At 42.7% G+C, this 144,179-nt stretch overlaps 1 protein-coding gene across 6 annotated transcripts; it reads left to right on the forward strand.

Annotated features, from left to right (window-relative positions):
* The first annotated feature begins 3,041 nt into the window (after positions 1 to 3,041).
* On the forward strand, positions 3,042 to 98,071 carry TGFB2 (transforming growth factor beta 2). 6 transcript variants are annotated; one of them, XM_061382218.1, is made up of 8 exons: positions 3,042 to 4,386; positions 20,577 to 20,660; positions 60,795 to 60,958; positions 86,860 to 86,992; positions 87,117 to 87,227; positions 88,972 to 89,034; positions 90,688 to 90,841; positions 95,286 to 98,071. In XM_061382218.1, exons 1-8 carry the CDS (start codon positions 4,041 to 4,043, stop codon positions 95,308 to 95,310), a joined length of 1,080 nt encoding a protein of 359 aa, XP_061238202.1. In that variant the 5' UTR covers positions 3,042 to 4,040; the 3' UTR covers positions 95,311 to 98,071. The 6 variants fall into 6 exon arrangements, with proteins under 6 accessions (XP_061238202.1, XP_061238197.1, XP_061238199.1 ...); XM_061382213.1 differs by lacking the exon at positions 95,286 to 98,071 and adding an exon at positions 93,273 to 95,279 and having other exon boundaries at positions 88,857 to 89,034; XM_061382215.1 differs by lacking the exon at positions 95,286 to 98,071 and adding an exon at positions 93,273 to 93,404.
* The last annotated feature ends 46,108 nt before the right edge of the window (positions 98,072 to 144,179 follow it).

Genomic DNA, 144,179 nt, shown 5'->3' on the forward strand with positions numbered 1-144,179 from the left:
TACTCAAGACACTGCTCAGTCACACTACAGTGACCAACCCCTCCGCTGTCCTCCCTTCTTAGGCTGTGGAAGTACTAAAAGTAGCCTCTTATGAATAGGCCAGGAGTCTAAGGAGTTGTAAAGTAAGCAATATGTGTTCAACAAACTAAATATTATGGACAAAAGTGTGTGTGTGTATGTTGGGAAGGGGGTTGTCAGAAGGATTTATGGCTTAGCTTGTTTTCCTAGCAGTGATGGAGATGGACTGCTGCTGCTTTATCCACACTGGAATCTGAATCCACTTAACCTCAGGTGCGTTTGCCTTTATATCTCAGAGGTAGTCTCCCTAATTTGAGGGGAGGCTGAACCTATGTCCTTGGCAGAGTATGGTGCCTGAGGTAACCAGCGCCTTCCAAAGCCACATCGTCACTCAGTCCCTCCTGCTTTATGTTCTGTCATTGCCCCCAGTGTAAGGATATTCAGTGTTCCTCATTTGTGTCTAGCTAGATTAGAGCAGTTCACAAACTTAACTCAAAGGGATGACAACTTGATGAAACTGCTCGCCCCACGGTAGGGCCTCTAATTTGCTTTGACTATTGGAATTGTAGCTGGTTGTCCTAACTCCTTTCAAGCTGCTTCAATTTTCAGCTGACCTAAAGAAAAGAACACACCTATGTCGATTTATACGTAATTTTCAGAATTATTCAGAGTGCGCTGGAACCATTCCTTTATGTCAGAGTTTTCCAATGTGTTTGAATAGGGAAAAATCCCATGTCCACAGGAGTTCAGAAGAGTCTCAGCCTTTAACATGGTGGGAAATATGAACCCCTGAGAGGGCAACAGTACCCAGTATCTCCTAAACTTCACTTCACCACAGAATCCTTGTTTATCAGATATGTTCTGGAACCAGTGCTTCTTAGAAATACATAGTGGGTGAGAACATGGAAATGGATTCTGTTCACAAAATCCAGCTCTGCTTCTTACTTGAAAAAGGTACTTAGCTTCTCTGTACCACAGTCTCTTCATCTGCAAAATAGAGATAATAAAAATACTTTGTGAAGATTAAATGAACATGTACATCTAAGGATCTGCCGGCTTCTCTAGTGGATCAGACAGTAAAGAATCCACCTGCAATGCAGGAGACCTGTGTTCAATCCCTGGGAAGGGAAGATCCCTTGGAGAAGGGCATGACAACCCACTCCAGTATTCTTGCCTGGAGAATCCCATGGACAGAGGAGCCTGGAGGGCTGTAGTCCATGGGGTCGCAAAGAGTCGGACACGACTGAGTGACTCAGCACAGCACAGCACGTTACTAAGTGTAAAATGTGTCTGCTACTGTTACTACAGCTATTTTAACTCTCTACTTACTAATGATATAGACCCCATACACATGGAAAGTTTAAATTCCAAAAGTTAGAGAAAGTTCCTTGTGACCTTTCTGTAATAAAAGGAACATCTAAACTACAGAATGATATAGTGGCCTTGAGTCTGGGGGAAAACTCAACAGTTTGCAGTTTAAATCATCTGTCTAGTTGGTATGGCTACAGTCATGATGAAAATGTTTTTTGAGTAAAGGTAAAAGAAAAGAAAAAGGGAAAAGTGAACAGGGGCAAGCATTATTTTTATTCATCTCATTTGGACTAGGTTGAAATAGAAAATGTCAAGTTATAAGTAGTGCATAACAGCAGACATCTAACACTTAAAATCCCAGCTTCCTGGATATATGCTGTGGAAAAAAATGAAGTTGGTCACTCAGGTCTAGCTGGGGAAAAAGGTGAAGAGAAAGCCTTTGGCAGCAAATTAAGAGGATATCCATTCAAACAGCAAAATAAATGCAATTCATTCTCTGGGTGCACAAGATAAAGTTCTGTTTCAAGTGCAGAACCAGGCTGTGAACAAAAAACCATAATAAGCTTTAGGACAGAGGTAGCAGCGCAGGTGCTGTGGAATCTCAGAAAATGACTCCACTAAAAGACGCTGGTGCTGGGAAAGACTGAAGGTAAAAGGGGAATAAGGTGGCAGAGGATGAGAAGTTAGATAGCATCACCGACTCAATGCACATGAATTTGGGCAAACTCCGGGAGATAGAGAAGGACAGGGAAGCCTGGCAGCTGCAGTCCACGGGGTCGCAGAGTGGAACATGGCTTAGTGAGTGAACAACAGCAAAGAAAGTGGAGCTTGGATGACCTATCTCAGGGGCTGGCCTGGCCCAGAGTCAACTGTTTGATGCTCATTTGCCTAAGTGTGCGGGTGTGTGTGTGTGTGTGTGTGTGTGTACAATATGGGAAGACTAGAGCAAGTGATCCCATCTGGGAAGCCGGGAGCAAGCCACATGAAGTAAAAATGGGAGGCTTGGTCGCCTGTCCTTCACCAGACGGGTCCAAAATGACTATATAAAGTAAATACCATAAATCACTTCTGTCAGGGCGCACACTGCACCTCCTCTCTCCCTGCCTCTCAGCCACCCTCATTTCCACACCCCCTCAACGGTTCAGGGAGAGCTCATGGTCTAAGTAAACGAGAGGACTCCTGACTGTAATCCTAGCACGTCACTTTGTTGAAGGCAAACACGTGGTTCGGGGAGAACTTATAAATCTCTCCTCCCAGGCAGGATCGTGATGTTATCTGCTGCCAGCAGAAGGTTCGCTCTGAGGGGAGCTCCAGAAGCTCCCGAAGAGAGAGAGAGACAGAGACAGGGAGAGAGAGAGAGAGGTCAGCCAGAGAGATATAGAAGGACCGAGAGAGAGAGGCAGAAAGGAAGCGACACAGCGGGAAGGGAGAGAGCGCAAGTGAAGGAGGCCCTGGGAGAGGGATGGAGAGCTAGGATAACGGTCTAGCGAGCCATTCGGGAGCAAACCGAGGGGGCTGTCCGGCTGCAGAAAGGAGAAAGCAGGAGAGGACCTTCTGCGGGCTGCCAAGTGCCTGCTGCCCTAAGCGAGAAAAGCCCACGTGGGAGAGAAACCAGGCGAGGGTGGGTCGGGGTGGGAGTCCGAGGGAACCCCTTCGCCACCCCGCTAGGAATAAAACTCCCCCGCCGGCGCGTCGCCGGGCTGCCGCTGCGGTCCGCCGGCGGCGAGAGCCACGGCGGCGGCCGCCGCTCGCCTGTTGCCGGGTTGGCGTTTGGAGCGAGAGCAGAAGGAGGAGCAGAAGGAGGGAGCTGGAGGCCGGACGCGTTCGCCAGCGGCGGCAACGTGGAGTGAGCGGGCGGGTCGGCGCGCCGGCCGGGGTGTCGGCCCCCGCGCGCAGCTCCGGGAGCAGGATCCTCGCCGCCTCCCTGCGCGGCCTCCGCGGCCCGCGCCGGACCCGGCCGAGTCCCGGGCGCCGAGCGAAGCTCTCCCGCCTCCCCGCCGCGGGCCGGGCTCGCCCCCAGCGCGCGCACCCGGGCGCGCGCGCGCCCACACTCACACCACACACACTCACACGCACACTCACACACACACTCACACACGTGTGCGCTCCTCCGCTCCGGAGCTGCTGCCGCTCCTGCTCTCAGCGCTGCCGTGGAAGGCAGGGCCGCGCCGCGCCGCTCCTTCTTGAAATATATAAATTGGAGCCGGCCGGCCTCGGCCGCCCCTCTGACAGCGCGGCCCGCGCCCCTCCCGCCGGCGCGCCCGCTGCCAGCCCCGGGACCTTTTCATCTCTTCCCTTTTGGCCGGAGGAGCCGAGTTCAGATTCGCCACTCCGCACCCGAAACTGACACACTGAACTCCGTTTCCTCCTGCTAAATTTATTTCTGCCTAATAGCCACTCGTCTCTTTTTTCCGCCCCCCCTCCCCTCCATCTCGTCGCTCCAAGAAAACTTTTGCCGACTCCCTCAAGTGCAGGTTCCCCCTGCCCGTCGTGTATTAATATTTCCACTTGGGGAACGACGTTGCCTTTTCTTTTGAAAGGAATTCAAGCAAGATACCTTTTTCTCTCGGACATTGACTCTCGATTGTTTGCAAAAGTTTCGCATTAAAAAAAATCTACCTGATCTGTACTTTGAGAGTTGCTAGGGTTTTTTTTTTTTTTCTTACTTTTTACTTAAAAGAAAAAAAAATTTTTTTTCCACCTTTAAAAAAATGCACTACTGTGTGCTGAGCGCGTTTCTGCTCCTGCATCTGGTCACGGTCGCGCTCAGCCTGTCTACCTGCAGCACGCTCGACATGGACCAGTTCATGCGCAAGAGGATCGAGGCGATCCGCGGGCAGATCCTGAGCAAGCTGAAGCTCACCAGCCCCCCAGAAGACTACCCCGAACCCGAGGAGGTCCCCCCGGAGGTGATCTCCATCTACAACAGCACCAGGGACTTGCTCCAGGAGAAGGCGAGCCGGAGGGCGGCCGCCTGCGAGCGCGAGCGGAGCGACGAGGAATACTACGCCAAGGAGGTTTACAAAATAGACATGCCGTCCTTCTTACCCTCGGAAAGTAAGTACCGCTCTTCGCTTCCATTCCCCGGGGCTTAGCGCTGCCCGAGGCTTCCAGAACCGCAGCCACTCCAGGGATAGCCCTGCCCTCTGGGGTCCCCGGCTCGCTCCTTCCCCTTCTCCGGTCCTCCGTCCCACCCACCTCCTTGCCAGTTGTGTGCTTGAGAACATTAGGCTTTAAAACGTGGAGTTGCGACTTTATTTTCTCCATTTCTTCCTCTCCCCCACAACGCCCCCGTCCTTTATAAGGCGTTATTCTCTCTCTCTTTTTTTCCCTCTTCCCTGGAATTTTCGACTCGGCCACCGGCTAGGAGTCAGCCCTCCTCTGTCAAACTCCAGGCACTCCCCGGGGCCGAGTTAAACCGGGAAACCTCGGTGGGTTTGTTTTCTTTGCTCCGATTGGCCTGGAGCCCGCCGAACTGGGGCACGAAGGGTTAAAAAAAAAAAAAAAAGAGTGGCTCAAAACGAGCCTCACCGGAAGGCGCCCCATTCCGTGCCGACCTATCAGCTGATTCTGCAAGCCTTCCCTATTGTCTCTAACTCCCCGAAAAATGTCAGCATCGCCAAGACGAAACCCGATCTGGCGACCCCTCCAAAAACCTACCTCCAACCCCTCAATTCGTGAATCTCTGACCTCGACGGGGTGTTTACATCCCCCCGTCCCCGCCAAGGCGAGATCTTGTAACCACGTCCCCTTTTGATTTCACCTGGAATGGTAGAGAGGACAGCTTCGTTTCTGGCTACGTTTAAAAGAGTTTTTCCTTCATGTTTTTTTTTTTTTTTTCCAGAATCCTCTCAAACCTGCCTTCTTAAAATCGCCGGTGTAGCAAATCCTTTTTCTTAGGCGTTTATCGTTTATCTTTCTCACTCTGGAGCCCGGTGTTCCCTGCCCTTTCATAGGCTTCCTGCAGTCACTTCGTTGCATTCCTGAATCTCAGCGTAGAAGACAGCCGATTTTTTTTTTTTTTTTTTTTAAACTGGCTTTTCTGAGGGCAGTGTCCTCAAAACCAGCTGGCATACAGTAGCCATGGAAGTGAAATGATTTATTGTTGGAGTTCCTTGGGCGGAAGGGAAAAGGGCAGTTAGCTTAGAATGATTTCCAAGTTCTTAAAAAAAGAAAAAGCAAAGAAGCAGCATATATTGATACCTGAGAGGGTTAAATACCAGGAAGAAGAAAAAGAAAGAAAGAAAAAAAAAAGCTCCAACTTTTGCGTATTCCAAATCCCAAGAAAATACACTTTTCATTGGTTGCCCATTTCTCTCCGCCCCTTTTCATGCCCTATATACTCTCTGGCTGCCTTCACAAAGTCTCTGTGTCTTGCCTACAGAGATAATATGGCCATCTTGGTAATTTTATCCTAGAGGTTCTAATTGCAGAGAGGTGCTTTTCTTTTTGAATATTTATATTTAGTTTGACAAGTCGTAGTTCCGGGACTTGCCGTGTCTTGTATCTGATGGTCTCAGAATATCGCTGACGTATACAACCCCAGTGTTCTTGGCGACCTCTGTTTTGCTGCAGGATCATCTGTTGTCTAAGAGCAGAGCCGAGATAGGAGATCCTGGCAAGGGGGTCGAATTTATTATTGTAATTATGGCACCATTCACCACAGTGGTGATAATATACACTCCATCTTCGTGATGCGGGGCGGGGGGAGGTGGGTAAGGGGCGTGGGAAGAAGGAAAGCTTTCTACCTGGGGTGGAGCCCTGGAGATATTAGGAAAGAAAGTTCATTGTAATTTAGTCCAAAATCTTTGAGATCCAACAGGGAGTTGAGTCAGTTTGCTTTCTCTAGCACGTGCGACGTTCTACTGGAATTTGGGCAGGCAGGCAGTTATGTAGAATCAGAACAAGCCAACCCTTCAGTGTTTACCTGCAACAGCTTTAATGAACTGCTGGTATTTTCATAACACAGAGAAGGTCTGATCTTTTCCTGATATAGGTGTAGAGAGAGCAAGTTACCCAAGAGGGTTCATTCTTTCAAACCCTCTTCAATCTCAAGAATTGAGATGATCCCACTCAGGATCATAATCATCACCAAACTGGGAAAATTCTCAGATTATTAGGATTTCAGAGGTTGGCATTAAAGATGGGTGTGTGGATTCCCTTCTGTTTCCACTCCCAGCTACAAAGAAATTGAAAACCTCTGATCAGCACAGGATAAAATATACACTATCAGTTTTCCTACAAAGAATGCAGGCTTCTTAAAGTCTAAAAGGAAGTTTAGGAGCAGAAAGTCTTATTAATAGCAGATTTGATACTACTGTGCTAAGACTGTGGATAATTTTATAGAAAGTAGGTTAACTGATTTTCCAGCACTTTCTAGTTATACTGGAATATAGAGAACCCTTCCAAAAAAAAAAAAAAAAGGAAGAAAAGAAAAAAAAAATCACTCCACTATATTTTTTAAAGGGCAAATTGAAAGGACAGCATTGGCTTATATACCAAGTCTCCCTCTTGAGGACTGTTCCGCCTAACTTTTAACTTGGTCCTCTCTGAAGCTGCTGTGGGGAGGGAGCGTGCCTGTCATTTCTCAAAGGAAATCCGAGGAGGGTCACGAGCCCCAGGGATGGAGGCATGGGAAAGATCACTGGTTCATTTTTTACCACCAACTTATTAGCGTTCAGGGAGTGACTTCAACTCAAATATTACAAATATGCTCTAATTATACTCAATGAGCTATATATCATTACAGATTCTTGATAGTCCTTTGCAGGACATTTTATACAGTTCAGACGAATATTTTTAGCAATGCGGAGTTTTAAAAGTAAAAATATAAGAGATATTGTATATGCCTTGAAGCATATTTTGTCTTAAATATTATCCTTGGACCAGTGTACTATATAAATACAGTAAATATGAATAGAACTGGCCAGGTGCCAATCTCCTAGGATGAATTTTAGTCAAGAAGGTATGTATGGGTTATAATACTGTGTCAACATTGGAAGAAGGGGTCTGATTAGTTTTGAATTTATTCATATTGATCTTTTCACATGCTGTTAGTTTAAGGCTCAAAGTGGAGTTATACTAAGGTTTACCCACACTTTACCCAGTGAGAATTAGCAGACTTCTCATCCTTTGACAATCCACTGGAACCTCAAGGCACATCTATTCCAAAGACACTGTACTAGGTAGGCTTTAGAAATTTAGAAAGAGTAATTCCACTTAATGGAGTAAGAATCCAAATGATTAACAATTGAAATATGTAGACACTTGGACAGTCAAAAAAGGAAAAAGGATGAGACAAAACTCTTTTTTTTTCTTTCTTTCTCCTCTCTTTCCCATGTAACAAATTTCAGGCAGGTGTCATGGTTCTTATTGTGGTGATGTTACCGCTCTTGCTATTCCCACCCTCAGGGAATGTTTGGCAATGTCTGGAGACATTTTTGGATGTCATGACTGGGGATGGAGAGCCCAGGGATTGCTGTTAACCACTCTAGAATGCACAGGACAGGTCCTCTTCCCATTCCCAACCCCCTTAAATAAAAAAAATTATAAAATTCCCATGTAGAGAAGCCTGGTAACCCTGGGATTTATTTGGGATTGCTAAATTCTGCAGTAGCACCACCTCCAAAGTAATAACCTAAAAACAAAACATCTTTAGGCTCAAAAGGACATTAACATGGAATAGACAAATAATCAGTAAGTTTTCTTAAGTAAGTTGGAACATGAATTTCACTCTTTTGTATGATATATAGTATATTATGATGGTCTTAAAGGGCTTCAATGAGAGGCATCAAAACTTGCCATTCATTTAGCCTGAGCAGTAGCGTCACCCCACCCATCTGTAACTTCAGTCAGCAGCAGTATGATGTTAGTCGGGACAGAGAAAAAAGAAGTGTGGGATTATCTTGGATTTTCCTTGCAAGGAAAATAAGCAGCTCATGTTCAGGAAGAGTGGAATCTCCAAGCTACGCAACGGAAGAAAGTCAATAATCATGTTGGTTTATTCTGTCATATTGAATTAGATAAATTCAACTGTACAGCTGGAGATATCATGATGAGGTTTCTTTTGTAATTGACTCACATAAATGCTAAACATTTAATACCAGGCAATCTCATTTTCTATTTCCCCTGTAAATTGCCAAGTGAAATCATGGAACATAGAATGGACACAGTAGTAGCACTATGATTTGGGGCAGGGGTGCAACTTAACACTCTATTCATGGGTATATCTTTTCTATGTATATATTGCTGGTGGTGGTGGTTTAGTCACTAAGTCGTGTCTGACTCTTGCGACCCCATGGACTGTAGCCCACCAGGCTCCTCTGTCCATGGGATTCTCCAGGCAAGAATACTGGAGTGGGTTACCATTTCCTTCTCCAATACATGGCTGGACTGTCAACCAGTGAAGGAAAACACTAGCAATTGCTAGAATATAGTAGTATTTTTGCTGGACAGTCAGGGATTCTTTTTCTTTTATTGAACTATAGTTGATTTATAATATTGTGTTAGTTTCAGGTGTACAGCCAAGTGATAGGGATTTCGTTTTTGAAGATTCTGTGTGTGTGGGTGTGTGAAAAAGAGAGACACAGAGATCAGAGACAGACTTGAACCTCTTCCCTAGACTTCCCCAATGACTGAGTTATTAATACACAGCAGACCAAGTTTTAATTCTCCCACTTGTATTGAATTGCATCATTGCTTGTACTAACTCTAGTGCCTAATTGTGGTCACATTTAACTTAGGCCACGTTCTTCTCTTCCAGGGTTTCCTCTTTTCTTTCTTTTACTTTTCACAGTCTGGGAAAAACCCTCAAAGAAATACACTGGTTATAACTGAAGCAGTTGGGTGTCTTTGTTGCCAAGGGAGGCCGCTCTCCTCTTCTGAGGAGTCCCTACCAACCGGATGGAGGCTGGGCTTTGTCAAGCTGGAGGAGTAGGTGGGGACCCGCTGACCTGGCAGAGGCTCCGGGAGCCGCCTGTGTCTCCACAGCGACCCCTGGGGTCTACTCAAGGAACTGCACTTTTTGAATGCTCTCTTCTCCCTAGTGAAAAGTTGATGTAACCCAGGCACAGCCTCTTTCATATAAAAAGATATGAAAGAATGACAGATCCTGTTTCCTAGAGGAAACTGAGATGTGAAAAAAGGGCTAATGACTCACTGTTGATCCCATATCAAATCTGGGTTAGAACAGAGGAGGTCACCGACTGCTAGGCCTTTGCCCAGAGATTACAACACACTTCAGGCTGCATTTTTCGAAGGTTAGGGAAGAAGAGTGGAGGAGACTACCCCTGAGGGAGATGTGCAAGCCGACCACCAAGGTGGGACTAGGGGATCCTTCTCCCTCCCTGGTCCCACCCACCCCTTTACAAGTTCAGTATTAAGGGGTGGGGGTGGGTGTGTGCGTGCCCGCGCGCGCTCAGTCGTGTCTGACCCTTTATAACCCCATGGATTGTAGCCCTCCAGGTTCTTCTGTCCATAGGGTTTCCCAGGCAAGAATACTGGAGTGGGTTGCCATTGCCTTCTCCAGGGGAATCTTCCGGACCCCGGAATCGAACCTTCATCTTACATGTCTCCTGCATTGGCAGGGGATTCTTGGCCACTAGCGCCCCCTGGGAAGCCCAGTATTAAGGTGAGCAGGGCGGGGAAGAGCTCTGGCTGCAGCTCCCTCAGCCCTCCTCATGGAGCACTTCCGGGACTGCTCAGCCCTCCTCTTGCAGCACCTCCCGTCTTGAGTGACCCTGGAGAGAGGGTGTGGGTTTCCCAAATGTGCTCATTCTCCCTGTCTGCCGAAGGGTGGGTCTACTCTGCCCATGCTGAATAGCTTGATGAAACGTGCCTCTGGCCGAGATAAACAAAAGTTTCCACTGTCATTTTGAAACCACATGGTGTGCTTTGTCTTTTACTCTTCTTTAAACAAGGATAGTTGTTGACCTAGGAATTCAGTGTCTTCCAGGTAGTTTCACTTTAATCACATGCTAGGGACTGTTTGATGGGTTTGTTTAGACTGCAGAGCTTGCTTCCATCCTGTGTTTGAGAGAAATTCGAGTCACGCTGCAACCACAAGTCGGTTTCGGTGGTTGTCACAGGTTTTGTTTCTTTTCTAACCTCCGGTAGGTTAGAACAGTTCTGTGCTGTGACCACCACCTTACTGCCAGATGGGCTTGGTGGCCTCAGCTCTTCATAAACTCTCCCCGTTGACCTTTTCCCCACAGGCTCTAGATTGCCTTCCTGTTCTCTCTTCTGGAATACCTGTGTGTAGGGTGGGGAACTTCATTGACTCATGCCTCTGTTTCTTCATTTGTAAAGATGAATAAGATGCTGGCTTCCTAGGGTTGCAAAAGACTGACCATGACCTGTGTAAAGAAGTCCCAAACCCTGCCTCTGGCACTTAGTGGACCTTCCTTGCAGAGTACCTATTAATCACTGATTCCCAAAGACCGTTGATTTTAAAGTGAACCCTTTTTTTATGTGCCCTGAAGAAAGAAACATCACTGAAAATTGACTATAACATGCCACTGGTTATGAGATATAAAAAAGATATTTTAGAGGTGTTCTGATGTGATTAAAAGTAACACTCTGGGGACCACTCCCACCAGCCCAGGATGTCTCAGGACCTCCATCTCATTCATTTCTTTGTAACTTTCCCTCAGAGGATCTGTTTCCATGGCTCCCTGGGATAGGTCCTTAGGTGATTTTTGGCACCTAAGAGGGTGGGAACAGAGACTGGCAGGGCTGGTAATCTAGCAGGCCCATCATTGTCTAATCCTAATATAGGAAGGCCTTGAGAATTTTGGCTTTGTAGATAAGATCTCAGATATCTTAGATAACATCCAAGATCTTTCAGGGTCTGGTCCCTCCTCCTTGATCAGCATCCCGCCCCCAACTAAATCCTCCCATGAAAACTACACTCCAGCCAGATCACTCTCTTTGCTTTTACCCAAAGGGGCTATTTATTTTCCTGCCATTAGGCCTTTGTTTATGCTGTTTCTTCCACTTAGAGAGCCATCTTTTAACACCTTTAAGCATCCTTTGAGGTTAAATGAGTGCCATCTCCTTATGAAACCTTCTTTGATGTTCCTCGTCATATTTAATTAGCTCTTCCTCTGTATGCACTCTCACAGTACTGATACTCATCTCTATCTCAGCCTCTTTTCTTTTGCTGTAGGTAAAATCTAGCTGTGTCCTGACCTGTCTTCATCGGTTGGTGACCTACCTCAGAACAAGAACCCACTTGGACTTAGCTATGTTCTTACAGCTTATTGTTTTTGCTCAACCAATACTTAATAAATGAATGAGGGTTTCCCTTTAGAGAATAAGACTAAGTCACCAGAAGAAAGATCTATGAGTTGAAAGCATAGTTGAAAGACCAAGAGATGTGGACAGATGGAAATCTTACCTCTGTTATCAGGGAAACCATGCCTGATGGATCTTGTTCCTATGCTAAAGGCAATACCAGGCCTTTCAGAACCACCCAGTTCCTGTTTCCAGTTTTGCAGATAAGAATGAAAATGCTGGTGATAATGATGATGATGAAAGCTAACCCTCAGCGGGTACACACTATGTGCCAAGCATAGTTTTAAATATTTCATACGTGTGCACATATTTCATTCTCACAAGTAACCCTGTATAGTCTGTTCAAGTATTTTCCCTGCAACATCTGAGGACATGGCTGTAACTATTTCTATCAGCGATGTCTTATTGAAAGTCAGGCTTTTAGGTATAAGTAATAGTGAGTGAAGTTGCTCAGTTGTGTCCGACTCTTTGCGACCCCATGGACTGTAGCCTACCAGGCTCCTCTGTCCATGGGATTTTCCAGGCAATAGTCCTGGAGTGGATTGCCATTTCCTTCTCCTGGGGATCTTCCTAACACAGGGATCGAACCCAGGTCTCCTGCATTGTAGACAGACGCTTTACCATCTGAGCCACCAGGGAAGTCAGGTATAAGTAATAGAAGCCCTAAATAGAGATCAGGAAACAGAGAGCATGACTTTTCCTGCCCTCTTGAAAACTGACATAGAACATCCCTGAAAGGGTGGTGACTTTCCTCTCCTGGCAGGAATTCTATTCCTAGAAGCTCTGCATTCTTCCCCTCCAGAAGGCACTATATTTTTGAATCCTTTTCTACAGCCCTGGGTCTTTTTTCTTGTCTTTAACACATTCTGCTTTTATCTCTGCAGGTAGTTGATACAAATATTGTGATCTTTCTAGTCTCCTGGTCTTCATCTTGAACTGCCATGATTTCTTTGCAAAACTTTTCTAAATTTGATTAATAGGAGATTCATCTTGTCTCTTGAAAATGGATTGGGTAAGGCAGGATGGTGTTGTCTAATGAGCACAGGCTTGAGAGCCAGACAGACCCAATAAGTAAAAGAAAGAGAATAAGTAAAAGGGAATTGCACCAGAACAGTCTCAGAGGTGGAAAGGGAAAAGGGAGCTTCAAAGACAAGCAGCCCTACTCTAGGCCGATGGAAGTTGTTAAAACGTGGTCTTGTCTGGGTGAGCCACCTGACTGTCTCAGTGCAAGTTATTCAAACTGCCTCAGGGACATTTCAGTTGCTTCCTGCTGAGGGGTTTCCCAGGTGGCGCTAGTGGTAAAGAACCTGCCCTGCCAGTGCAGGAGACATAGACTCGGGTTTGATCCCTGGGTTGGGAAGATCCCCTGGAGGAGGAAATGGCAACCTACTCCAGTATTCTTGCCTGAAGAATTCCATGGACAGAGGAGCCTGGCAGCCTGCAGTCCATGGGGGCACAAAGAGTCTGATAAAACTGAAGCGACTTAACGCACACTGCTGAATTCAGATCTTGGCTCTGCCATCCGTAGCTTGGTGGTGGGGCTACAGCCCTGGCACTTAAGTTGATCTCAGTTTGTTCACTTGTCATAATGAAGATGTGCCCTGCCCCCTAGGATTGTGGAGGATGGGTGATGATGTGCAAAGAAATTCCCAGTGTAGCTACTTCTGGCATTTAATAGGCTTGCTTTGCAGGCAGTTATTATGCATTGAATCTCAAGCACCACTGATTTCACAATGCACCATAATTTCATATGGATCCCTGGGTTGAGAAGATCCCCTGGAGTAGGAAATGGCAACCCACTCCAGTATTCTTGAAAATCCCATGGGCAGAGGAGCCTGGCAGGCTACAGTCCTTGGGGTCACAGAGTCAGACACACCTGAAGCGACAGTCTGTAATTTCATATGCCACTTAGAGCGCTCATTAATTGTAACATGCCATTGTTTCTAAGAGATCATTGGGATTTTAGAGGTATTAAAATGTGAAAAATACCTAGCATCAGGGAAGTCATGTTTGTGGATTGCAAGAGTAGCAGTCCATGTGTATATAGCAGAGTGCTCTGTCCTGGAAACACATTGAAAATAAAATTAAGAGGGGGCATGATATCGGCCCTCAGGAAACGTTTCTATTTAGTAAACTTTCAGAGCCTCTGACTGGCAATAGCCACCTCTGGCACAGGAGATCTGCATCCTGGATCCCTCCCAGCTGGAGTGTCTTGCTAGGCATGCTCAGTGCATTAATATCAGGGTTTATTTATTTATTTATTTTTTGACATCTCAGGGTGTTGCAAGGGCCTGTACATTTCTAGGGAAATTTTTTTTGAAATGATTTTAACTGATCTCTCTGAATATGCGTATGAGTTACATAATACTTGCCTCTTTATCTTTCTGGGCCCTAAAGGCTGAAATCCAACAAAGGTTGGGGTTGGATGAGGGAGGATATTGTTCATAAAAGGCTAACATGCCGAGGGGGCTTCTGGGCAGCTTGTCTCTGGGCCACGCTCGGCCCCTTCTCCCAGGTCCCTTGTCTCATCGCCTCCCCGGGTGAGAGGCTCTGTTGAGAAGGTAGCCAGGACCTTCAGATGTTTGGACCTCATCTCACGTTCATGATCAGGAACCAGCCACAGCGGTTTCTTCACTGCCAGGCAATTTATTTATTTATTAATTATTATTTTCTAACATTTTTAAAGACTTTTAAAAAAAATGCAGACCATTTTTAAAGGTTTTATTGAATTGGTTACAGTATTACTTCTTCTTTTTTTTTTTTCCCTAAATTCTGGATTTTTGGCCACGAGGCATGTGAGATCTTAGCTCTTTGACCAGGGACCCAACCCACAACCCCTGCATTAGAAGGCGAAGTCTTAACCACCGACTGCTGGGGAAGTCCCAGGCAATTCATTTAGCAACAGACTTCAGCAACAAAATGCCATTACAGGGTAGAAGTCTCCCAGAGGAGGACGGGTGGGAAGAAGGGGAGAGGGTGGTGAGAAGTTGCTGCAAAGGGTTTGAGGAGGAAATGAAAACTGAGGAGGTGTTGTCGGAGAGGACAGGCCACACTCGGGCAGGAGCAGCTGTCATTAGAGTAAGATGCTCTCTGAGTGACGCAGCATCCTGGCTTTCCTGGAGCAACCGAGTAAAACCACTTCATTGGTGTGAGAGGACACTGCTGTCCCAAGGGAACCAAGTTTACTGGGCTTAGGGTCTGTTAGGGGGCTTCCCTGTGACTCAGTGGTAAAGAATCTGCCTGCAATGCAGGAGACCCTGGGTTGGGAAGATCCCTGGGTTGGGAAGGTCCCTTGGAGGAGGGCATGTCAACCCACTCCAGTATTCTTGTCTGGAGAATTCCATGGACAGAGGAGCCTGGTGGGCTACATACAGTCCATGGGGTCACACAGAGGTGGACACAAGTGAAGCAACTAAGCAGAGTATCAGGAGCTGTTAGAAGGAGGGGAATGCCTTCTTGGGCCCACAAGCTCTTCTCTGTGGACCAACCCCATCCCCTCCTTCTCAGAAATGAGCCTTTGGACTTGGTTCTGCCTGATAAGCCAGAAATGTGGGGCTTAGATGTCCCCTTTAATCACAACAACTTGAGGAACTTAAAGCAAATGGAAAATGCTTTCTGGATGTTGCAAAGCCCAGACCTTCTGGAAATAGTTCGGATGCATTTCCAGCCTCCTCAGGCAGCTGTTTGCTCTCACACTGGCATGTGGCACGCATCTCTGTCCACAGAGAGAGTGTGGCTCTTCCTTCAGGCCTTCCTCGCGGCCTCCACATGGGTCATTAGGAAGCAGGACGTTCCTGAGGAAGAGACGTGGTGTTTTGGAAAGGAGGGTCACGAGGCAACCATGAGCCCGAGTAACACTCGGGCTGCTTTTTTGGAGACCTTAGTTTCAGGAAGCACTGTAGCATCTTTCCAGTCTCAAGGAGGAAAAAGAAAAATGTTGTGACTTTGACCTTGGCTCAGTTCATTTGGCTTTCCCTATCTAACCCACACCACACTGACAGATTCCACATCTGTCTTGACAAGCGTGTTCACAAATAACTGCTCATTCATAACTTCAGGCTGTTGTCACAGCTCTTGTTTGTTACTCCAGCATGTGAATGAGAAGGCAGAGTTTGGTTTTAAGAGACACATTGATCTCAGAGGAATAACTGTCTAAACGAGGAGACAGTAGTTTTTCATGCATTTTAAGGTCACTAAAGTATATTATTGCACATAAATGGGAATTTTCTAAGAACTATAACCTAAGTTTTGGAGTCATTTCTGTATTGGGAATTCAATAGTTCTTAGACCAAATTCAACTAAGGTTATTCTCTCTAGATCATATGTAGCAGTAACTTTATTATTCCTTCCATTGGTGGGGGGGGGGGTTATTCTTAAAGGATTATTTATTTCCCTATCTGGGCTCCCCAGGTGGCTCAGTGGTAAAAAAAAATCTGCCTGCCAGTGCAGGAAACCTAGGTTCAATCTCTGGGTTGGATGATCCCTTAGAGAAGAAAATGGCAACCCACTCCAGTGTTCTTGCCTGGATAATCCCATGGACAGAGTCTTGCAGGCTACAGCCCATGGAGTTGCAAAGAGTCGGACACGACTTAGTGACTGAGCACACAGCACATTTCCCTATCCATTGGCTTCATCTCGTTTTCACTTCGGTTTTGACAACTTAATGACTATGCCATTGAAGTGATTCTTTGCTTATAATAAACTCCTATCATTAAGTTGCTAGCTGAGAAAGGCCAAAAAAAGAAAGAAAAATAGGTGGCTGACTTAACTCTGATTTGACTTTAGAAGGAGGAAAAAAAAAAAAAAAGAAAATCACAGACTGAGGACATGTCTTTACAGAAGATGGATGATTTGGTAAAGGAATTGGCTGCTTGGAAGTCTGTCAGGGCTTTCTGGAAGAAGGGTTTCCACATCCAAGCTTGCATCTTAGCATCTGGCTCCGGAAGTTAAGGAGAGAGAAACAGAGCTTTTACCCAGAAATAGCTGGGCAGAACCAAAGGAGAATGATGGCTATCACCTAAGGTTCTCAGACAGTGGTTCTCACTCAAGCTTTAGGTTGTTAAGTGTGTTAGTAGAGTTTGCTGTTCATATGTGTGAACTCAGTCCTGAATGGCCACTATTTCACCTACTGTGCTTTACACCTCTGTGAAATGAGGTGGCAGCCGCTGGTTTGTCTTGAAGCAAGATATATTTCAGAAGAATTCCGCTGTCAGAAAGCATCACCATCAACAATGAAACTATGTGTATAGGGTCAGGTCTAGTTTCATTAATTCTTTGGCAGCTGTACCCAGATTCTAGAAAGAGGGTCTTGAGCCAAATTGACCCTGAGTCATTAGACGCTGGGGATCAGCAGTTTGTAAGAAACCTTGGTTGGGAATCCTCTGAGAGGAGTAGAAACTCCCTGTCATCTCGTGCTGGGAGAGATAACGGTGCCCACTTCTGGAACTGTTGTCATCGTGAGAGAGATGTCTGTGTGGAGGATGTTTGTGTGGAGGCTGGGGAGGGGTTGAGGCAGGGACTAATTTGATGTGGAGTTGACTGCAGCATTTTTGCTGCTCCTGCTAAGTCACTCAGACGTGTCCGACTCTTTGTGACCCTATGAAGCCTGCCAGGCTCCTCTGCCCGTGGGATTCTCCAGGCAAGAATACTACAGTCGGTTGCCATGCCCTCTTCTAGGGGGATCTTCCTGACCCAGGGATGGAACCTGAGTCTCTTGCGTCTCTTGCAATGGCAGGCGGGTTCTTAATCACTAGCACCACTTGGGAAGCCCATTTTCAGTGACATTTAATTCTGCTTGAGAAGTCATTGCAGCAAGAATGTCTTTCTCTCTGGCTAAGAGACACTTTCACGCTATATAAAAAGACTAACTACCCAGAACAGACAACCCTTATGAGAGGATTGTGATCCACCTGATTGGGTTGTTTTGAGGACAAATGAGCTTTTTGTAAGAGGCCTTTCTAACCTCTAGGTCACAAAGGCTATACTAGTGTTTCTGGAATTCTACCAAGCAAAAGGATCGCCTGGAGTGCTGGGTCTGGATTCCTGAATTTGTCTCCTACCCTCCATCCAAATTATTATTCAATAGTTTTATTTTTTGTTTTTGTTTTTTCTTGGCCATATCTCGTGGCTTGAGGGATTTTAGTTCCCCACCAGGGATCTAACCGGGGTCCTCAGCAGTGAGAGGGCATTGTCCTCACCACTGGACCCCCTAGAGTTACCAAGATGATTATTCTTTCATTTCAAGGTGAGATCCAAGTAGGTAGCTCAGAAGCAGACTCTGGAAACCCTGTGTGTTTAGGTTTGATTGCTTTATTTCTTAGTTGTGTCATCACAGGCAAAAAGGAGTCCTAGCACTTTTATAGTTAGCTTCATTGTCTTTTAGTTATTTTGTAAATTACTCACACAAAATTTTAATTCCAGGACTGTTTTTATCTTCTGACTTACCTGAGCCATGCTCCCCCATTATCCATGAGTATACCCAGGGACTTCTAAAAATGATTGTATCTCTAAGACTATTCATGTCTCAGATTTTCCCTAGGGTTTCACATTTTAAAAAGCATTTCACACAGACCCCAAACCTTATTAATAGAAAAAGTTTACCTGTATTTAGTGTGACTTCAAACACATAGATCTTGAAAATTGATTTTTTTTTTTTAAACTAACAGTTACTTTCTTTGGCATAAATCACCCTTATTTGCATCACTTATATCTCATCTGATTCACTGTCTTAACTTCGAGGCCCTGGATCAGCACCAGAGCACCCTGTTCTTTATGGCGGTGGTTTAGTCGCTCAGTCGTGTCCGACTCTTTGCAACCCCATAGTCTGTAGCCTGCCAGGCTCCTCTGTCCATGGGATTTTTTTCAGGCAAGTATACTGGAGTGGGTTGCCATTTCCTTTTCCAGGGGCATCTTCCCAACCCAGGGATGAAACCAGTGACTCTTGCATTGCAGGCAGATTCTTTAACAACTGAGCCACCAGTGAAGCTCACCCTGTTCTTGGGCCCTACTTAAAAACAAAACAAAATAAACAAAAAGGGGAGGGGAGGAAAGGAAGGATTTTAATGCTGTAGCTTGATAGCAGAGGGAGAGCAAACCAAAGGTGCCTACTTGAGGACAGCTTGTTGGAAATGACAGATGACAACAGTCAGCTTGCCCTGTTCTCTCATAGACTTCCTTTGACCCGGGTGATCAGGGCTGAGTTCAGGGATCTGGATTCCATTAACAGAATCAGTATCCCTCTGGAGCACCACACAGCCACTGGCCTGAAGAAGGTGCTATTTCCCAGGAAAAGGAGTGAAATCCCCCCAGAAACGCACAGGGCCCTCGTGTGAAGAGAACGTGCTGCTGACCCAGCCACGCTCTGCATGCCCTGCCTGTCTCTGGTTCTGTTCCTTGAGATTTTTATCGCAGAGAGCTTTCAGCATCTCTTTTTAGAGGTCAGATCTGAATGAGAAGACATCGTGTGCCTTGCTGATCTTGTGACACAGTTTCTACCCTGTCTGTAGCTTCCTATCTTTGCTGACGGGTGATGGGAGGGAATTTTCTCTCGGGGAGGCTCTGAAAATAAACACCGTGGTTGCTTGTGGGTGAGAACGTGTGTGAGCAGATGTCAGCTGGTAGCAGCGTATGGTGGCGACGTGAGAGCAACATGTTACCGAGGCCTGGGTGTTGGGCCTTCGCCTTCTGAGCCATCCAGGCTGGGCACCTCCCACATCTCAATTAAAGAGGGTTTTGACTGGAAGGTATAATTCCCACAAGTGTGAAAGTGTGTCCCTGGGATCTTGTTAGGGGGCTGAATGTTGGAGGTGGTAAGTTATAGGGCATGGAAAAAAGTTTTCCTTATCTGCTTTAGAATTGAGAGAGAAACAAAAATCTGGCAAAAAAAAAAAAAAAGAGAGAGAGAGGGGAGGGGGAAGTCCGTAAGATCTGTGTGTTTTGTCCAAAGAAATCTTCAAGTCAGGTATGAATAGTGGTCATGCTACTTTCAGAAGACATGCCCTAGGTGAATGGAAGTTGCATGGATTTTAAATTGGTATAAGGAGCTGGGAAGGAAGTCTGTTCATGCAGACCTGGAAGGCCTTCGGGGATTCACCTATCAAATAAGTTAGATAACTGGTATTATTATATCCCCGAGCACCTTTTATTTGTCAGTTTCTTTTAAATATCTCATTTCAATCTTTCATAAATCCTCAGGAATAGCATAATGTCAGTTTCATTTTATAGCAACAGAAGCTTAGGTGCATCGAGGCATTTGTTCAAAGATTCCAGGAGACTGATGACAGAGCAGGGGTGTCCATCCACATCATCTCATGCAAAAATCTGACATTTAGTATGCATACAAGATCTTTAAAGAAGGCAGAGTTCAGAATTTCAGGATGTCAAAAAGTATCATGGAAGATGCGTGTAATCCATTCCAAGGAGGCCTAGGTTTTTAAATTGTCACTAAGCAGCCCTAAACCAGTATATACTTGAATTTTTGATCATTGATGTAGGAGTTTTCATGTGTTAGAAATGGTAACAGGTGGTTTTAAGAAAACTGAAATCGAGGCCAACCAAATGAAAGTGAGTTTTACTCTTAAGAGGGAGTCTGTCTTTTGTTCAAAAGGTCAGGGCCTTTCCTATTCATCTTTAATATAAGTCAAGGTATTTATGTGACTGTTTCAGTATATAAATTGTACATTGTTATTTTAACACTAGAATGTGTTAAGGGGAACGCTAAATTCAGGAGCCTGATTGCTGGTTAAGGCATGCCAAAAGATCTGGGGTGAGAATCCACAATCCCCCAGACTTGCTTACCCCGTAGTCCCCTGGCCCTGAGTAGCGGGGCCCTTCTGTTTCTGGGGGAATGATAAATACATGCATTGAGTCCCTCTTCTGCGTTGAATCTTTGTATAGCTCTGTATAGGCATCTCCTCAGTAAAATAGCTAATGACTGTGCTTTTTAAAACTCCTAGCTGTCTGCCCAGTTGTTACAACACCCTCTGGCTCAGTGGGCAGCTTGTGCTCCAGACAGTCCCAGGTTTTCTGTGGGTACCTTGGTGAGTACACTCGTCTGCTTTATATACCTCATTTGACGTAGTGGTAGCCGGTCCATCTTTAGTGTTTGTCTCCTGGGTGGGGGGGGACTTGTCAGAGGCGAAAGAGAATTCTGAAGTGCAGCCTCGTAGCTGGACAGTCACACAGGTGCCCCCAATCTTGTAGTCAGAGTGTCTATCAGAAAAACTCATGAATGCTTTGAAGTGATATGATGACTTGATTCTAATACGGGGAAGGATGGATTGTGGGTCTATGAGATGTGTGATCTAGGGCTTCCCAAGTGACTTGATAGATTGATCTCTTGACTCCCTGGGAGGATACTCTGTGGGGGCGGGGGGGGAAGATTGTATGGTCAGAATGTCAAGGGTTCCTTTTTTTTGGTCTCGTATTTGAACCTGTGTTCTTATTTCTGACACACAGCAATGGCTCAATGAATGTTTCTGGTACTGAACTGAAAGGGAAGAAGGAGATCTTTCTCTCCTTTGAAGTTCTACAGGGAGGACAGTGGGAAATGTACGCTGATCATTGTGGCCTTCATACAGTCATTAATGGGTTGTTTGTGGCCTTCATATGGGTTGCATGAGAGAATGGGGTGATCATGGTCAAGGCTTCAGTTGGCTGAACCTGAGAGCTTGCCACTGTGCCCTGACCCTCAGGACAAGTGCAGGCCCCTCAGAGCCTAACCCTGTGTGATAGGCTGGGGTGGGGTGGGGGGGTCACCAAAGCTGGAGGGCTCACCCCTTTCTGATTTGGAACATTAATAAATCAGCCAGCTTTTATTGAGTACCATCTTTTATCATCTGCTGAGCCATGAGACCACAGCAAAGAACAGGTCTTAGGTGATTGTGACACTGAAACACTCTGGCCCAGGTGGTACCCTGATCCATGCTCAGGAAGGGAGGAAATGGACTTACTGTCCTGACATTAGTTCCCTCTACACTTTTGAGGCCCTGAGGAAGCATGAATTATATGGATTCTAAATTCAAGTGGAGATCCCAAATAAGGACAGGAGAAATGTTTTTATTTCCCCGATAGATGTCTGCACTCCCTGGGTTATCCTGCTGTGCACTTTACCACTCCTAATTGTGAAAGTGTTAGTCACTCAGTCATGCCCGATTTTTTGTGACCCCATGAACTGCAGCCCATCAAGCTCCTCTGTCCATGGGATTTCCCAGGCAAGAATACTGGAGTGGGTTGCCATTTCCTTCTCCAGAGGATCTTCCCGACCCTGGGGTCAAACCTGGATCTCCTGCACTGCAGGCAGATTCTTTACCAACTGAGCTACTAACCTTGCTCCTTAGGAATCAAGGAATCAAGAAATGAAATAGTCTATTTACAGTGACCTAAGCTGGGCTTTCCTCAAAAACAAAACTGATTCCATTGAGAATATATGTTTATTTGAGTACAGAAAGCCTCAGAATGGCTACAAGCTGCCATGTGAATAAAAAGAGTGAATGGCTTCATCCATGCTTTTTAAGTTCCTGTTTGTAAGGCAGATTGTATTTGGTTTTCCATCTCTAAATTTGTATTTTATTGTACTGTCTAAACCAAGGAGTTAATTGTCTGATTTTTGTTTGTCTGTTTGTTTGTTTCGCCAGCTTGTTGGAAAAGACAAGGGAAAGGGATGAGAGAAGGAAAACATGTGTTGAATTCCAGTCCCCTCCACCCCTCCCCCATGTCCCGGGTACTGAAGGCCTCTGGTCCTTATTCTTCCCATGTTGGTTGGTTGGCGAGGGTGGGATGAAATCCCCATTTTTCAGGGAACTCTGGCTTGGAGAGGTGAATACCTTGTCCTCAGTCATCAAACTAGCAAAGGGAGTAGAAGCAAATCCCGAAGTCAGGTCTGGCCCGCGTACCCTCCACCACACCACAGAGACCCCAAACTTCTTTTTTTTTTTTTTGCTTTTCCTGTATTTCCCCTGGGAATCCCATCCCATTAGTTTTTATAATTCTCTTACCTATCACTTTGGATTAATTTCCTTTTCATCTTTTCCTCATAATAAACAAGTGGAGAGGTCTACCCTTCCACTTGGCCTCGGACACGCCTTCTCCCTTGGGGTTATTTTTGGTCATTTAATGGCTGCAAGCTTCCCCCTTTCTTTGATGGAAAAACATTGGAAGCCCACCCTGCCTCTCCTGAGTCTGGGAAAATCAGGAGTGTCTCAGAGGGTGAGGCTGGGGAAAGAGATCCCTGTTCAGTGGGAGGCCCTCCTGCCCCACCCAGCTTCCCGCCTGGGAGTCAAGCCTGCAGACCCTTCCAGACCTTCCATGCAAGACTGCTGAGCAGTGGGGCTCTGCAATTTTTTTTTTTTTTTTGGTCTCTGTTCTTAGAAACAGTAATTGAGTAAAAATGTAAGTGAGCCGATGCCAGGGGGCAGGCGTCCAGGGTCAGGGTGAATTTCTCCATGCTGACTGTGATTCTGAACACTCGTTAAGTGGAGGCTGGCTGGTGCCAAGCGGCTTGAGGGTCATCCCTGTCACCTTGTGTGAACTGCCTCTCCATTCCAAGGAGATGTTGGGAGTGGCCGCAAGGAGTTGGGGGGTGGGGGGACCCGTGGCGCCTCTGGCTTTCCTCCCTCCCTCTCTAACCTGGGTGTAGTTATCACCACGTGACCTGAACCCATGCTTGGACTGGCAGCGCTGATGCCTCCTCAGTTTTACATCAAGTCCCCCTGGAGGAAGATATCGTCCTTGCTCCTCGTAGCCTGTGTGGCCGCTACATCATTTCCACTCCACCCCCTCCTGCCCTTTAAGTTCACTCTCCTCCAAAATGTAGGTTGAGGTGAGCTTAGCCCGCCTGAAGGTTTTTCTTCTAAGATAGACGAGTCCAGGAGATAAGCAGTCCAGATGGTCTCTCCAGGAAGGAATGGGTTAAGAGTCATGAAGGCAAATCCAGCTTTGTTTGTTCTTTAAGTATTTACTGAGCGTGATGCCTTTCATTAGCTTGGTTCACATTTAAAGATGAGCTCCTCAGAGTGTGGCCTGCATTTTTTGGTACGTTCTGAAGGGTCATCAAAAGCCGATTCCCGGGCCTGTCTTGAGTCAGAGTCCCTGGGGCGGGTGGAACCCAAGGAGTCTGTACCTTTAAAAGGCAGCGCAGGTGCACCGGTCCCCATTAACCTGATGCAGTGGAGGCTCTTATTCTGCCGGTGTGTTTACTCCAAGTCCTTCAGCCTGAAGGATTCAGATCTAGCAGGGCCTCTGTTTGATCAGCTGGTCCCACAAGTGTGAGACCCCGAATCCATAGCGTGACCACGTTTTCACCCTGTGCTCTCCATGTCCCTCAGTGCATACAATGATCGAGTTAGGTCCGTAGTTAATCACGCTGATCACACATCACCCCTGCTTACCATTCACCACAGAGGGGCTGTGAATGTGCAGGCAGATGACCGAGTGGCGGGGGGTGGATGCCTCGTTGGGAGGTTACGCACACTGGATTGGACAGCGCAGTTTCAAAACAAATGTATAATGTGCAAGTGATGTACAATTTATAATGCCATAGCCGATGTATAATGTTTAGTTCACTGAGGTAGTGTTTGGTCAAAGCACCGCTGACCTCTTCATGGCCTGAAATCTGTTCTGAGACATTCCACGGGGTAAGGATCTCGCCAACAATGGAATGTAAACTCTACTCACTCAGCCCAACTCAGTTCCAAGTAACTGAAGTTTTCTCTTTCCAAATAGCGTTTTTTTTTTTTTTCAACCAGAGGTATTCGAGCAGGTGAAAATCTGACCCAGATATTAAACAGAAAAAGTTAATAATAAAAGTTAATAATAAATGACTTTGGTATTTTCTCCTGTGATTTTGATGTTGTTTTAGAACCATCCAGTATTTTGAATCCAACCACACAATATGGCTATTCTATAACTACTGTAGTGTTTTTGATGATCAAGATAGAGAAATAGCCAGTTCTTCTACATGCTTTGTATCACTGAACCAAAAAAAAGCATTTTTTTTTTAAATAAACATGCCCAGGAATTGTCTTTGTGCCCCAAGTGATTTCTCTGTTATTTCTACCAGTTTGAGAGCTAAGTTCTTTGCTATGTGGTGAAGAGTAAATATAACAGTGAACTAACACCAGAGGAAGAGGCACTAACTACAGTGGTCACTTTATAACTGCCCTAGGATTATACTGGTCAGGCTTTTAATAACCACTGGAAAACAGGAAGTTTGAAGTCTTAATACCATAATAACTCTCATCACTTTGCAGATTTAAACAATGGGAATAAGCATTTTTCTATTGAAGCAGGAAAAGAATGACTAGTCGTATTCATTCTACTTCCCAGCAAGCCTTCCATTAAAAAGGTCTCTACGTGCACTACAAATATAGATCTAGTTGTAAGACAGACGTCTAATGCATGCAAAGATCATAGGAAGACGAAGGTAAACACGAGACATTCTTACAACAGTCGTTCACTGCACAGTGTTCATTGTTGCAATGCACTAGGCATCCATCTAGGCACTAGCGATGCCATCAGTGAATAAAACAGAAAACTTTGCCCTTGGGGTGCTTCACCTTTTGCAGAAAGAGGATAGACAATTAATTAAAAAGATGAGAATGGTAGAATGTGATCAATGTGATAGGACAGAAAATCAGAGCAAGGTTGGGGAGTGGGGAGGTGAGTTGCAATTTGATCAGACGTATCCTAGGAGATGAGATTAGAGAGAGAATGACACATGGGTCAGGTGGGGACTTGGAGGCCATTGCCAAGTCTGTGGTTTTTCCTCTGAATCAAATGGGGAGAAGGGTGGTTTTAGCCCAGGGGTTCTGCAGCAAAATTGAGGACAGTGACCAAGGCAGGAGCCAGAAGCCCAGTGAACTGGTCTTGGCAATGCACTGGGAAGGCACTCAGCACAAGGAAGTTCCAACAACTAGGAACTTCAACAAGACCTTCCTTGTGCTGAGTTCTTTCTTTAACAGATAATTTGATAGGCAGGTCACAAGTGGGTTCTGTATATAGAAAATATTTTTTTGTTGTTGTTTGTTTTAAATGGACACTCCTGAATTACTGGCAACCCACCCCCTTCCTTTCTGGAAAGAAGCTACCTTTGCACCTTCTGTGTATGCAAATAACCTCTTGGGTCTCCCATCTTGTGCTGACAAGTGTGGAATGGCAGCTGCTGGAGGCTGCACTTACTGGACCGCTTAGTCACGGCCACCCTTGATTCATGACCAGGAACACAGGACACTACACTCATAGGTGACCACGGTTGGCCTCCGAGGATGACAAGCTGTCTCTTCCTGTAGGAAGTGGAAAGTCAGACTTGGAAGGCTCTTTGGATCTGTCCAGCTGTGCCTTGTACATTTGCCTAAACTTTGAAATGAGGTCATAAGCCAGGGAATGTGTAACACTATGTCTCTTATCAGTCAAAAAGCATTTCTCTTGGACCAGAGTTCGTGTTCCAATTTTTAAGTTTTGAGCAGCAAGACTTTACACTGGGATGTCGGTTCGATTCCTTCATCCATCTCTATAAGACATGTCAATCGAGTCTACTGCATTCAGGTGCTGTGTGAGCTCTGCCGGTGGATGGAGTAATAGAACACAGATCCTGACTTCAGGAGCCTTTGACTTAGTGAGGAGCTCAGGCCGACCAAACCAGCCCAACCAAACTGAGAAGCTAACACCATGTGGTTGATTATAAGTAAGGATCTGAGAGGTCAGAAGAATTGATGAACTTGCTCTAGACAGGTCAAGGAAGCCTTCTCAGGGGGAGCTGGTATTTGCTGCTTCAACAGATGGCCTTTGGGAGGATAGTTTGGCAGTCAATCAGTAGCACTAGGAAGTCTTCAGCTTTCAGTAAGGGGAAGATTTGCCCTTTCATGTTTTCTCCCTCTTTGAGCTCGCATGATTACTGTCTTGATGAATCATGAAACAGCAGAAGCACTTACTGTAGTCTTTGAAAAATTGAACGTGTACCTACAGGAGACCCACTATGAAATAGTGAGGCTGGAGAACAGGGCAAGATCGTTATATGAGGTATCTGTTATTCAGAAGACATAATGGACCCATGGTGCACAAAATCCATTAGACAACTCAAAGTCATTAGAGCTTCTTTCCCCTTCTTCTTAAGGACACATCACAAAGGTTGATCCCTCACTTATAGTCTATGGATTCTATGACATCTTTTGTTGTGGGACCCAGCTGAGGGAGCAGCGTCTAAACCCGGGCATGCTGACCTCCTGGCTGGACCACAGGAGATGTATAGTTATCCACTATGTTCCCGTGACCAAACATGACTTCAGTAGGGCAAGAAGGGGCACAAGAAAAGGATCTGTTTGGCGGTGGGTCTAGAAGAGAAGAGTTTGACCAAATGGTATAGTCTACCGTAGTGTAAGTGGTGGAGTTGGGGAAAAGAGAAGGATTTCACCCATGTTAAAAACTTTCTATGTTGTTGGTATGGCATGGTTGGATCCACACTTTTGCTTTGTCCATGGAATTATGAGGAGCTTTATAATGGATATTTGCTGAATACTTAGTCAGTTGGCTTTATAAGACAGACATCAAATTCCTTCTGCTCCACTTTTATTATTATTTTTAAAGTCTTTGTTGAATTTGTTACAGTATTGCTTCTGCTTTATGTTTTGGTTTTTTGACTATGGGGCATGTGGGATTTTAACTCCCTGACCATGGATGGAACCCATATCCCTGCACTGGAAGGCAAAGTCTTAACCACTGGACCTCCAGGGAAGTCCCCTTCATTTTTATATACAACTTATTCTTCCAACCAAAACAAGTTTGTTTGGTGTCAGAGGCACAGTTGGTAGTACTAGGTTTAGGAAGCAAGTCCTGATATGTTATGTGAAATTTATGTGTGTCAGGGAAACTCAGGCTTACCTCCAAAACATGTACTCACATCTCTTCGCCTTAGGGTCTCAGGTTGCCAGTATGTTCCTGACATGCCCAGCAGTATCTGGTAAATGTTCTTCACAATCCAGGTTAAGTTTCTATGAGACTGTAAGTCTGAAGATGCTTAGCTGTAGCTGGAGGTACCATGACTCTCCTATTTCTTATCTCTTTTGTATGAGTTCCATGCCAATTGAATGAGTTAAACATTGAGTACCATGTGGCTGCCTCAAATTCTACCTAACCTGAGCCTTAGTCTCCTGACAGTGACTGATGAGGTCAATGGGTTAGTTTCAGGCTCCCTCCTGCTGTGTCCAGTGAGAACACTGCAGAATGACCCCACCTGGCATGGGGCATCTCCTGTGCCCCTCTCAACCCAGGGGCAGCCATCCATCTGCTCTGAATGCCCCTGAGCACGCTGGGTAACTCCCTGCTTGCAAGTTCCCCATCATCTCGGCAGCCTATTCTTAGTAGCAGCAGATGCTGAACATCTCCATCCTGCTTTTGGGGTCAGCAGTGGGAAAGAGCAGAAAAAAATGAAAGCATTGTTTTGCACATGGCTGGACATCTGTATTTCTGAATTGCCCTGTTGTGTGGATGATGCAACTGCTGGAGCTGTTTTGCTGAATGTGAACTTTGTCCACCAACTGGACTCTAAATTGGTTTTGGATCCTTGTGAAATCTAAACGGTCAGACCATATTTTTCTAATCTTCAGTTGGACTGTATCTTTGCTCTGAAGTGGAGCTGATTCGTTTCTGTTCACATCCACCGCAGGGGTTGCTTCTCTGTTTTTCTGCTCTGCGTTGCTTGTTTTCTCAAGGCTGCTACTTACCTCGTCCATTGTGTGTATTCAGGAGAGCAGGAGGGCAGCTCCCTGTGGTACTGTGGCCACTGTGGCTTCAGGGATGGTTTACTCAAGTGTTATTGTTAGGGAGAGAGCTGACTGGTTTTCAGAAACTGAACAGGGGAAGCGTCAGGACCAGCTCACCCACAGGTATGCTGGTACTATGACAAAAACTTGGACTTGGACTTCAGATAGCAGAGCACTCAGATCCTTTACTGGAAGCGCTGACCCTCAGGGCTGTGGTCTCTACTTGGGTACTCTGCTACTGAGATTCTCAACTTCACTGTGTATAATATAAGAATCATAAACTCAGACTGGGGTCCACCTCCAGAAATTCTGATTTGATTGGTCTGGGCTGGGAGCTGGCATCTTTAGTTTTACAAAGCTTCCCAGGGCATTCTGATGTGCAGCCAGATTTGAGAATCTCTGTTTTGGGAGTTTATGTAACATTTGCTACTGTGATTTTTGTCTAGCTATCCATGTCCTGTTATGAGTTTCTGCATGAATTTCTGCATGAAAAAAAAAGGCAAAGATCTAGGTGGGGTGTTAATAAATGAAGAGTCTGGATCCTGGCTTTAGTAATAAGAAAATGAATAATAATGATATTGATCACTGTTAGTTATTGCATACTTACGTTGGGCACTGTGCTAATCTTTATACTAGCCCTATAGGATAAACAGGGCATCCCTGGTAGCTCATCTTATAAAGAATCCGCCTATAATGCAGGAGACCCCAGTTCAATTCCTGGTCAAGAAGTTCCCCTGGAGAAGAGATAGGCTACCCACTCCAGTATTCTTGGGCTTCCCTGGTGGCTCAGATGGTAAAAAATCTCCCTGCAATGCAGAAGACCTGGGTTCGATCCATGACTTGGGAAGATCCCTTAGAGGAGGGCATGGCAAGCCACTCCAGTATTCTTGCCTGAAGAATCCCCTGGACAGAGGAGCCTGGTGGGCTACAGTCCATGGAATCACACAGAGTTGGACACAACTGAGTGACTTAGCAAAGCACAGCACATCATAGGATAAACACTACTGTTATTTTCAGTTTTACAGATGAGGAAACTGAGGCTTGCGGACATCATATAATTTCCCCACAGTCACACAGGTAACAAGTGGCAGAGCCAGAACTTGAACTTGGTCTTTCTGGTTCCAAAGTTCATCCAACCCAATCACTCCCCTAAGACGATGAACTTAAATATGAACAAGAATATTTGGGGTAAAGGGATGAGATGTCAAGAAAGGAGAATTCACTGAGTGAAAATAATATATAACTATATTTAAGGGAGATCATTCTTTTCTGAAAAATGAAGGGAAAAAAGATATCTTTGGATGACTTTCTTATTTTCTTTTGAAGCCAGTATTTGTCTCCCCCAAACCTATGGAAATTCAGAGTGAGCAGCAGAACCCAATGACTTGCATGATGGTGTTGGAATTAGGCAGTGGCTTCTGAGTTTAGCTCATCTTTACCTCCTGTCTGAGGAACATCTTTACCTACCCCCATTTGAGGAACGACCATGGTTGCTTCTTATCCAAACTTGTTCACTGTATGAAACATCCTGAAGTGATTCTCTTGTCCACACTGGGTAATTACTGGAGTGTGCAAGGGAAAATCCTGGAGTTTTTCATTTTTTCTCCCTATATAAGAACAACTGTTTTTTTTTTTTTTTTTTTTCAGGCTAGTAAATCTGAGTTCTTAAACTACTCCATTAATCCTTTAATGCCTATTAAAAGTTCAGAATGGTACCAGACCAAGGCCCTGGAAATTCCGTCTCCAGCTCTTGGCCACCCTATATATACCCATACATGTGAAAGAATGTTGCAGATTGAGGCATCCAGTAAATATTTGTCAAGTGAGGGAGTGAATGAACTTTGCAAATATGGACCATAATAGATATAGCATATTGCTAAGGATTTCTTGGGGAATGAGTGAAGTCTTAGTCCACTGGTCTGCTCCCAGGTTTTCCATGGGGCCACTTGATCAATTAGCCAACTCCTAATTCCTTCCTGGGGTAACTTTTTGTACACTAAGCACAGTAATATTAATAGGGTTAAAACAATCTTATTATCTCTGACCTCTGTTTGTGTCTCTCAGCCTGGATGAAAGGACACTGCCTTTTTCTTCAGTCTCAGTAGTATTTTTCATGTTATAAGTTGGGTAAAATTCAGAGTCCCCTGGAACATGGAGAGAGAAAGAGGCAAGTTACTTGCCAGCCCATAGGAAAGCCAAGCCCAACGCTGATGCATTCTTGTCGTGGATGGTCCCACGGGAACACCTGGATTAGCTCCCGCTCCCGCTGTGGGTTCAAAGTGCTGTCCCTGGAGTTATAGAGGGGCAGTTGGGTCCTCAGCCAGACGGCACAAGTATTTTTAGGGCTGTTCGCCTCTCAATCTAATTTCTGCTTGAAACTTTAACACATGCAGACTGCACAGAAATGACTTTTAAACTACTCTCTGGGTAGTGTAGGAGGGCTTGGATTAGTACCACAGCCTTTGAGCAATTTTTTTTTTTTTTTATTGCTAACTATCCAACAGGCTGAACAGAGGAAATTCAAGTCTAACCCTGGAGGGACCCCTGTTTAGTCATCTGTCTAGACAGACGAGTTCATATAATGGGCCTCTCTGTTTCTTTTGCTTTGTTATAACAGACGGTGGTCCCTTCCTTTCAACTCTATGAGGATGTCAACCTTTGGTTTTTGATCCCAGCCTACTGTTGATAAGCCAAGAAAGTGACTCACACATGAGCCAAAGATGACTCTCGTGTGTGACACAGTCTGTGATATAATAGAAAGAAAACATAGACTTTGCATAAAGGAGAATCCTGGGTAAAAATCCTGACTGTGAAATATTAGGCGAGTCACTTACCCTCTCTGAACCTCATTTTTATCTTCTCTAAAATGAAAATTAATTTTTAAAAATACTCTTCTAAATGCTACTTAAAAAGAGAGAGAGATTAGCACATAAAAATGCCTTGCATGTGGTAGGGAGTGAATATATTTTTTATTCATTCATTTATTCATTAAGGTGATCAGTAAAGACTTAACTTTTCCTGTTTTTTGGTATTCTGAGACCTCTAAGAAAACCAGAAATTCCAGCCCATATTTTTAATATCAAGTCATATGTTGAGAAAAGCAAGTGATAGATATTTTTTAAGCCTAGGAAAGAGTTGAAAATAGTTCCAATTTCTGTTAGACAAAAATAATATTGGAGATATCATTTAAATATTGGTAGAGGTAAATAAGGCAGAATGATATTTTCAGTTTTATCAGAAGGGCTCAAAATTCTCAGAACCTGCCTAAAAGAACTCTCTTTGTTAGTAACTATTTCTGCAACTAAGTGGTACATCTCTCTCCCTTGTTATTTCACTTTATTTTTAAGCATTTTGCAGGTTTCCATTATATATGCACAATATTATACATGATATACATGTACACTTATATACATGTTAACCTTTGAGATATGTTCCAGTTCACTTTTGTTTGCCAAATTAGGCTACTATGAAATGAGAAAAATATTAGAAATATCAGAAACATAAAAATATTAGATATTTTGAAATATCAAATATTAGAAATATTATCAGGAGCCACATAGGCTCCTGATCATACTTTTGTTTTCAGTTTAAACAACATTTTTTTGTGTGTGTGTTATTTTACTTTAATCTCTTCCTGGACTGTCCCTAAAAGCAGTAATGTGGAAAATACCATTTGATTCAATTTAATTCAGTAAATATTCACTGAGCATGTACTGCCTCCAGGGCTTGCTGCCTGACTCACACAGGTGGATAAAAATGGGCAGAGTCGGGGTGGACTCCCCCAGAGGAGGCAGCACAGATAGGCCAGGGGAAGGCACTGCGATCACACGACACAGGTCTAAGTGGAGACACCAGATTCCTTTTGATGGAACAATGGTTGGGTGCGCTCCTTCTTTAAGCTTCAGTTTCTTAGCTCACACCAAAATGTAGTAATCATGGTGGGTACATGACAGAGGGGATGCGCCTCAGAACATGTGATATTGCTTTTGTCAGTGTTCTTCTTATTCTTTTTATTGTTATTTTTCTATTATGGCTGCCCCCAAGTAGCTTATAACGTATTGGTGAAAACAAGTTGATATACCCACCACCCTACACAAAGCAGCAGAACCATTCAAAAGTTGCTGAATGATATTTACAAGCCAAGGCCAATGGTAACACAAAGACAGAATGATTGAGTAATGAAAACAACTTTAAAAAAAATTTGATCCGTATCGTATGCAGATTGCTATGTGTACCTGAGCGGTGAATAGCCACAACCTCCATATGGAAAGGAAAATAGGAAAATCAGTGTCTCCTTCAGCTGTTAAAGGACAGAAGCAAATGATGGCTGTGTTGATAGCAAAGCTTTTCCCATCTCAGAGTACAGTTCTTGACGTTTCCATACATTGAAATTCCATTAGAACCCACTGCTTTACGTGGCTTTGGATATGGTTTGTCTGAGTCATGTCTCTTTCAATACAACTGCAATCAATAAAAAAACCAGTAAAATGTGGTTAACCACAAGGACATCCCTCCCCAGCAGCCCCACCCCCAGTCAGCACTGTGATTCATTCAGTTTACTGCTCCTCCCCGGTCGTAGACTCTGTATCGAGAGACAGGCTTCTTCGAATACAAAGAACAGAAAGTCCCCGTCTTGTGCTGGTTTGCCCGCTCCTGTGTTGTCTCGCACGCCCCACTCCTGACTCCTGGGAAGCCCCGTCCTGTCCTGGCCTGGGGTGTCTGTGGCCTCAGCATCACAGGGACACAGGATAGATGTCTTTGGAGGATGTGGCCTGAGGTCCCAGCAAACCTTACCGAGTAAACAATCTTGCCCTCTCTCTACCAGTACAACTGGCTTCCTGTTGCATCCTTTGTCATGGGAATCTTGAGGTCCCCACTAGCCCTCAGCTTCGTTTTCATTCCTTATGTGTCTTGTACTGCTTTTTCCTTCTTGTTCTTACACAGTAGGGAACTCAAGCAGCGGGAGGGGTTGTGAATGCACTGGGAGACCAGAGGGGAGGAGAGGAAGGGAAGGTGGGAGACAGGTGTGCAAAGGACCAAGGCAGCCTTCACTTGCTCGCTGCCTGGACTTGGCCATTCCTTATGGGGCAGCACCTTCCCAGGCCAGTGAAGCCAGAAGGGTGTCTGCCAGCAGCCTTAAGCTGTTATCCTGGAAATCCCAGACCTTCCATTACCCACAGGGGCTGTCAGGCTTCACGATTACCTTTAACTGTCAGAGCAGACTGAGAGAAGAGTATGCTCTATTTCCTTTATTCTTAGGACAGTGGTGTACCTTTCTTAGTTCCCACCTTGATAGTTTTTCTCAAGGTTGCCATTTGGGAGGAGTTTTTCTTTAAAAATGCTGAGGTTGGCTATTCGGAAAGTAAGATGAAGCCAATGGAAAACGGTGTCCTTTTTCTGTGCTCTTAACTGAGGGAAGTTCAGTCCTGATCAAATCAGTGAAGCCCAAGGTTTAAGTCACTGGCTGTGTTAGAATCCAATTTTACCACTTTTCTCTACTTGCTGCTAGTTAATGGAGAGAAAGGTGGACCTAAAGATGCCTAATTACACTTAACTTCTTTTATTTATGGGGGGAACCAGTCACCCTTTGCTAAGAATCTGTATCTAGTTTCTTTTATTCACACTTAGTGTTTGGTCCAAAATAAACAATAACAACAAAAAGAACAATATTTATAATAATAACATTTATTACTTATACCCATGTAGTGCTTCTACCCTAGGGACCTTCCTAAGCACTTGAGAGATACTGACTCATTTGATCCTGGCAATACTAGGTAGATATTATTATTTTCTCCATTTCACATGGGAGGAAACCAAAGCACAGAGATAGATGAAATCACTCCCCAGATCCGTAGCTAATAAAGGGAAGAAACAGGACCCCCCCCTGCCCCGCTCATATCTGCCATTATCATCATACTCTCATTAATTGACCCTTGAGCTGATCATGTGACACAGAAGTGGCAACGCTGTGTCATCATTAAGGGCACAAACTCTGAAATGAAAACTGCTCCAGAAAACTATCTGTTTGGGGAAAGGCAGTGAGATCTGAAAGCAGACTCCACCTGGCTTAAAATATAGAAATCATTTATATATGAGAAACCTATGTGGTGAATATCCACCCACGCAGTGCTCCTTTGGGATGAAACTGAAAAGAGCAGTCAACATGCCAAGTTCTCTCCAGATGACTTTTTAAAACTCACCCCTCTGATTAGCAAACAGTACAGATGTTGATAGAGTTGGAGGATTTTTAATATCTTTATTTGAATTACACAAAGCAGCCAAATGTAGTTGGCCCTGGGCTGCAGCCTATATGTGTCTGGATGCCAAGAAGCAACTGTGCTCCGCTGGGATGCCGAGCATTCCAGACCTGTTACCTTGTAAGTGTAATATTTACCAGATTTTCGCTTCATCTGGAGATGAAGAGCAGAGCTGCCCAGAGTGGGGGCGGGCCTGGCTGCTGGGAAGGGAGCTCCGTGTGCAGAGGCATCCCCGAATGAGCAGGGAGCTGGGGAGGTGAGCGCAGATCTGCCAGAAACAAGCCTTTTTCCTGGCAACCAGGAATCTAGGAAAAAATAACAGACCTTACGTGGTTGGGGTGCCCAGCAAACTCATAGGACAGAGTGCTTTTGCTTTCACAATCCTATTTTACCCTCACATCTCTAGGTGATAGATGCTGTCTTGTCCCTATTTTGTAGATAGGATTAATGCAGTTCAGGGCTTCCCTGATAGCTCAGTTGGTAAAGAATCTGCCTGCAATGCAGGAGACCCCAGTTCAATTCCTGGGTCGGGAAGATCTGCTGGAGAAGGGATAGGCTACCCATTCTAGTATTCTTGGGCTTCCCTGGTGGCTCAGCTGGTAAAGAATCTGCCGGCAATGTGGGACACCTGTGGGTTCGATCCTTGGGTTGGGAAAATCCCTTGGAGAAGGGAAAGGCTACTCACTCCAGTATTCTGGCTTGAAGAATTCCGTGGACTGTATAGTCCACGAGGTCACACAGAGTTGGACATGACTGAGCGACTTTTACTTTCAACGCAGTTTAGAGACATAAGTGGATTGCCCAAGCTCACATATTTAGTTCTCTTCCAAAGTCTGTCTTTATTTTGACTTTAGTAAAACTGATTTGGAGAAAGGAGGTGAAGGTGGCCGAGTGGGGCTGACTCATTCCCTGTAGCCTCTTTTGAGTCTCACTTCCTCTGACCTTCCCAGCCTCCCTGCCAGGTAGGTGTTCCTCGCTTTCTACAGGTGAGGAAACTGAGACCTCGAAAGGTGAAGACAGGTGCCCAAAGCCAGATTTTTTAAGTGACAAAGCCAAAGCAGAATTGGGGTCTGCTGAGTTCCAGACCTTAAATCTTGTGTTATAGCACTGTGTCTTCCTTCATCAGCTGGCAGTGCCAAGCTTACAAACAAAACCCCATCCTAAAACTCTGGACAAGCACAGCTCTCTGTGATGTTCCTCAGTTCTGAGAAGGGGCTGGAGGCCATTTCAGACAGCCTGTACTGAACCCTGTGTGTTAATAAACAGAGCTAGTAAATGAGACAATGTGATTAAGAGTGTGTGTGTGTGTGTGTGCACACGCGTGTGTGTGTATGTGTGTGGTGCGCACGTGTGTCCCTGTACAAACAGTGAGGCACTCATAGGCTGGAGGAGAGGAGAATGATTTTCAAATCAAAGAGGTCAGCAGTTGCCAGAGCAGCACATGTGTAATGAACCATATTTTACTTTCATCATCACTTCATCAGATGAGTAAATAGAGACAAGATCCCCAAGGTCAGCAAAAGGAGATGGTGAAACCGGTCTCTAGTTCTTTCTGCCCTTCCTGGATGGGGGCTGCCATCAGCACCCTCACCATAGCTGTTTTTTTTTTTTTTTCTATTTTTTTGGCATAGAAGTGTTTGACTGAAAATGAAGCCAGAGCATTGGCAGCAGCCCCCCGCCCCCACCAGAAGTGCTCAGGGCTGTCTTCCAATGAGGCTGGAAATATAAACAGAAGACTAGTTTGCCTGGGGGCCCCTTGCAAGAGCCCTTATTCGCTACTGCTCCCTTTGCTTTGGGGGTGGGGGAGGTAGGGAGGGCGATGCTTTGGTTGAATCTCACCCAAAAAGCTGTATTTTTAGCCGAAGATGGAAAATTATAAAAGCAAAGATGTGAAATGAAGCTCTTCGGTGAGTGTTGTCAGTGGAAGAAGTCACCCCCAGCATAGACGAAGTCGCTCCAAGATTCCCATCCACACTGGAGCAGGGCCCCTGACTCCCCGCAGCACCGGCTCTGGCGGGACTGATAAAGGGACTGGTCTTAAGCACTTGGTTTTGCCTGAACACTGAAGTCGGTAGACAGGTTTCTTTCTCTGTGCAAATTCAGAGTTTTTCTTTACTACCTTCACATGCCACTGTGTCCTGTACTGGACACTTGTCATAGGAACTGAATCCAAAGGATGATGTTCCATCATTTCAAAGTTTGGTGGTGGTGGTGGAGGGGGTCATACATACAACAGACCTTGGTTATGCTACTATTTTGTGGAGTGGATTTTGTTTCATGAGTGAATTTGGTCTCTACATTCCCTTTTCTGATTCGGTTTTGGCATCAAGTTTATACTGCCTGCCTGAGTGAGTTGGGATATTTCTCCAATACTTTCTTTTGGATAGTCTGCATGGTTTAGAATGATGTATTTCCTAAAAGTCTAGGGAGATTCTTCTGTACAACTTCCTGGGACTAGTATTTCTTTTGTGGGACATTTCATAGGGATATTATTTTTAAATTATTTATATGCATTATCATCCTTCTAGTTTCTTTTTTCCCCATTCTTTTTTTTTTATTAATAGTTTTTTTTTTTTTTTTTTTTAGGTTGATTTACAATGCTTTGTTAGTCTCTGGTATACAGCAAAGTGATTCAGTTTTATATATGTGTATATATTCTTTTCCATTATAGTTTATTACAGGATATTGAATATAGTTCCCTGTGCTATACAGTAGGATCTTGTTGTTGTTTATCCAGTCTACATATAATAGTTTGCATCTGCTAATCCAAAACTCCCAACTCAACTCCCCCCCAACCCCAAATATGGAACGCTTTGTGAATTTGCATTCACAACGAGACCATGCAAATCTTCTCTGTGTTGTTCCCACTTTAGTATATGTGCTGCCAAAGTGAGCACTCCCCGTTCTTAATGGAAGTACTATTTGCATATGGTGAAATGCACAGGTCTTACATGTGCAGAAAGGGATGCCTTCAACAAAATCTTGAAGCAGAGGAGAGAGGAGTAACTTGCCTTTGGTGAAACAGCCAGTGTTTAGGGAAAGGAGTCAGGGTTAGGAAGAGGAGGATGAAAGACTCCGACTCCTGCTCCCAACATAATGGTAAGATCATCATCATATACTGTCTCTAGTTTTCTTAGAAGCGCAGATCTTTAATGGGCTTTCCTTTTCAAGCTCTGGTGGTATATGGAGCTATGAGGTGCTTTTTCTCTTTTGATACCTCACCTCAATTATTAAAAAATATTTATTTTTATTTATTTGGCTGCGTCAGGCCTTCACTGTGGCATGTGGGATCTAAGTCCCTGACCAGGGATAGAACCTGGACCCCCTGCACTGGGAGCACAGAGTCTTAGCCACTGGGCCACCAGGGAAATCCCCCTCATCTCAGTTTTTGGAAATTAATATCTGTGGAGACTAGGAGGTTGTCACGTGACACAAGTCTACTGTGTACATTATTTTCAGAGTCTTCTTGAAAATAATTGGGGTTTTGAATTAAACACTAGATGGTTAGGAAAGGTTTCAAGAAAGAATAGAAAGCAAAAGGAAAGAGAGTTCCCAGTCAGGAAATACTGACAGAGCCTTGGAAATGTGGATGCTGCCCTGGGATATTACAGAAGAGCAGTGGAGCTGGATTTATGCTCTAAACAGAGGCTCAGTGGGAAGCTTAGAAGCACAGACACACTCCCGTTTAGACAGGATAGCCCACTGCTGCTTTGTTAATTAGAATCCTCCTGGGATTTGTAAGCGATGTTTTAGGCAGGTCAAAACTGCAAGACAGCAAAGTGTGTGCCTTTAAAGAAAATGTACCATCTATTGTCAATATGAATCTACATTGAATAAAGCACAGGAACATTTGGAAATGCAGTGATGTTGCTTGTGTAACCTTCAGAGGTCCCTTTTATATTTGATGGGGAAGCAGGTGACATGGGGGAGGGAGTCACAGGCCTTCGTTGTCACACAGGCTCCTCTTGGCTGCACAGGCAGTAAGAAGTGGCAGCCCTTACATAAACTGTTTATCCCTTTGACCATAATATCTGGAAGTTTTTTGCTGAAGAATTTTAACACAGCTACATGCCAGATTTGGTGATATGTTCTATGAGTCAGGTTTCAAGGAGTTAGAAGCTGCAACAGAATTAACCACAAGCTTCTGAAGAACTTTCCATGAAACACATTTTCAAGGAAAAACTGTTGCCTTTGGATTTCCCCACCTTAAAAGGTAGAGCGTAAACACACACTGACCAGAGAGTACCACATTCTGGAGCCTCCCAGAAATTGTGAAATAACACAAGAATGCCTTCCCTCCACCCTTCATTTCTGCCTCACAGAGTTTGTCATGCGTGGCAATTTTATGGTGGTGTGACAGTTCTGTAGAGATGAGATAAAGGGAAAATTTATTTAAGATTAATTTGAATGGTATAAAGTAATTCATGGGGTGCCCCATCCCTCATCCAAAACATCTTGATTCATTTTTAAAAAATGAAAAAAGGAATTTTGTAGCAGAAGTGTTTTGAGTGCACTGGGTGTGTGTCTTATTTTTTGATGACCGTGGATTGTCATTTATTATTTTGTAGGGTTAGAAGTTATAACCTTTTTCATCTAGACAATTAAAATTGCTCTGTTTGTTGGAATAGAATCAGAATAACTTGAGGTGGGGAAAGCATCAGTGGGTATGTGGTCTGTTTGCCAAGCTGAGAAAAGCAGGTATGTTAAATACTCTGTGTGTTATAAACAAGATTGTATGTAAATGGATCTCTCTCACCTTATGAAATGAAGTCCTAAAAGTTGTACCACTTACTGGCTATATTGTTGTTCGGTCACTGAGTCATGTGTGAACTGCAGCATGCCAAGCTTCCCTGTCTTTCACTATCTTCCTCAGTTTCCTCAAACTCATGTTTATTGAGTCAGTGATGTAATCAAACCATCTCATCCTCTGTCACCTTTTTCTCCTTCTCTCAGTCTTTCCGAGCATCAGGGTCTTTTCTGATGAGTCAGGTCTTCGCATCAGGTGGCCAAAGTATTGGAGCTTCAGCTTCAGCATCAGTCCTACCCTAGATAAATTATGGAATCCTCCTGAACCTTAGTGTCCTCATCTGCAAAATGGGAACAAAAAGAGTGTCTACCTTGTCGAGTTTTTGTGAAGTTTAAAGGAGAGAATGTGGGTAGGAATCTGATCTGCTGCTTTTATTATCGGTAACTTATATATTAAAGGCAGATTTAGAGGCAGTGTACCTACTGTGCATTTGCTTCACCTCATTCATCCTTAAGCTTAGGGACTGTGACAGTCCTTCACATCCCTAGGGTCTGGCTAAAAAGGAACAGAAGGCAAAACTCAAATCTGTTGGTTAAAAGGCAACTTGGAGGATGACCTGAGGGGCTTCAGGGAAGCCAAGGAAACAGATCAGAGTTGGCTACAGATGCTTCGGGGCCCCGGGAGGTATCATTCTTAGGACTGATGATGCTGTGGTCTCACAGACCCCCTGAGAGGGCTTGGGTTCTGTGCATTGTAACCTGAAGGATCCTTCTCTATGGTGAGGTGGGAGTCAGGATTTGGGTTTTATAATCCACTTACCAGTGCTTTCTGGTTACCAGCTCTGAGCCTCGGTTTCCTTATCTGAAGAGTGGGATATGTTCCTCAAAAGTTGTTTCTAGGGGATAGATCAGCTTGTGTAAGCAAGTGCTTGCTATCTCAGTGACCTCTGAGGAGGTGTGGTGGGTACATTCTTCTTCAGTGACAGTGTCAGAAAGGCTGTCACTAAACAGAGAGCAAAAAATGAGTGTTGGGGAGGATATGGAGGAAAGGGAACTCCCATGCGCTGTCTGAGGGAATGTAAAGTGGTGCAGCTCCTGCAGAAAATAGTATGGAGATTCCTACAAAATTTCAAAACAGATTCAGCAGTTTCACTTCTGGATACTTATCTAAAGAAAGTGAAAATTCTCATTTGAAAAATATATGTGCCCTGCATGTTCTTAGCAACATTATTCACAATAGCTAAGACAAGGAAGCTATCTAAGTGTCCATGGATAGATTAATAGATAAAGAAGGTGTAGTATACATATATATATTTACACACATGCATGTAATGGAATGGGAGAAGGCAATGGCACCCCACTCCAGTACTCTTGCCTGGAAAATCCCATGGACAGAAGAGCCTGGTGGGCTGCAGTCCATGGGGTCACGAAGAGTCAGACATGACTGAGCGACTTCACTTTCACTTTTCACTTTCATGCATTGGAGAAGGAAATGGCAACCCATTCCAGTGTTCTTGCCTGGAGAATCCCAGGGATGGCAGAGCCTGGTGGGCTGCCGTCTATGGGGTCACACAGAGTCGGACACAACTGAAGCGACTTAATAGCAGCATGCAATGGAATAGTCAGTTCAGTTCAGTTCAGTCGCTCAGTCATGTCCGACTCTGCCACCTCATGAATCGAATCACGCAAGACATCCCTGTCCATCACCAACTCCCAGAGTTCATGCAACCTCATGTCCATTGAGTCGGTGATGCCATCCAGCCATCTCATCCTCTGTCATCCCCTTTTCCTCCTGCCGCCAATCCCTCCCAGCATCAGAGTCTTTTCCAATGAGTCAACTCTTCGAATGAGGTGGCCAAAGTACTGGAGTTTCAGCTGTAGCATCATTCCTTCCAAAGAAATCCCAGGGCTGATCTCCTTCAGAATGGACTGGTTGGATCTCCTTGCAGTCCAAGGGACTCTCAAGAGTCTTCTCCAACACCACAGTTCAAAAGCATCAATTCTTCGGCATTCATTACTCAGCCATAAAAAGAAGAAAATCTTGCCATTTGTGACAACATGAATGGACCTAGAGGGTATTATGCTAAGTGAAATAAGTCAGAGAAAGACAAATACCATATGGTCTCACTTATACATGGTATTAAAACACAAAACAAGTGAACAAATAACAAAACAGAAAATGACTCATAGATTCAGAGAACAGACAGGTGGTTGCCAGAGGAGAGGGGGTGGAAAGATAAGTAAAATGGGTGAGGGAGACCAAGAGGTAAGGACTACCAGTTATTATAAAATAAATAAGTCTTGGATATAATTTACAGCATAGGGAATAGAGTCAATTATACTATAATAACTTTGTGTGGTGACAGGTGGTAGTAAGACTTAACATGGTGATCATTTTTCAATGTGTAAAAATATTGAATCACCATTGTACACCTGAAACTAATAATATTTTAAGTCAATTACACTTCAGTGTAAAAAAGCCATTAACAAAGAATAAGCATAAATACAGTCATACCACCTTGCACTTATGGATTAGTTTGCATTTAACAAAACCCTTTCACATACATCATCATATTTGAGCCTGACCAGAGCCCTGTAAAGTGGTCACGAGCTCTAAAGACACTGCTAAGTCGCTTCAGTCATGTCCGACTCTGTGCAACCCCATAGACGGCAGCCCACCAGGCTCCCCCGTCCCTGGGATTCTCCAGGCAAGAACACTGGAGTGGGTTGCCATTTCCTTCTCCAGTGCATGAAAGTGAAAAGTGAAAGTGAAGTCGCTCAGTCGTGTCCGACTCTTAGCGACCCCATGGACTGCAGCCCACCAGGCTCCTCTGTCCATGGGATTTTCCAGGCAAGAGTACTGGAGTGGGGTGCCATTGCCTTCTCCATCTAAAGGCACGGAGAGATCTAAAACAACACAGTTTCAGAGGCAAATGGGAGTTCTTACTAAGAAGTTGTAGCCCTGTGTATTGGACTTCCCAATGGCTCAGATGATAAAGAATCCACCTGCCAATGCAGGAGACCGGGATTCAGTCCCTGGGTGGGGAAGATCCTCTGGAGGAGGGAATGGCAACCCACTCCAGTATTCTTCCCTGGAGAATTCCATGGATGGAGGAGCCAGGCAGGCTACAGTCCATGGGGTCAAAAAGAATCAGACACAACTGAGCGACTAACACTTTCACTCTCACATAGACCCTTCATCCCTTTAACCAGATCAGAGAGTTTTTTACTGAAGGTTTTTTAACACAACCACAAGGCAAGATGCGGAGAAGGCAATGGCACCCCACTCCAGTACTCCTGGCCTGGAAAATCCCATGGACAGAGGAGCCTGGTAGGCTGCAGTCCATGGGGTCGCTGAGGGTCAGACTCGACTGAGCGACTTCACTTTCACTTTTCACTTTCCTGCATTGGAGAAGGAAATGGCAACCCACTCCAGTGTTCTTGTCTGGAGAATCCCAGGGATGGGGGAGCCTGGTGAGCTGCCGTCTTTGGGGTCACACACAGTCAGACACGACTGAAGTGACTTAGCAGCAGCAACAAGGCAAGATGAAGACCAGTCTCCTCACTCAGTTGCAGCAACTTAGTTACAACCAACAGCATTGAATCAGGAGCTAGAAACTCTCACACACACATCATGTGCTTGGCTGGTAAGGAGCCAAGGTGAAGGGGCAATAACACAGACATATCACACCTTCAAAACCTAAATGAGGCTTTTCAGAAGCTCAACCTCTGAACCCTCAGTGTTGTGTCTCCTTCCCTGTATATACTCTTTGAGGAAAACAGAAGATTCAAGAGGCTGGAAGCCAGACCTGTCCAATGAGCCTGAGCACAGTGTCACAAGTTGTCAGGATGGTCACACTTCAAAGGGCATCTGCTTCTGTCATCTCTCCTTGTCCGGAGACTTTGGCTGTTCCCAGTCAGAAGTTTCTGACTCCTTCTGTAGATGGTTCTGACACTTAGAGATGGCTCATCATTTACTGAGCTTTGGCTGTTCTTTTGGAACTTTCCACCTTGAAGAACTTCAGCATGAGCCCTTATTGGGAAGAAAGGGCCATGGAGCAGTAGAAAGAGTGTGGAGTTGGGGCCAGATAGACTTAGTTTGCAATTTTCAGCCACTGCTCTAACTGCATGCATGAGTGACTTGCCTGCTCTAAACCTCTCTCTTCATTTGTACAACGGGAGGTGGATTCTGGCTTATAGCAGGCACTGTTCTTATATGAGAGCATCTAAATGAAATGTCACTGAAGTAAGAAATGAGATCATATCCAAGAAAGCATGTTGTAAACTGCATGTTAATGACTTTTAATAGTAAAATCACCAGAAATCTCCTTTTACACCTGATTTTATGTGAGTTATCCAATGGGTCAGGAAATCTAATAAGTCCATTGGATTGGGTTCATAGGGTTCTGATACTAATAGTTATCCAATGAGTAGGAAAAATGGAGCCAAGGACTGTGCTTGTTTGTTTGACTCTAAAGGAAGAGAAAATACCTTCCATCCACAAGGTTTCAGATTCTCCTATAGTTTTGACCTATGTGACTTTTTCTTTAGGAGAGTCTTCCTGACATCAGACTCAGAGACTGGATGCTGCCTTTCCTGTCTGCTCTCAGTGGTCAGTTATAATATAAACTTAAATTTCTTGAGCAGTGGCTGTGTTCATAGTCATTACGTTAGTTAATTCTTAGAGCGATTCTTACAAGCAAGAGTGAGTATTATTACACAAAAATTAATCTGAGTCCTTGCGCTCATCTATCAGGTAAAATCTAAGAGAGAACTGTCATACACAAGAGTGTTGTTGCACCCAAAGAAGGGAGAGATTGCTTCTGCTCTGAAAGAGCTGGAAATTCCTCTAAAAAGAGGACAAATTGGGCCGGACCTTCAAGAATGAGTAGAATTTGCCAAATGTAAAGGGTTTCTAGGTGAAGGATTCATGTGGCTTGGGTGTGGTGGTGTGTCAGCATTTGGCATGTTTGGAGATCAGAAGTCAGATGGTGCATTTAGCGCTTCGGGCCAAGTCAGCTGTGGTGAGGGAGTGTGGGCAGGGGACAGGGCAGCAGAGATGACGGTGTGCCCACAAAGCTAGGAACGCAGGTTGGGGTCCTAGGGGACAAAGCAAGATGTGTCTTGGAGTTGTCTCTTCATTTGAAAATTGTCAGGGCTTTTCACTGGGTAGGGGTTAAGAGAGAGAAAAGGATGGCTGAGAAGAAAAGTGGGTTTTCCTTGTACCACGGTGTCTTGACAAGCTAGAAAAGGCCAGCCAATCCCCGTGACCTTATGGGTAGGGAGTGACTCTCCCAGCCTTAGAGCCTAGTCCCAGCCCAGTGTTCTTGTAGATACCAAGGAACTGAGCCCAGGCAATGGCACCCCACTCTAGTACTCTGGCCTGGAAAATCCCATGGATGGAGGAGCCTGGTGGGCTGCAGTCCATGGGGTCGCTAAGAGTCAGACACGACTGAGCGACTTCACTTTCACTTTTCACTTTCCTGCATTGGAGAAGGAAATGGCAACCCACTCCAGTGCTCTTGCCTGAAGAATCCCAGGGACGGGGGAGCCTGGTGGGCTGCCGTCTATGGGGTTGCACAGAGTCAGACATGACTGAAGCGACTTAGCAGCAGCAGCAGGAAGATCCTTAAAGAGATCTTCCTAGAGGTCACACTGCCGCGTCCTCTTCAGGCTGACATCTTCAGAGCCCCGCCCACATTGCGCTGTAAATTGCTCTGCGGTTCGAATAGCCACTGTCCAAGGCCTGCGCCGCTTGTGCATTGCACTTCCCTTCACTCACGCTAGACTTGGGAGGAAAGCTGGTCAGATGGCAGTCTGGGCAAATACAACTGAGTCCATGCTGACTGTCTCTCCATATGTCAGGCTCATAAGACGCTTTTGGGATTCTAGGATTCTTCTGAGGCATAGTTTATGTTGCCATGAAGTTCGTGTGTCTGTCTGTGCACCCATTATGCGTATTGCAGCATTCCTCCCATCAGGGTTATCCTTTATGGAGGACAGCGTAGCTTAGAAGGCCCACCAAGAGCAAGATGTGTCTGTCCTATGTGAGATTAGAAGCTCTGGTTAGACTCATGAGCCTGAGCTTATTAGACACATGTGCAATTATAGTAGAGCTATGCTCAGTCACTCAGTCGTGTTGCCATACCATGGACTATAGCCCGCCAGGCTCATTTGTCCATGGGATTCTCCAGGCAAGAATACTGGAGTGGGGTGCCGTGCCCTCCTCCAGGGGATCTTCCCAACTCAGGGATCGAACCTGAGCCTCTTGCCTCTTCTGCATTGGCAGATGGGTTCTTTACCACTAGTGCCACCTGGTAAGCCCCTAGTAAAGAGATAGAGAAGGCATATTTACCTCTGAGAGCTCCCTAGCTTCCTTCCTGCAATGAACAAGGAGTAATTAATATATGATAAATTGATTTCAAGAAAGCAATTAGCTGGTCTTTGTATAAGTCTGTCTGTGTTTGGGCTGCACTGATTGCCTGTTCAAGGCAGAATGACTTACGTGAGGCCATCCTGAGGGAAGAGAGGTCAGCTGATCCCCTATATTCAGAGAAAAAATTTTACAAATGCAGCAAAAGTCTGAGTAATTGTGGAATTACTTTATATACCAAAAAGTGATTTTGTCATAGTGGCTGATGGCCAAAAAGCATCACTGAGTCTTTCATTCATTTTTTAATATTGCTTTTTTAATTTTTATTTTTTGCTGTGCCATATGGCTTATGGGGCCTTAGTTCCCTGATGAGGGATCAAAACCATGCCCCCTCCTGCGGTGGGAACACAGAGTCCCAATCACTGGACCTACAGGAAGTCCCTCTGAGTCTTATGCCCACTGCTTCAGGTGGCCCTAGTGGTAAATAACCGACCTGCCCATGCAAGAGACATAGAAGATGCAAGTTTGATCCCTGGGTCAGGAAGACCCCCTGGAGGAGGAAATGGTAACCCACTCCAGTATTCTTGCCTGGAGAATCCCATGGACAGAGGACTCTGGCAGGCTGCAGTCCATGGGGTTGCACAGAGTCTGACAGGACTGAAGCGACTTAGCACACATGCACACACGAAGTTGCCTGTGGTCCTGTCTCTCCCTCATCCACTGTGGAAGACAGAGATGTCCCAAAGACATCTTAATCCCCCGCTGAAACATGAGGGAAACTGCTCCCTTCTTCCCTCTGGAATTTTAGTATCATTCTCAAAGTACTAGTTCCAGGGAAGGTCACTCACTGTATGTCATGATCCCCGAGGTAGCTGCCTGAGCATAAGTCCCGTTCTCCGTCTTGTCCCTTCTAAGCACTGCCCCTCTCAGGCTGCTGGACACGTAGTACCCTTGGCACCAGAGTAGCCCTTCACAAAAACAATGAAAACCGTTCTTACCAGAGAGGATCAGAGCCGGTGGAAGAGATGGTGTGTTTATTCTAATGTTTCCATATCTCTTCAAGGTGGAATACCATGAAGGCCTCAGAACTGGTCTCCCCAGCCTTCACTCAAGAATGCATTGTCTAAGAGGTTGTGCGGCTCCATAAACTGATTTATATCTTACAGGAGGGGGCGGGTCCTGAGCCTGGTGTCAGAGGTTAGCACCAAGGGTCCCCAGACTTATTTAAATGAGACTGTCTGGCCTCTAAACTATGGTTTCCTCAACAGTAGAATAGAGATAACACTACCTAGTTTATGGAGTTATCAGGCTCATAATGTATGTGAAAGTACATTGTAGGGCATAAAATCCTAGGAAGACGTTAGAGCTTGTGGTTTACGCTGGTCGTCATCATTGAGAAAAGGATTCATCTCCATGGTGATATTTATTGAGCACTTATTATGTACCGGGAGGCGTTGGGGAGGGAGAGGTTTCAGTCCCTGTACTCATGAGACTTACGAAGGCTCGTCCCTCCAATATAGAGGCAATGTTTCGAGGGCCCGACCTCCCGATGTCAGTCCAAGGGGCAGCTTGTCACAAAGCTCTAAAAAGGAGCTCTCCTATAGGTGAAATAGATGTGTGCAGACCTCTTCCTGACCCTCGGGGTCTCCAGTCGAGTACTATAGTCAAGCAGCAACATGACTGCTTTCCCCGAGGAGAATTCCTGGGGTGTCTAAGAGTCCTTGAAAGGAATTGTGAAGTGCTAGGGTTAGACCTCTTCTGGCAGCAGTTGCCCTCAGGACACTGTCACATGCTCTGTTGTGCATTGTGTGCGTTCTTTACTGGTGATCTTCCTGTCTGTGTACAGAAAAAAGCCCAATTAATTTATTCCAGTGAGATTATGAAACTGGCTGTTTTCTCAGTTTTCTGACATGTAGAAATCTTTCTTATATGTTGTCTAGGCTTTAAGAATAGTCTAATGAAGCCAATGGAATATGACAAGAAATGGAATATGGTCAGGGACATAATAGACACACCCCAACCTGGTAAAAGTTATTCCCTTGATTTTAGGGCATCCTTGAGTGAAAAGTGAAAAGTGAAGTCGCTCAGTCGTGTCCGATTCTTTGTGACCCCGTGGACTGTAGTGTACCAGGCTCCTCTGTCCATGGGATTCTCCAGGAAAGAATACTGGAGTGGGTTGCCATATGTAAAGCCCATGCTGATGTTATGGAAAGGTTCCATCTCTCTCCCTGAGTTTGCTGCTTATTTTATTCTGGTTATGCATGTGTGTGTACATCACTATGGTGCCCTGGGAGTTCTATTTGCTTCCACTCTAACATATTTAAGAAGCACTGGCTTATTCAAAGGGGCTTCCCTGTGGCTCAGGTGGTAAAGAGTTTGCCTGTGATGATAGAGATCCAGGTTCAATTCCTGGGTCAGGAAAATCCCCTGGAGAAGGGAATGGCAACCCACTCCAGTATTCTTGCCTGGAGAATTCCATGGACAGAGGAGCCTGCTGGGTTGCTGTCCATGGAGTCACAAATAGCTAGACACGACTGAGTGACTTTCAAAAAGCTTTTGAAGCTTACTCAACAAGCTCTTCTTTAAAGGATAGTTGGTAAATGCTTTTTTAAGATGTGTAGGCCAGCCCTTGGCTTAGAACTAAATAAAGGTGTTGGTCTGTGCCATCTACACATCCACCTTTGAGAAAAGAGAGTGGGGAGAGCTTCAGAAAGTGCCTGAGTTTTGACCCCTACCACCAAGACTTTGTCTTTCCTTTTTATAAGTTTATTATTTTTAAATACTATTTATTTGTTTCTGGCTGCCCTGGGTCTTTGCTGCTATGTGTGGGCTTTCTCTAGTTGCAGCGAGCAGGGGCTACTCTCTAGTCATGTGCAAGAGCTTCTCTTGTCGTGGAGCATGGGCTCTAGGGTGAACCAGCTTCAGCAGTTGTGATGCTCGGGCTTAGTTGCCCTGTGGCACATGGAATCTTCCTGGATCAGGGGTCAAACCCGAGTGCCTGCATTGGCAGGTGGATTCTTAGCCACTGGACCATCAAGAAGTCCACCACTAAGGCTTCTGAAGGCTTAGAAAGATAATAGAGCTGTAAGACAGAGCTAAAGCTTCCCCAAAGAGAAGAAACTTTTTTTTTTCCTTAAGAATTCTCTTTCCATTTTCAAAATGGCAGTGCCCTTTTCCTTTGCTGGGGTGTAAAGTGACTTGGGACCAATTGGATTCACTCTGTGGGGGTCCTGCCTACTACTGTGTAACCAGTTTTCTTTCCCAGTGTCCCTACGAGCGTATGAAACTGTGTACATGTTATACCTCTATACACCAAAGTCATGAGATTGAAGCTAGATGGCAGGGCTTGCTGTCAGATAATTAAATAAAAATAAGACACTCAAACATTTCAAGGTACTTAGCTGTGGTCTAGTTCTGCCTTGGAGATTCTCACTTTAAAAGCTGTGTTTTCTCTTCTTGCAAATGGTGGCTTGACCTTGAACGAAAGCTGCTTAGCGCCCAAATGCATAAGAATTCTTAAAACAAGCATAACACCTGCGGCTCCATTCCAGAACTCGGTCATGCCACAGTTCATCTGGATTCCTATAATTCCTGTATGTTCCCATATCTTAATTGCCCATAGCTGTGTTGCCAGTACAAACAGGATGGGGGAAGAGTCCACGCCCTTAGTGAATACATCTACCAACCCTGAGAAAGCTCCATCTTTTGAAACTCTGGTATTCTTTGTAAGGTACTGAATGACCATCTACTGAAATGCTAATAAAGATATCTGATAACTAAAAATTCCTTTCAAGCAATTCTTACTCCCTACCATCTTTCTAGTCAAGATTCAAGACTGGCATTTAGCAGAATAGTTCTGATTTTAAGACTCTGTCCTCTGCAAAATGAATACACAGGTTCACCAAATCAGATTTCACATCCATCTGAGCATGTTTGAAATGAGTAGTTAAATCAAATAAATACATATTGAATAGGGGCATACTGTACAATTTGCACACAAAAAAGCCTCAGGGTATGAAACATAAGATAATGACATCTGTAAAATAGAGGTTGTGTGGAAAAGACTGAAGACTTCTAATTTATTATGCACTCAAAACACATAGGAAAAAATGAGTAGAAAGGTTAAAAGAGAGAGAAAATGAGAATAATTCACTGTTGGGATGTATTAATAAAAGCATAAGTTCTACCATAAGGAAGGTGATAATTCTACTCCATTCTGACTTGAGAATTATGTTCAAATTTAAGGGTCCAGTTTTAAAATTGGAGCAGAGAGGAGACCATCCATGGAGGTAAAAGGCTGTCATAATAAAAAGAAATAGGAATGTTTGCTTAGAAAAGAACAGACATGGGGGCAAGGAGACATGAAATCTGGCCTCACAATTTCTGAGTAGGGTCAAGTGGAAAAGGAAGTGAATCATCTTTTGCGGCAGCACCAGCCCCAGTAGACAGACCTTGGAGGTAAGCAGATCTCAGTCCAGCATAGGGAAGAACTCTTTGTACAGCGGGAGCTGTCAGACTGCAGCAGGTCATCTGCCTGAGCTTTGAGGTCTCTGTCACTGAAAGAGTTCTAGAAGATACTGTCTTGTCTCGAACAAGACACTGCAGCAAGAGGGAATTAGATCCCAGGAACATGGAAGGAGCACATAATAGATGCCAGGCAAGCCCTTTATGTGTTCTCATTTCCAAGTGCAATGAAGTTTCAGGGAGAATCAACGTTAGCTGTATTTACTTTCCTTTTCAAATGAGATAATCCAGACCATCTCTTCCTCTTCACATGTCCTCACTCCCAAGTCATGAATTTAATACATCAGCAATCATAGCCTGTCCCACTTGGTGAAGTTGGTAAATAGCTTGCAATCCTAGCAGGGTGTGCTTATTAGCTTAGCTCCAAGGCAGAGCAGCAAACCAGCACAGTGTCTCCAAGTAATTAGGTGATTGCCTGACAAAGAAGTCAGGCCACAAGCAAGAGGCTTACAGACAACACAGAGACACGAGCTCCCAGTACAAGACACGCAATGGCCATTATATGCATCACCACTATAATTTTAGGAAGATTAGAGAAAGATTTGCAAGCTAATAAGAGCCACTACACCCATTAAGCATGTCAAACAGTCCACACCAATCATCACAGAGCTCCAGGGAAAGTGCAGATTTTCTGAAAAGGGGAATGTCTGTTTGTTCTCGGTTAGGAAAGCTCTCTACAGGGATGAGCCAGAATGTCCAACAGGGTACATTTTCGTCTTTATTTTGCCAATGTTTTGTGTAATTCTGGCAAGATTTTACTCATTTCTCAATCTGCAAAAGAAGCTTAAAAATAAAAGGTGCCTGTCATCCAGGAAGAGATTAAGGGTGAGATCCTACATTTCCAAGTTTACTTTGTTAGTGGAATCAATGCTTATTTTTTTTCAAAATTTAAAAAAATATTTATTTATTTATTTGGCTGCGCCAGGCTTTAGTTGTGGCACGTGTGACCTTTGATTTTCGTTGCAGCATGCAGGATCTTTAGGTGTGGCATGTGGGATCTAATTCCCTGATCAGGGATTGGACCTGGGTCCCCTGCATTTGGGAGTGCAGAGGGTCTTAGCCACTGGCTGCCAATTGCCTTCTTTTTGTTAACCATGTTGTGGCCGTTGCTGGGTTCTGGAATGGCTGTGTGGCTAGCTATGTCTTGAGGTCATTGGCCTCTTTAAAGGCCATTTGGTTCAGTTCAGGTGCTCAGTTGTGTCCGACTCTTTGCAACCCCATGGACTGCAGTACACCAGGCTTCCCTGTCCATCACCATCTCCTGAAGCTTGCTGGAACTCATGTCCATCGAGTCATGACTGCTTTGCCCCCCATTTTTTAGAGGAAAAAAAAAGCACAGATTGAAGAGAAATAAGAAGAGAGAGAAAAAGTGGAGCAATGGAAGGTGAGAAGACAAGGAGGGAGAAAGAAAAAAAAGAGTTTTATGAATTTAAAGATGAGACAATGGCAGAGAAGAGTGACTCTGATCACTTAGTCCAACCAGGAGGAGAGCCTCCCACCGTGACGTCATCCCTAAGGAGTGTGTCCCGTTCTTGGTCCACCTGCCTGCACAAGTGGATCCAGGTGCCCTCTCCATACACAATCCTGAGCACGATGAGAAACGTAGAGAAATCGAAATGGAATAGGTGTCTCCATGTAAGTGGAGTTTTATGAAGGTGATGGAAACTTTGGAGTCGAAGCTAGGAACCCTGTCATAGTTCAGTAAAACCAACCACCCTGGGCTGGCATCATTGTGATTTTTACTTTCTTTCTTTTTTTGGCCCTGTGTAAGAAGGGGCCCAAACAGTTCTGCTGACAGTGTGCATAGTCTCAAATAGTAGCTAGATGAGGGCCAAGTCACATACACTGATGCTGACACAGTTAGACTCCAGACTTCCAGCAGCATGACAGGTCTGACACCATCTGCCTCTCCAAGACACCCAGTTTCCATCAAAAGTGCTCCAGGGCTGGGTTACACTTAATAGGAGGGATGGCCAGGGAGAAAATCAGCAACCGCTGGTGATGGGCTGTTTATTCCTCAGTCATTTTGTATTAAATTGCTGTGACTTGAGTGTCAGCAGTGCTTGGGCTGTGGTAGTGAAATCAAATACATCTCCCATGTGCCAAGACAAATTGGAGAAAACCCCCGAACACAATTGTCTTGGTTTCTTGCTGGCCGTGTCTGTGTGCACACAAACAGCAGCTCATTCTTGCCCTCTGGCCCTGTGGCGGGTTGCTTGTCTTGCTGCACCCCAGAGGATGTCTAAGGAACCCCAGACTACTTCTCTCAAAGCTGGGGACATCAGGAACAAGGAGTCCTCATCAAGCGCTGTTGAAAGTCCATGCAGATGACTGCAGAGCTTCAGGGAACGTATCGTTATTTCTGGAAAGAGGGATGAGAAGTTTGATCTGTTTACTTGAGGAGCTTGGGGATGGGAACCAGTGGATGCTTCCCAGGCTCGAGGCATCATGCATATCTTTATGGGGGTGCAAAAGATCGTGGGCCATCCTGACCTTAGCACTGTGTCTTTTATGGGGGAACTTTTGCACTGAGCATACCACAGATCGCTGTATCAGGGCCATTCTTCTAAGGACCATCAATGAAGATACTAGGCTTTGCATTCAAGTTTCTGGAGCTTTTAATAAGTCAAACAGTTGTACAGGAGTTGTGTTTTTGCTACAATACTCCAGTGAGTTTTGGTATTTCTGCCTGGGGTTGGATTCATGTCTTTGACTCATGGGACTCCTTTGTGCAGAAGGCAAGATATTGTGGTGAAAAGCCAGAGCTTTTGATTGACAGGCCAGCCTTACCTTGACCTTAGCCAGAAGTTATTTCACTCTCCTTGCTTTTGATTTCTTTATCTGTGAAATGGGGATGGAAACACCTCCTTAGCAGAAATGAAGCATGTGAAGCTATTAGAAAATGGGAGAGGGTTGTAAAATAAAATTCTGAGGCTGAGTTGAGACTGTTCTTTTCAGGGGAATGGGGAAATGGGCGTATTTTATTCATCCCTAACTAGTTCATGAGATTGAAGGGAGGGGAAGCCTAGCCAAGTTGATTATAGTCTATAATGAACTCATAAATTGTAGTCTAGGGCGTTCACGCATGTGTGCGTAGTCACTAAGTTGTATCTGACTCTTTACAACCCATGGACTGTAGCCTGCCGGGCTCCTCTGTCCATGGAATTTCCCAGGCAAGAATACAAGAGTGGGTTGTCATTTCCACATCCAGGGGATCTTCCTGACCCAGGAATCAAACCTGACTCTCTTATACCATCTTCTGCATTTGCAGATGAGTTCTTTACCATTAGCACCAACTGGGAAGCCCATGGTTTGTTTCATGGTCCTCAAACTTTAGGGTACATAAGAATTGCATAGGAGTTTGTTAAAACGCGGAGCATTGAGCATTACCCCATGCCCACTCATGAGAAACCCTGCTATAGAATAGGATCTGTACATCCACACTAAACAACAGGGCCCTAGGATGCTCTGTAAGCCTCTTACAACTTCTCCCCTACAAAGGAATCTAGCTTGTATTTAAAATTCAGTAATGTACACCTTTGATACCATATATTAAATAGATAACTAATGAGAACCTGCTGTATTGCACAGGAAACTCTACTTAAATGATCTGGGGTGACCGAAACGGGAAGGAAATCCAAAAAAGAGGAGATACATGTATATGTACACCTGATTCACTTGGCTGTACAGCAGAAACTAACACAGCATTGTTAAGCAATTATATCCCAATAAAAATTAATAAAACATAAAATGAAATTCAGGTAACTAGTGAGTGCTTTGGGGAGTAAGACAAACAGAACCTCTGGGCCTCTAACAATCCTTCATTCCCATGTTGTTGTTCAGTCGCTAAGTCGTGTCTGACTCTTTGTGACCCCGTGGATTGCAGCATGCCAGGTTCCTCTGTCCTCCGCTGTCTCCTGGAGCTTGCTCAGGTTCATGTCCACTGAGTCGGTGACGCCATCCAACCATCTCATCCTCTGCTGCTGCTCCTCCTTTTGCCTTGAAACTTTCGCAGTATCAGGGTCTTTCCCAATGAGTTGGCTCTTCTCGTCAGGTGGCCAAATTACTGGAGCTTCAGCTTCAGTATCAGTCCTTCCAGTGAATATTCAGGGTTGATTTCCTTTACCTGGGATAGAGGCCCCAGTCTAAGTCTTCTCCAACACCACAGCATCAATTCTTTGGCTCTCAGCCTTCTTTATGGTCCAACTCTCATATCCATACATGACTACTGGAAAAACCATAGTTTTGACTATAGGGACTTTTGTCAGCAAAGTGATGTCTTGTTTTTTAATATGCTCTCTAGGTTTGTCGTAACTTTCTTCCAAAGAGCAAGTGTCTTTTAATTTCATGGGTGGCACTAGTGGTAAAGAACCTGCCTGCCAGTGCAGGAGACATAAAAGATGTGAGCTCAATCCCTGGGTCGGGAAGATCCCCTGGAGAAGGAAATGGCAATCCACTCCAGTGTTCTTGCCTGGAAAATCCCATGGACAGAGGAGCCTGGCAGGCTATACAGTCCATGGGGTCGCAAAGAGTCAGACATGGCTGAAGCGACTGAGTATGATGCCTATCTTTTACCTTTCAGTTTGAACTACTGCCCTCTGACTTATCCTAGAAATCCCCACGGACATTGAGACCAGTGCCAGTTTCCCTTGGGGGTTCTGTGAGTGCCAGCTTCAAGAGAGCAGTTGTTAGAAATTAAGGTCTCTTTCTTCTTCTTTGCCTCTGCTAATCTGCCTGCTTTGTTAAATAGCACTGGCCTCTCCAGCTAGTACCTTTTAGCACAGTGGTTCTTAAACTTTGATGGTGCATCAGGCTTTCTTGGATAATTTGCACTTATCCCAGGTTTCCAGGTGAGGCAGATGCTCTGGTCCAAGATCACACTTCCAGAACCACCGCTTTAATAAATGCAACAAATACTCAGGGATACTTGACCCACAATTCCAATGTCTATCACATACTTTTCTCCCACTAGTTCTGTGGTGTAAGCAGCTCAATGGGGAATAAACAGATAGAGATGATTGAAGCATTGCCCCCCTAAAGGCTGAACTCTGGATGTCCTTGGGTATTTCTTTCAGGCTCCAAATCTCCTCTTTCTGCCAGAGCTCCTCACATATTGGTGACATTGTAAGACCTTTCTTTGGTTTGTGTTTTTCACTACCTTATTTGTTAAACAGTTCTAATCTGAGCATCGTAACGGGAGGTGGAGTTGTTTGATGCAGAGGGTGTTTGGTGGGAGGATAGAATTCTCTTGTCATCCTTTCTGATGGTCAGGGTTGAGCACTACAGGTAAATATTAAAGTCTGGTGGTGGGGAGCCTGTGAGTATAGTGGTGACTGTCATTCCTCTCTGCAGTGGGCAGGAACCGAAAACCCAGAGTCCTTGATAAACTGCCCCAGGACACTTTTCTCCTTCTCCTCTAATTCAGTTAGGTGGTAAGTTTTCTCTCTCTGTGGGACATTTAAGGAAGGTCCAAGGATCACTTAGCCCCTTTGTTGCAGGATGGAAAAGGGGATAGGAAGGGACGTTTTTTGAGAGGAAATTTGTTCTAAACCCAGTTCTCGAATGTTCCTTCTGCTCATTTGTGTGATCCTGACAACCTGAGTCAGTACATATGAAATAGGGGATTATTTACCTTGTTATATAGATGAAGAAATAGGTTCTGAAAAGCTAAATGCTGTCTCTGTTGCCACATAGATAAGACTTTTTTGATTTGGGGTTAAAATTCAGGTGGCCTTAAAGGACCCCCTGCATACAGATCCTGTAATTATATGGGACTGTGGCAGGACTCGGTCCCTGCTGCTACTGAGTTGTGTCTGATTGTGCTGTTGCATTGCCAGCCTTGGGTGACACAGCTGCCCCCATGCCCTATCTGAGATGCTTCGGGTATGGGTGCCTGACATCGGCTTTATGAGGGGCAGGGGACAGCGGGCCCAGCACCAATTCTTGGGACGCTAGGAGTATGGAAGGGTGGCAGAGCTCAGGAGTAAGGCTCCATGGCCCTACTCCAGCCCCGTTGTCCCAGTAGATGTCACATTCGAAGCCTGAATTCAAAGGTGAAATGATCAGGGGTTCAAGATGGCAACCACAGACTATCAGATTCCACTGTAAGCCTTTTCTGAGCTTGGGAACTGGTACAACTGCCATGACCACATGCCCATGAAGCCATCCCTGGGTCACGGGAAACCGAAGGACTCTTAAGTGAAGATTGCTGACCACGGGGTGCTAACATGGGGAGGAGACAATTTACAATGAGTTGATTAGTTATTTGGAACCGATGACAAGTCAACCTAGAATGCATGAAAGTAGCTTGTGATCAGATGCTACCACTGGGCATTCTGTACACCAGTGGTCCCCAGCCTTTTTGGCACCAGGGACTGATTTCGTGGAAGACAATTCTTCCAAGGGCTGGAGGGTGGGGAGAGCAGGGATGGTTTGGGGTTTATTCAAACTCGTTACATTTATTGTGTGCTTTATTTCTAAGGTGCTAGACTTTAGGAATCAGTAGTTAGACTTCCTTCTTTTTTTCCCCCTCTGTCTATTCCCCTAAGCGGGATTTAGCAGGGATTTGAGGTGAGGGGAACACCATTCATTGGGTGACATTCTGGAATCTCCTATGTGCAAGCCTTTTAAAGACAGGAAGGCGCATGGGATGGCAAGGGGTGAGGAGGGAGGGGAGGTACGGTAGGGGAGCAGAACCAGTTTGGTGGTCTGAAATCCACAGAGCTGGCAGAAAGTGCATTTGACAGAACCAAAAAAAAGTGGGTCAGACATCTAGAGGAGAGTGCCAACTAGGATATGCGAGGGCAAGTTGGCAAAGGTCAAACCCAAGTCACTGAATACCTCGCAATGGGGTAGAAGCTGAGTTGAAATACCAGAGGCCTTTAGAGAGAGCTCCCATTCCAAAGGGGGACACAAGTCCTTGCAGAAGGTGGAGAAAAAAGCTGCATCCCTCCCAGGCCAGATGGGTGGATCAAGCCATTAAATACGAGCATGGGAAAGGAGCCCCAGCACCAGGCTAGGTATAGAGGAGCCATGTTCAGCTCTCTGTACATTGCCTCTGAGAGCTTCTATGAGGTAAGGTCAGGATCATGAGCTGGGTCTAAGCAATTCGCTGTGACTTTTAGTTTTTCCTCCAGTGCAGACGTATTTGGGAAGTTGCTCAAGTACCTTAGCCAGGCTATGGGCTGGTCACCCATAGCAGAGGACAGCTGGGGACAGCTGGGACCGACCGTTAGAAGTGGTAGTCAGTTCTTGAAGTTACCAGTCTTTATCCAATGAGCTCCTGCTCTTGGATGCTGCAGCAGGGGTTTGGGAAAGGCTGCTGTGTCCTGCTGGCTTGGTCCCTTCGCGGAGTCATGAGTCCAAAGCCCAGGCACTGGCGGGGAGGGAAGGGGTGCCCAACTGTCATTTCACCTCCTCCGTGAACAGCTTCGACTTATAAAACGAGCACCAGATATGTGGATTTGTATTATCAAGCAGTCAAAATAGCTAACACGGTTATCATGGCCAGAGGGGAGGAGGGCTGATTGCCAGCTTATAGGGAGCAGAAGAGAACAACGTACTTAACTCTCCAGCGACGCCCATAAATATTTGCAAACACCCCTTCAAAGCTCGAAAGCCTAGGACCGGACCATTGGATGATTTGCTTAGAAAAAGGAGAAACAAAATTGACCTCCTTGTCTGAAGCGGCCGTAAAAAGCAAGTGTGTGTACGGGCAGATGACCAGAAAGGGAAAAAAAAATGTTCAAAGTTTAATAAACACAAAAGAGAATAAAAATAAATCTCAAGAGCGCTTATTTACAAACTTGATGGAAGGATAAGATTGGGGCGGCCGGGTGTGAACGCTGCATGTCTGTGGAAGTAGCGTAGGCCCCCGGGGTGGGGGGGTGGTTTCCACTGAAAGGAAAGGGGGAAACCAGCAAGATTGTTTACTCTTTCTAATGACAGGAAACCCACTGAAGCAGGCTGCCCTTTCAGGATGCTCTTTCCAAGCATGTTTGAAGCTTCTGCTCTCTGATGGGGAGGCCATGAGAAGATAAATGGAGAAACTAGGCCTGCGGAAGGTTCTGGCCAACCTGGAGAGTGTGTGAAGCCATCCTTCCAGGCCTCTCTGCCTGGATTCCCAGCCTATTTTCAGCTGAGCTGTCAGGATGGGACCAGCCTGTTCTGGGCCGGTCCCATCCTGGGCTGGTCATGTTCCAGCAGAAAGGTTGATTTCTTCATTTTTTTTTTTTTTTACACAGGTGGTTGGATTTTTAATGGTACTATCTGCTGCACTTCACATTTCAATCTTAAAACAACCAAAAATGTCAGTAGGCATTGCTTTTTTGCCAAAGGCAGATGCTACAGCAATGTAAATCCAAACTATAGCAAATTTGGATTTGGGGGCTGTGGCCAACATCACTGCAGATTCTAGGAAGGATCCCTCACTGGTAACTGAATGACATTTTGGTTCATCTCAGTATCTCACTCACAAATGATCTTACACGGGGCATGGACAAGTAATGTCGGCACAGCTATCTTTTCAAACTGTTGTGCTGGGGGCTCCCATGACCTTTCTGCCTGGGTGAATGTTTGTCTTCCTGAAACTGTCCAGCAAATGTTTCAGAGTAGTGATGCAGTGCATCAGCCCTGTGTCTATGCAAATGCATTCTTTTCTCTGAAACTTGAATGGTTTAGATGAGGTTTGTTTGATTGTTTCTGAGACTTTGGATCTACAAAGTTTCAGTCCACACAGTCCTTTGTGAAGCAGTCATCAAGCAGAGCATGGTTTTAAATGTATCACTTCCCCATGAGCTGCTTTTTGAGAGTCATGGGACATGGGGAAAGGATGGAGAAAAGCCTCTGTGAGGGGGAAAAGTGCAGAGCTCTTCAGATGATGAAATGCTGGTGTGTTCCTAGCATTCGGTTTTTCAGTGTAATCATCCCAGAGCAAGGATTTCCCAGGAAATCATGAAAGGTATTTATTTCTATTTTAAGATCAGCAAGATGGTACATTTATTTAATAAGAAGCTAGTCTTGCCAATAACCAGATGCTTAAGTCTTTCAAAACTGTTGATGACCGACTATGCAAACAGTGGATATTTGGTGAACTTCATGTGTGCAGACTTCTGTTCTAGTAGGTGCAGAAAAATATATGAAAAATACTGTCAGTCCTCAGGATTCTTAAAATTTCATTGGGAGAACAAAATAAGCAAGCATAATAGCAAAATAATAAAAAACATTTGTAAGTAGACTGTAGCCCTCCAGGCTCCTCTATCCATGGAATTCTCCAGGCAAGAATACTGGAATGGGTAACCATTTCCTCCTCCAGGGGATCTTCCTGATCCAGGGATTGAACCCGGGTCTCCCCCATTGCAGGCAGATTCTTTACCATCTGGGCCACCAGGGAAGCTCCCCCCCCGCCCCCGCCAAAAAAAAGAAAACATTTGTAAGGGGCCATAAAACCTGAGAATGATTACGTTGTAATGACGTGACATAATTGAGGAGCGGTAGAACAACATCGAACCATCAGAGTTGGATGCTACATTCCAGAATAATGAAAGTAAGTTTGCAGGAGATTTTCAAAGAGTATTGTAGGAATATACCTATTCTACCTATACTATAGAAACATACCTGTAACAGCTAGCCTGCCCAGTGTAGATACTTAATAAATGGGTGTTGTATAGGAAGTATGGGGATAGAATTCAGACTTGCTTTGGTTTTGTTTTAACCCTGAGTTATATATCCAAAGGCAAAGACAGGTTACCTCAAAATAACAGCAAAATTCTAGCAGCCCATGAACTTGAAATTGTTGTGGGCTGTCTGCAAATCTGTGTTTTTCATGGCTCAGAACAGAAGGCATTGAGGTTGATTCTTTCTCTTCATTCGCTAGGGTTCCCTCCCACCAGTGAACATTTATGCCGAATAAAGAATTTTAAGACTGGGCCTGGTATCACCACCATGGGTGTATTTTCATTCAACAGTCCTTACCCTAACTTCACTAGAGGGTGTATTTGGTCCTATGTGTGTCAAAGACCAAATTATAGAAGCCAGAAAAGATGCAGTCCATGAACCTGGAGAGAGTAGAGTGTTTGGGTGCCAAAATTTCAAGGGAAAAAATACATGGGCAAACTGCTTGCCATTAGGAGCTATTTTCTTGGCACATTTGATTAAAGTGTATGCAAGCCTGACAGCTTTCTCCAGGCATCAACTGTCATGAACTTGTTCCAGTTCATAACCATTTAGGATTTTCCACCACTCCGTCAACTTTCAAAGAAGAGGGTTAACTTCGTGCCCTCAAATAGAATTGGAAGTGGTTTGTTAATCCCTTTTAATCGGCTACTCCTCTAACCAAATGCACATGCTTATTTTTTTTTCCTAGTTCAATTGTTAATGATATTAAATTGGCCATTGGAAACGAAATCATTCTATAGATATTTCCCGTATGATTTCTTAAGGCTGTCTCATGCTGCAGGGTCTTTTGTGGGAGAACAATGGATTTTTATCATTTCCAATGATTGCCCTAACTTTTTACAGATGCCATCCCGCCCACTTTCTACAGACCGTACTTTAGAATTGTCCGATTTGACGTCTCCTCGATGGAGAAGAATGCTTCCAATTTGGTGAAGGCCGAGTTCAGAGTCTTTCGTTTACAGAACCCAAAAGCCAGAGTGCCTGAACAACGGATCGAGCTGTATCAGGTAATTTTGTTTGGGTTATTTGAATGGACAATGAGTTTTAAGTCTTAGGGTAAAGGACTTACTACAGACTGAAATTTTTCTGAGCTGATACGTCATTTTCTACACTCACAATCATGGGACAGGCCCTCATTTGTTATTCCTCTCACAGTGACAGCTCATTCCTGAGTTGCTCAGGAAAGCAGAACCTTGAATGTGAAGGGGGGAAGCTCTGAGCGTAAATGGCTGGAATGACCATCCTCTGGAAGGCTCCAGTCCTGAAATTCACCCCCTACCCTGGAAAGTCAGATGGTGCAAGACCAATCCCGCCCCAAGGAGAGAAGTCAGCTACCTTTCTTTTCTCATCTGATGGCCATCTTTTTCTCCTTTTCTTCCCTTCCTGTTGTCTCCTCTCCATCCCTTTTACTCTCTTTTCTTCCTGTCTTTGCTACCTCCTTTCTCTTCACTAACCTCATCCAGCCTCCTCTTCCTTTCTGATTCTACTCAGGCTTTCCAGTCCATCCGCCACCAAATGCACATCCTCTGTTCACCTCTGCCCTCCATTATTTCCGGCAGCCCTGGCATCTCATCTCCCTGGGTACAGGTGCTGGGCAGCAGTGTCAAAAGATGATGATGATAATGGTGGTGGTGATGATGGTGATGATGGTGATGAATGATGATGGTGATGATGATGGTGGTGGTGGTGATGATGATGGTGATGATGATGGTGATGATAATGGTGGTGATGATGGTGATGAATGATGATGATGATGATGGTGGTGATGATGGTGGTGATGATGATGATGGTGATGATAGCAGTGATGATGATGGTGATGATGGCAGTGATGATGATGGTGATGGTAGTGATGATGATGGTGATGATGGTGATGAATGATGGTGATGATGATGATGGTGATGATGGTAGTGGTGATGATGGTGATGAATGGTGGTGATGATGATGGTTATGAATGATGGTGATGATGGTGGTGGTGGTGATGATGGTGGTGGTGATGATGGTGATGAATGATGATGATGATGATGATGGTGGTGATGATGATGATGGTGATGATGATGATGGTGAGATGGCAGTGATGATGATGGTGATGATGGCAGTGATGATGATGGTGATGGTAGTGATGATGGTGATGATGGTTATGAGTGATGGTGATGATGGTGGTGGTGATGATGGTGATGAATGGTGGTGATGATGGTGATGAATGATGATGATGGTGGTGGTGATGATGGTGGTGATGATGATGATGGTGATGGTAGTGATGATGATGGTGATGATGGTTATGAGTGATGGTGATGATGATGATGGTGATGAATGGTGGTGATGAATGGTGGTGATGATGGTGATGAATGATGATGATGATGGTGGTGGTGATGATGGCAGTGATGATGATGGTGATGATGGCAGTGATGATGATGATGATGCCAAGTTACTAAGAGGTGAGAGATGTTCTTAACAGCTTATTACTCATGTGGCATCAGCATGACCCAAGATCTTTAGGGGACTCTGATGCACATGAAAGCACTGCTCTAAAAGCCCTGAGTCTAGTAGGGCAGGCAGACATGGTCGTAGTGAATATGTCATAGTGTCATATAAACACGATATGTAGAGGGTAGAGTTGGAAAGATTTCACTATGGACTTGATGTTTGTGTGGGGCCTCAAGAAGCATCTGTTAGAGCAGGATGAGGGATGGTCATTCTTGACAGAAGGAGTCACCTGTGCAAAAACAGGGTCTCCTTTGAAGGGGCCTGTAGAAGATACTGTAGAGATGGTGCCCAGTGCTAGGGGGTGAGGAAAGACTCAGGGAGAGGGTTGCCCTCCAGGGAAGGTATGTAAAGGGAGATAAACAAGATCAAGAACTGACCCAAGAAACCTAATGTTATGGAGGAAACATGTGAGACAATATGACTGAGAAGCGGGCATATCTGAGGGAATGAGAGGAATTGACATCTGTAGGTGGAAACCTGTAATTGTCCTGGATTGTAAATGTTTGGAAATTTGGTGAAGACTTTTCTTTGCATTTATTAGGAAAATGGAAAAATTATCATACAAATAAATGTTGGTTATGAAATCTCAGAGAATGAAGTTAAAGCTGTTAAGAGTTTTCAAATACTAGTTACATGTGTGTTCATGAAAAGTGATTCTTACTTATTATAATGGATCCTCAGGTACCTACCTTGGAGACCTTCGAATTTTAAGGCATGTTCTAAAAGCATCAGACAGAGTCACTTTTTCTGTGTACCAGACCCTCTGCTAAGCCCTTTATTAATATTATCTCTGTTCTCACAGCTGTGCTATGAAGTTTGCATGATGAGGCATCTTTTTTCCCCCATTTATTGACATATAATAGCCATATAACATTGGATTAGTTCAAGCTGTACAATATAAGGATTTACTATATGTATATATTGCAAAATGATCACCACAGTAAGTTCAGTTAACACCCATTGCTTCATACACTCATACGTCTGTTTTTCTTTGTGGTGAGAACTGCTAAAATTTACTCTAGTAGCAACTTTCAAATATTCCGTATAGTATTGCTGGCTATGGTCACTATGTCATACATTACATCCCTAGAATTTACTTATCTTATAACTGGAAGTTTGTGCCTTTGGACCACCTTCACCCTTTTAAAATATTCTTTCTACTCCTGCATTCTTTCTTATTTTTACAGAAGAAGGTGCTGAGTCACAGAGAAATTAAGTCCCTTGGCCAGAGTCACAGAGCTAGGAGGGGGCAGGGCTGGGATACAAGTCTAACTCTGACTCCCAAGTGCTCACTCCTCACCACATTTGCTGTTTGTAGCAAATCCTTTCCTACCTCTTTGCCTCAAAATCAGCCAGAATAGAAGAAAAATAAGAGAAACTAGGCCGGCCAGAGGGTGGAGTGATATTTGGAGGGAAAGCAAAGACTGAGTTCTCTGAAAAAGCAGCTTGATCAAAGTTAGTCAGAGATACTATAAGATGACTTGAAAATTAAAACCATGATTCCCTGTCCTCCTTTTTCTTCTTTTTTCAATTAAGACACTCTTACATGCCTCCCTGTATAGATGGATTGTGCTCTCTGGCCCTGTTTTAATTATGTGACATTTGACTTCAGTTAATTGAAGGCAAGGTTTGTTAGGTTTTGTTGCCTGTAACGTAAGCTGCTAAATCACTATTATTCTTTGGCTCCTGACTTTTTGCCCTGAGGTGTGACCTCTGATAGTGGAATACTGATGGTTTGTCTTCCTCACAGAGGCCATCTCATCTCCAGGAGGGGATCTGTACTTGGAGGCTGGAATTTAGAGGACTTTAATGAGTCCTCAAGGGATGTGTACATTCCCAGAGGTTACTGCAGCACTGGCTTCCCCATTACATGAGCAGCAAGCTCTGTTCCAGTTAAAGTCCCCAAATTGGAAAAGATGGGGCTTCCCTGGTGGCTCAGCAGTAAAGAATCTGCCTGCCAAGCAGAAGACACGGGTTCAATCCCTGAGTTGGGAAGATCCCTTGGAGAAGGTAATAGCAACCCACTCTAGTATTCTTGCCTAGACAGAGGAGTCTGGCAAGCTATAGTCCCTGAGGTCTCAAGGAGACAACTTAGCGACTGAACAACAATTGGAAAAGATACAGGTCAAGATGGAAGCCCATTGAATGGAGACTGTGACCTTGGGTTTGTTCAATGTCACTGAACACAGGAATCTGGGAAGGAGGTACTTTTAAGGAAAATAAGGAAGACTAACATCTCCTTATCTATCTGGAGCTCAGCTATGCTGCAATCTAACCTCCTGAAACACAGCCAAGGTCCAGAAGTAAGTCAGAGAGATCCCTGAACACCTTCACAGAAGACACAGCACACATGCAGCTGAATCACTGGAAAGGCAGCCGTTGGTCCTCTCTGGGACTAAGAAATTTGAAACACTGGATAGGAAGGAGCTCTGGAGGAAGACACTCTGACAGGAGGAGGTGAAGCTTTAGACTTGAGGTGTTTGCCAGTGCACCCCAGTGATGCCACTTCAGATCAAGTCACAGAATGCGATGTCTCTTACGGATAATTTTCCTAAATCTTATCCTGTTTGTAGTTAACCCAGTCTTTGTCTCTGTGGCACCCTGCCTGCCTTCTGATACCTGCTGTGGCCTCATTGGAAATCCCATTTTGGCTTGTTTTTCTCCAACTTTCCACTTGCCTTCAGCGCATTTGGAAGTCTTTGCAGCCTTCAGTGGTAAAGCTCCCTGGTATAAAACTCCCTTCTGTCGGGGGACAGAAATGGATGCTTATGATAACAGCCTTGAATTACGTAGGTGAGGCTAAATTATATTCAGGTAATAACTTGAACACATGCCATAAAATGCTAGAGAGTTTTATATCCAAAATTGCTTAAAGGTTCTTTTGAAAAATAAAAGACTTAAATGGACAGATCTTTAGCTGTTTGGAGAGCTCAACTATTCAGAAGGACAAAGCCTCTGAAATTTCTAGGTGCCCTTTGATTACTGTATTACTTAACACATAGCTGACAGCCTACTTCCTAGAGGAAAAAGATAGGATCACTAGGAAGAGGTTTTCAGTGTGTTTAGATGGTTGTATGGATGATTTATTAGGATTATTCAGGACATTGATTTTAAGCAGGGGAAGAGTATGTGGGTGTGTGCTCACATGTGGGTGTAGGAGATACTCCCCTACCTATAAAAGCCCTGGGGGAGCTTCTACAAGCCCTGCCCATGGCCTCTTTCCTGGAGATTCTGATTGTCCCTGGAAAGGAAAAGATTTCCCTGTGGACAGATGTGGTTTCCAAGAGCTCTCCTTGTGATTCAGATGCGGTCATTTGCCATGGGCATCACAGATTTAAAACATATCCCAAGGTTGGGGGTCATTCTGTCCCATATTGTAGATGGTTACTCTTTCTAGAGTCAGAATCCCAGGCGGGAAAGACCTAAGATAGCATTTCTGGGAGCAAGCTCAGAGTTACTTTCATCTGGGGTTCTGCGTCTGTTGATTTCTCCCTGCCCGGGGGAGTCAAGACACCCGAGCTTCTGTGGAAATCATGTTTAGTTTGGCAAGGCGACTCTCTCCTTCCCCTCTCTACAGAATAGTCTGTCAGAGCCGTGATGAATGGTGGTAACATAAAACCGTCCTGTCTTCCTCCTACCCCTGACTTCTGTTATGTTCACGGACTCCAAAGAGCATATACTGGTGTGATCATGATATGACTCCAGATGGACAGCAGTATCACACGGAATAGGAAAGGGATAAAGCCTTCTGATATGAAGGGAAAGAGGAAAACGGAAATTTTTTTCCAAATAGCAGTGACCCTTACTGTATTTTTAGAGATCTATGCCAAAGGGAGCCTTTATTGAAATGTGTTCCGATAAAGCTCCAGTGCTCTGGGAATGTTTTTGAACCTACTAATATTTAGTAGAGCTCTCAGCCTTTTTGGAAAATTGAATACATCTTTATTTGATTAAATCACACTTGTATTTATGATTAAAATCATGCCCAGAGTTATGAGAAGGGGAAAAAGTAGGAAAGAGGAATCTTCTTCAATTTGGATATCGCCAGCATGAGCAAGTGAATCTGCCACCATGGAGGAAGCTAAGTCCTCAAATTTACAAGCAAAGAAATGAGTCACCAAGAAATTAATAAGTTAGTTAAGGGTATCTATGACCTTGTGGCCACAGGAAACCACCAAGGAATACTTGTGTTTAGGGATGATGACCTCCAAAGACCTTGGACCTTCCAGCTATTTATAGCTTCCTCTCACCAACTTATACCCTTTTCACACTTATTGCCCTTTTTTTTTTTTTAAATTGAAGTCAAGTTGATTTATAATGTTGTGTTAGTTTCCGTTGTATAGCAAAGTGATTCAGTTATATATATATATATATATATATATACACACATATATATGTATATATATTCTTTGTCGAGTTCTCTTCCCTTATAGATTATTACAAAATATTGAGTATACTTCCCTGTGGTATACAGTAGATCCTCAAACTCTTAATTTACGCCTATCCCCCTCCCTTTTCCCTTCGGTAATCATAAGTTTGTTTTTTCTGTCTGTGGCTCTGTTTACTGCTCATTTCAAACTTTATCACCTCTAGGATAATAAGATTTGTACCTTTATAACTTTTTCAGTTAGTCACTGTTTAACTGACTACCCCAAATTTTATGGCCTCAGATACCAATTTTTTTATCGATTTTTAGGAGTCAGAAACTTGGACAGGACTTGACTGGGCTGTTCTTCTGCTCCATGTGGCTCTGACCTGGGTCGCTTGATGGTGCTCAGGTGGGAGCTGGGCTGAACTGGACGATCTATGATGAATTTGCTTCTAAGCTTGGAGCTGGAATGGGATGACTGAGCCCCTACTCCTCTCTAAGTAGTTTCAGGATGTACCCATGTGGTCTTCCCAGAAGAAGATTCAGGATTTTTTACCTGAGGCTCAGGGGCCCAAGTGTCCAAGGCAGAAGCTGCCGGTCCACTTAAAGACAAGGTTCAAACCTAGCAGAACTTCCCTTTCACCTTATTCTATTGATCAAATGTGCTACAACCCAGGTGAAATTCAAAGGGAAAGGAAATAGACCCCATCTCTTGATAGAAAGAGTGTCAAAGAAGTTGCACCCATCTTTAATCTGCCACACCAACACACTGTACAGGGTCATAGACAGAAAACTCTGAGTGAGTGCCTCCTGGCATTGGTAGCAGAATTGATGCCAGTCATCTAGCAATATGGAAGAAGAGCTATGACAAACCTAGACAGCATATTAAAGAGCAGAGACATCACTTTGCTGACAAAGGTCCAGATAGTCAAAGCTATGGTTTTTCTGGTAGTCATGTATGGATGTGAGAGTTAGACCATAAAGAAGGCTGAATACCAAAGAATTGTACTTTTGAACTGTGGTGCTGGAGAAGACTCTTCAGAGTCCCTTGGGCTGCAGGGAGATCAAACCAGTCAATTCTAAAGGAAATCAACCCTGAATATTCATTGAAAGGACTGATGCTGAAGCTGAAGCTCCAATACTCTGGCTACCTGATGTAGAAGAGCCAACTCATTGGAAAAGACCCTGATGCTGGGAAAGATTGAGAGCAGGAGAAGGGGATGACAGAGGGTGTGATGGTTGGATAGCATCACTGACTCGATAGACATGAGTTTAGGCAAATTTTAGAGGTAGTGAAGGAGAAGGAAGCCTGGTGTGCTGCAGTCCACACTCTGCAAAGAGTCAGAGTTCAAACTTAGTGACTGAACAACATAAATAATCTAGCCATATATATCAGACTCAGCTTGTGCCTTGCAGTTGCTCAGGGTCTGGTGGAGGAACAGATGTGTAAATGGTGTTTCAATAGTACCGTCTTTCTGCTAATTGAAATATACCCAAGAGACTTCTAGTGCAAAATCTGGAGAATCCAAAGGAATGCCTCAGAACTCATTCCTTCCAGAAGGGAATTGTGAGAATTTGGCAACATCCTACCATCTTGGTTTGATTCCTTGCGTGGACAGGCAGATAATTCCAAGATAATACACCATCTGCCTGAATCAAGATATTTCTTTGAGCCCAGCAATACTTATAGCAGAAATATCTGAATGCATCAGCTTGAGATAGAAGTAGGTTTGGTGAATTACTATGCACAGTATTTTTTTTTCATTGACTAGTTCACTAGTCACCCTTAATGAGACAACATGGTATAGTGTTTAGTGGTGTGAGTATTGCGATCTAAACTTTCTTAATAATTCCAGTTCACTTGCTGTTTATTGTAAGGGTGAAATAAAACCATGTATATAATTGCTGGATGGAGAGTGGGCAGTCGATCTATGTTAGTTCCCTTCCTTCCTTGTCATCTCTTAGATTTTGACTTCTAAGTCTTTACTTCCTCCAAGAGGAAGAGCCTTTTACAAAATTACCTATCAAAGTCAGTTGCCAGATTATTTTTAGGTTAATTTATTAGCTTGAGGCCACTAAAAGAAAAACAAAAGAACTCCTTGATGCAGTGTGATGTACTGGGTTGATACATCATGAAACATCAGGAGAGATGTCATCTTCTCACATGGGGCTGGCATGAGACCACAGAGGTTGCTGTCAGATAGCTTTCTAGAATACAGTCTGCTGGTGGTTCTCTGTTAATCAGTGGAAGATAAATGTGTTGGGGTGAAATGAGCTCAGTGGATTTCCAAGGAAACGTATTTCCTGACCTTGGTCATAAGAAGGGCAGTAGTAGTGTTTATTTTTGTAGAGATGGAGCATTCAGCTTCAGTTGAAGTTACCTTTGCCTTAATAAGAGACTCCCACCCCACCTCTACTGGATACTCCATCACAACTTTGATGAACAGAAGTAAAATACAATCCGTCCTTTTGCTTTTCCTCATCCCTTTCTTTAATCCTTTGGATTTTATTTTATTTATTTATTTTTGGACTATGCTGTATGGGTGGGATCTTAGTTCCCCAACCAGGGATTGAACCCTTGCCCCCTGAAGTAGAGGCACAGAATCCTAACCACTGGAGCTCCAGGGAATTCCCAATCCTTGGATTTTAATGCCTAGTAGGATTTGCGTTTAGACAGGCTTGCAAATGTGATGATTTCTTATCTTTAGAGATCTCTTGCAAGACTATACAATACAAAAACAGTGGCTAAATCTAAGTCACATCCATTTATCTCTGGCTTCAAACTGTACAATACACATGAAATGACTTTTCAGAGTTGCAGGTGAAAGCGTGACTTGATGGTTATGGAGCAAAATAAACGAAGATTTTAGTGGGAAGGAGTGAATCACCCACCACTTTAAATAAACATCATATCTCTTCTCTGAGAAAGATTTTAAACTATGCACACCCCTAAGGCTTTACAGTGAAAATTCAAAGTAGATGGCCTCCACTTGCTTTTTAAGGGATTCTAAAGCTGCAATTCAGCCCTGAGTATTCACTTGCAGGACTGATGCTAAACTGAAGCTACAATAATTTGACCACCTGATGTGAAGAAGAGTTGACTCATTGGAAAAGACCCTGATGCTGGGAAAGATTGAAGGCAAAAGAAGAGGGCAGCAGAGGATGAGATGGTTAGATGGTATCACCAACTAATTGGACATGAACTTGAGCAAACTCGGGGAGGTAGTGGAGAACAGGGAAGCCTGGCGCACTACAGTCCATTGGGTCACAAAGAGTCAGACACAACTTGAGTGACTGAACAACAACAACAAAACTGCGGAGTGAAGGATGAGGTTCTTGTCATTGCAAGGACCAGAGTACTAGTGGGGTTAATGAAAACTGCACCCTTTTCCTGATCCCAAACCCATGCATGTGCACACGCGCATATGTGCCATCGTGCTGCACACACACACACGCTCACATACACACACACACACACACACAGAGTTCAGCTTTCAGTTCTCATATTGCCCAAGGGTTTATAAAATATAAAGAGGTCAGCCAAGAAAACTGACTGTCTGTTAAATTAGACTTGCAAAAAGTGCCACTGAAAAAAAAAGTTATACTATGCTCCTGTTGTCCAGAATTTTACAGCATACAATCCCCTTAATACTGATCCTAACTCTGGCGCCACATTGGAGACACACGCGGTATAGTAACCCACTTAAAAAAAAAAGCCATGAGGTATAATAAACACTTTGTTTGCACAAGGCTATTAATACCTCAGGTTTTTGCAAACTGATCGAATGACATGCTCGCCTCGTAAGGAAATTGGATCGTTATCATTTGCATTAAGTTATGACGTTACCCAGAGTCTAGGAACCCTGTGAGCAGACAGGACCCCAAAAGTGGTGCAAACAGCCGCCCTTCCCTACTGTATTAAAAAAAAATGTTAATAATCATGCAATTGTAACTAATAATTCTCTGTTCTTTTGCATAATGCGGCTCAGTAACCATGTTGATAATTATCACTGACATATGCATTACTAACCATGTGCAGGGATTATTTTAAGTGCTTTATAATGATTGATTCATTTAATCACTATAATAATCCTATTATTACCTTAATTTTACAAATGAGGAAATGTAGGCACAGAGAAGTTCAGCAACTTGTCCAGGCCACACAACTTGGAAGAGACAGGGCCAGGATTTGAACCCAGATGGCCTAGCTCCAGATGCTGTGCTGTTGCTCACTTTATCCTACTGGTAGGAGGATCACAGGCTTCAGCGTTGGGCCAGTGTGGGTTCCAAGTGTGACTTTGGGGAATCTGAGAAAGGCACAGCACCGAAATGATTCCTCTATCTGTTAAAAGTGAATAAAAACACCTCGTTGGCCAGGATTTTGTAAGGCATGAGCAAATGCATGGAAATTCCTAGCACAATGAGTCTACTCAATGGTTAGTATTATTGTTATTCCCAAAGCACTGATTTTGAACTTTTATGAGAAACCATCTCTTACATTTGCAATCTTTTCAAAATCTCTTAGTAATGAGAACACTCACCTTAGACCCTAGCTCTCCAAGTCCTGGGTGTGCAGTGGCTGTCCCACGAGTTTGCTTCAGGACTTCCTTAAATAATATTTTCAACTCACTCTGCAGGTGGTGGTCTCATTCAATTGCTGGTGAGTAGCCCTGGGTGGGAAAGAAAAGGAACATTGCAGCCAGTCAGCCCTGGTTTCATCATTTACCTTTTTTTGTTTATTAATATTAGTTTTCTGCTCTTACAAATCACTTATCTCTCTGAGCCTCAGTTTTTCATCATCCAATGGAGATACAGTTCTTGTCTAATGAGTTGGTGTGAAGAGAACGCCACTATAGAGTGTCTGGCACATTGGCTGTGTCAGGAGTGGATTATTTTCATCAGGGTTTTGCTTGTCATCTAGAACTTGTTTATATTTCCCCTAGAGTGGGTTTGTGATCGTAAAACTACTCCTCGATGATGTCAGTCATCTCTGGTTGGATGATGTCATTCATCTCTGGTTGGACGAGGTCTCCTCTGACCCATTTCCGGGGATCAGCAGAGCAGAGCAGAGCAGGATTATGGGAACAGCCGAGGTGTTAGCGTTCTGGATATTTGCTTTATCAGGACTCTGACACAGCTCTGATGAGTTGACTCTGTAATGTGTCTGGCTTTTCTTTTTGAAGAAACCATTACAGAATGACCAACCCCAGTGAGGATATCTTTGTACCTCTGCCTCACCACCACACAAATAGGCTTGATACCTGCTTCCTGTGTTGACTTCAGTAGTTTTATTTTCATCTTATAATTGTATGCCAATTTTTCTATAACTCCACCAGGGCAAAAATTGTTCCAAAGAAGGATATATGTTTATTTCCTGGTAGCAACAATAATCAGAATATTTGGAGGAACTTTTGCTTTAGAACTGTGTTTAGAACCTACAAATACTGAACCGTAAATTCTTTCAATGGGGACGAATCTATATTTTTGAAAATCCTGTTGATTCTTGAAAATGGCCAAAAATGGCCAGGTTTTTTTTTTTATTTTTGAGAAATTTGTTTTGTTTCAGTATTTCCACACTTTCTGTTTTTGGCTGTGCTGGGTCTTCACTGCGACCTCCAGGCTTCTCTGGTTGCAGGGCATGGGATCTGGAGCACGTGGGACTCAGTAGCTGCAGTCCATGGGCTCTGTGGTTGTAGCGCATGGACTGAGTTGCTCTGCAGCATGTGGACTCTTAGTTCCCTGACCAGGGATCAAACCTGCATCCCCTGCGCTGGAAGGCAGGTTTTTTTTTTTTTTTTTTTTTACCACTGGACCACCAGGGACGTCCCAGCCAACAAAGTTTAAGTCGAAAATAAAAATAGCTAAGTTGATTTTCCTATGTGATTTAAAGTGTTTAAAGGATGGATCCCAAATCCAACCACTTCTAACTTCTCTGCCTCTACTACACCGGTCCCAGGACTTGGACTTTTGTAATGGCCTCATCTCGCTGTTTGCACCCTAGCCCTGTTCAAGGCCATTTGCAACACAGCAGCGGGGCTGATTTCTCCCAAGAGGTTGCTTAGATCCAAATCTCCTGCCCAGAGCCCTGTCACGGCTTCTCACCTCACTCTGTGTAAGAGCCAACAGCCTTCTTGTGCCTCGTGAGGCCGTCCCTTACCCATTGCTCACTCGTCCCCCAGCCATGACTGGTTCCACTCAGGGGGTTCTTCGTCCTTCCCTCTTTGCTGCTTCTCACCCTGGGCTCACCTCCTCCTCACGTCTGCAGCTGCTGTTCCTTCCACGCACAATGCTCTTTACTGCTTCCCAGAAGCCTCTCTCTCATCGTTCCTTCAGATTTTTCTTCAAATGTCACTCACTCCGAGACCTCCCTGGCCACCCTGTGTGATGTCTAAGGTCCCTCTTCCTAACATGTACCATCCCCTTTCTTCACTGTTTGTTTCTCCTCCATAGCCATGCCCTGTGGTACACTTGATCTTCTCTTCTTCATCTTATTTATGATCTTGTCTGTACCTCTGGGGGTAAACTCCCAGATCAGCACCTAGTGCATATGTATGCTCGACAAACGTCTTTGAATACACTGAAGGAACATTTCAAAATAAGATTTAAGTACAAGGAACACTGTGGGAATAAGAGTGTAACATCATCAGGGGACTCTTGAGAAACATCATTTATTTGGATTTGGAAATTCTGCTAGATTTGTTCTAACCATAGCCGTGTAGCTATTTACGAAGAAAGAAACATGGATAGCTACCCATTTTCTGTTACTTATTCAGAGCTACTTCTGGTAAGTGAATAATAACCATGTAGATAAAATACATACATATGCATATAATAAATTAGTGAAACTGATACTCTTGGGTAACCCATCAACACGGTAGAAAAGACAGGCTCTTTGTTTTTTTTAGACTCCTTACTTTAGAGTCACACCCCCTAAATTAAAGGGCTCAGCTGAATGTGAGCTGGGACTTGAATTATAGTACAGGTCACATGGGTTGTTGGGAGCCAGGAAGAAGGAGAAGGGGGTTGGAAGTGTGTTCCCCAAGTATGTGTGTGTTCGTGTGGAGTTGCAGCAAGATTGGAAGGGGAAATTGAACGAGGAAATGAAGATATGGCCTCAGAGAGCTTGAAGTTTTGTTGGCGGGACTCATTCACCCCATGGTAGGAAGCAACCTGGTCATTATCAGCACCCTCAGTACTGAGCTCTGTGGTTTGGCCCCAGGGACCAAGTAGAACTATGGTCTTGACTTTGTTGCCCTTCAGATTCCATCACTGATGGGTGGAAGGCATGTGCCTCTTTCCTTGCCTGTGAGGACGTGACTTGTGACTGCTTGAATCGTTTTCTCTGTTGTGTGATTTACATCCAATGGTCTTGTGAATGCTGTTGAGCTGCAGAGCATCAGAGACTTTCCATTTCCGCAAAGGACTCCTTCATCCCCCAGACCTATAGAGATTCATTTGCTTGTTTATACAGATGTGCAGTCAGCACAAAGGCCTGTGTATGGAGACTGAAAAAAAGTGAAGGAAACAATAGGGAATTATGAGGTGTTCCCATCAGAAAGGAGAGGCTTCCCTCTGTGTGTGTGTGTGTGTGTGTGTGTATTTATATGTATGTGTGTGTATGGGCTTCCCTGGTAACTCAACTGGTAAAGAATCTGCCTGCAATGCAGGAGACCCTGGTTCGATTCCTGGGTCTGGAAGATTCCCTGGAAAAGGGATAGGCTACCCACTCTAGTATTTTTGGGCTTCCCTGGTGGCTCAGATGGTAAAGAATCGGCCTGCAATGCAGGAGACCTGAGTTCATTCCCTGGGTTGGGAAGATCCTCAGGAGAAAGAAATGGCAACTCACTCCAGTATTCTTGCTTGGAGACTCCCCATGGACAGAGGATTCTGGCGAGCTACAGTCCATGGGGTTGCAAAGAGTCGGACACAAATGAACAACTCAGCACGTATCTGTGTATATATTAATATATTGTGTACGTGTATGTATGTGTGTGTATATATGTGTGGATGTACATTTGTGTGGTGTGTGTGTATATGTGTAGCTTGCAAGTATCATTTCCATAAAGGTCACCGAAGCCCTCTGTATGCCATACGGTTATTACTTGCACTTGGATCTGTATAACATAGTAGCCTATCAATGTGCATTCAGTTCAGTTCAGTTCAGTCGCTCAGTCGTGTCCGACTCTTTGCGACCCCATGAATTGCAGCATGCCAGGCCTCCCTGTCCTTCACCAACTCCCAGAATTCACTCAGACTCACGTCCATCGAGTCAGTGATGCCATCCAGCCATCTCATCCTCTGTCGTCTCCTTCTCCTCTTGCCCCCAATCCCTCCCAGCATCAGAGTCTTTTCCAATGAGTCAGCTCTTCGCATGACGTGGCCAAAGTACTGGAGTTTCAGCTTTAACATCATTCCTTCCAAAGTAATCCCAGGGCTGAACTCCTTCAGAATGGACTGCTTGGATCTCCTTGCAGTCCAAGGGACTCTCAAGAGTCTTCTCCAACACCACACTTCCAAAGCATCAATTCTTTGGCGCTCAGCCTTCTTCACAGTCCAACTCTCACATCCATACATGACCACAGGAAAAAACATAGCCTTGACTAGACGGACCTTTGTTGGCAAAGTAATGTCTCTGCTTTTGAATGCTATCTAGGTTGGTCATAACTTTCCTTCCAAGGAGTAAGTGTCTTTTAATTTCATTACTTTGGTCAGTAAAGAGAAAGAGTTAATATTAGACATAATAATGTAGATTTCTCAGCTCCAAAGAGACTGTGTTGTCAGGTGAGTCTTCCTTTCAAAGTTGATGTGCATTCTGTAGGCTTCTACTATACAGGATCTCATGAAGCTCTTACGAAGAACAAATTCCTTTCAACCCCCTAGAGGGATACAGTCACTGGAGAGCCATGGCAATTACAGGATGTGGTGATGAGAGAAGGAGGCAAAGAACTGGGTCTGTTAGGCCACTTTTCAAAAGATTCATGCAGTATGTAAGCTTGTTAAATACCCACAAGGTGACCCAGTGTTGCTCAAGGAGGCTGCAGTTAAACGGGGCTGGGGGGTTATGTTTATGCCTCATGGAAGAGAAGTCTTTACCCAATTCTGCTCTAAGACTCCACTTTCTATTACATGGAAATTCAGCTCTCTTGCTTCTTGTCATCATTTTCATTCCTACAATGAAATATATTAAGTAAGGTAAAATGCAGTATAAAATCATTTACATTGTCTGGTGATTCTTTGTCATCATAGTTAGATAGAGATAAAGATATATAGATACAGATGTCTATCTATGAAGTCTCTGTGAAGTGTGTGTCATATGTATGTATGAAATTCTGAGAAGTAGTTTCTATCACTTCTAAAAGATTGATTGTTCAGGGGCTTATATGTCACTTGATCATATATGTCTTTCTAATGAAGTCTGTTAGTCAATAAGAATTTACTGAAGTTGGACCATGTAAACTGCAGTGGAAAATACTCTTTGGAAGAATAAGAAAGTGCTTTTTGCTTTGAAGAACTTCCTAATCAGACTGAGCACCCGAAAATAGCCAACCCTGTGTAATGTATGAGCATCTACTGTTATAAGTTGAATTATATCCCTTCAAAATAGATACGTAGGCATCCTGACCCTCAGCACTTCAGAACGTGACCTTATTTGGAAATAGGTGCATTGCAGATGTAATTAGTTAACATGAGGTTATACCGGAATAGGGTAGGCTTCTAATTTTATATGGGCAGTATCCTTCTAAGAGGACAGCCGTGTGCACGTGAAAAGATGTGCAACATCCCCAATTATTATTAATAGAGAAATGCAAGTCAGAACTACAGTGAGGCATCACCTAACACTGATGGCCATCAGAATGGCCATCATGAAAAAATTTACAAATAACAAATGCTAGACAGAGTGTGGAGAGAAAGGAATCCTCCTACACTGTTGGGAATGTAAATTGGCACAGCAGCTATAGAGAACAGTATGGAGGCTCCTTAAAAAACTAAAAATAGAGCTATCATATGATCCTACAATCCCACTCTTGGGTATGTATACAGAGAAAATTCTAATTGGAAAAGATACGTGCATCTCAGTGTTCATAGTGGCACTATTTACAGTAGCTAAGACATGGAAGAACCTAAGTTAACATTGAAACATGAATGGATAAAGAAGATGTGGTACAATGATATATACAATAATATACACAAGATATGTACAGTGGAATATTACTCAGCCAGAAAAGAGTGAAATAGTGCCATTTGCAGCAACATGGGCGGACCTAGAGTTCATCATACTCAGCAAGTGATGGTTTATGTTTGCCTGGCTTCAAAGCCTAGTGTATGAACCTTCTCCCTACACTAATGATTTCCAAAGGCACTTGGCAAACTCCATGGGTTTTTCAAAGAAACCTAAGGAACTACAGAGGGGATGGAATGTCTTCATCAACCCGATGAATATATTGGATGCATAGTGACTGGTACTATGGCAAGGATAGTTAAGATGTTGAATAGCAAAGTTAAGGTTCAGAAAAATTCTAAAGTGCTAAAAACCCAGGTCAAAAAAGAGCTTCAAAGTTACTGGAGACATATGTCTAATTTGCATTTAGATTCAAAAATGAACTGTGTCAGTATACTGGAGAAGGCAATGGCACCCCACTCTGGTACTTTTGCCTAGAAAATCCCATGGATGGAGGAGCCTGGTGGGCTGCAGTCCATGGGGTCGCTAGAGTCGGACACGACTGAGCGACTTCACTTTCACTTTTCACTTTCATGCATTGGAGAAGGAAATGGCAACCCACTCCAGTGTTCTTGCCTGGAGAATCCCAGGGACGGGGGAGCCTGGTGGGCTGCCGTCTATGGGGTCGCAAAGACTCGGACACGACTGAAGCGACTTAGCAGCAGCAGCAGCAGCAGTATATACTAAAACGGTAGTTTTCTGAGTAGTCCCGAGACCAGCAGCTGGTGCATCACCAAGGAAGATGTTAGAAATACAAGTTCTTGTGCCCCTCTTATCCCTATTAAATCAGAAGCTCTAGAGATGTTTTAATAAGCCCTCTAGTTGTGTCAATGCAGGCTGAAGTTGAAGAACCACTGGCTAGAAAAACCAACCTTCTTCTCTGCCTTCTTTCATTTCTTTGTCTTTATTCAATGTCATTCCAGAAAGGACTTGGGGTGGAAAATCTGACTTAATGGTTTGTGTAAGAACAAAGGTTTTATTTTACGAAAAGTTTAGATTCAGTGGTGTGATGTGGCTGCTGCCAAAAATAAAGAGTTGGCATTGGAAATAGTGACCAGAACAAGGGAAGCAAGAGGCAGCCCCCTCCCCATTTGGCATATTCTCTATATTTGCCATATTGCACTAGACTGTACCTGGAATTTGTTGAGGAACTGATTTTCAGAGGGATATTGAAAAGGGGTTTGACAAGGATGGCAGAGCTCCACAAACCTTGTCTTGAAGGAAGAAGTTGAGGAAAGCCCCCTCCTATGATGGGGGGCTGACAGAGAGAAGAAAGAGAACTTGACATCTTGTTTCAGAGGGCAGAAAACATACAGTGTTGGAAAGCCTCCTCCACTGGTATGAACAGGGCAAGATGTTTCCAGGCTTTTTCTGCAAGGTGTTGGCAATCCAGGTAAGTCCCTCAGGCTTTTTCTCCTCCAGCTGTAGTACTTAGATGATAAGGGCTAGAATGTCCACTTCACAGGTGTCTGTGAAGACTGAGAAATGTGACAATGTTTCAATATTTGAAAAACTAGCATAATTGTATGATGATGAACCAATGGTACTGTTATTAACTAAGACAAGTTGATGGAAATTTTAAGTTCAAGATGAAGAAAAATTTCATCCTACCAGTTGGCCAAAAGAGGGATGATCTTCCTCAACAAGTAGCAAGTTCACTGTCATGAGAGGTCTTCAGATCAAGACAGATGTTAGAGTATGAATTGTTTTGGTTTGGAGAGATGGCCTCTGAGTGCCTCTCTGACGCTTGTATTTCATGACACAGAGATTAGTGACTCAAGGTGAGGTAGATCTAAGAGATTGGTGCTTGGAGCCAGCAGAATGAAGGTTTAATTTGGCATTGCGTCGTCACTCTGTGCATGCCAATACGTGCCACAGCAAACGTTTTAAACACTGAAATGCATTTAAACCTTAAGTACATTTAAACCTTAAGTACATTAAATATCAGGCTTCCCAGGTGGCACTAGTGGTAAAGAACCTGCCTACCAATGCAGGAGACATGAGCTGCAGGTTTGATCCCTGAGTTGGGAAGATCCCTTGGAGGAGGGCATGGCAAGCCACTCCAGTATTCTTGCCTGGAGAATCCTGTGGACAGAGGAGGCTGTCCATTGGGTCGCACAGAGTCGGACGTGACTGAAGCAACTTAGCACGCATGCACATTAAAAACATTTAAAAAGTCCGTCCATGTCTCTACAAATGAACCAATTTTGTTCCTTTTTATGGCTGAGTAATATTTCTTTGTATGTATGTACCACATCTTCTTTATCCATTCCTCTGTCAATGGACATGTGGTGCATGTGTATTTTTAAATTATGTTTTTCTCTGCGTATATGCCCAGTAGTGGGATTGCTGGGTCATATGGTAGTTCGGTTTTTAAAGGAACCTTCATATTGTTCTTCATACTAAGGAGGGAAGGAGAGTGGAATGGATTGGGAAATTGGGATTGAAATATATACAATACTATGTTTAAAATAGATAAGTAATGAGAACCTACTGTATAGCTTATAGAAACCTACTCAGTGCTCTGTGGTGACCAAAATGGGAAGGCAATCCAAAAAATAACCACACACACATATAGCTGATTCATTTTATTATGTGGTAGAAACTAACACAACATTGAAAGCAATTATACTCCTATAAAAATTAATAAAAAAAAGAAAGAAACATAAAAAAAATTAAAAAGGAACAAGATGGGCCCACACTAGATAACCTCATTTTCGTTTTTCTCTCCTATGATTAAATCTCTCTTTCCATTAAAAGTCTGATTGAATGGGCCCCTAGGTTTTTCTATAGATCTATTGATGTCTGAATATGGAAAGTAAAGTAGAATTCCCAGTGCTTTCTTATAACTCTTTGCAATGTTTCATAGGAATGGAAGAGGTGTCTTCGGGTTCTAAGCCAAATCCTGAATTGATTTACATCATTTTTCCTTTAAGACTAAGATTTCCTCTGGCTATAATTCTGCATCTAGAGTTCTATTTCTTCTTTTTTTCCTTGCTCCTAAACTATTGGGTAACATTGGTGACTTTTGCCTCTCTCCACTCCCTGATTGGCTGGTTTCCAGTGTCAGAGGGATGAATGGATCCTTTTGTGCAAGGAGTTTTATAATTTAGGGAAGAACTGAGAGCTTTGCCAAAGATAGTACGTGGGCATTTTACACATATTACAGATAATGTGTATATATCAATAACATAATGAAGGTACCATTCAGGCATCGCTGTGGGTGGTAGCTAAGTAAGAGACAGCTATATCTCATTTTTAATATATTAGAGACTCTCTTCTAATTTAGTCAACAACAGTTGTTGGTCTGTTATTTAAAGAAAAAAGTCAGTTAAAGCAAAAACTTTAGAAAAAAAATTGTAAAAACAAAATTGGGAAGGCAGGAGGTAAACTTTTATTTTAACTTAAAATGTATATATGTGTGTGTATATATATGTTTCACACACACACACCCTAACACAATGTAAATGCTGAGTTTTCTGTAAAAGACCAACGCCTCTTCTTTGACTATGGCTCTGTCTGTTGCCAATCCAGGGCTTCCAGGTGGCTTAGTATTAAAGAATCTGCCTGCCAGTGCAGGAGACATGAGAGACATAAGATCCCTGGGTCAGGAATATCCTCTGGAGAAGGAAATGGCAACCCATTCCGATATTCCTCCCTGGAGAACCCCATGAACGAGGAGCCTGGAGGGCTACAGTCCATAGGGTCACAAAGAGTTGGACATGATTTAGCAACTGAACAATGACAACAAATTGCCAATCCATGTCTACTATTTTGCCTAAACCACATCCATAGCACATTGTCAATGATTTTTAGTTTTTAGTTTCTTTGAGGGAGAGACTCATTTCAGGACATCTGCTAAGTGAACAGAGTGCAAGATCCTTCTAAATTTTTAACACATTGTTTTTTTTTTTTTAATTTGATAGCTGTCGCTCCCACATCTAAAATTGGAAAAAAATTATCACAGTAAAATACACCTAACATAGAATTTAACTTTTAATCATTTTTTAGAGTATACAATTCAGTGGCATCAAATAAATTCACAGTGTTGTCCAACCATCACCGCTATCCATTTATAGAAAAAATTTTATCATCCTAAATGGAAACTGTGCCCATAAAAAATAACTTCCCATTCCTGCTACCCCCAGCCCCTGGTCACCTCTGTCCTACTTTATATCTTCATAAATTTGCCTATTCTAGGTATCTTGTGTAAGTGAAATTGTATAATATTTGTCCTTTTGTGTCTGGCTTATTTGACTTAGCATAATTTTCAAGATTCATCCATGTTTTAATATGTCATCATTTCATTACTTTTCACGGCTGAGTAGTATTCTATTGTATGTGTAGACTGCATTTTCTTTATCTGTGTATCTGTTGATAGACACTTGGGTTGTTTTTATCATTTTGCTATTGTGAATAATGCTGCTATGAACATTGGTATACAAGTATTTATTTGAGTCCCTATTTTGAATTCTTTTGGGTATGGATCTAGGAGTAGTAGAATTGCTAGATCATATGGTAATTGCATGTTTACCTTTTTGAGGACTCACCAAACTATTTTTCAAAAAAAATTTTTTTAAAAGAAACTTGTTTTGGGAAGACTTTCTAAGGCATTCAGGTCTGTTCTCACAGAAGCATAGCTTTCTTTACATTTGGTCCTGTATTTCATCAGTTTCTAGAACATCTAAAGAACTTGGATAATTACAATATCATGTTCAACTTGATATTGAACAGGCTTAGAAAGATATACGATTGATACTCTCTAAGCACTCAACTGGTAAGACCAGAAGTCCTTGGAACATACTAGAGAGTATCTTTCCAGTAATGAATCCCACTGTGCTGTGGGCATCAGCCAATACCTATTACAGAAAAAATGGAGAACACTGGTTAATCTGGACAGTAAAACAGCAGCCAGTTAAGAGAGTTTTTACCATTCAACTAAATTATCTTTGTTATGATAAAATGTATAAAGGAATTTAGAAACGATTGTGATTCTAGGAAAAAAAAGCCATCCAGGACTGTTAATATCAATACACTTGTTGGGACACTAGCAGAAGAAAGGCTGGCAGAAAAGGCTAAATAGAATGGGAAGTTGACCGAGGTGCTCATTTTTGTATCAACTCTTGAATTTAAGAAAATTCTACTCTATAAAAGCAGTGGGTTGATTTTCTTTCCTTACAGCTTAATTTAGCGTGGGTGATAAATGGAGGATAAACAGGGAACAGGGAGAGTGTGCCTATTCTTAGAAAATACCTTTCAAGTTAAGATTCGAGACTTTGGGATGTGATTAGAAGGTTTTCTAGCCAGTTCTGAAATTAAACCCCCAAGCTGTAGGAGGAGTACTTTTATACAGCATCATCCATCCTTATTGGTGACCCAAGTGATTAAAGGTTTGGGAAACTGGCCCTCAAAATATGGTCTAAAGGAATTGGGTTTATTTAGCTTAGAGAGGGAGACTGAGCATGCTGAGGGGGACTTAATAATAGTCTCCAAGAATATGAGGGATATTCTATGAGTGATGGAAAGCAGCTGTTTCCTGTTTCCACTAAGGACTGGATAAGAAAGAATGGAGTTAAATTGCAACAAGTGGGTTTAAGAACTCCTTGGCCATAAAGTTCAAGACAACAAACCCACAAGACTGAAGTCACTTTTCTGTTTCAGAATTTGGTAGCTCAATAGCTGTCTTTCTTGGTGGTTTGAATTGGCCTGTTCTTGAACTAGTAAAAAGATATGGAGGACCTTTCACCCGTGTGAGAGTATGAGGTTGTCTGATGTCAGAACGTACCAGTGTTCTGTGGCTGAGGAAGCACTTATCTTCTAATGAGATTTAAAAAGAAAAAAAATTCAGAATCTCTTTGCTCCTCCTTGATTTGATTTTAAAGCCAGATAATCTAGATTTACCTTCTCTATAAGATAAGTTTAATTAGATTTGCTAGTGTGCATTTTTTCTGCCCATGTTGTCAATGTGGTCATGATTTTTTTTAATATTCTGTATTTTTAGTGAGATTGTGTGTATTTGTATATATACACATATGTGAAAAGTGAAAGTGTTAGTTGCTCAGTCCTGTCCAACTGTTTGTGGCCAATGGACTGTAGCCTGCAAGGCTCCTCTGTCCATGGAATTCTCCAGGCAAGAATACTGCAGTGGATGGCCATTCCCTTCTCTGTGGGATCTTCCCAACCCAGGGATCCAACCTGGGTCTTTTGCATTGCAGGTAGATTCTTTACCGTCTGAGCTACCAGGGTAGGCCCACATACACATACACACACACATATATGTATACAGACATATATGATATCTTAAGTTATGAGATATATACATATATCTCACAGATACATATTGAAGATATTTGATATATGATAGATATATCTTTATCAGATGTAATTAATTCAACAATGAAAGCAATGTGTTTTGTTCTAGACAGTGCATCTAAGTGTTAGGGATATGAAGATGAATAAGATATACACTATGCTAATTAGAGCTTCCCAGGTGGCACTGGGAAAAAGCTGGCTTAACACTCAACCTTCAAAAAACTAAGATCATGGCATCTGGTCCCATCACTTCATGGCAAATAGATGGGGAAACAATGGAAACAGTGACAGACTTTATTTTCTTGGGCTCCAAAATTACCACAGATGGTAACTGCAGCCATGAAATTAAAAGACGCTTGCTCCTTGGAAGAAAAGCTGTGACAAACCTAGACAGTGTATCAAAAAGCAGAGACATTACTTAGCTGACAAAGGTCCATCTAGTCAAAGCTATGGTTTTTCCAGTAGTCATGTATGGATGTGAGAGTTGGACAATAAAGAAGGCTGAGAGTCAAAGAACTGATGCTTTTGAGCTGTGGTGTTTGAGAAGACTCTTGAGAATCCTTTGGTCTGCAAGGAAATCAAACCAGTCAATCCTGAAGGAAATCAGTCCTGAATATTCATTAGAAGGACCGATGCTGAAGCTGAAGCTGAAGCTCTAGTACTTTGGCCACTGGATGCAAAGAGCCGACTCATTAGAAAAGACCCTGATGCTGGGGAAGATTGAAGAGAGGAGGAGACAGGGAAAACAGAGGATGGGATGGTTGGATGGCATAACTGACTCAATAGACATGAGTTTGAGCAAGCTCCAGGAGATGGTGAAGGACAGGGAAGCCTGGAGTGCTGCAGTCCGTGGGGTTGCAAAGAGTCAGACACGACTGAGTGACTGAATAAGAACAGCAAGGAAGGTAACAGTAGTGGTAAGGAATCTGCGTGCAGTGCAGGAGACATAAGAGACACGGGTTCAGTCCCTGGGTCAGAAAGACCCCCTGCAGGAGGGCATGACAACCCACTGCAGTATTCTTGCCTGGAAAATGCCATGGACAGAGGAGCCTGGTGGGCTACAACCCATAGGGTCACAAAGAGTCAGACATGATTGAACTGACTTAGCATGCACATGTTAATTAGGAACAAAGCAAGTACACAAAGCATTATGAAATAACACATCATGATAGAAAGTCAGCTAGAGGAAGAAATTTAAAGTTGGAAAGGTGAGCTTTGGGAATGTTACCGTTTTTAGTCAGAGACGGATGGAAATGCCTGAAAACGTCTTCTCAACTATTAGGTGAATTGTACTGATTTTCCTGAATTGGATAGATAGTGTCTTATTTCCCCAACTGGGAGTATTTCCAAGGCAGGAAATCAAATCAAGGTTTGATTTCCAGAGGATATAACTGTTAAGTTGCATCTTGAAAGTTATAGATAAGTCAGCATTAACTAACTACATATATGTCCCATGTGGTATATTTTCATCTTCTACCAGCATTTACTATAATCTTATTAGAAATATTTGCCTCTGTCATTGACTATTTTCTGTCATCTGGAAAGGGGTAAGGGTGAGTCATGATCCAAGAGGGCTCTCACAACTCTTTTGGCCTTCAAGAATCCAGCATCAGAGTTGGAAAAATAACTTGGAATTGCTTTGAATCATTTGTTCACTGTGAGGCTTTGGGCAACTTATTCAACCTCTCTGAGTTTTGGTTTCCTTCATCTACCTGACAGGAATGTTTTCAGAATTAAATTAAATGAAATAATGTGTGCCAAACTCAGGGCCCATGTACTCAGCCCTGAAATCATGTTTCTTTTCTTCCTTTGGTTCACAAAGGGCATCTCTTGTGTATGGTAGGATCACGATTACCTCTAGATTCTCTGCGCATAGTGGGGTTTGTTGCACTTGAGAGGCAGGCTTGTATAGTAAGGTTAGTCTAAAGATTCATGAGGACATCCAAAGTCCAATTATATGATTTTCTCCCTATTTTGTACTTCCTTAATCCAGAAGAAGCTCTAATACTTTGCCACCTGATGTGAAGAGCCAACTCATTAGAAAAGACCCTGATGCTGGGAAAGGTTAAAGGCAAAAGGAGAAGGGGGCAACAGAAGATGAGATAGTTAGATAGCATCACTGACTCAATGTACATGAACTTGAGCACATGCTGGGACATAGTGAAGGACAGGGAAGCCTGACATGGTGCAGTCCTAAGCGCTGCAGGGAGTTGGACACAACTTAGTGACTGAACAACAATCCAGAAAAAAAAAAGTCTACTATAATGCCAAATTTCCTAGGAAGTGTCTGTTGTTGGACTGCTTGAAACCAATGATGTGCACACATGGAAGGAAAATGCATTGTAAAATCTGCAGGAACACTATGTGTTTTTGTTTTACAAGGTTTAAAGGAGGATAAATCAATCTTCTAGATATGCAGGCAGTCCTATTAATAGACATTGATTAAGTCAAGTGCTGTTCTTTGAAATGATATCAAATTGATGACCTGATCCCAGCCCTGGCAAGGTTTATGAACTTGTTGCAGAGACCAAACATGTATACATGAAGTAACCACATCACGGTTAGACTCAGTCTCAGGAAATAAATATAAAGAACAGGGCTTGAGCCTGTAAGTACTGAGGAAAGGCAGGATATGGGTTTGGGTAGGGATTTAATATAGTTCTTGGAGACTTAGAGTCGTGGTTTGACTGGTTCATAAAACACTATCATTTAAAGACAGACAGAAAGTTTTTTAAAAAAGCAACCTAAAATGCTCACTTCCTATAGAAACCCAAGAACAGACTGCAGTTGCTCTTAACTTATTTGAAATAAATGCATCTTTCTAAATTGTTAGTGTTCAGGCTGATTTCCTTTCAGACTCTCCCTCCACACCGTGCCAGACTGCTCCTGCCCAAATTCGTTCTTTGTCTGCGGGATGTGGAATATCCTTATAAATCATAACAAGTCACAGGGAGAGTAAAAATCCCAGCTAGAGACTTACCTCCAAAGTTGAGGCATGTCCCATATTTTATTAAAATGGTGGTGGATTTAGGAGCCAAGATTAGGGCCTTTGTCTCTTTATTTGAAGAAGATTTATATTCAGAGCCTTCCAAGGGTGAGCCCAGATCCTCTGACCTGGACCAGTCCTCTGGTCCCTCCCCACATCCCAGCTCCCCATACGAAATATAGTCGGGAAGCAGAACAACAAAACCATTAACTTAATAGCATAGAATTTATGGCCGAAATCTTGCAAAGCTTGTGTCAGCAGAGGAAAATAATTACTGTCACTTTCTTTGAGACACTTGGCTTTATGGTTTCTGTCACCTTTATCAAAACACATGGCTGATTTAGTAGCTCTATTTTTCATGGCATATGGCCTGGTGTTACTTTTTTATGCATGTGGCCATGCCCATGAGATGACAGTACTTGGGTAGACTGGAGCAGGACTCACCTCAGACAGTGAATTGGGATACTGTTAATAGTTTGGGTTTAGTCCTGCTGTCAGTATGCCAGCTGAGCTTTTCTCTTGCCCTTTCCTCCTTTAGATTCTCAAATCCAAAGATTTAACATCTCCAACCCAGCGCTACATTGACAGCAAAGTCGTGAAAACCAGAGCAGAGGGCGAATGGCTCTCCTTCGACGTCACTGATGCTGTTCACGAATGGCTCCACCATAAAGGTGACCACTGCTTTCTGTTTTCCTCCTTCGATGTTCACTGATCCTAAATTATTTGCAAAGCACTGGCAGATGGAGGGGTATTAGATGCACAGAAAAATAACCTCCTTGACTTCATGTTTTCCAGACAGGAACCTGGGATTTAAAATAAGTTTACACTGTCCCTGCTGCACCTTTGTACCATCGAATAATTACATCATCCCCAATAAAAGTGAAGAACTAGAAGCACGCTTTGCAGGTAAATGAAACTTGGGCAAAGGAGGTGGGGGAGGGAAGGCCTCTGTCGATAATCTGGGGGAATGAGGTCAGTTTGTGTGTGAAAATGAGATTTGTTTGGTCAAAGCTATGGCTGGGGTAAGATACGTGAAGGCAGAAAGGGATTGGTTTCCAGTTTACATTGCTCGAAGCTGGGTGATGACTTGGCAATACTAACTGACAGACTTACCAGCCTTCCAGACTCTTAAAGAACCTGTTAAGCTCTTCATTCTTCATTTAAGCAGATCAGCATTCCCTCAATGCTGCTGCTGCTGCTGCTGCTAAGTCGCTTCAGTCGTGTCCAACTCTGTGCGACCCCATAGACGGCAGCCTACCAGGCCCCGCCGTCTCTGGGACTCTCCAGGCAAGAACACTGGAGTGGGTTGCCATTTCCTCCTCCAATGCTAATGTTATAGAAGAAAAAGATAACATGCATTCAAGGACATCCATTGATAATGCTCCCAAACCCAACATCAGGAATCCACCACTGGATTTCACAGAAGGATGTCCCCTCCTGCCATAGCCTCTGTAACTAACCTGATCTGTGTCAGAACACACCCCCTTTTCTGGCTGATGTCCAATATTCCAAGTGGCTTCCTTATCACACTTTCATAATTAGTTTGTAAACACGAAACAGAGTGTTAGTTGTTCCCCCAGTCTTGCTCACCTTTTAGTGAATTAGCCAAAAGTCGAAGGGGATGAGGTGATGCTAAGGGTTCAAGTCATGTCTTCCACTAGACAACAAGTCATTGGATGATGAGAGATGAGCAGAGAGTCTGGACCAACTGCGGGTGTAGCACTTACTCCATACCACCAGGTTAGGGAACTGATCGCCCTTCCCTAACTAACCCCACCGGGGACCTCCATCCCTTGGCCAAAGCCTCCAGTGGCCCTTGCTCATGGAAAAATCCTCCCAGAAGTCTAGAGATTTATTTCAGTCTCTAACCTAGTCATGATTCTTGAGAAGTACAGAGATTAAATGCTTAAGCTGGCAGTCTCTTGAGCATGCTCTGGGAAGCTCAGGTTTCTCCATCTCAGATGGAATCAGGAAAGTGTTGAGGATGCCATAAAAATCAATGAAAAAGCCCTTTCTTCACAGCTTCCCCAAACAGCATTAGGTAAGGGTGACTTCTGTTTCACTTGAACCTCATTCACTGCAGTTTAGTGTAAGGCTCAGTTTAGGTTCATGAGGAAAGTCTTTGAGTTGACCAGTCCTAGGAAGAGAGGAACCCAGCGGGTGACAAGGCATGTTCTATAGCCGTGTCATCAGTTGTTGAAGGCTTGAGCACAGCCTACGCTGAGGACTGACTGAACTACTGAGAAAGAGTGCCCTTGGACTAGAGGTCAAAGACTCCTTCTGTAGTGACTTTCATAAGCAACTCACCCTGCCTTGGACACTGAACTGCCTTCTGACAAGAGCCCTATTTAGCCGTGTTCCTTGTCACCGGTACTCGTCCTGTCCGTTGCTGTGGGGAGTGAGCCAACTGCTGCTGCTGCTGTGTGGTCATCACTGCTGTTTGTGACAATAGACAAAGGGGGGAAAAAAGGTATGGCTGATTCTACTTGATGAAGGTAAAGCTAAATGTTTATTACCCGAATGCATTTTTTCAAGGTATTGATGGCACCTCTACCTATACCAGTGGTGATCAGAAAACAATAAAGTCCACTAGGAAAAAAAACAGTGGGAAGAGCCCACATCTCCTGCTAATGTTGTTGCCCTCCTACAGACTTGAGTCCCAACAGTCCAACCGGCGGAAGAAGCGCGCTCTGGATGCAGCCTATTGCTTTAGGTAAAGGAAATAAAAAGAAAACAAAAAAGGAATTGTGTTTCTGTTTAACTCCTGTACTGCCTTTGCCTTTGTTTTACTGAAAATGGACTTGAACTGTAACTCGTTGCTTAAAGCCGGGGATAGAAAAATAGAGCCATCGTATTTTGTAACACCAGAGGTTTAAAGTTATTTCTATGCTGTCTTCATCAGTTCTTTAGCAACGAACCCACTATGAAGGGAGAAAACTAGCCCCTTGAGTTCCACCCCTCGCCCCAAGTCTCTCTGAAGCACTTTGAGGCTGAAGGAGAAAAGGAACTCTCGACTCCCCAGAGCAAAGATAGGTTTATTTGAGGAGCATGATGGCGGCTCCCTAACTGGGAGACTCGCCATCTGTAGGAGCCTTTCCTCTCCCTGAAGGGTGTGCGTGCATGCGTGTATGCTAAATTGCCTCAGTCGTGTCCGATTCTGTGCGATCTTATGGACTGTAGCCCACCAGGCTCCTCTGTCCATGGGATTCTCCAGGCAAGGATACTGCAGTGGGTTGCCGTGCCCTCCTCCAGGGGATCTTCCCGACTAGGGACTGAACCTTCATCTCTTACATCTTCTGCATTGGCAGGCGGGTTCTTTATCATCCACTCCCCCTGGCAGGGTACCCATGGTCAGATCTCCTTCACAGACAGTAACAGTGGTGAGAGAGATAGAAGAAAAGTACTATTTGTTGTGTCTTTTGCTACAGAATACGGGAGAAGGGGGAGTAGCATAAATTTATCTCCTATTCCTACATGAGTTCATGGAGGGAAAGTGTGAATGTCCTTCTGTGGTTTCTTAGTGAGCCTGGTAGGAGAAAGGCTCTTTCTTTATGTTGTGAGCTATGGGGTGGTGAGAGGTTGTCACTGATAAAGTGTAAGGAAAAGGGTGTTTTTTGTTTGCGAGAGCCAGTGGTTGCACTAATAAGCAAGACTCCGTGTTTCTTGATCTCTGGTTTATCCCTAGATCCAGGGCCAGGAAATGAAATAAAGGATTTTTTTCTCAAAGGAAAATGCCTGAGATGGTTCTCTGTAAATAGCTGTTGTACTTCATCCATTTGCATTTGAAAAGGCAATAGAGGCTGGATGGCAAAACTGTGCTTTGTAGGTTGGAAGGGGCTTGGTCTCAGTCTGCCACCTTTCTGCAATGTCTCATCTTTCAAGGGAAGGGTTTGGTTTTTGAGGACACAGATAAGAGGGTCAGAGTATAGAACTCACAAGGGAAAGCAGTCCGGCAAATCACCATCACACCCCATTTTGAAAGTCTGTCGAGATTGCTGTACAACCATTAAAACCTTGTCTGGGATATATGCTCATATACGTATGTATGAAAATCACTCAGTTGTGTCTGACTGTTTGTGACTCCATGGACTGTAGCCTGCCAGGCTCTTCTGTTCATGGAATTCTCCAGGCTAGAATACTAGAGTGGTAGCTGTTCCCTTCTCCAGGGGATCTTCTCAAACCAGGAATCAAACCCAGGTCTCTCCCATTGCCTGGGGATTCTTTACCAACTGAGCCACCAGGGAACCCCAATGCTCATATTTATTTGTTGAATATACAAATGAGTCATTTTTCTGGTTTGGAATAAGGGACCTGGAGTGGGACAGAAATCAGCTTTTAAAATCTCCATTGCTCTTTCTTTTATCAGAAATGTGCAGGATAATTGTTGCCTACGCCCACTTTACATTGATTTCAAGAGGGATCTTGGGTGGAAATGGATTCATGAGCCTAAAGGGTACAATGCCAACTTCTGTGCTGGAGCATGCCCATATCTGTGGAGCTCAGACACTCAGCACAGTAGGGTAAGTACAGGCTTCACTTGTCTCTTCGTTCTTGGGCTGCTAATTGTAACTGCTGATAGTTTTACTGCATGGATTCTCAATAGCCTCGTGCCCTTTTGTCACCACACATAAATGGATGCTGGAGAAACCCTTTTGAATGATGAGAAAAAATTCGGGCTGTAGGTGAACTCAGAAAGCAATACTGATGAGTTTGGACAAGTAGGTCTGGCCTTTCCAATTAGCCTGTAAGCAACTTGAGGACAATTTTGTTTAATTTTCTCTTTGTTTTATGTTCTTAACATCTTTAAGCATAAATAGGTGGAATCAAAATCTTACTAAGTGTCGGATATTGTTAAAATGTGCAGGGACCCAGTTCTCCAGCTGATAAAAGGATGTGTTATCACCCCTATCAGGGTCTATCATACTAGAAAGAACACTGAGGACTTGTGTAGATGCTTTGGTGGAGTGATTCAGTGTTGTCGTTGTTGAGTCACTAAGTCATGTCTGACTCTTTGAGACCCCATGGACTGTAGCCGGTCAGGCTGTCTGTCCATGGGATTTCCCAGGCAAGAATACTGGAGTGGGGCGCCATTCCCTTCTCCAAGGGATTTTCCTGGATCAGAGATCCAACCCACATCTCCTGCATTGGCAGGCAGGTTCTTTGTCACTGAGCCACCAGGGAAGCCTGAGTGATTCACTTGCTTGCTTGCTAAGTCGCTTCAGTCATGTCTGACTCTGTGCGACCCTATGGACTGTAGCCCTCCAGACTCCTCTGTCCATAGAATTCTCCAGGCAAGAATACTGGAGTGGGTTGCCATGCTCTCCTCCAGGGGATCTTCCTGACCCAGGGATCAAACCCATGGTTCTTAAGTCTCATCTCCTGCATTGGCAGGTGGGTTTTTTTTACCACTAGTGCCACCTGATTCACTACTGTATGACAATTATAAAATCATTTAATTTCTCTGAACCTCAGTTTCTTATCAGTAAAAAGAATAAAGATTATTTTTTGAAATAATAATGTCCAACTCAAGAGTAGATGTGAAGAACATAAGAGGATATATGTGACAGTGATTTGAAAATCAGTATCTCTAAGTCTTTTTGAATATCACCTAGAGTAAATGAGAATCTCAACATTTTATTAAGTTACTTTGATGAGGAATGAAGTCTCATTCAGAAGTCAGGTCCCAGAGTAGATGCCATGAGTTCCCAGCCCAGATTAGCCAAGACTTTTTCTATGTAATAATGATATTTTTCCAAATGCTTCTTTTCTGGTGCCTTGTCATGTAGAATTTTAGAGATGGAAAGGACTTGATAAATTATCTTGTCCACCCTGTAGTACTATCCATAAAATAGATAAATAACAAAGACCTACCGTACAGCACAGAGAACTGTGCTCAGTATTTTGTAATGGCATATAAGGGAAAAGAATCGGAAAAAGAATGTCTATCTATCTATATATATATAGGGTTGAGCAAAAAGTTCGTTCAGATTTTTCCATAACATCTTAACCCCAGTGATTTTTTTGGCCAGCTCAATACATATATATGTATAACTGAATCACTTTTATGTATACCTGAAACTAACACAGCATTTTAAATCAACTATATTCAATAAAAAACAAAATAATCATAATATAAAATACAAAAAATGGGTTATATTGTCCAAATCCTTCATTTTTCTAGAAAAATTAGAGTCCATATCGTGTAGATGACTTATCCAGGATCAAACAGTTGGTGACAAACCAAAGCTTAGGACTCAAGACTCCCGGTTTTATAACCAGGCCTTCATTTGCTCTGTCTTGGCTACACATTGGGGTTATGCCTCTGTAAATCTTCTTATTAAAGGAGCATTAGAAAAATTGCCTTTCACTGCAGGGTAGGAAAATGAATGCGCTGCCAAAAAAAGATCGCATAATGTGTTCAGCTGAATTCGAGAGTTTGGGGGATATCCATTATTTTGGACAATCTGTCTTAGAAAATGCCTCTTGTGTTCAGTGGAAGAATCACGTGTTGGTGGAGGATAAAGTCTATTTATTGATAAATGCTTACATCCACAAAACTTTCAGTTGACAAACATGGCCCCCCTTCCTTCAGCTGTTTTGCTGACTCCCTTGGAGATTTTTGGCTCTCAGGACTGACCACGTGCTTGGCCATGTGAGGGAAGCTTGCTCCTGCCTGTCCCTTTGTCTGAGCTCTCAGGCCAGGCTGCTTCAGCAGGGCTGTGGCAACAGTAGCCGTAATGTGGGAAGGCCCAGTTGCCAAATAGAAACATAATTCTCCTTCTTGATACACAGAGGGAGTGTGTGAAGGCTGAGACCATGCTTGTTTTTCAAGGAGAGAGGAAGAATCACTGTCATGATCACAAATATGTGGTTTGGACAGTTACCCAAAAAGCCAGAGGTAGCTTAATAAAGTAGTCAGTGTTGGTGTGCTGAACAGATTTTCTGTCTTAGGCTGAAAATGTTGCTGTGGATCTCGAGGAAAAGGTCACTTGCTGTTTGACTAACACATTAATGGCATCCTTGGAAAGGTCTCTTTATCATCACTGGGGATGTGCCACACTTCTGCTGGTAGAAGTCACGTGCTCCTTTGATAGAGGACAGGGTTAAAGGTATAGCGCAAACTGTAGAACTTCCTTTTCATTCTGTACTTGCTGCTGCTGCTGCTAAGTTGCTTCAGTCGTGTCCGACTCTGTGCGACCCCATAGACGGCAGCCCACCAGGCTCCCCCGTCCCTGGGATTCTCCAGGCAAGAATACTGGAGTGGGTTGCCATTTCCTTCTCCAATGCATGAAAGTGAAAAGTGAATGTGAAGTTGCTCAGTTGTGTCCAACTCCTAGCGATCCCATGGCCTGCAGCCTACCAGGCTCCTCCATCCATGGGATTTTCCAGGCAAGAGTACTGGAGTGGGGTGCCATACTTAGCCACTACTATTTACCACATGAAAAGTTAAATGGAGGGTTGATTATTATTATTATATTTTTATTATTATCATCATTGTTATAAGCAAAATGTGACCAACTGGATAATTAAGAACATAGGTTGCTTATTTTTTCACATGATTATATTTATGAAGCAATGACAAGTGAAAAGAATTTGAACTTTTTTTCTTTTAAATGAAAATTTTAGATGACATTAAATTGGCCTGAGAAGACGCTTAGCATAGAAATATTTCACACTGCAGACAGGTGTCTTTTGCTCTACCTAAGGATAGATTAACATTCTGCTAAGAATTTTAATAAAGAAAAAGTTATTCTCTTACTTATTTGTGTATTCGTTTCTTCACCTAGCACATGAGTCTCATCTTGTCCAGAGAAGTCTTACTAGGGCTATAAGGTTTAAAAAAAAAGAAAAATGAAGAGTGTAGAGTCCCCGACCTCAAGGGAACTCTTCATCTGGGTGGGAATTGAAAATATCTATTCATGAAACAACTTCGGTTATGAAGAAGTCTAGTGCTGTGCTTGTGTAGTCACTCAGTTGTGTCCGTCTCTTTGTGACCCCATGGACTGTAGCATGCTAGGCTCCTTTGTCCATGGGGATTCTTCAGGCAAGAATACTGGAGTGGGTTGCCATTCTCTCCTCCATGGGATCTTCCCAATCCAGGGATTGAAGCCAAGTCTCCCAGCATTGCAGATGGATTCATAGCTCAATTGGTAAAGAATCCACCTGCAGTGCAGGAGACCCCAGTTTGATTACTGGGTTGGGAAGATCCACTGGAGAAAGGAAAGGCTACCCACTCAGATTCTGGCCTGGAGAATTCCATGAACTGTATAGAGTTGCAAAGAGTCAGACATGACTGAGCCACTTTCACTTCACTTCACTTTTTACCATCTGGGCCCCCAGGGAAGCCCGAGAATACTGGAGTGGGTAGCCTGTCCCTTCTTCAGGGGATCTTCCCAATCCAGAAATCGAACTGCATTGCAGGCAGATTTACAAGACCAAATGCCAAGTTTGGACCTAGTTTTCTGAGGGCCTGTGAAGTGCAGACAGCAAAGCTATGATCAAAGTTAAGACTCATTGGAAAAACTGGAAAATCTGTTGAATGAGCAATTTTGTCCAATGTGTGAGAAAAGGATTCTGTAGGAAAATGATAAACTCAGGGATTCTTGGGGACGCCTCCCCATTTGACTATAATTGGAGGATAAGTAAAGTGTAAGCCCCAAATCATTTAAACTGCCTACTCAGTACTGGAACTGATAACATTGTGGGATGGTTCTATTTAAAAATAACTGCCCTAGTTTTTTAAGGAATCTCCACACTGTTCTCCATAGTGGTCAGGATGTAGGGGACACATGTTTACCTGTGGCCAATGCATATTGATAATTCATATTCATATCGTATGGCAAAAACCATCACAATAATGTAAAGTAATTATCCTCCAATTAAATAAATAAATTAAAAAAATAATTGCCCTTAATTTTGTTTGGGCTTTTCCTATGTTTTCTTTCTTCTCCTGCATTCTTTCAGGTTCTCAGCTTATATAATACCATAAATCCAGAAGCGTCTGCTTCCCCTTGCTGCGTGTCCCAAGATTTAGAGCCGCTCACCATTCTCTACTACATTGGCAAAACACCCAAGATCGAACAGCTTTCTAATATGATTGTCAAGTCTTGCAAATGCAGCTAAGATTCTCGGAAAAGTGACAAGATGATAATCGCACGATGATGATGGTGATGATGGTGACAAAGGCAATGTTTGTAACAAGAAAACACAAGAGAGCCTTGCTTCATCAGTGTTAAAAAAAAAATTGAAAAAAGCGGTACTAGTTCAAACACTTCGGAAGTTTGTGTTCTGTTTGTTAAAACTGGCATCTGAAACGAAAAAAAAGTTGAAGGCTTTATATTTTACCTACTCTGTAAGTGAGAGAGACAAGAAGCAAAACCTTTTTTTTCTTAAGAAAAAAATAAACACTGGAAGTATTTGTTAGTGTTAATTATGTGAAAGAAAAAAAAACAAACAGGAAAATCCCGTTCAGTGGAGTTGCTGTACATATGTTCTTATCCCATGCCTCACTTGATTTTTCTGTATTGCTATGCAATAGGTATCTTTCCCATTCTTACTCTTAGAGTTAACAGTGAGTTATTTATTGTGTGTTACTATATAATGAACATTTCATTGCCCTTGGAAAATAAAACAGGTGTAAAAAAAGTGGAGACCAAATACTTTGCCAGAAACCCATGGATGGCTTAAGGAACTTGAACTCAAACGGGCCAGCAAAAGAGGTCATATTAACAAGATGAAAAATGCGAGTGAGATCTATTATATGACCGAGTGAGTCTGCATAAAGAGAAAGACCCTGCAAATACATGCTTTGTACCAACTGCCCAAGGAAGCTTCTTGTAAGGTTCAAAACTGAAAAGCCTGTTAATAAAGGAAACTTTCAGTCAGATTAAGTCTGTAAGATTTTTTTGTTCTCTTTAATTGTAAATGGTTCTTTGTCAGTTTAGTCAACCAGTGAGATGTTGAGATGTTTAGATACGTACTGGTCAAGCTTCAGACCTTAAAGTATTGCTGTGCAGCTGCGCTCTAGATTTTTCTTTCATTTCGGTGTATGTAACCATACCTATATTATTACAATAGATGGGTATAGAAGCCAGTATAATTGGAAACACAACTGCAGATCTCTTTTGCAAATGATGAAATCAAAACATTAACTACTTTATGTGTAATGTGTAAATTTTTACCATATTTTTTAATGTTCTATAGTAATGCCAACTCTGATTTAGATTGGACTTAAATTTGGGCTCTTTCTAATGATCGCTGGGAATTGTGTGTTTCCTTTAGCTGGCCAGAACTTTTGAATAAGCCCCTGTATTTCGACTTGCACTACAAATACATGTTTGATAGTATTTGTTCCACTCGTGCTTTTTCATTGTCCATTATTATGACATAAACTACCTGAGTCCACTTGTCCTTTTTTTTCTTTTATAAAAAGACATAGTTTTTCTTCATTTTCTAAGCATCATTACTAATCAATTCAGACATTAACAAGCTTCTATTTTAGGAAAATTCGGGATTATAGATACATAGATAATTGAGGTGAAATGTTTAGATTTAGCAAGGGCTTAAGGATCTGACTGGAACTCAGAGTCTTAGTGACTGGTTTAAGAAAGGTGTCTCTAACTTGGTTTAATCAGTATTTTCACAGAATTCTGCTATTAAAAAAAAAAGAGCAGACAGATCACAGGAAACAACTTTTTCTTTAATTGAGTTTTTAGTGTTCAGGGAAAAATGGAAAGATTAACATTTCAGTTGATTTTTTTAAGGAAGAAAAAATAAACCCATGTCAGCATAAGTCATTTAGTGTATTTAACTGAAATTAAGGTTTTATAGATGTTCTTTGAAGGTTGCAAAGGCACAAGGCAAATTCTCCCATGATCAAAAAGTCCTTTCTTTCCTCTGAATGAAACTTACCAAATCAGAGGCTAGAATTTACCTTGCCGAAATACACGATTTGCTACATTTTTGCAGAGGAGGTAACCTTATGTCAGGGTTTGTAGGATATGTCAGTTTGTCAGTTGTCTCTTATTTAGCTTTAGAATAATCATTAATAGTAAGACAATGGAATATTTGCAGTTTTACCTAAAGAGCAGCACAGTGAGGTGTGAATCCAGAGTGAAGTTGTTTGATATAGTATACTTCCTTTTCTTGGAATTTCCTGGCCATTATTAAAATGACAAATTGGATTTGTCTGAAAACTGGAAAAGCAAGAGATAGGATGCCACAATACCAAACAACCTTTGGATTGGGTGAAATCCAATCCCAGATTGGAGTGTGTTGATTTTTTTTTCTTTTCCACTTTTCTATTCATTCTATGTAAATCACTTTTATTTCTGCAGGTATTTTCTTCTCAGATAGAATGACATTTTTGTTTTGTATTATTTTGTCTTTCCTCATGAATGCACTGATAATATTTTAAATGCTCTATTTTAAGATATCTTGAATCTTTTTTTTTTTTTTTTTTAGTTTGGGGGGTTCTATAAGGCCTTTATTTCCCATAAGTAAATATTGCCATGAGACGGGAGGGAGGTGGGAGGGAATGGGGAAAATGTTAGTATGTGGGTGGGATGGGGCTACAGTTTTTCTGTGTTAAACAGCAATGCAGTTTTATGGTTGGCATGATTTTTTTTTTAAATGGAACATAAGAATAGCTGTTTTGTATTTTGATGACTGATTACGCTGTATTTTAACACAATGTATGTCTGTTTTTGTGGTGCTCTAGTGGTAAATAAATTATTTCAATGATACGTCGATGTGTTTTTCCTGTCCATTGTGGAGATCAGAGAATGCTTCTAATGCAGAGAGCGTCAGCTCAAGCTAGAAAAGTCATACCAGCTTTAATATCATGCTTTTTTTTTTCTCAAAGAGATTCAGTCCAGAGATGTCATACTTTATAGTTCAAGAGCCAGGATGTATCTATCAAAGCCTGAAGAAAGCCCTGTGCAGTCTTTTTATTCCCTTGTTTATTGCTATTTGGTAATTGTTGGAGATTTAGTTTCCATCCAGCTTGACTGTCTACCAGAAAAAAATGCAGAGAGATGTTTGGACCATGCCTTGGCTTTCTGATCCTATGTTCTGCCAACCCCAGGGCCAAAAGAACTGGTCTAGACAGTATCCCCTGCAGCCCCATAACTTGGATAATTGCTGAGCCAGCCAGATATAACAAGAGCCATGTGCTCTTCGGGATTGATCGTTGAGAGCAGCTACTCCTCTCTCTGTTTCTCCCCTACCGCTGTACCAAAAACCCCTTATTCCCGCAAGCTTCCTTGGCTGCTCCCTACAAGACCAGACTTTGCAAGCGAGTTGCCAGTCTCTTAATAAATAGAACTAATTAAAAAAAAAAAAAAAAGCCACTGTGGCTCCGATTGCCCACTTTATCTCGTGAGAGAACTAGTTTGTGCCTGTTGTCTAAAAACATCACCTAGAAACAAACCATCCATTCAGACGAATAGGTAGAACAGAAAATGGTTCCTTTTCTGCCATTTGTGTTTCATCTTTTATATCCAACTCATAGAGGAAGGGTTTCACTTTGAAATAATTTGTGTGTGCTTCTCTGCAGGGGGCCAGTAGCAGGCCAGTACCACCCCACATCACCTTTATCTGACACGTGAGAATAAGAGGGTATCATAGGATTCTGAAGAGTCACCTAAGAGCTATATCAACTTGGACAAACTTGTCAGCCACTCTGAGCCTCTGTTTCCTTATCTTTAAAATGAGGATGAGATGACCTGCTCTACAGGGCTTTGCATGTTTGTTTCTATGCCCTTACTATTGTTAAGTAAATGGACGCACAAAAAGTACTTTGGTGTTTGGCCTGTAGTTGATGGTTAGTAAGTCATAGTCTTAACAACATTTCCCAAACTGAGCTGGTTTGGGCTCTGCAATCCTGTTGTAATGAACTTTTTAACGTCTGTTCAGACTTTAAGCTGGGGTCATATTTCTTCCTCTTGTTACTACATGTGTAACCTCTAGACCCTAATCTCATGAATGAATCAGGCCATCAGTTATTTCAGAGAATGTTCTGTCACTCTGTTTCTTAACTGTTTGGCTACATGACTGACCAGAAATTGTTTCAGATGGTGGGGAAATGTTCAAGTGAGACTTTGCTTCCAGTCCACCAACTGAATTCACAATAACAGAGTCAAGGTGGTTAGTTGCAGGACCTGTTTTCTAAGATGATGGTTGCGAGAACTCCAGTTTGTTGAGCACCCACCAGCTGTGTTCTCTATTATCTTACTTAATCTCACATATCACCCTAGATGTAGGGTTTTTTGGATAGAATTCCATTTTATAGAGAAGTAAGCAGACTCAGAATGGTTAAATGACATGTCCAAGGTCACCCAGTTTGCAAGAGGATGGTCGAGAACTTCATTGTTCAATACACTAGCTACTAGCCATGTGTGACTTTCAAGCTATTGAAATGTGGTGAATCTGAACTGAGATATTCCAAGGTATAATATACAAACCATTCTTTGAAGACTTAGTACAAAAAAGAAAGAATGTAAAATGTCTCATTACTTTTTTATATTGATTTCATGTCTAAATAATACTATTTTGAATATATGGGATTAAATAAAGTATATTATTGAAATTATTTCACCTGTTTGTTTTTACTTTTTTAATACAATTACTAGAAAATTTAAACTTACATATGGGACTTGTACTCATACCCTATGTTCTATATCTCTAGAATTTCTTTTTGATTCTTAGAATTTCCCCATCTCTCTGCTTTCTCTGCCCATCTCTTCTTGCATGCCATCTACTTTATCCATTAGTGCCCTTTGCATAGTGTTGTTTGTCAGTCGCTGAGTTTTGCCTGACTCTTCACCCTCATGGACTGCAGCATGCCAGCCTTCCCTGGCATATTAATCATAATTGTCTTAAATTACAAATCTGATAATTCCAACATCCCTGCCATATCTGGTACCATCTATCTCTCCATCCTTGGAGGGAGGGAGGTTGCCTGGTTTCCTCTTCTCTCTTTTGGATCCAAGAAGATTTGCTGGTTTTTTTCAGTCTGTTCAGCTTTTTATTAGTTGTTAGGACAGAGTGGTGATTCCTAAGCTCTTTACACGTGGAGCCAGAAGTTCTTTCTACCTCTGTTAGACAGCTCTCTATTAGAATAGAGAATAGAATGGTGTAGAGCTCGATAACAGCTCTGTTCAAAGACTAAGCTATTCCCATAAACTGTATGACCAGCTCTTGTTTTTGTAATTAACCTATGATTAAACAATACTGAGTCAAACACTATGGAGACTGTTTTTGTAGGTTGTGATTTGTTGAATGTCGTCAGTTCTTTAGGGTTCAACCTAATAGTTGGAACTGATTGACAGATGTATTAATGAAAATACAAATAGGTCTACTGGCAAAGTTCTAGGTAAAATTAATGGTTACATATCAGCAAAGCACTACTGAGACAGTACAACCTATTTCTAGGGTAGATAGACTATTGTAGCAGATATTTTCAGTTCATAGAAATCTTCATTAATGTACCTGTAATGACATTTTCTACTGTGTTGAAGTCGGCTGGGAAAGCCAAATACTGTGCTCCTTCAAGTCACTGAGAAGACATTGCTTTCCTATCTGTGAATAAGCTGTACCACCTTTACTAACAGGTCTTGGAAGGGTGGATCCAGACTTTGTGTTCCAGAAGCTTATATAAGGGAGGATTTTGTTTTACCAAAAATAAAAATCACAAATACAAAATTAGAGTCAGAGCCTTTGAAAAGGCCCATATAAGTGAGAACCTAGAACATTTTGAGCTGTAAGAGCTTCACTGAAACTGGCCTTGGGGCTTCGAGCTAGCACATGCCTTTGTTCCTATCAGATGGTCACCTTGTAATTCCATCAAAAACTAGATCCCATCTCTTTTTCAATCATCTGTTAAACCACATCTGTGTGCTAAACAAAGGAGAAGAAGACCATGGTTTTTCTGACATCCTGGATCAGAGGAATAGAAGCAATGTTATTTTTATACCTCTTTTGAAATACCCCATGAGATTGGAGATGCAGTTCATATAAATATCAGGTAGTTGTATCATGGATACGAATAACTTCTCCTGAAATTGCAAATTTCAATTAACTTTGTTTGAAAGGAAAGAATTGCTCTGATCCCCTCCCCTCCCCCATTGGGATGATTGTACTTGTGTCCTTATTTCTCTGAAACACTTTGTAGTTGGTTTCTCTATTTCAGCAAGTAATGGCTGTTTGGAGAAGAGATGAGTGTGTTCCTGTAATTGGGCAGAGACCTAGTAAAAGGAACAGAATGTACTGAGGGAGACTGTGTGATCAAAACTAGGAAAATCATTCAGCCCAAGAGAACAGACATAATTAAACAGAAAAGCAAGACATTAGTGGGCAAGAAAAAGGCCCAATACCATTTCTGAGGCTTTTCCCCCAAGGTGGGATTTTTCTCTCCTATAGATTCCAACCCAACTAGAAGAACACAGATGGGTGACTCAGGTGGCATTGTAAAGGGCTAGCCAGCCCTAGAGATGGAAACCCTCTCTCTCCTCAGGCTCAAATCTCCATTCTGATTCATATAGAAAATAATGACTCTCAGGATGTTGGGAGCAAACAAGTTAAGATATTACATAATCCCATCCAGCTCTGAAGTTGATGTGAAGTCATGTAGTTTGGCTTGTCCTCAAGCATGGGTGTAACACTAATTTCTTCATTTGAAGCAAAATTAAGTGAAACAGTACAGAAAATGGAGAAGCGCTTTCAATCAAGCAGTGGTTGTCCATTTCATGAAGTAATACATTTTGCATCACCAAGCATGTACATCTTCCACTTGCTCACACCCTGGTGTCCTCCAAAGCCACTGGCTACATTCAGAGTCCTACAAAGGAAAAAACGGAGAGAAGGTGGCATAGCAGATCTGGAGAAGGCCCAGGGAGGTCTGGCAAACCCTTGACAGCCGGCTCTTACAGTCAGCCATGAGGAATTATTCCTATAGAATTTTCCTCAAGGAGATTAGCTAGGTAGGTAGGTAGATTTTTTTAACATTAATTTTGGTATCCTTAGGGGTGTAGTGCAGGAAATAATTCCAACCAGAGGTGCTAGGGAAACAGGAGGGAGGCGGGCAGGGCACACTCTGAAAGAATGACACAGCCCAAAGACACAACGTGAACTAGGTCAACGTAAAAAATAGGTCAAGATGGTGAATGAGGCAAATTCCACTAGATCTTGAGCCTGAGTATATGCTCATTATAATACATTAGCATGCTAAATGATGCACCCGTTAGGCCATAACAGTTCCGAGGCTAAACTTAAAAGACTGAGTGATGTCCAAATTCCTAGAAATCTCTGCCTCCTCCCCCAAATAATTGGAATAATCTTCCCACTCATTAGTCTATGAAATTACCCAGCCCATAAAAACTAGCCATGTCATATTTCTAAACTCTCTCACTCTCTCCCTTCTTCTGAGATGGCCCATAGTCTGTCTGTGGTGTGTGTTTCTCCTTAAATAAATCCACTTCTTACCTATAACTTCATTTCTGAATTCTTTTGCGACTAAGTGAGAACCTTTAATTCACTGGGAATACTAGGGTCGATTCTGATTTTTTTCTCTTGATCTGGGATCTGGAATAGTGACACCAGTGAACACTCAGGGCACAATGGAAGGGGACAGGAAAGGGAGTGGGTTACATGATCACCAGACTTGATGTGCATCGCACATTGAGTCAAGAGATTGGTGTCTGTATATAACACCAAAGTAGCTAAACAAATGCGGTGAGAAATACAGAACAAGTTAGTCAACTGGGCTCAAGCCCAGCTGACAAGATTCAAAGGGGGAGTTCTAATGTGCCATTGTTTTTTAATAGGTGTCTTGAGAAGTAAAGAAGCTAGTTGCATATATGATGTGACTGGAACAAGTAATTCTTTTTGCTTAGTCTCTGCCCAGCTGTGCCAGGTGTTAGGAATGGTCCCATCTCATGCCCAGGAGTCTCCCTCAGAACCCTGAGCCATCCCAATCCTAAATTTCCTATTCTGGACTTATCCTCATTTATCTTAATCCTCAGCATCTACTATACAACTTGTGGCTGTGGCTTAATTGCTAAGTCATGTCCAAAGCTTTTGCGATCCCATGGACTGTAGCCCACCAGGCTCCTCTTTCCATGGGATTCTCCAGGCAAGAATACTGATGTGGTTTGCCATTTTCTTTACAGGGGATCTTCCTGATCCAGGGATTGAAACTGTATCTCTTGCAAGGCAGGCAGATTCTTTACCAACTGACCCACCAAGGAAGCCCACTATACAACTTAGCTTATGGCATAAATCGAAGAAAACCATGAGATGAGATTATACCCCCCACCCAACCACTGACACACTATCTGGGATGCAGAGATATCACTTTCAGTGTCTTTTTCAATAAAAAAAAAAAAAAGGGGGGGTTAGATTAGATGATCTACAAAGTCCTTTGTAAATTCCTTTTTCCCCCTCCTGTTTGGTAGGATGCTCTGTGTGTTTTTCTATGATTGCACCAGTGAGCATGAAACAACTCTTCACTACAATTCATTCAACAAATAATTACCGAGCATATCATATATACTAGATTTTTTTCTAGGTTTTAGGTTCTAGGTTCACACAAGTGAAGAAAACAGGCCCTTCTGAGCCTTCAGTAGGTGATGCTCTGGGTAGAGGGGGGTGAATTTCACTTCAGTGAAACTCTAAAGAGAGTGCTGTAATCTGCCCTCCTGCTGTATTTTCCTTGCTGCAGGCGCTGAGGCTTGGTTGACCATCTCTGGTGGAAGCAGAATCGGCAGCCACTTCTTTGGCTGATTTTAGAGGAAATGGAGAAGGAAGAAGCCCTTCTTCCCCAATACTTTCTCCAGTAGAGCCAAGCCTGTCGTTTGCCGATCCAAGATGTGACTGGGCTATAACCCAGCATGAAAGAATTGATAAACTGCTCTTCATGAGGAAGGAAGACTGGAAGCATGTTGCTGCTACAAGTGGAGACTCAGCAAAGAGGGCTTAAGATGCTCATTCCACCACAGTGAACAGTAATTAGTTCTGCACCCCAGGAGCTCACAGTTTAGAGTGAAAGAAACAATGAGCCCAATTATACTTACCATTGATTCTGTTGCCAACAATATCATCATCAACAAAATCATCACTGCAACTTACTAAGTGTGTGTATCTTGATTTATCTCCCATGGCTAACTTGTTCCATCTAAACCAATTATTCCGAACTGGGAGCTGTTTTCCCTCCTCCCCTTTCCCCCATGGGACATCTGACAAAGTCTGGAGACATTTCTGTTTGTCACAACTCAGAAAGTGCTATTGGCATAGAGGAGGTAGAGGCCAGGCATGCAGCTAAGCATCCCACAGTGAACAGGACAGTCTCCTTCGATAAAGAATTTTCTAGCCAAAAAAATGTCAGTATTGCAGAGACTGAAAAACTCTGATCTAGATCAAAACTTCAGCAACATTTGGTAGTTAGCAAGTATTTCACAAGACAGTAAATGTTGATGAACATATTTGCAGAAATGTAGTGTGAGTAACTGGAGAAGGCAATGGCACCCTACTCCAGTACTCTTGCCTGGAAAATGCCATGGGCGGAGGAGCCTGGTAAGCTGCAGTCCATGTGGTCGCGACGAGTCGGACATGACTGAGCGACTTCACTTTTACTTTTCAATTTCATGCATTGGAGAAGGAAATGGCAACCCACTCCAGTGTTCTTGCCTGGAGAATCCCAGGGACAGGGGAGCCTGGTGGGCTGCCATCTATGGGGTCGCACAGAGTCGGACACGACTGAAGCGACTTAGCAGTAGCAGCAGCAGTGTGAGTAACTATAAGGAGTTTCCGAAATCACAGTCTAGTCACACAGCAACAGAAGTGAGAGTATCTCTGAAAGCTTTCACCTCAACCCGAGTCTCTAAAAGCAAGTTACTCATTAATCTGTGTCTATTACAGAGCTCCAGTTATGACTGCATGTACTGGAATGTCATTTCAACCCCAGTGTGTTCAGAAGTCTTAAGTCTCCGGAAAATGCAAGCATCAGGAAACATCTTTATTAATAGTGAAGTGGAGTAGGACCCTCTGGGACCCTCCTGGGTACCAATCCTTTCTGTGTCCCCCACTTGTTTGTAGGAAATAAGCTTCCTTGACCTTCCCTGAGCTCCAAAAGGCAGATTTGAGGAGTTGCTAATCAGGGAAAGGAAGGAATGTAGAAACTAAGGAGGAACAGTTAAGAAACAGTAATGCATCAATAAAGCAGGATCCGGCTTCCTCCTCCAAGGATATATGTAACAGGAACCTAGTTCTTCTGCAGGAACAAAGGCCCCTACCTGGGGGGAGGATGGGAGTTTTGGGCTGAGCACAGGATTCCTGGAGCACCGCCCTGTTGCCTCGTTACCACCCAATCTGGAAGAAGTCTGCACACGGTGGAAGAAAACGAAGACTCTGAACCCCTCCCCAAATGATTCACCCTTTAAAAACTTTCATGGCTGTGCATAATCTTCAGAGTTCGATTTTGGACATGAATCTGCCTTCTCCCCAGGTTGCCAGCCTCCTGAATAAAGCATCCTTTCCTTTCCAATTAACACTTTCAAGTGAATAGCAGCCAAACTCGAATTCAGTGACAATAGAAAATTCTATTAGAGGGTGTACGAAGTTGTCGACAAAAGGCAATAATCAAAATGATTGTTGCCCTATTAAGCCACCAATTTGGGGTGATTGGTTATACAGTGATGGTAACTGAAACAGTGACTATTTTTTTGCTTTTGTAATTAAGAAGTTAGATGCCTGACTTTTATCCCTTAAACTAAGAGCCTGTGTAAAATAGGAACTTTAATTAGATGATCTGCATGGACTCTTTTCTCTCAAAAAATAACTTTTTGAATTCAGTCTCTCAGCAACTTTTTAAAAATACGTATTTATTTGGCTGCACAGGGTCTTAGCTGTGGCGCACGTGAACTTCGATCTTTGTCATGGCATTCCGGATCTTAAGTTGCAGCATATGAATTCTTAGTTGTGCTGTGTGGGATCTATTTCAGTGACCAGGGATTAAACTTGGCTTCCCTCATTGGGAGTGTGGAGTCTTAGCCTCTCGACTACCAGGGAAGTCCCGGAAACTTTAAATATTAGCAGGATCTGTATAAATTGCTGGAGATTCAGAGATAAAAAAAGTCCACAATCTCTGGCCATGAAGTTTTCAGTTTTCTGAAAGAACTAGGTATATAAATATTAATATATAAAGTGCAATATGGAAGTCAAAAGCAGTTAATTTATCCAATATTTGTTGAGTACCTGTGATGTAGTATGCACTCTGCGGGTACTGGGAATACAGCAGTTTTGAGATGACAGATGCATGGAAATGATACTAGTGGGTGATAATAATACGTTGTGAAATGCATTAGAAATGTATTAAGGTTCTGAGTAACAAACCACAGAAAACAAGTCTAGTAAAATTATTAGATCAGACCATATAAAACTGGTTTATTGTAGGTCCCATGTAGCACTAGCAGTAAAGAACCTGCCTGCCAATGCCGGAGACTTAAGAGATAAGGGCTTGATCCCTGAGTCAGGAAGATCCCCAGGAGTAGGAAATGGCAACCCACTCCAGTATTCTTGCCTTGGAAATCTCACGGACAGAAGAGCCTGGTGGGCTACAGTCCATGGGGTCACAAAGAGTAGGTAGGACATGATTGAAGGGACTGAGCACACACACACACACACACACACACACACACACACACACACACATATCTGCTAATGGCTAGATATTTGTGCCAAAAATAGAGAACAATTTGGGCCAATTAGACCAAACTCTGTTACCCCGTTTCCTTCATAAGACATTTTGAAAAGTAGGGGAGTGGAAAAAAGTTCACGATTCCTTAGGATGGGTGCTCTGTCTATGCTCAATGGTCCTACACCAGGGTACAAACAGAGTCACATGGAGGAATTTAAAAACCAGAGATTCCTATGAACATCCCAGCCTACTAAATCAGGTTATTTTTGAGATAGAGAGGGAATTGTACAGTAAAAAAAAGAAAATCTTTCAAGGAAATCTTATGTGGTCCCATGCTAGCATTTAATCACAGTTGAGCGTTGAACAACAGGATTTATACATGGATTTTTTTCACTATTAAATACCATTGTATTATTCAGTCTGCAGTTGGCTGAATTCTTGGGTGTGGGAGGGTTGAATGTAAAGTCTTGTTTGTTTGTTTTATTGAGGTATAGTTGATTTAAAATGTTGTGTTAGTTTCAAGCGTATAGCAAAGTGATTCAGATATAGATATACACACTGCTGCTGCTGCTGCTCAGTCGCTTCAGTCGTGTCCCACTCTGTGCGACCCCATAGACGGCAGCCCACCAGGCTCCCCCGTCCCTGGGATTCTCCAGGCAAGAACACTGCAGTGGGTTGCCATTTCCTTCTCCAATGCATTTTCCTTCTCCAATGCATGAAAGTGAAAAGTGAAAGTGAAGTTGCTCAATCGTGTCTGACTCTTAGCGACCCCATGGACTGCACCCTACCAGGCTCCTCCGTCCATGGGATTTTCCAGGCAAAATTACTGGAGTGGGGTGCCATTGCCTTCTCTGACATATACATACACATGTATACAAATATATATATTCTTTTTCAGATTCTTTTCCTTTATATGCTATTACAAAATACTAAATATAGTTCCCTGTGCTACACAGTAGGTCCTTGTTGGTTATTTATTTTATTAATATATATCAACTGTTTATATTATATGTGGGTTTTCAGTTTGGGGAGTATTGACACCCCTAACTCCTGCATGGTTCACTGGTTTACTGTATTGTCTAACAAATGGGTATAAACTTATGAGAAAATGTTCATAAAAATGGGACCATTTCAATGAGAGAGGTTCCAGATACTGTAAATATTTGAAAAGCTGTCAGTCAGAAGATGAGTATTGATAATGTTGTGTGCTCATAGACTCCCACTCACGTGTCCAGGGATCTGATTGTCACAGCTCTATTCTCTGCTAAGTCATGCTTGCGGTTGTGTCTCGCTCTCCAAAAGCAGTATTGCCTGTCTCTAAAAAAAGAAGCATCTTTATCTCCAGTCCATTGCGTGGTGAGGTTGGGTCTCATGGGAAAATGTCAAATATCAAACATGAAATGTTTAGAAGACCAGTTTGTCATTTCCCAAAAAAAGATGTATCCCAGGACAAAAAGGAGAATTGTTTCTTCACATGATGGTGGCTGCCGGAGCTTGAAATGGAAGCTTGGCAAATGGGGTGGTCTGTGATCCATCATCTCAACTAGACATTTCCTGTGGGCCTGAGTTTTTCTATGGGAACTTTCTTGAGAGTTTCTCTGGTAGAGAGTCCTTTTCTGATGGCAGGCCTTGATTGCGTGTCCCCAGATGATGCCGAATTCTGTTTTGCTGTTGGTCTACAATCAACTCAATCTCTCATGATAAAAAGAGCAATTCAAAATGTATTCATTGTTCCAAAATTCAAATCAGTCTACTAATTGATTCATCATAAGTACCGAATGTAACTAGTTTTTTTGTTTAGTTTCCCAACAGGGGTTTGGTGTCCGTGGTTTGGTGTCTGCCTACGTGCCTTTATTTTATTTTTGGCTGTGCTGGATCTTCACTGCTTTGTGCGGGCTTTCTCTAGCTGTATGGAATGGGGGCTACTCTTTGTTGTGCAGCATGGGCTTCTCTTGTTGCAGAGCACAGGCTCTAAGCATGGGGGGTTCAGCAGTTGCAGCACACAGGCTCAGTAGATGTGGCACAAGGGCTTACTTCAGTGACATGTGGAATCTTCCCTGACTAGGGGTTGAACCTGTGTCTGCTGCACTGGCAGGCAGATTCTTATCCATTTTTCCATCAGGGAAGTCCCTGCCTATGTGGCTTCAAGGAGGATTGTGTCTGGACTGGATTGTTATCTGAGGCAAGAGGAATATTATCTGGACTTGTGGCACATGCAATGAATGTTTTCCCAGCTATGTTATAGTATTGGTTCAAGCTTCAGTTTTCCGCCCCTAGCACCTGCCTGTCAGGGGCAGAGGAAAATGGAGTGAATAAGCAAAGAACTGATTTGTCTGTGTGGCCCAACATTTACTACTCAGCTGGCTCGCAGGAATCAGGTTGCCGCAATTTATTTCTAAAGAAAACAGACCCTTCAGGAGGATGTGAGTGCTTGATTGATCTTTAGAGTCCCGTGATAAAAATGATAAAAATGCCAACTCACAGGACCTGGCACATAGAGGTGCTCAAAATTTCAGCGTCCTTTCTTTGTCTCTGTAATTGTGTATGTCCTTAACTCATGGCATCTTTCTTCATAGCAAACCTCGCCTCTGAAGACTGTCCTTGCTTTCCTCAAACCTGTTGTAGTGAGGCTGGCTTGATAGCTGTTACCACAACAGGCAACACTTGTGCAAAGAGCTCATCGGTTCGGAGATCCACTTGCAAAGTGAGCCCAGGTCTGTAGATCCCTCATCTGTCTTCACAGCTCTCCAGTTACCCATTTCTCTTGGAAACCTGCCCTGGTACCAGTGCTAGGTAACCTCCAGAGTGCAGTCGGCCATTGTCTGTGTCCTTGGCAGGAAGACAAAATCTGATTTTAGGGGCCAGGGGAGGTAGCGATGTCCTGACACGTGTTGAACCACTTCAGCATCCTGGGAATTGGCTCAGCTGGTTCTCTGAAAGTCATCCACCCCCTCGCCATAGCAGAACACAATTGCTTTTAAGGAATGTTTGGATAAAACATTTTCCAGGCCACATTTATCCCTTTGGAGGACTATGTTATATGTGACAACATTCCAATTTTGAGGCATGACTTGTGCCAATCCACACAGGCAATTAGAGCTGACACATTCCACGGGCTATTGGTCAAGCCCTCAGTAGACCAGAAAGAAAACCCACAAAGAAAAACTTTACCAATAAAGGGAACCAATTGGAGTCAGCCATGGAGCCTCAGAGCAGAAATTTCTTCCTCAATTTGTATTCTGGACTTTTCTTCTATTTCACCATTTCTCCTGCCTAAATATCCCCAAGGTTAGGTGTGTGGGATGCTAACGTGGTAGGTGATACCTGGACATTTCCCATCTGAGACACACAAAGCTCGGTGACTGTTTCAGAAGAGTAGAGTCATTTAAAACTTTGTCACTTTCAATTTCATCAGTCATCCTGAAAGTGGCCCTCACCCCCACAGAAGTACGCTGCAGGTGGTATAAAAAGAATCTCCCTGCTCCCCGCTCCAGGACCACTGATCAGCATCAGAAAAACTGGAATGTACACAAATGACGAAGCAAACCAATGTCACCCTTGGTAAAGTTGTGATGTCATTTCCCAAATATGAATCTTGTCAACACTTACTTAACTCTTTCTTTCACATGAAGAAAATGTTATCTTGAGGTTTCTGTGATCTTTTGCAAAATAAACTAGCCATTCAAAAAGGAAGCCTGTTCCATGGATGCGTTTGGAGATATTCACAGCTCTAGGGGACTGGTTCTGATCACTGACTTGTTTTTATCCTTTGTCTTTAATTATAGGAATGTATTAATTAATAGAAAATGTGTGCTGTGTGCTTAGTCGCTCAGTCACGTCTGACTCTTTGCAACCTCATGGACTGTAGCCTGCCAGACTCCTCTGTCCACAGCGATTCTCCAGGCAAGAATACTGGAGTGGGTTGCCATGTCCTTCTCCAGGGGATCTTCCTGGGATCGAACCCATATCTCCTACATTATAGGTGGATTCTTTACCCCTGAGCCACCGGAAAAGCCCGATTAGCATATATTGGCACTAATTTTTAATTCATATTTTCTTCTCAAGGGGAATGAATTCATGTATTTTCTATGTTGGGCTCAAAATGGAATCTTTCCTGCAGCAAACCAAAAGTTAACTAAGCTTCTATACTCAGCTCTCCCAGTAAAGGGAAGTGTAAGTTATCATTGTTTGCTTGCTTAGCACTTACCAGACAAGGCACCAAGATTTCCCTTTACTCAATATGAGGAAAGAAACCTTGCAATAGCCAATCTGCTTTTTCCCAGAATAACTTCCTTGTTCCCGCTCACTTTGGTTATAAAACCCTCTCAAATTGTACTACTCTTTGCAGCTTCTATCTGTTGCCCAACTGGCTGATGCCTGATTTATGAATCACTGACTAAGGCCGATTAAGATTTTTGACTACTCGACTGAATTTTGTTCTTTCACATCTGTATCAAAAAAGAGTATAAGTAGGAATTATCCATTGCTGTAAAATGAAATGCCACATTAAACCGCACAGACTTAAGATAAAGCAAATAGAAGCTACCAAATCAAGAGCAATCTGTTATGTGTGGGGTGATTTATGTTTGTATTTTCAAATATTATCGAGTTTTAAAAGCAAATGATTATGTACATGGAGAGCCTCCAGAGAAGATGAGAGACAGTTACCTGAGGAATATCTATGTTTTGGGTAAATATTTAAAATCCAGCCCCTAATATGTTCTTTATGGTCCCATATAGGAAAGACCATACAATAGTTCCTCTTGGAGTCAGCTGTTACTAGAATATGCCTTTCTTGATGTAACATGAAACTTTCTTTAATGAGATTGTGAGAAAATACAGTGCATCAATTATTTATTTTTATTTTGGCTGCCACTGAACTCAGAGCTAAATTTTATAATCAAGCATAGGAGTTTCCTTAGCTTAAATGGCAGGTAGAATTTCCCCGCTCCTTCTGCTCCTCTGGTCTTTACTGCTGAGCTCCTCTCTGTTATTTTTCTTTTGGCTGTGACACATCCTTCCTGGAGATTAGTTTGTAGAAGGGTCTTGGAGATCAGTTTTATTATAGTCCCCATTTTTCAGATAAAGAGAGTTGGTTGATGTGAGGTTGAATAGACTGGCCAAAGTCACATAGGTTGCTATATGACCCAGCAATTCCAAACCTGGGTATATATTTGAAAAAAAAACAAAAACGCTAATTCAAGATACACGCATCCCAATGTTCACAGCAGTGTTATTTGTAATTGCCAATATATGGAAGCAACCTTAGTGTCCATCCACAGATAAATGGATAAAGAAGGTGTGGTATGTATATACAGTGGAATACTTGTGCTGAGTGGCTTCAGTTGTGTCCGACTCTTTGTGACCCGATGGACTGTATAGCCCGCCAGGCTCCTCTGTCCATGGGGTTCTCCAGGCAAGAGTACTAGAGTGGATTGCCATGCCCTTCTCCAGGGACAATGGAATACTACTCAGCCATAAAAATGAACAAAATTTTGCCATTTGCAGCAACATGGATGAACTTAGAAAGAATTATTCCAAGTGAACTAAGTCAGACAGAGAAAGACAAACACTGTTCAATATCACTTGTATGTGGGATCGTAAAGAATACAAAAACTAGTGAATATAACCAATAAGGCAGACTTACAGATACAGAAAACAGGCTACTGGTTACCAGTGGGGAGATGCAAGGGGGTGGGACAATATAGGGGTAGGGATTAATAGGTACAAATTTTTATGTACAAAATAAGCTACAAGGATATATTTTACAACAAGGGGAATATAGTCAATATTTTATAACTATAAATAGAGTATAACCTTTAAAAATTGTGAATCACTATATTTTATACCAGTAATTATATAATATTGTATAACAACTGAACTTCAATAAAAACAAAAGGAGTCACACAGGTCTCAAGTGGAAGAGCTAACATAAAAGCAGTCAGCTGTCTCCATCTATTCCCTTAGTTCAGTCACTCAGTTGTGTCTGACGCTTTGCAACCCCATGGAATGCAGCACACCAGGCTTCCCTGTTCATCATCAACTCTTGGAGCGTGCTCAAACTCACATGCATTGAATCAGTGATGCCATCCAACCATCTCAGCCTCTGTTGTCCCCTTCTCCTCCCGCCTTCAATCTTTTGCATCAGGGTCTTTTCCAATGAGACAGTTCTTAGCATCAGGTGGCCAGAGTATTGGAACTTCAGCATCAGTCCTTCCAATGAATATTCAAGACTGATTTCTTTTCGGATTGACTGGTTTGATCTCCTTGTTGTCCAAGGGACTCTCAAGAGTCTTCTCCAACACCACAGTTCAAAAGCATCAATTCTTCAGCACTCAGCTTTCTTTAATGGTCCAACTCGCATATCCATGTGTGACTACCGGAAAAACCATAGCTCTGACTATATGGACATTTGTCAGTAAAATAATGTTTCCCCTTTTTAATATGCTGTCTAGGTTTGTCATAGCTTTTCTTCCAAGGAGCTAGCATCTTTTAATTTCATGGCTGCAGTCACCATCTGCAGTGATTTTGGAGCCCAAGAAAACAAAGTTTGTCACTGTTTCCATTGTTTCCCCATCTATTTTCCATGACGTGATGGAACTGGATGCAAAGATCTTAGTTTTTTGAATGTTGAGTTTTAAGCCCACTTTTCCACTCTCTTCTTTCACTTTCATCAAGAGTCTGTTCATTTCCTCTTCCTTTTCTGTGTGGTGTTCTCTGCATATCTGAGGTTATTGATATTTCTCCCAGAAATCTTGATTCTAGCTTGTGTTTCATCCAGTCTGGCATTTTGCATGTTGTACTATGCATAGAAGTTAAATAAGCAGGGTGACAACATACAGCCTTGATGTAATCCTTTCCCAATTTGGAACCGGTTTGTTATTCCATGTCTGGTTCTAACTGTTGCTTCTTGACCTGCATACAGATTTCTTAGGAGGCAGGTAAGGTGGGCTGGTATTTCCATCTCTTGAAGAATTTTCCACAATTTGTTGTGGTCCACACAGTCAAAGGTTTTAGTGTAGTCAATGAAGCAGAAGTAGATGTTTTTCTGGAACTCTCTTGCTTTTTCTATGATCCAGTGGATGTTGGCAATTTGATCTCTGGTTCCTCTGCCTTTTCTAAAACCGGCTTTAACATCTGGAAGTTCTCAGTTCACATATTGTTGAAGCCTAGCTTGGAGAATTTTGAGCATTACTTTGTTAGTGTGTGAGATGAGTGCAATTGTGCGGTAGTTTGAACATTCTTTTCCATTGCCTTTCTTTGGGAGTGGAATGAAAACTGACCTTTTCCAGTCCTGTGGCTACTGCTGAGGTTTTCAAATTTGCTGGCATGTTGAGTGCAGCACTTTCATAGCATCATCTTTTAGGATTTGAAATAGCTCAACTGGATTTCCATCAGCTCCACTAGCTTTGTTCATAGTGATGATTCCTAAGGCCCACTTGACTTCACACTCCAAGATGTCTGGCTCTAGGTGAGTGATCACACCATCATGGTTATCTGGGTCATTAAGATCTTTTTCGTATAGTTCTTCTGTGTATCATTGACACCTCTTCTTAATATCTTCTGCTTCTGTTTGGTCCATACCATTTCTGTCCTTTATTATGTCCATCTTTGCATGAAACGTTCCCTTGGTACCTCTAATTTTCTTGAAGAGATCTCTAGTCTTTCCAATTCTATTGTTTCCCTCTATTTCTTTGCACTGATTACTGAGGAAAGCTTTCTTTTCTCTCCTTGCTATTCTTTGGAACTCTGCATTCAGGTGGATATATCTTTCCTTTTCTCCATTTGTCTTTCACTTCTCTTCTTTTTTCAATTATTTGTAATCCTCCTCAGACAACCATTTTGCCTTTTTGCATTTCTTCTTCTTGGGGATGGTTTTGATCACTGCTTCCTGTAGTGTCAGGAACCTCTGTCAGTAGTTTTTCTGTCTATCTCTGTGTATCAGATCTAATCCCTTGAATCTATTTGTTATTTCCACTGTGTAATCATAAGGGATTTGATTTAGGTCATACCTGAATAGTCTAGTGGTTTTCCCTACTTTTTTCAGTTCAACTCTGAATTTTGCAATAAGGAGTTCATGATCTGAGCCACAGTCAACTCCTAGTCTTGTTTTTGCTGACTGTGTAGAGCTTCTCCATCTTTGGCTGCAAAGAATAAAATTAATCTGATTTTCAGTGTTGACCATCTGGTGATGTGCACGTGTAGAGTCATCTCTTGTGTTGTTGAAAGAGGATATTTGCTATAATCAGTGCGTTCTCTTGGCAAAACTCTGTTAGCCTTTGCCCTGCTTCATTTTGTACTCCAGGGCCAAACTTGCCTGTTATTACAGGTATCTCTTGACTTTCCACTTTTGCATTCCAGATCCCTATGATGAAAAACATATCTACTCCCTTAAGTTCCATGCAATTCAGCAGAGAAATATATTCAAATGCTAACAGTTCTTATGTCCAAGGGTTGGATCCCAGTTCTTATTTCTGTGGTTTATTATTTTGCCTTGTAATCTTCAAGTAGTAAACATACATTACTATCATACAAATAATTTTTACTCAAAAGGCAAAATCATTAAATAATATTAATAAGCTAAAACTAGTAAGTACTGCCTACTTCATAGATTTTGGTGAGGGTGAACCAGAAGACGGAGAAGGCAATGGCACCCCGCTCCAGTACTCTTGCCTGGAAAATCCCACGGATGGAGGAGCCCAGTAGGCTGCAGTCCATGGGGTCGCTAAGAGTCGGACACGACTGAGCAACTTCACTTTCACTTTTCCCTTTCATGCGTTGGAGAAGGAAATGGCAACCCACTCCAGTGTTCTTGCCTGGAGAATCCCAGGGACGGGGGAGCCTGGTGTGCTGCTGTCTATGGGGTCGCACAGAGTCGGACACGACTGAAGCGACTTAGCAGCAGCAGCAGCAGAACCAGAAGATCAGGCCGTCACTTGGTAAAGCAATGCAATAATTTTGCTAGGATTGTTATCTGATGTGTATCTTGGTTTTGACTTGCTGACTTTCTGGAGAGCCATGAGATGGAGGGGATGAGCCCTGAAAGGACACCTGTGGGGATTTCCTTAGACAGGTGGCCCAGATGCAGTTTGGCCAGCCCTGCAGCCTCGACCCCAGGGGATCCAGGAGATTTGGTGCAGTCATCCCCATCCCTGCTTTGAGCCTTCAGTCTATTTCCCTTTTGTCTACTTTCTGTCATCTGCAAAGGGTCTTCTTCTAAAAACATTTCACTTATTAAAATTAGCCCCACCTTGTCTTTTAAAAGTGGATCCGCATCATGCAAGTCCCTTCTCCTGGAAGCCCCCCAGGGCAAGACAGGAATAAGTGCAGTTGGTGAGATCTTGGCAGCCAAGTTGACCTCGCCTGTATGTAGCTCAGATGCTTCCTCGCCACAGAAATGGGATTCCAAACCAGACCCAGTAAAAGCCAGTTGCAAAGGTTCATGGAATCTGAGCAGGGTGTTCAGCCTCACACATAGTTTTGAGATGACTCACAACCCAGCGCTTCCTAAAAGAGACTCATTAAGTTACGGTAACATTTGAAAATGGTATTTATAGTGCCAATAGAAAAGAGGAGGGGCAAGTTATTTGGATTTTGCCTCTTGCTGTGTACCACCATGCTGGCTATTTCTCTTTTTCGGTTTTCTTTGTCCCCTGACCAAAAGCAAAGCCTGCAAGAGACTGCTTTCTGATGCCCCATGCCCCAGGGGCCCTGCCCCTGACCCCTCAGAGCCTCTCACGAACTCAAGTGTTTCTAGTATATCTCCCCCTATCAAACCCTCACCCTGGACCCTCAAGCTGGACCCTCCAATCTGCTCCGTTCCTTCCAACAATTCTGTTCTCTGTTTATTAACAATTCAGATGGACTGTCCTGAAATGAGTGGAAATGCCAGAGGTTATTTGTTCTGGTTTCCTTCCACTGTGTATGCTCCGTTTCCGTGGCTGTCTGTTGGTTACCTAGGATATGGCCAGGAGAGGCAATGGGCTGGCTGGGAGCTTGGATGGATTCCCTGAGAGGCTGTGGAGCAGGGCTTAGTGGTCAATAGGATGTCCTATTCGAGTGCCTGATTAACCACTCCATGACCCCCCTGACTGAGTTCACAGTGTCCTGTCCAGGATTCCAAGAGTTCCACATATATGCCCCTGTTTTGGCTTTTCCCCAACTGGTGGTATAAATTTATATCTCTGCCTACCACTAAGCTACAGAATCCTCTAAAGCAATGACCATATATTATTCTGTGCTGTGTCCAGCACAGTTCAAATCACACAGAATCACACACATCTGCTTATTTAGGCAGATACATGCCTAAAAGAGTCTTGTTTTGTTTCTTTGGTATTTGAAATAAACTCAGCATTTGATATTCCATCAGTGGTTTTGTTGAGAAATAAAAATGACATGTATTGTTCACCTATAGGGTCAGGACCCTTTTGGATATATTAACTTTTTTGACCCACATAACAGTTCTGATAAACTAGGTACTATTGCTTCCAGTTTTAAATGTAAAATTACAGAGTTCAGGGAGATGAAGACATTTTCCCTGAAATCAGGATTTGGGAACTTGGATGTCTTATTGTTTGCATTGCTTTAGAATGCCCTCCCTAACCCCCCTGCAACTAGGCTGCCAACTGTATGCTTTAACTGTGTGAATTAAACTGGGAAGTTGTGCTTTTTTTGAAGGAGTCACTCAAAGAGTTCAGACGGAAAATAAATGAATGACTGCATAGAACTTTAAAAAGCTTTTTATTATGGAAAATTTCAAACACACACAAAAGCAGCAAGAACAGTAGAATAAACCTCCTGTACCCTTTATTCAGCTCTAAGTGTTTTATCTACATCTCTATTCACTTTCTTCTTCATCCCACTGGATTATTTTGAAATAAATCCCAGATATTGTATCAGTTGACTAAGAAGTTTTTACAAATTTAACAAATCATTAGTGTAATGATATTCCTCAGGAATATAAACAAACTCAGACAATCTGGTTAAAACCAACTAGAGAAATTGATTCCCTCCAGGTGCCAGAACCATACGGCTGCTGCTTTTTCCAAGAGGATAGAGCAAATCGTTCCATTACTCTCGGATCCCATTAGTCCTTTAAAGATGCCATGTGTTCTAGATTAGCGGAAAACCAAAGCTTCATTAAAGCATACTCCATATTTTAGATAGATTCACAGCTTTGGAATAAGCACATGGGTCTGCACGCCCCTTGGGGAACCCCAAAAGACTGCTCTAGATCAGTCCAAATAGGGTCAATGTTCACATGTTATTACTTTCTTTTCCACTGCAGATTTTTGATACCACATCACGCAAGGAAGTTTTTCCCATTCTTTTCCGTGGGCTCCCTGTCCATGTTTTTCCCCCAAACTTTTTTTAAGTGAAGGATAAGTGCTTCACAATATTGTATTGGCCTCTGCCATCCATGAACATGAGTCAGCCGTAGGTATACATGTGTGCCCTCTCTCTTGAACCTCCCTCCCACCTGCCACCCCATCCCACTCCTCCAGGTTGTTACAGAGCTCCGGTTTGCGTTCCCTGAGTCATACGAATTCCCACTGGTTATCATTTTACACATGGTAGTGTATACGCATCCATGTTACTCTCTCCATTTGTTCCACCCTCTCCTTGTTCTCCCTCCCCGTGCACCTGTCTCTGTAAGTCTGTTCTGTGTGAAAGCATCTGGGAATAGAACTACCATATGACCCAGCAATGCCACTCTCTGTCCATTTTTAAAGACTAGTGGTTAGTAGTCACTGCAGGAAGGGTAATATCCACACCGTTTTTGCATGACAGCCTCAGAGTTCGTGAGTGGTTTTGGAGAAATCACTAACATTCAAATGCTCTGGACAAATTTGCCAAAACCCAGGCATTTTTAATTACAGTTTTACGGGGGAAGGGCTTCCCTGTGGCTCAGTGGTAAAGAATCCTCCTGCCAGTGCAGGAGATGCAGGTTTGATCCCTGGGTCAGGAAGATCCCCTGGAGAAGGAAATGGCAACCCACTCCAGTATTCTTGCCTGGGAAATTCCACGGACGGAGGAGTCTGGCAGGCTGCAGTCCACAGGTTCACAAAAGAGTTGGACACAATTCAGTGACTATGGGGAAAGTCTTAGCAATGTCTTTTATCTGCAGGACACAGTTAAATATTTCTACTCCTCATCACGGTTTGGATTATGATCACAACTAGGGGTTGTGGCAGTCGAATTTTATGAAGGGGTCTGAGGTGTGTGCATGTGTGTTCACATATGTGTGCATGTGAACAGATGCGACAGAGCCAGGGGACTGCGGTCTGTGGTGTTGGGAGGGGCATGCCCACCAGACTGAGAACCATTTTGGTATCTGTAACTTTATATACACTTTAGAATCTCAGATCTAAAAATAAACCCGTGTGGAACTGTTGTTGTTTATCTGTATCTTGGGTTTTCCCATTCTTAAAAATACCCTGACATGCCTATGGAGACTGTGTTCCAAAGGTTAATGCTCCTTAATCCTGAAGGGAGTGGTGAATTCCTTATATATCAATCTAAGAATAGGACTTGGAGCTATTCTAGTATATGTCATAATGTGAGTGGTTTCTTCTTTTTTTTAAAAGGAAGCAAATAGTAATGGCTGGGCAAGGAGAGAATTCAAAGGAAGAGATGAATAAAAGCATTTGGACAAAATAAAAATTATCCTTAACATTTGCCCATAGCTTTAAAGGATTACTGCCTCGAAATGGTTTTATCTGAGAGAGTGGAAAGGAAAGAGGAATTGTGTTAGAATAATACCACCACAGGGCTTCCCATGTGGCTCAGTGATAAAGAATCTGCCTGCCAATGTAGGAGATGAGGGTTCAGTCCTTGGGTTGGGAAGATCCCCTGGAGAAGGAAATGGCAACCCACTCCAGTGTTCTTGCCTGGAGAATCCCATGGACAGAGGAGCCTGGCGGGCTATAGTCCATGACTTTGCAGAGTCAGACAGGACTGAGCAATTGAGCACACACACAGTCGCACCCACAGTGGCATTTCCAACTGAAGCCTAACCAGAAAACTGGAAATCAGAGGAGAGTCGGCACTTAAAAAAAAAAAAAAAAAAAATTTTTTTTTAAAGGCTGCTTTCCACTCTGATATTTTTGATTCAAAAGATTCTGACAGTTTCTCCTGCGTGCAAGGATAACAGGCCTTGCCATGTGTAGCTTGCCCTCCCCACACAGAATCCTTTCTGTTTCTGGCAACCAGCCTTTCTGAATCAGCGTTGTTTCTGCACTGCTGCTCCCGACACGTTGGAGTCCAGGCAAAGAGCGAATAAAAAGATCTGAAACAAAGTCAGGGGGGCTGGTAAAGGTTTCAGATAGATTGCCCTCCTCCACGCTCCTGTGTGCTCCTGCCCACCACCTTCTAGGCTGATGGATCCCCTCTGCCCAAGACCCAGCTGTACTTCCCCACCGTACCTGCTTTTTGGTGAATTAAAAACAAGCAAAAATTTAAACGGTGTACATCTGAACAAGTTGGAAAGGTCAACTAGGTTTTGTTTTTGTTTTCTTTCTTTCTTTCTTTTTTTTTTTTTGAAGGATGTATTTCTGCATGAGTCACTGGGCCTTCTTACTTCCTGCTAGAATGATTACAAAATGAATCCAGGAGACAACAGGCCTGCTGAACACTCCACAGAATATTAACAGGCCTACTCTAGTATCAGATGCCTCTTTGCCAGTGAGTCTTTCCTTGGTTCCCTTCCAAGAAAGAAAGAAAGAAAGTGTTGCTCCGTCATGTCTGACTCTGTGGCCCCATTGACTGTAGCCTGCCAGGTTCCTCTGTCGGAATTCTCCAGGTAAGATACTGGAGTAGGGTGTCATTTCCTTCTCCAGGGGATCTTCCCAATCCAGGGATTAAACTCTTGTCTCCTGCATTGGCAGGCAGACTCTTTATGGTCTGAGCCACCATGGAAGCCCTGTCCCCCTCCATGGTCCCCAGCAAAGTCGCAAGTTGGGCAGAGATATCAATTTCTTCCTCCAAGCTGGCTTGTGACATTAGGCGTTTTGATGGTAAAGAATCTGCTTGCAATTCAGGAAACCCAGATTTGATCCCTGGATCAGGAAGATCCCCTGGAGAAGGTGATGGCATTCCACTCCAGTATTCTTGCCTGGAGAATCCCATGGACAGAGGAGCCTGGTGGGCTACAGTCCATGGGATCGCAAAGAGTCAGATATGACTGAGTTACTAACACACACACACACACACACACACACACACACACATACAGTGGCTATTGATGCTGCTGAAGACTTCTGCTCATATGCAGCCCTGGCAAAAAACTCCCTGAAAAGGGATTATATGATGGATTGTGGTGACATTATTTATGTGGAGTGTCATTTTGAAATGTGTTCTGTCATAATTATATATTTCAGCACTCAAAATAGTATGTCGTAAGAAGGGAGCTCTCTGCCTTGAAAACTGTCTGGTTCTGGTGTCAGGCCTGTAATCATATTTGTTCCTCTAAGTTATTTAGATGTCTTCTGAGATAATTAGTCATAGGTAGCCAACCTCTCCCTTTACTTGGAGTGTTTTCAAAGGAGAATCATATATCAAAAAACTCACCAGTTCAGAGTAAAGGCAGGAATGTTTTAGGAGTTTTCAAAACAACAATTTAATTTCAAAAAATACATTTCCTAACTACTGTTATGTCTTATGTTATATCCAGTCTCGGGCCCTTGAAAAAAGGGCTTTCTTGGTAGCTCAGATGGTGAAGAATCTCCCTGCAGTGTGACCTATTCTCTTTGATTGTCATTGTTCTTCCTAAGTAAGTCCCCAATATTTTAGTCACACAGTTGTGAGGCTAACTCTCCATTCTGAATTTTGACCCCGACTTCTCTCCTGGGCACTAGTGGTTCCCCATCTTTAAAGATCAGTTGAATAATTTACTTGGATGACAAGCTACCTTTGCTGCATGGGTTCTAACGGTGGTCATTTTGCAGGCCTCAGGGGATATATGACAATATCTGGAGATTGTTTTGGTTGTCACACTTGTTTAGTCACTAAGTCATGTCTGACTCTTTGACCCTATGGACTGTAACCCTCCAGGATCCTCTGTCCTTGGGACTTCTTAGTCAAGAATACTCGAGTGGATTGACATTTCCTCCTCCAGGGGATCTTCCTGACCCAGGATCAAAACTGCATCTCCTGCATTGGCAGGCAAGTTCTTTACCACTGAGCAAGTGATATTACCAGCATGTTGGATAGAGGCCCAAGATGTGGGCATCCTACAATACATGGAAAAGGCCCCCACAACAAAATCAGTGCTTAAAGCAAGAAAGCCCACCTTAACCCAACCCAGAATTTATACAGTTTTCCTCCTAAATTCTATTTCTTCCATTAAACTTTCTCTGGACAATCCTATTTTCTTCCTTCTTTGGACACTGCTATGTGTCTGGCACCAAGCCATGTTTTGCACAGCATTGTTCTTCTGAATGGATCTACAGTTTATCTCCCTACCTGGACTTGAGGTTTCCTGACAGCAGAGTTCATCTCCCTTTCTTTTTGTGCTTTTGATTGTACCCAACCTAACTCTCGGGAGAAGGCAATGGCAACCCACTCCAGTACTCTTGCCTGGAAAATCCCTTGGGCAGAGGAGCCTGGTAGGCTGCCGTCTATGGGGTCGCTAAGAGGTGGACACGACTGAAGCGACTTCACTTTCACTTTTCACTTTCAATCATTGGAAAAGGAAATGGCAACCCACTCCAGTGTTCTTGCCTGGAGAATCCCAGGGATGGGGGAGCCTGGTGGGCTGCCGTCTATGGGGTCTCACAGAGTCGGACATGACTGAAGCGACTTAGCAACAGCAGCAACAGCAACCTAACTCTTGGTTTGGTGGTGATTTAGTACCTAACTTGTGTCTGACTCTTGCAACCCCACGGACTGTAGGCTGCCAGCAGCCTCCTCTGTCCATGGGACTTCCTAGGCAAGAATACTGGAATGGGTTGTCATTTCCTTCTCCAGGGAATCTTCCAGACCCAAGGGTCCAACTCATGTCTCCTTTGCGGGTGGGTTCTTCACCAACGGAGCCACCTGGGTAAAGGTGGCTTTATATTTAAAGGTGGCTTTATATATATAAGAAGCCCTTATATTCAATACACTCCTGATATTAAAAATATCAGGAAAGTTATGACCAACCTAGACAGCATGTTAAAAAGCCGAGACATTACCTTGTCAACAAAGGTCCAATTAGTCAAGACTATGGTTTTTCCAGTAGTCATGTATGGATGTGTGTTGGACTATAAAGAAAGCTGAGTGCAGAAGAATTGATGCTTTTGAACTATAGTGTTGGAGAAGACTCTTGAGAGTCCCTTGGACTGCAAGGAGATCCAACCAGTCCATCCTAAAGGAAATCAGTCCTAGGTGTTCATTGGAAGGACTGATGTTGAAGCTGAAACTCCAATATTTTGGCTACCTGATGTGAAGAGCTGACTCATTTGAAGGGACCCTGATGTTAGGAAAGATTGAAGGCAGGAGGAAAAGGGGACAATAGAGGATAAGATGGTTGGATGGTATCACCAAATCAATGGACATGAATTTGGGTAAACTCTGGGAGTTGGTGATGGACAGGGAGGCCTGCTGTTCTGCAGTTGATGGGGTTGCAAAAAGTCGAACACAACTGAGCGACTGAACTGAACTGAACTGATTAAACATATATCTTCAGTGAACAATTGAATCCTAAATTTTGAAGATGATACACTGGAGTGAAACAAGGGTTCCCCAAGAAACTTAGTATAAAAAAGAATGGTCTTAAAAATTCAAAGATGGCATCCACAGAAATAGCCATTCAATAATTGGTTAACAACCTTAACAACTTTAAATAAAGATGTGCAGCACAGAGGAAAAGAGGTAAAAGAATTAATGATTTATGTTAAGTCTTATTGAGTAGACTGAGTGACTAAATTTGGGAGACAGAGATCTCTGTAGAGTGTTGTTCCTGTGAAATGATGGGAATTTCATTGAACCTTATCTTGGCTTAGATAACATGATCCTCAAACATTCCCCACCCATGGGTTTCAGTTCCATGCCAACCAAGCAGCATTTAGATGAATAACCCAGCTTCCTGTCTACTCAGTACATGGAAAGGGATGTCTTAGATGGGAGGGGCAAGCATTCAGCACCCCGACCTAGACACCCTCCATAAGAAATTAGTAAATTGACCTTTGGATTCACTCATACCCTTCTGTGAACTTAATGTGTGAATCTCTCTTCAAGATTCTGACTACATCGGAGAGTCTAGATAAGATCCAATTAAGGACTGCGAAGGCAAGGGGCCAGACTCTGGTCTGTGACTCATTCACCACAGCAATGCCATGTTGGAAACTGCTTGACCCGTAGCTAACCAGCCCTCCCCTGCGACTCCCTATTCTATCTGAAGCCTTTCTATTCAGCTTAAACATATCTTACCATGGTCTGGTTTCACATCCCATCCCAGGTCCTGCAATTATCCCTTTTTACTTCCAAAGTCCCTTGAGAATTCCATTCATAATTTATTTAGAAATATTCTTATTGGAAAAAAAACAACAACAAGAAAAACCTCACATGTAGCTTCTTTTTAATAAAGGAAACGAAATGGGAAGGTCAAATTGCTCTTAGAACTTTTTATAGGCCTGGCAGCACTGGAAATATTTCATCATTAAAGAACTTGTGACAAGTCACTGGGACCATTTACTGAGGGTTTCTCAGGGACAGACCAAGAATAGTAAAAGGGAACTTTTCTAAAAGACTCCATGATTTGTCTCGATTTTCCTGAGAACAGCTAGGACTAATTAGATACAACTTACAGCTTGTATTAGTTACATCTGAGTATTTGTTAACAAGCTCTTTGTATGCAAAACAAAGATTGATTTCAACTTGATTCATCCCTTGAGTTCTCTTTCCATGTTCTGTTCCCATCTTTTCATTTAAATGCAAGAGTTTCTGGTTTAATGACATTCATTAACAGAGGAAGCTAGGTTGAAAATATCTTGAATCCTCTGCCTAATTATAGTCCCAGTCGTGAATGCTGGAGAAAATGTGGCTTCTTAATAAAAAGAAAACAGTCTAGAACAATATTATGCAGTTTATAAATTCCACTGAACCACTGTACAAATAAACAATGCTACCGAATCACACAACAAATCATCTCACAATTAGGCCACACAAGACCAGCTGCCTCACGAAGGAGCCCATGAGCCAAAGAGGAAAACTTTGAAGATAAATATTGCCATATGTGAAAAGAAAAAAAAAAAGTTCCCAACAAACCTTAATTGCATGGAGCATCATTTTCAGATGCTGTTTGCCGTGGGAATAAAGGAGCTTGTGTTGTGACCCATGACTGTTGTAAGCATCTTCTTCAGTATGGGGGATAGAATTACGGGTCTGATTGGAGTCACCGTGGGCTCGCCAACGTGTGAATTATGCTTCCTTCTTGCCCCATCTCTTCTTCCCTTTTCTTACCACACTGGCATTTCTCATCACCTGACATTTAAAATCAATTCTCCATTTATCTGGGTGGATTGCCCACGTTGGAGCTCAACTGAAAAAAAATGTTAAGTGTAGGCTGGCCTCCCAGAACTAGGAGTTGGTGGTTATCCCCAGGGCATAGACTCATTTTAGTATTTGTTAGAGTTCAACAAGAAGGCTCCCTCAATTTCATGATCCATTCCAAAGCCAAGCATTAAAGCTCTTTGGCTTAACCGCAATTCTTAGATTATCCTTACATTTGACAGTAACTGCAGTTCTTGGATTAGCCTTGTCACCACTCCACCCCCTCCCCCCACCTTTTTTTGAAGCTTTGACAGTGACTACATTTGCAACTTCATTTCTTATTTATATCAAAGAGTAGCCAGGATGGGAAAATCAGCCCAGGAAGAACTAGAGAATTTCCAGGGTGCCAAATGCAAGGTAGTTGTGCTCAGAGTTGCAGAGCTTTCATTCTGAAGCCCGGAGAGTCAAAGTCAAAGACGAGAAGGAAAATCCTTGCTCAAATTTCTAAGGGTGTCTCACTCGTCCTTTAATATTGTAATCTTTGTAGATGCAATATTTGAAGAGCTCTTTGGAAGAAAAAGTCACTCCATCTTATTATCACTTGTGAAATGTTGACATCTCTTTATTCATAGGTGCACCATCTTATGTGGACTCTTCCTTTGATACATGATGGATGGAGTAATAGCATTAACATCAAAACTGTGTTCTTACAATGTCCTATTTACAGTCTGTTTCCTAAGACAAGTTCTTTTTCCCCTCGTGCTTTGCAAAAGAAATGCTTCTCTTTTTAATTTTTTTACTTTCTCCTTCTTCAGAGATTGAGCAATCAAATTTGAAATAACTGAAATCAAAGTAGAATCTCCTAAAAGGGCAATCAAACATATCAGAGAGTTACAGTTTATTTGTCAAAATATGATGCAGGCTGTTTGAAGGTTGATTATGAAATAATGTTATATTTTTGAGCAATTACCATAGCATGTATCCTGTTGTATTTTAGAAAGCTTGAGAAGAAAGCGAAAGAGTTAAGAAAAGATTGGCTACTTTGCTCTTTTGCCATGGGAATGCATCATTAACAGAAAAAGTTTTAGAAACACCTATTTACTTTAAAAGATATTTAGGATTTAAATTATATATAATTTCAAAGGTCTTTTCTCCTGTGTAGTTACTGGTCACAGATAATTATCTCCAAGAGTGTAAATCAGGCACCTTCCATTATCATTTTTTCAGGAGTTGCTTGGGCTTAGCTCTTCCATTATATCTGCTTTATATTTGAAATCAGCAGTGTTAACATAATGGACGTCTGTGGTAATGTTGTAAAGAATGGTGGTTACTTGATGTTTCTTTCTGTACCACATATAATGGTTCTTGTTTGTTATGAACTCCAACAGAGGTGCAGCATGGTAGTTAAGATCACAGGTTATGGAAACCCACATATTTGGGTCATAAAATTGTTTGTGCATAGAAGCATTCCATGCCTAAATGGAAGCACTGTGAACAAGATCAGGTTAGAGCAGGTCCTGAAGGTTAATGTAAGTCGTATATGCAAAGGCAGTGATGTTCATGGGACAGCCTTCAGAGATACGGCTTCTTCCTTCTCAAACATATGGCCCTGTGGCTGTTCCCCGTTATCAGCTAAGGAAGGATCATTTAGGTCTAATTTATGGATGGTTTTTGGCAATATGCTGGCACTATCCCAAAATAGACAATTACAGTCCTGGGCTTCCTAGGTAAAGAATCAGCAATGCAGGAAATGCAGGAGATGCAATTTCCATCCCTGGGTCGGGAAGATGCCCTTGGGGAGGTAATGGAAACTCACTCCAGTATTGTTGCCTGGGAAATCCCATGGACAGAGGAGCCTGCTGGACTATAGTCAATGGGGTGGCAAAGAGTTGGACACAACTTAGTGACTGAGCATGAGCCATACTCTGGGGTGACCCTAAAGACAGTGGTAAGGGAAGGAACTTCAAGCAGTGTACTTGGTTGTTAATTTTTCTTAGAAGGAGAGAGTAAGAGATGTGTATAGACAATAATTCGTGGGTTGTGGTCTGGCTATTGGTTTGCCTAGATGGTCAGGAACTTGGAAGGAGCTCAGTGGGAAAATTAGTGACAAAGAAGTCTTGGGAAGTTACTGGTCATAGGTCTTTCCTCCAAGAGTGTCAATCAGGCATCCTCTGATTGTGCGTGGACCTCTGTGAACATACATCAAAGAGCAACCTAAACAGAGAAGGAGCTTAATCAGGTGTACAAGATAGACTAATGGATACCAGTCAGTTTCTCTTCCCAGCAACCCTTACCCTTGCCCAATTGGCTTTATGAACAAAGTGGGCAGAGAAATAGGGGTGGAGGTTATACATGGGCTCAGCAATATAGACTCCTCACTAAGACTGATTTCACTTCAGTGACTGCTGAAGATATGTCCTGCAACAGCAGAGAATGACAATGAACTCCCAGTAGGGCACCAATCCCTGAAGAATTTAAACAGATACTTGATGGCAGGTTGATTCAGTTGGGCCAGTTCTACCATGTAAGGGACAGCACTGGCACTTTGCTCTCATTGGAATAGATGTAGATTTGCATTAACTTCCTTCAGTGCATCTGCCAATACTACATTTATAGACTTACAGATGCCATGATCACCGTACAACATTGCTTTCAACTGAGGACCTCATTCACAAGAAATTAAATGCAGCAATGGGCTCATACTCTTGTAATTCACTGGTCTTACTGGGTTCCACACCAGTATGAAGCAGGTGGCCTGATGGAAGAGTAGAATGACCTTTTGAGACTAGTTACAGTGCTAACTGGATGTGAATAGGTTGGAAGATAGAAGAAGAACCCATGGAATTCTCCAGGCAAGAATATTGGAGTGGGTAGCCATTCCTGTCTCCAGGGGATTTTCCTGACCCAGGGATTGAACCCAGGTCTCCTGCATTTCAGGCAGATTCCTTACCATCTGAGCCACTAGGGAAGCTGAAATAGCATCCAGAATCATTATCTGCTCTAAACCAGTGAGTTATATATGGTACTCTCTCTCCCATAGATAGGATTTACATTCTAGGAATTCAGTTCAGTTCAGTTCAGCCACTCAGTCATGTCCAACTCTTTGCAACCCCATGGACTGCAGCACACCAGGCTTTCCTGTCCATCACCAACCCCTGGAGCTTGCTCAAGCTCATGTCCATCGAGTTGGCGATGCCATCCAACCATCTCATTCTCTGTTGTCCCCTTCACCTCCTGCCTTCAATCTTTCCCAGCATCAGGGTCTTTTCCAATGAGTCACTTCTTCACATCAGGTGGCCAAAGTATTGGAGTTTCAGCTTTAACATCAGTCCTTCCAATGAATATTCGGGACTGATTTCCTTTAGGATTCACTGGTTTGATCTCCTTTCAGTCCAAGGGACTCTCAAGAGTTTTCTCCAATGCCATAGTTCAAAATCGTCAATTCTTCAGTGCTCAGCTTTCTTTATGGTCCAAATCTCACATCCATACATGACTAATGGAAAAAGCATAGCTTTGACTAGATGGACCTTTGTTGGCAAAGTAATGTCTCTGCTTTTTAATATACTGTCCAAGTTTGTCATAGCTTTTCTTCCAAGGAGCAAGCATGTTTTAATTTCATGGCTGCAGTCACCATCTGCAGTGATTTGGGAGCCCAAGAAAATAAAGTCTGTCACTGTTTCCATTGTTTCCCCATCTATTTTCCATGAAGTGATGGGACCAGATGCCATGATAGTTTTCTGAATGTTGAGTTTAAGTCAACTTTTTCACTCTCTGTTGCTTTCATCAAGGGGTTCTTTAGTTCTTCACTTTCTGCCCTAAGGGTGGTGTCATCTGTGTATCTGAGGTTATTGATATTTCTCCCAGGAATCTTGATTCCAGCTTGTGCTTCATCCAGTCTGGCATTTTACATGATGTACTCTGCATATAAGTTAAATAAACAGGGTGACAATATACAGCCTTGACGCACTCCTTTCCTGATTTGAAACCACTCTGTTGTTCCATGTTCAGTTCTAACTGTTGCTTCTTGACCTGTACACAGATTTCTTAGGAGGCAGGTCAGTTGGTCTGGTATTCCCATCTCTTTCAGAATTTTCAACAGTTTGTTGTGAACCACACAGTCAAGGCTTTGGCATAGTAAAAAAAAGCAGAAATAGATGTTTTTCTGGAACTCCTTTGCTTTATCAACGATCCAACGGATGTTAGCAATTTGATCTCTGGTTCCTCTGTCTTTTCTAAATCCAGCTTGAACATCTGGAAGTTCACAGTTCATGTACTGTTGAAACCTGGCTTGGAGAATTTTGAGCATTACTTCACTAGTGTGGGAGATGAAAGCAATTGTGTGGTAGTTTTGAACATTCTTTGGCATTGCCTTTTTTGGGGATTGGAATGAAAGTTGATTTTTTCCAGTCCTGTGGCCACTGCTGAGCTTTCCAAATTTGCTGGCATATTGAGTGCATCATTTTAACAGCATTATCTTTTAGGGTTTGAAATAGCTCAACTGGAATTCCATCACCTCCACTAGCTTTGTTCATAGTGATGCTTCGTAAGGCCCATTTGACTTCACATTCCAGGATGTCTGGATCTAGTCCAGTGATCATACCATTGTGGTTACCTGGATCATTAAGATCTTTTTTGTATAGTTCTTCTGTGTATTCTTGCCACCTCTTCTTAACATCTTCTGTTTCTGTTAGGTCCATACCATATCTGTCCTTTATTGTGCTCATCTTTGCATGAAATGTTCCCTTGGTATCTCTAATTTTCTTGAAGAGATTTCTAGTCTTTCCCATTCTATTATTTTCCTCTATTTCTTTGCATTCATCACTAAGGAAGCCTTTGTTATCACTCCTTGCTATTCTATGACAGTCTGCATTCAAATGGGTCTGTCTTTCCTTTTCTCCTTTGTCTTTGCTTTGCTTATTTTCTCAGGTATTTGTAAGTCCTCCTCAGACAACCATTTTGCCTTTTTGCATTTCTTTTTCTTAAAATGGTCTTGATCACTGCCTCCTGTGCAATGTCATGAACCTTCAGCCCAAATAGCCTCCAGAATGCATTATCTGCTCTAAACCAGTGCATAATATATGGTACTCTCTCTCCTATAGATAGGATTTACATTCTATGAATTAAGAGGTGGAAATGCAAATGGTGTCTCTTATTATCATCCCTAGGGATAAGCTAGTGGAATTTTCCCTACCTGTACCTGCTCAGTTGGTCTAGAGGGCTTAGTCCTCAAGACAGTGGATATAGCAATGGTTTCATTAAATTGGAAGTTGAGAATCTGATGGGTTTTCATACAGTTTTCTGGCAAAATGCACCAGCTCTTGTGCAGAGAAGTCAGAGGCTTGGAGGCATTGGGATAACATTGGCTCCAGTTCATCCTCAAAGATTCTAGCTGATTTTTATGGATGTAGCTTGTCCTTGCTCTCCCTTCCTTCAAGTCCATCTTTCCTTTCCTAAAGCCTGCCTTTCTGACTTCAGGCCCAGCTGTATGTAAACCATTCAGTTACATCCTATAATTATGTAAGGGCAAATATAGGGCTGGCTAAAAATTTGTTCAGGTTTTTCTGTAACATTCTATGGAAAAACCTGAGCAAACTTTTTGGCCAATTCATATATATCAATCCTGGTGATTTTGCTTTTTTGATTGAGCCCCAAGTAACTGATTAGATTAGAATCCAATATCTTCCTTGAGCTATAAACACAATAGTAGGCAAATCTCTCTAAGCAAATGTCTTCATCTATAAAATGGGGATAATACTAATTACCATAGAGGAGTGTTATGAGGATTATGAGAGCTGAGAACTCTGCAAGGCCTATGGAAAGTAATTAATGCTTACCAACAAAACTTGAATTTGACTCTATATAATTTTCCACAGTATTATGGGGTTTTGAGGACTCTCAGAGCTTTTGAGACGTTATTTGAACCAGTTGTTGTTGTTCAGCCACTAAATCATGTTCAACTCTTTGTGACCCTATGGTTGTAGCATATTAAGCTCCTCTGTCCTCCACTGTCTCCCAGAGTCTGCTGAAAATCATGTCCATTGAGTTGGTGACACTATCAAACCATCTCATCCTCTGTCATCCCCTTTTCCTCCTGCCCTCAATTCTCTCCCAGCATCAGGGCCTTTGTCAATGAGTTGGCTCTTCGCATCAGGTGACCAAAGCATTGGAGCTGCAGCTTCAGCATCAGTCCTTCCAATGAATATTCAGGGTTGATTTCCTTTAGAATTGACTGGTTTGATCTGAACCAGTAACTTACCCTAAAAAGACCAAAATTCCCAATGATGTTAGGGTAGATCTCTTATTCTTGCTGGCTTAATGTCACTAAACTGCAATATCCAGTTTTGTTTATAAGATGTATACTGGAGGGAAATTAATTCCATGTTTATTACTACTGACAAAGGTTCGAAAGCCAAATATGAAATTTTATAAATGCTATTCTTCAAATAAATCTTTCTGAGTCTGCTTCCTTCTTCATCTTCTATAAATAAGAAAAAAAAAAAAAACTATCACAGCAGTCCCTTCTAATTCTAATATTGTATAAAGATTAATCAACTAGGAGCCTATTCATTTTTCCAGTGAAGATTCCTTTGCTTTCTGCAGACAGGGGTAGGTGTTTCTACTTGGATATTCCCTTCAGAATTGGCTTTGAAGGTCAATCCAGAGAAAAGGTCTTATTACATTATAGCCAAGCCTTGTTTGCATCTCAAATGCAGGTTATGTGTTTATGAGAGTTGGCCTCAAATGTTTTGGAGCTTTTTGCAAAAATCAAATATACTGTTTAAGGAAAGAGATGTACCACCGTTGAAGATAATCTGATAGATGCTTCAAACATGGGAGAGCAAAAGTTTGGGGTTAGGATCAGTATAATCTTGGGACATTATTAGTCTGACTATTTTCCTTGGCAAATCAGAGGAAGCACAGTTTGGTATATGCCCTAAATTGGAGTGGGTGAGAGGTTAGGGAGTACAAGTTTAAGTTTTGGTTCCAGCATGTACCAGCTGTATTCCCTCAAGAAGCTTCTTCTTCTTCTTCTTCTTCTTTTTTTTTTTTTGTGTGGAAGTTTAGGGAACTTCAACCATAGTATAGGGGTATTGTACCAAACTGGACTTCTCATGTAATTATGAAGCACAAATGAGACAGTAGATGTCAGGGTGCTTTGCTTGTTTGAAAGCTTCTAAGACTACAAGCTAAGATTGGCAAACTATAGGTCAGATTGAGTCTGTTGCCTGTTTGTGTACAAACAGCCAATCAGAAGAGCATGGTGCCAATGGATATGTGTATCAGGACTTCCCTAGCTGTCTAGTGGTTAAGACTTTGCCTTCCAGCGCAGGAGGTGCACTTAGCAGAAGAGCTAAGATCCCACCTGCCTCCTGGCCAAAACACCAAAATAGAAACAATATTGTAACAAAATTCAGTAAATACTTTAAAAAAATGTGTGCGTGCTGGCATGCTAAGTCACTTCAGTCATGTCTGACTCTTTGAGACTCCTTGGACTGTAGCCTATCATGCTCCTCTGTCCATAGAAGTTATCAGGAAGAATACTGAAGTGGGTTGCCAATTCCTTCTCTGGGGATCTTCCTGACCCAGGGATCGAACCAGGTGGATTCTTCACCACTGAGCCACCTGGAAAGTCCATGAAAAATGTTACCACTCCCTTTATCCAAGAATTCTTTCTTTTCCTTGTAGGTCTATATGACAATAGAATTGGACTCAGTTATTATTACTACATTTTGAATTTTATCAATAAGGATTTTATGATATTCATCTTCTCTTTGGTTATATAAATACCACCATAATATCCTCTTCTTTGCCTCTTGGCCCCAAAAGGCCTAAAATATTTACTATCTGAATCGGTGCTATAAAGTATTGTATGAGAGATTTCTGTTATTGATAACAAGGATACTCCTTGCTCTCAAGCACGGTTGCTGTAAACTATTTGCTTTTCTTCCCAGTTATAGTAAGTCTTTGTTTACACTTTTAATTTATGTAACACAACACCCTTTCTTACAGATGGCAAAAAGAGACAGAATTACATTGCCTGGATGAATTATAACCTGAATTTTATAATCTGAATTGCAAAATTCAAAATTTATGAAAATTTGAAGGAAAAAAAGAAAATGAAATAATAAAAGAGGATTTGAAGAATCAAACCAGGAGTAGAGATGCTAGCTTGTCCCATGCTCTGAAAGTCCCTCTGAAGCCTTCTGTGATTGGTGGGCCCCGGAGATCTCAGTAAAAAGAGATTGGTATTGATATGCCAAGAAGCATCGTGTACACAGGTGTGAAAGCAGGAGCTTCCTTACCTGCCCCTTATAGAAAACCAGGCAGTTCTAGCTACAGCGGTAATAACGTCTTTTAAGTAGGGAAACCATTTAAATGAATCACATTTTATCTTGTCTGAGAACGATTTCAGATATGGATTTCTTTATTGGAAATACAAAATATTAAAGTCATCTCTGGAGGTTACAGCTTCCCTTTGTGTCGGTCAACGCACACGTTGATATCTTCATTCAAAAAAGAAAGAAAGGAAAAAAGAATCGGAAAAGAAAGGAAGGGAAAAAGATTTTCGAGTGTGCAGTGCTCGTTTTTAACATTTCAAATATTTGTCTCACAGTGTGTCTGGAGTGCCTTTGTTAGAGATTAATTAGGCAGGTTTGATTTTCTAAATGATAGGAGCCAGAAGAGCTAAGGGGGTGGCTCTCTTCTCCTGGGAGTGGGAAGTCAGGGGGAGATGAAAGAGAGACTAACCTTTACCTCATAATTTCCCTTCCCCTCCTCTCTGTGTAAGCCACATTAGTCTCTCAGTAAAGGTACTTGGAGAAACTTGCTAAAATTTTCCCTCATGCTTGAAATTTACTTACCCTGGGTAACAGGAAATGTGGAGTCTTGTGATGTAGATTGTTATACCAGATGGTAATCTTAGCACATGCTATTTATGTAGATCAGCCATGTGTGTGAGTCACCCATTTGAGGCTGACCTCAGCCACTGTGAAACTGGGTTCCATACCGCTGTTATTCACGAATAATAATAATAAGGGTATGGATTATGCACCATTTTGATGCATACTTAATGAGACCATTCCCTTTACACAGTATTAAATATGAAATTGTTTTCTTTTTCTAAATTGTACTTTTTTACCAGCTGAATGCCTTGTTCAATTGCTCTTCCTTAATGGCGAGGACAAACACAGCATTTAACTCAGTTGTTAGGCGATATCTGTCGTTTGCGTTGTACTTGTCATTGACTGCCCTGCTTTTCAAGCACATTTTTTTCTTATTCAAACTGCCCTCTTCTGTTGTTCAGTCGCTCAGTTGCCTCCGACTCTTTATGACCTCATGGACTGCAGCACGTCAGACTTGTGATTAGTGCGAATCGATTGTCTAGTGCTTGCACATGAGCCAGATATTGAAGGCTGGCCAAAGATAAACTCTTCAAAGTCAGCACGTATGTTTTCTTTGCCTCCTACCATCCGTTCATTCAACCGTTCCGCCATTCGCCCTCCTGACTTACCTTCCCTTCCGCTTCTTTCTCTGGCACTTTTCCCTTCATGGTGTCTAAACTGGGTTTTGCACAAAACAGTCAATATCCCTTTGGCTTCGTAACTGTCTGCAGATGCTTTTTCATGTGACGCTTTTCTGTCCTCTTGCTTGAAAGGTTTCCTACTGATGCGCTGTCTTCTCGTTGACATCGGGGCCACTTTTCTGCCTATCTGACTTGCCCTCACATTTCACAGCCCCTGAATAATGTGTCTCTTCTTTCTTTTCTTTCCTTTCCTTTCCTTCCCAGCTGTTGTTTACTTCTGCTTGTGGTCAGATATTGAAGCGAGAGGAAGTGCACAGCTGAGATGCTCTGCTCCTGACCTTTCCCTAGCCCAGCTCTTGTTGTGCTGCGGTCTCCTTAGTCATGTCACATTCTTCCTTACAGTCTTTCTCCTGAGAGGACTCAGTCTTCACCCTCTTTTCTTTCTCTATCCTCCTTCTCTCAGGAGTGCTGTCAGAGCTCCCTTCAATCAGAACTCTGTTTCCACGATGAGGGGTCATCCCATCTTCCTGGAATCCTTCTTCCTGGTCTCTGAGAGAAACACCTCCAGTTTCTCGCTTGGTATCTCTTACCCAGAGATAAGATTTCTGATCCATCACTAAGGACTCTACAGCTTAATGTGAATAGCTTACAGGCATTCCCCCCAACACCAGTGATAGTGACCAGAGTCCTTCATTTTACAACTGAATTTGGATTGGAAACAAAAATAGCAAGTTCATAAGGGGTTTTGATCTATACAGAGTTCCACTAGAGCAACAAAATGGTACAGAAGAGAGAAGTTTCAATGGGAAACAGGTGATATTGGTTTACTTCTTTCCTTTGGAAGCTAGGATGTGAACTGTTACTGATATTGTGCTGCTAATGTTTCTGAGCTCTAATTTTATGTTGGTTTTTTAAAAAATTTTTATTGCAAGATATTTGCTTTACAATATTGTGCTGGTTTCTGCCATACATCAACATAAACCAGCCACAGGTATACATATGTCCCCTCCCTCTTGCACCTCCCTCCCATCTCCCATCCCATCCTACCCCTCTAGGTGGTCACAGAGCACCGGGTTGAGCTCTCTGTGTCGCACAGCAAATCCCTATGGGTTATCTATTTCACATGCGGTAATGTCCACATTTCCATGCTACTCTCTCAATTCATCCCATCTCCTCCCTCCCACACTGTGTTCACAAGTCTCTTCTCTGTCTCCATTGCTGCACTGAAAATAAGTTCAATGGGTTGTTTGTTTTTAGTTGCCTTACTGAGTGAGGGATAGAGCCATAAGGTCTCTGGGATTCCTAAGAGCAAGATCCTTTATCATCAAGGGTTTCTAGGCACAGGCTTCCCCAAGAGTCCAAGCAGTTCGCCTTCCCTGGCTCCGGCTCTCAGAGGAAACAGCTCTGTCCAGTTCACTAACATCCAAGCAAGAGCTCATCTGAGACTGTCTCAGCTCCCTGGTGGGAGGGCCAGTCTCCACTCCCAAGAGCAGGCTTGGGATTCAGATCCGCGTAGGATGGGGTTCCAACCCCATGACCGACTGTAACATCTGACAAGTAACAAAACCTCTCCCAGTCTGAGATTCCTCACGTATTACATGTGGTAACATGGCACCCATCTCATAAAGTGGCTGTGAGGATTCAAGGAGAGAATCATGTAAAGTCCCTGGCACCGGGAGATGGCAGCTATTTTTAATCTATGATCCAGGAGGTAGAACATTTCTGTACTCTCTCCAGCCTGAAATGGAGATGCCTTTACATCATCCTTCATGGCTATTCTTAATGACTCTTGTCATTTGACTTTTAAATGCCCATTGTTAGCTTCCTGTTAAGCCAAATACCTATAAAGCAAGATGAATAGCAGTTATATAAGCAGTCTCTGCAGAGCTCTGGGATCCTAAAATTTTGTCATAATTTGTATATCATCAGTGATTAAGGTCACTGAAGAACAGAGGATTTCAAGTCTAAGTTTATGCCTAAAACTAACCGCCACTACTGTCTTACCTTAAAATGCTAAGGCTTTATAATAATACATGATGCCTAGGTAGTAAGATACAGGTAAACTTTAAGAGGTCAGGGCTGGAGTCAGGAGATGTGGGTTTCAGAGTCATCCCTAATATCCTGTAATCCATGATTATGAGTTCCTTAGCTAGATTCAAACTCCTTGAAGGGCTTATTGATTCTGGAGAGAGGAAGAGTGCAGTTAGAATGTATAGTCATCTGAAATTGAATCAGTTTCTGTACTGCTTTCTGGGCTTATCGGAAAATTCCACTCCTCTGTGAAAATGAACTAATCTCCCCAAATAGTGAGCCGTACTATTATCTACATGTAGCGAGCATCTACCTAGTACCTCCCAGATCTCTGAACAAAGCTCACACTTCACAGGAGAAACTTGCATATTGATTTCAAGGTCATTATAATAATCTACTTAAGGAGATGAATTGTTTGATCTTGAGACAAGACGAGCACCTGTTACACAGAATTTATGAATATAGATTGTACTTGCTCCCCTCAATTCTCTTCAGTGCACAGAGTAAATACTCAAGCCTGAGTTGTTTTCCTCTTTTCTGAAGTTCTTCATTCAATTATTTACTTAATATCTACAAGATGCTATAGGAAATAAGAATTAGAAAATTCTTGAATATGATTCTTATAAGGGACCATTTTAAAAGATCATGGTTTGCTAGTCTAAGATTCTGTGACGGCAGTTATCAACATGATGGCTGATCAACGTGATGGCTCCATTAGAAAATGCTAAGAATTCAAAGACACTTGTGTGATGAGTCACTGCTATTCAGTTTCTTCCACAAATGGTCTTAACCTAAGCAGGACTCTTAAATCAACAAATGGCTGTTGCCAGAGAAGAATTTGCAATTTAGCAATGAAGTTTTAATTACTGTTCAGTTTCTGTTGGTGGTTCTTTAACCTATAGCATAAAGTTCAGAGTCTGAAGGACTTAGAGATGGGGCTCAGTCCTTACACAATGTGTAAACTCCCTCCACACTCTATGCATATCCAGCCACTGTTAATACATCAGTGCTGTCCTCTAGCAATAGAATGTGAGCCAGAAATATAGACACATATGTAATTTAATATTTTCTAATGGTCACCCTAAAAAAGTAAAAGTCATCAGTGAAATTAATTTTAACACTGTTTTATTTAACCCAATATGTCCAAAACATTATTACTTCAACATGTAATCATTATAAAGTTATTAATGAGATATTTTACACTCTTTTTTTTCATACCAAGTCTTGAAAATTCAGGGTATTTTACAATGAAAGCACATCTTAATTTGAACTAGCTGCACTTCAAGTACTCAATAGTCCCATGTCATTTGTGGTTACTGCATTGAACAGCACAGAGCTAAGTAGTCACACAAGATATCTTCCAATATCTTCTGACCCTTCCCCAGAAACCCATTACACTTTCAAGAGCTCTAGGGACCAGAAAGTTCTCCCTTGTGTTGCACTGAAATCTGCATATTTTCAATTTCTCCCCTTGGTCTTAGTTCTACTGTCTCAATCCCACTTTGAATACTACTGAAATTTCACACTGGCTTCCAGTAGCAATGGTATTATCATGATGTAACCCTCGTTATTTTTAAAGTTTTCTCTTCTTAAATCATATTTCTCCATTTTTTGAAATTGGAATTTTTTTTTTTTTTAGATCAGGTACAAAATTTTCTATTTAGAGTTATTACATTTCCCCTTACTAGTTGACTCATTGTTTCAGATTGACCCAGTTTCCTTCGGAACAGAATTCTCACAGCTAACTCATCGGGTACCCCTCTCAGTCTCATATTATCTAATTATGGAATCAGCTGACTAGCAGCATCGTCATTTAATTTAGTGATAAATATGTTAGCCTGGACAGAACACTCAGGGCTTGCTGTGAGAATCCTCCTCCCAGGCTAAGTGCTGTCTGTCCATAGTCATCCCATGGAAGTCACAATCATTTGAACAGTTATAAAGTCACTAGCTGACTGGTCATTTCAGTACACATTTCTTCATTTTCCCCACCAGGACACCATGACTCACCTTGTCAAATGCCTGTCCCAGACAGTCAAGGTTCTTAGCTGTCAGAACAGGAAATAAGTTCATACTTCTTGCTTAATTCAATGAACCCATGGTGAGCTTGGTCCAGAAGCTTAGTCCACATTTTTCTCTCTCCAGGCTTCTGTCACCTTTCAGGTCCTTCATGGTTCCTCAGAATAACTGACAATGATTCATCTTTGTCGTGGTACTCATCTTTTAGTTTCCTTATCCCAGGGATCTTGTATAAAATAAATAGTTGGTCTTCATTCTTTTTCAGCATTGATTCTTTCCTGTTAATATTTTTTCTATTCTTTGAGCCTGAAAATTATTTTCAAGCATTCTTGGCATAGGTTATAGAACTCCATTTTTATTAAAAAATTTTTTAATTAAAAAAATTAATAGTTTTGTTAGCTCTAGTTTTTATTGGCGTATAATTGCTTTGCAATGTTGCATTAGGTTCTGCTGCACGATGGTGAATCAGCTGTCTGTGTACATATATCTGCTTCCTCTTGGATCTCCCACCCTCCCATCTCACCTCTCTAGGGCCTCACCGAGCACCTGTGCTCTTGAGCGGAGCTCCCTGTGCTATACAGCAGCTTCCCACTAGCTTATCTATTTCACACAGTGTATTATTCAGCCATAAAAAGGAACCAAACTGGGTCACTTGTAGAGATGTGGATTGACACAGAGTCTGTCAAAGAGAGTGAGGTAAGTCAGAAAGAGAAAAACAAATATCATATATTAATGTATATTTGTGGAATTTAGAAAAATGGTCCAGATGAACCTATTAACAGGGCAGGAATAGAGACGCAGACATAGAGAATGGACGTGTAGACACAAAGAGGGAAGGGGATGGTGGGACAAATTGGGAGATTAAGATTGACTCTTAATTTTTATTTTTTTAATATTATTTTATTTTTAAACTTTACAATATTGTATTAGTTTTGCCAAATATCGAAATGAATCCACCACAGGTATACCTGTGTTCCCCATCCTGAACCCTCCTCCCTCCTCCCTCCCCATACCATCCCTCTGGGTCGTCCCAGTGCACCAGCCCCAAGCATCCAGTATCGTGCATCGAACCTGGACTGGCGACTCGTTTCATACATGATATTATATATGTTTCACTGCCATTCTCCCAAATCTCCCCACCCTCTCCCTCTCCCACAGAGTTCCATAAGACTGATCTATACATCAGTGTCTCTTTTGCTGTCTCGAACACAGGGTTATTGTTACCATCTTTCTAAATTCCATATATATACATTAGTATACTGTATTGGTGTTTTTCTTTCTGGCTTACTTCACTCTGTATAATAGGTTCCAGTTTCATCCATCTCATTAGAACTGATTCAAGTGTATTCTTTTTAATGGCTGAGTAATACTCCATTGTGTATATGTACCACTGCTTTCTTATCCATTCATCTGCTGATGGACATCTAGGTTGCTTCCACGTCCTGGCTATTATAAACAGTGCTGCAATGAACATTGGGGTACACGTGTCTCTTTCCCTTCTGGTTTCCTCAGTGTGTATGCCCAGCAGTGGGATTGCTGGATCATAAGGCAGTTCTATTTCCAGTTTTTTAAGGAATCTCCACACTGTTCTCCATAGTGGCTGTACTAGTTTGCATTCCCACCAACAGTGTAAGAGGGTTCCCTTTTCTCCACACCCTCTCCAGCATTTATTGCTTGTAGACTTTTGGATAGCAGCCATTCTGACTAGTGTGAAATGGTACCTCATGAAAAGATGTTCAACATCACTCATTATCAGAGAAATGCAAATCAAAACCACTATGAGGTACCATTTCACACCAGTCAGAATGGCTGCGATCCAAAAGTCTGACTCTTAATTTTTAAATCATTGTTATGGTTAGCTTATTGAAATGGACTCATATGCATGTGTGAGTGTGTGTGTGTGTGTGAGTGAAGTTTCCTCCTATCAGTACAAGTTTCTGAAGTCAGAAGGGTCTCATTATTAGAGTGATGAGAAAATATTTATTTCTTGGGTCAGAGGAAGAGAGAGAAGAAGCTTTTTGAGTAGAAAGCATGATTTCCAAGGGTCTGCTCATGTTACTTTCTTTTTCCTTTATCTTCTCCCCCTACTGATTCACTTTTTTGGCAGCACGACTTGTTCTACTCTTCTCCTCCGATTATTCCAGCTTGCTGCTTCTCTTTAAATTAAAGGGCTAGGCATGATTTTTTCTTCCAGTAACATGAGCAATAGATCCAAAGTTGTGCTTGTTTGGAAGAACAGAGAAGCAACCCATCAGAAGCTCAGTGGAAGGATATATATTTCTCCAGCTCCTTCTAAAGTCAGGTTCCACGTGTGGTCCCAAACTGGGTCATGTTATCAGCTCATCATTGACTCCACTGCGTTTTAATTTTCTGTTTTGGAGAGTGGCTCACCTACTAGTCTGTGAACTCCTGGATGTCAGGGGCCATATCTTATTAATCTCTGTATTATCAGCTCGTTATGCTTCATAGACACTCCATAAATACTGTGCTGTTAATAAATGAACTGTTCATATGACACTTACATACAACTTCTCCTAGAGTGCTTCTTGTTCTGAAATAGTACCTCGTTAGTCAATCCATTACTATGTTGGACAGCTTTCATGATAAAAAGCTTTGCTTTGGTATTAAGCTAAAACTTATCCTCAGAACTTCCATTTTCCCATAGAAAATATCTTTCCCAAGTATTTATTATAAATAATAAACTGAAGGCTCCAGGCCTAATGAAGATAGCAATTTTGTTTTCAACAGGAAGTACTGTGCTTATTCCTTTGCTTGTTCAACCATCTTCATTCCAGTGGCATTCCAGTGGCAAGCTTCTGGCATGCCAGCCACACAGGTCATCTAGGGAGAAATCCAAATTCCATTTAGATACATTTTGAACTCCTCTAAATATTATACTTTCTCAGGCTTCCAGGGAGCCAGTGTTTATCACTGGATGAGTACAGTTACATAGGGATCAAGGACTTAGTTTATTCTGGGTCATATCCATTTTAATGGCCTAGTGTAGACCAAGGAGCCCTCTTGTTCCCAAGCACTTTCTTGGGTCTAAGACTGAAATGTTTTGCCATGTGTAACCCTCCCTCCCAGGATGAACCCATGTGCCCAGGCTGTGAACTGTTTTTTTCTTTATTCTGAGGCATCAGTGCTGTTTTTCATAGCTCTTTCTCTCTCCTGTTTTCACTGCCAGACAATACAGTATGCGGAACCCAGTATCTGACACTCATATTTGGCTCAGGGCTGGTTTGTGAATCACATGTCAGAGCAAAGCTTTAAATCTCACGTCCAACACAAAGAGAGATGACGCCAGTGCTTTGAAATGTCTTTTAACACAAAATATGTCAATTCAGTGGCCCCTCCAGGGCCAGTGACCCTGCCTCTTTTTCTCTTCTCTGCATTTTTTTGAGATGTTTAGAAATTGTGTCATCTTTGTTTGTGAAATATGATCTTAGGATAAAAGTATGTCAATATTGTGAAGCTGCCCTAAAAAACACTTCAAGGAACATGAGACCATGATTATACCGGCTTTGATCACACTGATTCCACTAATTAAAAATTCCACCGAGGAAAGTGCTGTGCAATCATGTAAACCCTGTGAATTACCTAATAATGATAGAAACATTCAAAGCGTTAGTGATTAATGAACAGATGTGAAGAGGCGATGCAAACTTATGGGAAACCGTTTCTGATGGTGATGTCAGCAAGGAACAATTTGCAGACATAATTACTAAAAAATTATCAGAGACTTCCTTGTCAAGTATTTTGTATGTTTATAAAGCTGTTGGTGACTCATTTTAGAAGTCTGGGAGACTTATTTGATTTGGAATCAGGATTTTATTATAGCTTAGCTGTTATGTAATAGTTTACTCAGACTGATGGGGAGATATTCTTCCATGTCAACATAACGTGTGTGTGCAGTGAGATTTCCTTGTAGTTATTTCAGTAACCCATATCTGAATGCTTTCCCATATTTTCATTCCTGGAGTGTTTTCTCCAGTTTGCAAAATGGAGCACAAGAGTGGCTGGGAGATTAATTATTCAGTAGGCTGCCATAAACTCCAGTAATTAATAAGGACCTACTGTATAACACAGGGAACTCTACTCAGTACCCTGTAATGGCTATATGGTCAAAGAATCTTAAAGAGTGGATACATGTATAACTGATTCACATTGCTGTATAGCAGAAACTAACACAACATTGTAAATCAACCATACCCCAATAAAGATTTTTAAAAATTGAAAATAGAAAGATTACCATGAACTCTGATGACTTATAGCATTGGATCAAAGTTGCTTTAGATCATGAGTTTGGTAATGCCATGTTAAGTGCTGTTTCTAGCATGCCATAAACATAATATATGAATTTATTTTTGCCATACTTTTTTTTTTTTTTTTGGCACAGTAGGTCCTCCATAACTATCCTAAGGTCAATACCACACTTAGTCAAGCTTTACTCACAGACCCTCAAATTCTAATGCTTGAGTGCAAAGTCATTTGGGTACATCCTATTTGCGGTTGACTAGGAAACTATTGTTTGATCAACACCTCTCGTTGCTAACTAGAAAGAAGCATTTCATTTGACATCTCCAAAACACTAATAGCAACCAGATAGACATTGTGTCTGTCCCTTGCCTCAAATTTTAATGATGTTGTTGTCTCCAGAACAACTCCAAAAGAAACATAGCCTGAAACATGTGAGGCTTTCCAAGAAAGGTTGGATGTTATCTTTGCTCTGAAGGGGATAATGTGGAGAAATAATGAAATAGAATAAGCAGAGAGGGCTCCTGTATTCTGTTCTTGGATCTACAACTGCCTCCCTGCTACTGTACCATTGATCGTTTTTCTGTTTTCTCTTTAAGTTTCTTTATCTATTGACTCAGAAAAGCAACATTTAACCATGAAGCAATATAGATAGTCTGAATATCTGCCTGCATGAATGCATGTTCAGTTGTTCAGTCATGTCCAACTCTTTGAGACCCTATGGACTGTAGCCTGCCAGGCTCCTCTGTCCATGGGATTTTCCAGGCAAGAATAATGGAGTGGGTTGCCATGCCTGCCTCCAGGGGCTCTTTCCCAATCCAGGGATCGAACTCACATCTCTATCATCTCCTGCATTGGCAAGCAG

Source organism: Bos javanicus, chromosome 16, assembly GCF_032452875.1.
Source record: "Bos javanicus breed banteng chromosome 16, ARS-OSU_banteng_1.0, whole genome shotgun sequence".
NCBI lineage: Eukaryota > Metazoa > Chordata > Mammalia > Artiodactyla > Bovidae > Bos > Bos javanicus.

Coding starts and splice junctions, on each gene's coding strand:
- TGFB2 (XM_061382212.1), top strand. CDS start 4,041: ATGCACTACTGTGTGCTGAGCGCGTTTCTGCTCCTGCATCTGGTCACG. Junction 87,228..88,856: donor ACTAGAAGCACGCTTTGCAG/GTAAATGAAACT, acceptor CATTTTTTCAAG/GTATTGATGGCACCTCTACC. Junction 89,035..90,687: donor GATGCAGCCTATTGCTTTAG/GTAAAGGAAATA, acceptor TTCTTTTATCAG/AAATGTGCAGGATAATTGTT.